At 43.5% G+C, this 105,490-nt stretch overlaps 5 protein-coding genes, 1 long non-coding RNA gene and 1 pseudogene across 15 annotated transcripts in view; 4 read left to right on the forward strand and 3 right to left on the reverse strand.

The window, feature by feature from the left end:
• The first annotated feature begins 19,515 nt into the window (after positions 1–19,515).
• LOC142877508 (uncharacterized) lies at positions 19,516–24,432 on the forward strand. Its single transcript, XM_076012203.1, has 3 exons — positions 19,516–19,673; positions 20,587–21,078; positions 21,771–24,432. The coding sequence occupies exons 2-3, from the start codon at positions 20,599–20,601 to the stop codon at positions 22,932–22,934; spliced, it is 1,644 nt and encodes a 547-aa protein (XP_075868318.1). The 5' UTR covers positions 19,516–19,673; positions 20,587–20,598; the 3' UTR covers positions 22,935–24,432.
• A 1,293-nt stretch (positions 24,433–25,725) lies between these two features.
• tmem79a (transmembrane protein 79a) lies at positions 25,726–31,264 on the forward strand. Of its 3 annotated transcripts, none has more exons than XM_076012206.1 (5): positions 25,726–25,876; positions 27,084–27,816; positions 28,616–28,810; positions 29,595–29,817; positions 30,441–31,264. In XM_076012206.1, the coding sequence occupies exons 2-5, from the start codon at positions 27,174–27,176 to the stop codon at positions 30,634–30,636; spliced, it is 1,257 nt and encodes a 418-aa protein (XP_075868321.1). In that variant the 5' UTR covers positions 25,726–25,876; positions 27,084–27,173; the 3' UTR covers positions 30,637–31,264. The 3 variants fall into 3 exon arrangements, with proteins under 3 accessions (XP_075868321.1, XP_075868324.1, XP_075868322.1); XM_076012207.1 differs by lacking the exon at positions 25,726–25,876 and adding an exon at positions 25,912–26,053; XM_076012209.1 differs by lacking the exon at positions 28,616–28,810.
• Positions 31,265–31,646: 382 nt separating this feature from the next.
• On the reverse strand, positions 31,647–52,462 carry LOC142877507 (myocyte-specific enhancer factor 2D homolog). 8 transcript variants are annotated; one of them, XM_076012196.1, is made up of 13 exons: positions 52,261–52,462; positions 48,174–48,552; positions 46,540–46,743; positions 46,219–46,356; positions 45,782–45,995; positions 45,374–45,430; positions 44,627–44,808; positions 43,679–43,708; positions 41,263–41,398; positions 40,261–40,447; positions 38,665–38,733; positions 37,663–37,713; positions 31,647–36,453 (listed from the first exon to the last, which is right to left on the reverse strand). In XM_076012196.1, exons 2-13 carry the CDS (start codon positions 48,225–48,227, stop codon positions 36,006–36,008), a joined length of 1,770 nt encoding a protein of 589 aa, XP_075868311.1. In that variant the 5' UTR covers positions 48,228–48,552; positions 52,261–52,462; the 3' UTR covers positions 31,647–36,005. The 8 variants fall into 8 exon arrangements, with proteins under 8 accessions (XP_075868311.1, XP_075868310.1, XP_075868312.1 ...); XM_076012195.1 differs by having other exon boundaries at positions 45,782–45,998; XM_076012197.1 differs by lacking the exon at positions 43,679–43,708 and having other exon boundaries at positions 45,782–45,998.
• Positions 52,463–61,198: 8,736 nt separating this feature from the next.
• On the forward strand, positions 61,199–72,455 carry LOC142877524 (uncharacterized). The gene is made up of 4 exons (XR_012923861.1): positions 61,199–61,484; positions 63,408–63,462; positions 65,667–65,908; positions 71,168–72,455. It is a non-coding gene; the product is annotated as an uncharacterized LOC142877524 (long non-coding RNA).
• Positions 72,456–83,779: 11,324 nt separating this feature from the next.
• Positions 83,780–97,203, reverse strand: LOC142905112 (brevican core protein-like). The gene is made up of 14 exons (XM_076051618.1): positions 96,983–97,203; positions 93,592–93,674; positions 93,046–93,414; positions 92,760–92,934; positions 92,507–92,634; positions 92,047–92,340; positions 91,687–91,955; positions 88,641–89,082; positions 86,363–86,470; positions 86,030–86,188; positions 85,862–85,944; positions 85,057–85,201; positions 84,772–84,954; positions 83,780–84,600 (listed from the first exon to the last, which is right to left on the reverse strand). Exons 1-14 carry the CDS (start codon positions 97,000–97,002, stop codon positions 84,488–84,490), a joined length of 2,571 nt encoding a protein of 856 aa, XP_075907733.1. The 5' UTR covers positions 97,003–97,203; the 3' UTR covers positions 83,780–84,487.
• Positions 97,204–102,662: 5,459 nt separating this feature from the next.
• LOC142905113 (uncharacterized) lies at positions 102,663–103,830 on the forward strand (annotated as a pseudogene).
• A 235-nt stretch (positions 103,831–104,065) lies between these two features.
• The window catches only part of mrpl24 (mitochondrial ribosomal protein L24), a 2,142-nt gene continuing 717 nt past the window's right edge, over positions 104,066–105,490 (reverse strand). The window contains exons 3-6 of the mRNA XM_076012217.1: positions 105,254–105,349; positions 104,943–105,046; positions 104,727–104,857; positions 104,066–104,584 (exon numbers count right to left, since the gene is read on the reverse strand). Of these exons, the coding sequence (XP_075868332.1) occupies positions 104,448–104,584; positions 104,727–104,857; positions 104,943–105,046; positions 105,254–105,349 (468 nt within the window). The 3' untranslated portion in view covers positions 104,066–104,447. The remainder of the gene's footprint in view (positions 104,585–104,726; positions 104,858–104,942; positions 105,047–105,253; positions 105,350–105,490) is intronic.

Genomic DNA, 105,490 nt, shown 5'->3' on the forward strand with positions numbered 1-105,490 from the left:
CCATTTCCAGTTTTTTATTGCAATATTTAGGTTTTTCCAATTCTAGGGGTCATGGAAACGCAGCTTCTGATAGCTACATCAAGGATTAACTCTGAGGAGGACTAGGGGAGACTCTGAAGATCAAAATTCACACTTTCTTCTTTTTGAATATGTCACAAGTGTGTTTGCTGTCAGTGCAGAGCCGCGGCTGCATGCGGTACCTGGCGGTGCCGGTACTGTGCATGACTTGCAGGCCAGATGTGCTCCCCACATAAGGCCTGAGACCTTTTACAGCTGCTATATGTGCTTCAGTTGAGGCAGTTTCACGAGTCACTCGCCTCCTTATTGGGTGACAACACAAGGTGACAGACAGCCCGAGGAGCTCGAGTCTCTCAGTCTGCGGTGATTTGGCATAGTCCGAACCCTTTGCACACGTGCTCCCGGGGCCTTTTATCCAGATGTGCACATACTTGCTACACCAGCAGAGGGGATAGATGGAGCCACATCTGGAGATCCTATTGTTCCTTGGTGCGCTACAGCGATAATACATGTGAAGCACTTGTGGAATACTTGGCAGAATCGCTCGAGGATTTATTGTTTCACGTCTCCTGTGTGACAGATGTTGTTGGTTCGACACATAAGAACATTATACTCGCTCCTGGAGCTTTGAAAATAGATTTTAAATGATGTTTTGGAACACTTTTTCTCCGGTTGCTGACATAGCTCAACATCTTTAGGCTTTTTTTTTTTCGGTCTTAACTGGTTTGCATTGCTTTTCCAACACCATTTATAAGTGATTTTCCATTAGCTGTGTTAACATGGGGGCTACAGAAAAAAAATATTCATCATGTCAGTAAAGTAAAAAAAACAACATTTAGCATTTCAGAACCAGTTGTTTGCAAAGTTGTGCTGGAACTGCCTGCATGGTTTATGGTGTTTTTCAATCATTTTGCTTCATTCGCTGCTCTTAGAAGACCTGGAAACGTCTAAAGGTTTCAACCTTTATCATCAAAGCAATGAAAATACAAACCCAATTTTAGGGATTATTGCAATTATTTTCTGAACAATGAGTGACTTGCGGCTTCTTCACTGCACTAATTACTCAGCTCCTCCTTTAAGATTCTTTTTACCAGTAAAGCGTCAGCTGCTTTCCAAGACCTTGACTATAGAAAAGCAAAGGACAGTCAAGAGTAAATGGTAATGGACTCCACTTATATAGCCAAAGCGCTTTACAAAGGCCTCTCATTCACCCATTCACACACACTTTCACACACCAATGGGTGGCTGCTGCCATGCAAGGTGCTGCCAGCCCCATTGGGAGCACTTTAGGGTTAAGTGTCTTGCCCAAGGACACAACAACAGACTAGGATGGAGCGGGATTTGAACCGCCAACCTTTTGGTCTTTGGACAACCAGCTCTACCTCCTGAGCCACGCAATGTCCGTGAAAGAAGACGGCAGCGTATGGCGCCGTCTACCACTTCCCAGAAAAGTGTTCTTGAACGCTTCCACACGGCATGGCATTGATGAAGAGCAGCAAAATTAATGTTATTTCAAGGCACGAATAATATAAAGACAAGACTTAATAATAAATTAAGATTTAAAGGTTCACCTAATAGGGAATAAATGGTCTTTTAACACAAGCGCTATTCACCCTGACCACAAGAGGTTATTGATAATTGTGTCTAATAGGCTGTATTTGTAGAACAGCTCAATTCAAGTCATTCAAGACAAACATTTTGATAAAAAATGTTTAAACTGCAACGGGAGCTAAAAGTTACTATTTGATTTTGCACACTTTCCCCCCCAAAAAAGCTATTATCTCCCCCTCTCTCTCTCTCTCTGTCTCTCTCTGTCTCTCTCACACACACACACACACACACACACACACACACACACACACACACACGCACACAGTGCTTTAGAAATGTCGTCCCAGCCTGACCAGCGAGCACCCAAACGCCCGGCGGTCCCAGACAGTGAGGGGAGGTGAGACGTGAGTAATGGCACTGACTGATGATGTCACGCGCAGCATTGCGCCGCTTCAGATGCCCCGCTGACCCGGCGCTGGGATGGCGGCGGCATCTCCCAGGCACCCGTGGGTAACGCACGCCAGAGCGCATTAGAGAGAGAGAGAGAGAGAGGGAGAGAGAGTGAGAGAGAGAGAGAGAGAGAGAGAGACGGGTGCTCAGAGGGACACTGAGTGAAGGGGGGGGGGGCAGTGCTGTCAGATGAAAGTGGAGAGACGGAGAAGGGCTCCGGGACGCAGCGATATTTGCTTCTTCATGGGTTTTTTTTTAAGTCGACTGTCTGGTTAGAAGTTGATGTTCCGCGTCGTTTGCCTCAGGTGCCAGTACGTCCACATCTCCCACTGTCACCGAAGTGGAGAGTAATGAAAAAAGAAGCCTGACGATGAGGACGAAGACAGAAAAACAAAATGAAAAAAAAATAGCTGAGAATAAGAGATTTACCCTTGACACACATGTTGATTGATAGTGGATGTGTAACGCTGGTATTACGTCTCTGTCTTGACTTTAATACGATAACATGAAATGACAAAATTGCAAAAACAATTTCTGAACGTTTGTTAAAAATGTGCATTATGGCTGTTTCTTTTTTGTTTTTTTTATTAAATGACGTCTGGATTTTAAATAAAATAAATGTATGATTGAAACCATAAAAAATATACAATTGATAAACAGTTAAAGGCTATCTTGATCCAAATCACCTCATAGTTATATTTTTTTCTTTCTTCTTCTTTCTTTCTTCTTGTTTCTCACAACAAGCATTTTTTTTTTTCTCATTTCGATTTTAATGACAGTAGAATCTTTTCGGTTAAAAACATAAATCAAACGTTGGTCTTTTTGTTTCAAATTTCTTTCTCCCTAGAAGCCTTATCTTATCACGCAACGCCTGAACTTTGCTTCTGTGCGTCCGTGCCGTGATCCTGAGCGCCCCCTCTCTTTTTCCCATGCTGCTCCGTCTCCCTCGCATCGCCATCTGTCGACCTAAGTTAGATTGTGAAATGGCCCCGAAGGTGATAATGGTGGTGTGGTGGTCGCAGAGGCTGAAGTGACTGACAGCGATGCGGCTGAGGGGACTCGCTGAGTTTGCCGCTTCGAAACGTTGGCGTCCACGCGCATGATTCTGACGGCAGCTGTCACGGCCGCGGCTCCGCCCAGTCCGTCGCCCGCGCCACCGTGACGGCAGCGATGACGTTGCTCAGAGAAGCTGGTGGATTTTGAGAATAAAAATTCAGAGTCGTTATCGTCACATGGAAACAAAAGGCAGAGGAAAGGAGCTTGTTATCAAGAATGTTAGCCCATTACTTGCTCATGTAATTACACTCACTAACAGCCCTGGGTAAATTGTTGCTGTTTTTTTTTTTTAAATGACGGTTGCCCACGAAAGAGGATCAGGGCCACAAGAAGAAAAAAACACAAATCACAGGAAGGAGATTTTTTTAAATTTCCATTTCGAGTTTTAAGTTGAAATTTCGTGAATCAAGTCAAGTAACCAGGAAACTGGCGCAAAAGGAAATACTAGGCTAGGCTTGTGCGCAGAGCCTTTCGACTTTATTCTCAACATTTTGACTTTAATCTTGGAATTTCAACTTTATTCACATTGACTTTAAACTAACCTCAAAATTTTGAATTTATTCTCAACATTTTGATTTTAATCATGAAATTTCAACTTTATTCTCGAAATTGCAATTTGAAAAAACAAATGTTCTTCATATTTTATTTGTTTTTCTTGTGGCCCCAATTCTTTCAATTAGTAGCAGCCGGACCTGCTTTAGTGTTCAACTAGTTTTTTTTAAGCCAATCTTCAATACATACATATACTTCTGAGAAAGTTGAATCATTCAGTATGACTGCAACCATCTTAAATATATTCTATTTTGCTTGCTTGATGAATAAATGCTTAATTTAATATCCAATGGCTCTATGAAATGCTAATAAGTAATAACTAAAGGCCACTTTATATCCTCACTAATGTCCTCCAAGGCCACGTACTGGATGGTGGAGTTTCCATACTTCAAGGCTCACGCTAAAACACACACATTTCTCCCTGAAGTGTTTTCTGTAAGTCAGTGGAGATAATGCACTCAAAAGCCAGTGGAGGCCTTTATCGCCCGAGAATCCATATCAACAGCCGGGGAACCTTGAGCTGCAAGTGGAGAGCACTCATTCACAGGCGCTGCTGTTTGTTTTAGCCACTATCGCTTTCCAAGTCTCATTCAGTCCCGACTCCCAAATGGCTCCCAGGTCTTTAATCTGGCTGGCGAGAGACGAGGAGATGAGGAGATAACTCGCATCGCCACGCAGTCCTTATCCTCCACAGGGTTTTTTTTTTTTTTTTTTTTCCGAGACATCGCGCCGGCGAAAGCCAAGGACGCTGGGATTATTCCTCCAGCGTAGGCGCAAGTCGCTGCTCCAGTATGATACATCTCATTATAAATAGACCTCGATAAATATCAGATAATGAACGCGGGCCGTATGCGGTAATTGCGCAAAACATGTGAGATCGCGGCACGTTGCTCATTTTTCCGTGTGCGTGATTGTGAGCGAGCGCAGGTGCTTGGCCGAGCTGAAGGTCGCTGGTGGGAGTCGCGGGTGCCACTTCTACTGATATTACGCCAAAAGAGCAAAACAAATACGACTTGATGGATTTGATCTCACCTAGGCCGACAAAATAAAGTGATGTGATGCGTTTTTTTTTAAGCGTCCTGCGATTCTGACCACGTGAAGCCGTGATAGCTTTGCCTCAGGTCGTCTTCATAAGAGCCTTTCGCTTAACCGACGGTCTGACTCCTCGGCGACATCACACCGCTGAGGTCGCGGCTGGAGAAGTGAGTGGTCGCGTTGCCACTGCTCCAACCCTCCAGGCCCACTCCTCCTCCTCCTCCTCCTGCTTCACTCTCTGCTTTGCGAGGATCTGATCTGGATTAATTTGTTTCCTATAGGTCTGCCGCTCCGCTCTCTGCCGCATTGAGCAAACACAAGCATATTGCTTCAGCAACATACACAGGTTTATTTTTATTTAATTCTTATTTTTTTGCAGAGACGTAGTCTGTGGGAAGTTTACGGAGGTGTTTGTTATGGTATCAGTGAGCTAATGACATCCAAACCAAACCACACTGCATCCCCGTATTGATTCAGCATCTCGTGTGTGGGAGTGAGGTGGAGAGTTTGGGGCGGACGCAATTACACCTGGAGGTCGTAGCTCAGATTTACTGAGTTGTAATGTGGAGGTGAAGAAAAAGGAAAAGCAAAGAAATTGGTTTATATATATTTGCATGTGTGTGTGTTCCAGAAAAAATATCAATACCTCCTAAGAAATACTAGTTGTGATGTTTGTTACTACCTTAAATGCTGAAAAACTGTGACAGAGCCTTAAAAATTGGGCAAAATTTGATTTGCAAATCACGTCAAAATCCAGCAAGTTCATCTTTATTTGTCTTTCTGAATGTCTCAAGCAACATTTTGAGGCGTGACATCTTGCAGCCTTTTCTTTCCGGTTCTATCTGCTTTGACAAGGCAGGCAGGCAGACACTTGCTCACAACAAAAATATTACATTTGTGCTTATTGTCAAGGTTTAATTCAGTTGTTTGAAGCCTCACGGAGCCGCCAGACTTTTCCAGCGGGTCCCTCCAGCAACTGGAGATTCTTTGCAGGGTGGCATCACGTTGCCATGACTACAGACCCCCTGCCCCCTACCCCCCACCCCCCACCCTTCCTGTCCTCTGACTTCCTCTCAGGACACAGGCCTCACTCAGACTGCATCTTCAGCAGCGGCTCAAGTTCAAAGGGCCAGGGGAGGTGAAGGGGGAGACTGTGTTTCCTCCCTGTAATACCAGATAAAATGCGCCACAGGCAACGCCGGCTCGCCCCCCCCCCCATGCAAATAGGAACTCACAGACCCGTATAGATGTTTTTTCAGACATGGGAATTAATAAACGCACGCCGACACAAAAGCTACACACGTTTCGTTCACCGATGTCTTTTGTGGTGTGGTGTTGTCATAATTATTGCATTTGTTTGCCCCTGCTGCTGTTTAATTCATGCTGTCGGGTTGTATTTTCCAACGTTATTAATGTATTATTCATCAACATTGACTTTAAATGTCTCGGCGGCACAAGTATTTTTGTCCCGCTTTCCCGCATTGATGCTTTTGTAAATGGCACGGAATTTATTCATAGTTCTTCATACACATTTTGAGTCTTTTTTCTTCCGTACCCGGCTTACTTTACTTAATTCCGCTGTTTTTTGTGTGGGTGAGTTCTTCTCTCAAACCACCCTGTTGGTCTTGAATCCCTGCGACGGTCCAAAGCCGTTTTTTGACGACACGTGTGCGCCGCTGCGCTGCACTCGCTAAAAGCTCCTTTAAGGTTGTCGCTGGACTGCATGTGACCGCTCCACTTTATTTATTTACTCGCCCCAACTTTGGAACTCGCTGTGTTTGTTGACATTCGCCTGCCTATCCTGCGGTATGCTAATAATCGACCCGATGCTCTGTTGATTCCAGGAATGCCGCGGTGGACGAGAGACGTTCTCCAGTGAGAAGACGACCACGGGAAAAAAAATCCCAGACCAGTTTTGGTGACGAGGTAAATGCTGTGGCAACGTTGTTGTTGTTGTTTTTTTTCACTTTTTTTCCCCCCAACCAACCTCTAGTCTTTGATGCAGGCTAACAACTGAGAACGTGATCTCAGAAGAGCTCAGGGCTCGTCCGCTTTTGAGAGGAACAATTAGCATTTCGGACCATTTTTTTTCTTCCCAACATAGAATTTGCTAAACTTAAGCTAGCTTCAAATTTCTATCACTACTTCCACGATGCAGTCATTTTCTGAGACCGCTCACTCTGCACTGGGTAGTGTTGTAGTCAAGACCGCACCAACCAAGAGACAAGACCAAGACATTTGGAGTTCGAGACCAAGACAAAACCAAGACTTTAATATCAAAGAGCAATCACAACCAAACGGAAAAAATGACCAGTATGTTTTTTTTAAATTCAAGTTTGCTTCTAAATCAAACAGCAACATCTCTTTTCAGCAAGATATCTTTTAATCATTGTCTTTAACATTTGGTTGCTTCGCCAATATTTTGAACCATTTAAAAAAAAAACACTTTACTTCATCAAATTGAAAAATAAATTACCTAGGAATAAGGTGGTGTGTCACTCTGGGTGTCAAAAATCAAAATGTCTTGATCACAAATCCTGAGCCCGCCCAGTCCGACACCGATACAAGACCGAGTAAAAATACCTCAGAGTCCGAGACGAGACCGAGACCTTTAAGTGGTCTGGAAACCAAGACCACTAGCACTGCAGCACTGCAGCCACTCTGGGCTCTGTCGTGACAGAGGCGGGGCTACAACCTGGCCGAGTCGTTTCTCACTGGGCCGATGCAGAGAGAGAAGCCACCTCTTGTATATAATTGCATATTAATGAAAAACAAAACTCCGAAAAGGGAGCGCTAAACCGTCCCGTCAAATTGATTTCAAGCAGCCAAGTGTTTGTGTACAGAACGCTCCTTTTGTAAACAAGCCCTTAAATTCACACATTTCTCTCCCCTCCTGTTCATTGAACACGCGCTCACGTACACACGAATATTGGCCGACTCTACCCAATAGCCATTGACAACAGTGCCCTAGCAACTATCGGGCATCATGCCAAGCCACTGAGGTTGCCTGGTAGTGTGTTCCCATGGTAACGTTTTCTGCCTTTGTAAATATGGTACGAGAAGAGCGAATATAAAAGAGGGGGCGGAGGGTCGGGCAAAAAGATTGCGGCGTGGAATCTCGTCCTATCTGGAGCCGGCTAATAAATCACGCTTTGCGAGTGGTCGATGGCCATCCTGGCCGCGCACCAAGTTGCCATCTGGCTGAAGAGATGCATTAGCGTCGACGGGGATCCGGGGTCAGAGCACTCGGCTGCGCGGGGCCAGAGTCACGTTGGACAGCAACACAGTGAAAGAATGTCTGACTATTTGGAATGTGTCTGAGTGGTGTCATTGTTAGCTGATTTCCCAGTGTGTACTCGCTTTGCCTGGTGTGATTTCTTTTCAATTTTGTTGTATTATTACTCCAAAATAAATGTAAAAAAAAAAAAAAAAATCGTCACGATCTTAAAATGTGAGTGGATCGTTTGCCGCCCGCCGCTGTGCCTTCTGAATGGCTGTTGAACCCAGCACTTTCCAGAAGATTCCTAGCAGCGACTAACTGTTTATTTGCTGTCACTGGGCAGATTTGGCTCCTGGCTGCCCGACATTGTTTGGCTGCTGCGGACTCCATGTGTCGTTTGTCAAAGACAAAGTGGGCGACTGAAGTTGTTTTCAAAGCTCAGAGATCATCACGCTGTGAAACGGAGAGGATGTAAAATAAAATGTACAGAAACAATTAACATTATCCTCAAGGTTGAATGAAATGGAGATAATATATCAGTTCTCTAAGGTGCGGGGGTGTGGTAAAACTGCTGTGGATTCCTTCACCAATCTGTGTACATTAGATTTCAAAGTTGGAACGACTTTTGAGTCATTGTGTTCAACTGGGTGCAGAGCAGGAATGATTTGCGCAGATTGAATAATCTGGCTGAGCTGCTTGTTTTCATTAGAAAGTCGAGGCTTTGTTCTTTTCTCACATAAACAAAGCTGCACAGGCCAAAAAGAAAAATATGTTATTACCACAGCGTTGCAGCTATTTGCTTTGAAGGATTAGCGCACAATGACGCTGTCGACAATGATCCGTACCGGCCCGGAACAATTATTAAAAGTCACAACTGCCGTTTATGAATTCATAAACTTAATTATAGTTTATTGGAACGCTTTCGCGATTTTTCGTCCGTTCTTGGTTTTCAGTTTTGTTTTCAGTCTCTCAGGTTACTGCTGAAATACCAGCAGAGATCCACCCCTGCTAGTGCCTCCTGCCCTCCCCCTCCTGAACCGAAACACCAGCCTGGGCGCCAGATCGAGGCGGGGCGGGGGGGGCGGGGCGGGGGATTTCCACCGCACCGATCGGCAAAAAGACCCGGCATTGGCACAACCGTGCCGCATTCACACGTGACGGGACTGCCAATGAGGGAGGGGGGGAGAAGTTCGGGAAAAAGGGGTGGAGCAGAATCTGGGATTTTTATTTATTTATTTTTTTTAATGGGAGCGAGGGGAGCCAAAGAAGAGAAGAGAAAACAAGTTGTGAAAGCCTGAAATGTTTGGTGAGGAATGGTGGAGAGAGAGAGAGAGAGAGAGAGAGAGAGAGAGGGGGCAGAGCGAGCAGACAAAGGGGGTCTGGAGGGTGGGCACAGGGTGGTGGCTGCTCCGCCTGCCAGGGGGCAGCAGAGAGAGGCCGCTGAGGGGGTCCCGCTTTGAGAGCCGGCCAACGAAAACAACTGTCTCTGTGGCATCTGTGGCTCTCGACACTCAGCCGCTTGGGTTTTCACTGCACGCTGTATTTTTACATCAAGCTGAGGACGGTCACACTCATTAAAACAGCGTCGTTGATTTGCGCTCTTGAACGCACGTCGATGCCCGGGGCTGTGCACCTGGTTGGCTACTTGGCTTCTCCGCGAGGAATCGGAGATGTGCCGCGTCTGCCTTTGAACCCCTCTTCCGTCGAAGAGCGCCCCCTGCTGCCCCCACCGCATCCCCATCATCTGCAACTTCAAGGTTGCCTTTTTACAGCTTTTGACCGAGCTGAATAGGAGGCCTCGAAACCGAGCCGCGCCGCAGCTATCCAGTAATCAATGAGTCCTTGAGGCACACAGGAGTAGTGTCAAAACAGCCATTGACTGGCAACAACAGCCAATTTGCCGCCTTTTTACGGGGAGCTCACCTTAGCTAGATGTCGGCTGTGTGGGCGCGTCCCATTATTTATGGAGTACGAGAGAGACTGACTGCGCAGCGCCGTTACTCCCAGTTTTCATCCAATTACTCCGCCATTAGTTTCCCTTTTGTTGGCGCCGAACGCCCCTCCGCAGTGCACCCGGGGTTGGCGCGTCTGCAAAAGCACCTTGTTAAGCAGCCGCCACGTCATGTGCCGTCCTCCAGGTTTGTCAGGAAGTCTCGCAGCATTTTTCCCTGAGACATTAGTTGGATATCATGTCAAAAATGAGCAAAGAATCTGGTATTTCTGAATGGATTTTAATGGATTTCTTTTCCATTTGCAATTTGTCCAACATATAAATGAACAGTTGCAAAATGTCTTTGCAGTGAACCTGTTAGCACATGTGCAATAGCAATTAAATACAAAAGGGGAACGCTCATGGAGGATCGTTTGAATGTGACGATAACACCACCAGCAACCACTGAGTGACGCTCTGTCAAGATTAATTCATGTGATTGGTTTTAGAATTTTGTTAATTTTCACATAATTCAAAAACAACACCAATGATAATGATGTATGATATATGTGATACACTTGCACAGGAAAAAAAACACATCTTTGCACCATCGCATCACATTTCTCCAGCCAACACTTTACCAGCAATTAACTGGCTTCTCATCTGCACTGCTGAACACAGCGGGGCGCTTTACATTTTCTCTTCATCAGTGTGAGATCTGAGGTTGGTGACCAGTTGCTCACTGTTGAGGTCATTCTGCTACACTAATCCACAGCGGAGGGACCTTCCTACCCGCCTTCGATAGCACGCCGAGCTCTTTGATGCATATTTCTATGCGTGTCTTTTAATCACAGCTGGAGAAAAGCGGGGGGGGCGGGGGGGTAGTAGTGGGGGGGTGGCATCATATACGTTTCACAACAGCTGCTTGTAAACATGTAAAGGCCACATTCATGAGTTTTCATATAGAAGCGCAAAGGAAATCAAAACACGCAGTAATACTACTACTGCTAATACTACTACTATATGTTATTCGTATTTGTAAAATATAGAATTTCTCTGACTGGATGACTGGATGAATACAGTATCTACCTACCTACAGACCTAAAAGAAAGACAAGTAAAAAAAAAACACATTTTTCATTGCGTTTGTAGTGTAAAAGTCAACAGGTTTTTTTGTAAGCACTCAGTCAGCACAAAACGTGTTTTTAATTGCATGATTTGGTTCATGCCACAAAAAAAAGCCTCTCTCCCTTTGGAACCTGTGCTGACAAGTTTCAGAAAATGTGATTCAGCAGTTTTGCTGCCAGATCGGTCTCCTACGCAGCTTTGCAGTATTGTGTTACCAACACGTGCGCTATTTAGCCTTGTATTTAGTCTTTAGTCTGGGTTTGTCAGCCTGCGGGACGAAGATGCTCGACTGATTCAGATTTGACTGTGAATCACCGCTGGCGAGATCCAGAACATTTGTGTGTCTGAGACGGCCACATTTACCAAGTATAAAACAACACGTTGCGCTGCAGAAGCAAAACCGACAGAAATCTAATCTGCAAATGTCCTATCAATTTTCATGTCTGGGCCCTTGTTCCGTAGCTCCACGTCTGCCTGTCATCTGTTAGATTTGCACTGTATTTTCTTTTTTTTCATTTTTTACATAAAGCAGAAATGGTCTTGCCGGCCTCGTCGGCCCACTGCACACAACCCCGTATGGCAAACAGGGACCTCTGTGCACGAATTCCGCGACAATCTGCTTTTTTGTTTTTAGCGCACTCGGAGCGGAGAGACGACGCGGCGCCCGGTAAATGCTGAATGGAGACGAGGAGGGAGAGGAGGAGGAGGAGGAGGAAGACGAGGAAGATTCCAGCAGCTCCATCACCGGCAGAAGTAGGTCAGGCAGACGCCCACAGTGAGTGACTGCAGGTTAAGTGCTCGTCTTTGTGTTCGGGAACGCTGAAGCTCTGCCTCCTCGGCCTCTCGTTGTGAGGAGCGGTGGGTGGGTGGGAGGGAGGGGGGAGGGGTTGGGGGTGAGGGGGGGAGTTGGCGTTGGTGTTGGTCTGTGTGCTGGGTCCACCCACAAGAGGGAGACAAGTCCACAAAAACGCAGCAGCGCCGTTCACCGTGTTTCTCTGTACTTTTCAACAGTCTGCAGTGAGAAATGTGAACCAGCCGGTCTGAGATGTTTTCATTTATTTAAATCTTTTTTTTGTTTGTTTGTTTGATCTATTTATTTTTTACAAAATGTAAAAACAGACGTCAACTGTATCAGACTGTTGTTTGAGAACGCCTCGGTAGTCGCTGTGCGAGTCAGTGAGCGCAGAGAGGAGAGGAGTGAAGTGAGCACAGGACCTGCAGCAGGAGGAGGAAGACGAGGACTCGGGCGCAGACGGCTGCTGGTGCTCTGCAGCGTGAGGTAGTTGGTTGTATGGTTTCGCATAATAAACAGCCTGGAGATAACTGTACAACCTTCTAGCTTTCCCTGCGGCGCAGCCCAGACTTCACGCCGACTCCGACGCCCCTCGCAGCGGGTGAGTATCGAGGTCGACCCCGAGAGAGGGAGGAGAAATCATCTCCCTTTTAGTCCCTCGCTCTGTCTCTCTTTTACAAGTGTACTTCATCATACACTCGGTGGAAGACAATGAATGAGAGCCTGTCAGTGAGGTTTAAAGGCCGGCGTAACCTGATTGTGCTTTAGCACGTCTTCTGGCCTTCGTCGAGCTCCAGTGAATGCCTTTTTATGGTGGCAGATAAAGAAGACGCTCCTCCAATCAGAGTCGAGACGCACAAAATCATCATCAGACGTTTTTTGTTTTTCACAGTGTAAAAACGTGGGGGGGGGGGGGAGCAATCATTTAAAGGCTTGTGTTTAAGATGTGTCAGTGCCAGTGTACGCCGTGGCCCGTTGTGTTGCAGTCCGTGCTTTTTATGCATGTCCACAATGTGGCTGCGGCTGTACCAGCTCCTTATTTATATGCAAGAGTTTATTATCAGTAACAGAAAACACAGCGGTTGTTTATATTTAGGGACCGACTTAAAACCTGACGCACATGCACAGAGGTCCGTGTGAATGTTCTCGTTGGGCCTTTGACTCCAACACGTGAAAATCCCAGTCAGGTTTCTGCTGTGAAGATCCCGCTAATCCACACAATGTCAATATACCCACCTTGCCTTGCGGCAACCTTTGATTTGTTATTTGGTGCAATCTAACACACAGACGGCTGTCGATAGTTTTTGTTTGTTTGTTTGTTTGTTTGTTTGATGGTCTTTTTTCTCGTGTGTGTTTTCCACGTTTTTTCCCACTGTTACGATGCACCAGAGTCCGGACCAGATCTGCAGAGGCGGACGAAAACACATTAGCATTAGCATCGTCACCTCCTCGTTCTTTCCCCTCCTGCCGTCGCTCTCCTGAATGGCCCCTAGAAAAGAAAAACAAAAATCTGGAATCCTTTCATCGTTGTTTAGCGGCGTAATAGTCGTACTTGTTGGGCGAGAGCAGTGCATCCGTTATTTTTCACCACAAAATCTTTTGGTGCGCTGTCGGAAAAATGGTCTCTGACGTTTGTTCCCTTTCTTCCGCCGACATGAAATTCACCCAAAAAAGCAAACCTGTGCGCTCTGTGTGCACTTGCTGCTCCCTGTAGTCATGGCAGATAATTGTGGCGCCCAGACGTCAGAGTCGTTGTGCCCTGAATCCTGAAGCGCCGGGCGGCTGGATGTGAACCTGCTCACTGCCTCCGTCTCTCCTTCCTTCCTCCTCCCTCGTCTCCTATCTGCCCCCCGCCACCCCCTCCCTGCTCCCACCCCTCCTTGCTTCACTGCCCCCCACCCCCCACCCCACGCTCACACACACACACACACCCTCCTCCACCCCCCAGTGTGTCTGGCTAGTGGCTCAGACACTCGGTATCCGCATTGCGTTGCAGTGCTCCAGCGAGGAGGGGGAGGGGGAGGGGAAGGGAGGTGGGGGGGGGGTTAAGAAAAAAAGAGCATATATCAGCAATCTGTGCCGAGCGCTGCTCTTTTCTGCGCGCACACAAAGAAACGGCTCCCCAGCATCTTCCCATTCGAGAGCAAACAGGAACGTTATGAAACGTCTGCCTGCCACTCAGCCTCAGTGCAACCTGCACTTCCCGCACCTCTTTTCTCTTTAAGAAAAACATTGTTTGTTTTTTTTAAATGCATCTGGATTTTTTTTTTTTCCCCCACCCTCGGTATCCGTCTGAAATGTATTGCATTGTACGTATCGTCTTACTGGAGCGACTCTGCTACGCCGAGCTGAGCCGCGTCACCCTGAGGTCTACAGCGTGCACGGCGCCGAGCTCCGTTTGATTGCTTTACTTGGATGGATGTTGTTGTTTTTTTTGGTTGACATTTCGTTTGCGCGTGTGACAAAAGGCGCGTCGCACGACTCCTGACGGACGTGCACGCACGCCGTTGTCTTAATGAAATCTGGTGGCTGCGGCGGCGGTGGCAGCGCCGAGGTTAATCACCTTTGGGCTGCTTGTGGCTTTGATCCTCACGCTGTGTGAAAAAAAAAAATCCACAACCTCCGTCTGTCTGCGAGCAAGCTCCCACCACCAGCCTGCCTCACCCCCCTCCCCCTTATTACATCCCCCCTCCCCCCCTAGACCCCCCTCTACACACTCTCCCTCTCTCCCCCCTCGCACAGATGCATGTGGGACACAAGACACACACACACACACATACAGACACACCTCCGTCTGAGCATGTTGACTCCCTTGTTTCCGGTCCAAACACACACACACACACACACACACACACACACACACACACACACACACAGAGGCATCGTGCAAACACAGACTGCAATCCGGGCAGGACGGGCTGTCACGTCTGGGGGGGAAAAAGGAAAAAAAGATGAGGAAAAAAAAATAGCATGCATGGGGTTACAGTGGGAGAGAGAGAGAGAGAGCGAGGAGGAAGAGTGGGGGGTGGGGAGGGGTGAGACGGAGCAGGGGGAGGCGGGGACAGAGTGATAGAGTGTGTGTTGCAGGCAGGAGAAGAAAGAGCCAAAGCTGGAGATACTGCATGCTTGCATAAGTGTGTGTGTGTGTGTGTTTGTGCAAGCTCGTGCTCGTGGTGTGTGTGTGTGTGTGTGTGTGTGTGTGTGTGTGTGTGTGTGTGTGTGTGTGTGTATGTAGGTGACACAGATTTTTGAAAGGAGAGGGTCATAGATGGAGGTGGTGGGGGGGGGGGGGGGGGGTTGAGGTGAAGCAGGGGCGTCGCTACACCACCCGATAACGGAGTGGATGCAATCTGCGCCTTTCACTCCCCCGTTACGTACGTACGCCTGTGCGCGCGCGCGTTCGTCCGTGTGTGTGTGTGTGTGTGTGTGTGTGTGTGTTCGTGCACGGGGTACCTGCCTCGTAGACAGACGTCGCCCGCTCGGACTATGACCGCCTGGAGACGCAGCGATGTGACTTGGCAGAGGGAAGCAGGCACACAACCGGAGCCGGTGACGGAGAGAGGAGGAGGAGGAAGAGGAAGAAGGGGAGAGACAAAAAGAGGAGAGCGAGGGAGAGATGGAGGGGTAACGAAGGAGAGGGGGAAAGCTTTTTCTTTTTTCGGTCCGCCGCCGTGCACAGCAGCGCCCAGACAGGCAGGCAGGCAGGCAGGCAGGCAGGCAGCAGCGGAGACTCGGTAGGACAGCCAGTGGTTTGTGTGTGTGTGTGTGTGTGTGTGTGTGTTGTCGCCGTCGGATTAATTGCCGCCTTTCTCTCTTTCTCTCCCTCTGAAGTGGATGACGCGGCATGGAGACGGGGTGTCGCTCTCTACCTGTTTTGCTGCTCATGGCACTTGTTGTATTATTGCACGTCGAGGAGCAGGAGGAAGAGAAATGCGTGCGCGCCTGCTAACGTCGGGGTCCGCGGCAGATCCGACCGGTGAGTTTGGAATAATTGAGACGGGGAGACCAGGCAGCGGGGGGGTGGGTGTGGGTGGGGTAGTGGGGTTCATTAACGCCGCTGTCTGCCTCAGTCTCCAGTCCAGCACCACGTCGCTTGTTCTTTCTATCCGATTAGGGTTCGTTTTCCGAGCTCATCCTTTGCTCTTTTGTCTGCGGAAGCTCGGCAGAGCGGCGGCGGCGCAGGAGCTCGTAAATCTGGGGCGCCGGAAAATATCTCAAAAGAGGGAAACGGGCACACGAGGCAGACGGGAGATTTTTTATTTATTTATTTTTTCGCGAAAAAGCGGCGGCCATTTGTGCCTTTGTGGCGTCTCCTCGCGTGCGTGTGTGTATGTGTGTGCGCACCTGGATGCGTGCACACATTTTGGCGTGTTGGCAGTTGTTGGAGCTGCAGTTGGCACAGGCTCACGGTGGGTGCGCCGCCAGCCGAAGCCTTCAAGCCAGCTGTTGGGAGCCCGTCCCGCCGAGTCACCCTCCTTAACTTGCTTTTATTTATTTATTTATTTATTTATTTTATTCTTTTTCGCCAGTACAGGGAGTCAGTGGTCGCTGGTCGCGTCGAGGTGATTGCATAATCCTGCCAGAGCACCGGGCCTGTTGGCGATGGAGAACGGCACCATTGTCTGTGGCTTCGGGAACGGCCGTCCGTCCGTCCGTCCGTCCATCCGTCCGTCCGTCTGTCTGTCGCCGTTTGATCGGTGCGCCCCAGCCGACGTTCACGTGTCTGGGTGGTCCGTGAACTGCGTGACCACGGCTCGCCGCTCTCACGCCGGGACAAGCTAAGTCGCTGTGCGCTCATCTCGTGTGCAAATTCCCCATTCGGAGCGATTTACGTTATTTTCGTTCTTCGAATTCTTTCTCTGTCTGCCAGCAGAGGGCACTTTTCCTTTTTCTTTTTTATCTCCCTTTTTTTTTTTCGGGGATCATGCCGCACCGACCGCAGACCTGCGCTGACAGACAGGCGCTGGCCATGTCAGAAGGACCCTGGCAGGAAGAAAGAAGACAAACTTGACTGTGAAATACTACTGCTGGGATGGTATTTACATGTTTAATAAGGCGCTTTAACGTTTTTTTCTCTTTTTTTCACGCAGGTGGACAATTTTTGCGCAGTCACGTCCGGACTTCAGTGGCGTCGATGATAAACGGTAACCATCCAGTGCGACGTGCAAGCCGTACCAGCTATCGAATACTTTTGTCCTTATCGGCGGGCAAATTTTTATTCTCTACTTGTCTAAAGTTGATGCCGCGTCTGCATCGTTGACAAATTCATATTCACAACCACCGCAACACAGATCTCAAGTAACGTGCACACGCATGATCAATTCTATTTTTTTTCAGAGATCTTGCCGGGGACTTGGTGGACGAGACGGCTGACAGTCGGTGTGCCACATTGTCCCTGAGACCCTTAACCTGTGATGATATGAAAGGTCACAGGTGAGGTCCTTGGGAACAAAGGTGCACGCAACTACATCCGACGCTCACAACATCTCCCCCGTCCGGTAGACAAAGAGGTAATGCGCTAAAGAGTGCGGAGCGTGTCTGGAGGGAAATATCTGCTATCTGTCACAAATTAGAGTCGACGTGCGGGCGGCGCTGGCTGGAGCCGCCGCCCAGAGATTTCCACAAACTCCCCGCATGTCCTGGGAAGCTGCAGGGAGACGACGTGCGACTCTGGAGGGATGGGGGCAGCTCCTTTTGGCCGACTTTGTGCGTGTGAACGTTTGCACAGCCCAATCAGAAAAGACAGCCAAGGTTCATGACCCCAATTTATGAAGCACCTGGGATTAGATGTGACATCGCAGAGTATTGCGACATTCAAGCCCGACAGCCGAGGGCCGTGAAATGGTCGGAAATGATAATGGTGACAAAGGAAATTGTTTGTTTTAAGAAATTGGTTAAGTGACCACAATGAAGGAGCTTAAATCTCTGTACGACATGTTTTCTTGAATTGCAGAAGGTTTTAACTAGAAAAGGTCTTTGTGTCATCAATGTTATTTTTGTCATTCGTAGATATATTGTTGTATCACAATTTGACACATTGCAATATTACAGTTGTTCTGTGTCTCAAAACATATGGTAAGTAAATTTGCCAACTGATGAATGAGGTGTTTTTCACTGGAGTTTTACAATGTGTACATTGTTGTGTATTTTATCTGACAATAAAATTCAAGTGCTTGGAAAAGAGTTGTTTTTTTTCAATCAGCTGCAATCATCAGCACATGCGACACTGGGTAGGCGTTTGCTCACCCAGTGAGGAAGCGAGCACGGGGTGAACACCTCAGATCGACACAGCGACAGTCGCCGCCAGGACGTGTGACTTATAACACGCAATAACACTTGAACGTCTCTCTCAGGTGTGTGTGTGTCCAGTTAAGTCCCTCCTTCAGATTCTCTGGCCGACAGTGAGCCCAGGCTGCTGAGCTGAGCCCCCCCGGCTCCCGCGGCCCCCTCTGTGTATTTGTGCATCCCAGGACAGTTGACATCGATTGTGCAGGAGACAGACCGAGACACATTAGTACCCCGCTCACTCCCGCCACTGAGAAACACATTAACTGGCTGCATTGGGAGCCCTGTCTGGTAACCATGGCAAATCACACGGGGGGAGGGAGTGGGGGGAGAGGAGGAGGAGGAAGGAGAAGAGGAGGAGGAGGAGGAGGAGGGCTGAGACGGGGCAGTGGGTTCACCGCGCAGTCTCTCAGGGCTCGTTTTTCACTCCTTCCACTCACTTGCAGCCACGTCTGTCATTTACTTTCTGTCTCTTTAGAACTGACAGCTTCTCTCCCTGCCCCCCCCCCCCTCACACACACACACACACATCGAGATGCAATTTGCTTTTTTTTTCTTTGCCTCCTCCCACAGTGTCCTTTTTATTTATGCCGACCTCATTAATGTGCCCTTACCTCACTCAGCTCCTTGTGAAGCATGCGCAACATAACCTGGCTGTCAGTAATTTGTCCTCTTCCCTTCCATTGTCGCCATGGTTTCTGTCTGTGGCGAGTCATCGGGAAGACACCAGGGGAGCCGAAAGGGGCAAATGTGTGTGTGTCGAGGGGACTTATCTGCTTCAACTCACATCCTTACAAATTCTTCAACTTGTTCAAGTACTTCATACATGTCAAAGTTCCACAAAGCGAATTCATAATATTACTGTTATCGTAATTATAACTACTGTTACTAATGCAAATTCATTGTACTTGAGCAACATGGGATAGTATCCTGCAATACACGTAATTATCACTTGGGAGTGGTCTTGAGTCACAATAAGCGTGGAGGCCATGTACCAAATATAAAGTTATAGGACTACTGGTCAATTCAGCCTTGAAAATCTCGTTTAAATAAGGAAGATTTATCAATGGTAAGACGCATTACAATAAGATACAGTTAAAACCTGTCAATGTTTTGTTATGTGGCTTAAACTGGAAAAAGATAATAATCCTTCCTCTTTTATATTAAATTAAGCATACACAATGTGAAAACAGTAATGGTAAATTATAACGATAAACTTAAATGTAAATAATAAATAATGATATTAATTTCTCGTTTTCCTTGGTGCAAAATTAACGGGGTTCATTTGAGAGGGGGAAGTATATCAATTTACCTTAAATGGGGGGGGGGGAGGAGTGACTTTTTTGTTTTGTTTTGTTTTGTTTATTAAATTGGTTATCCCAATCAATTCAATTCATTAAAAGTAGTTAGAAGTTATGCAGAAAGTCGAGTAGGTTTGCATGAGCAACTGGCAGACACGGGGTGTGTAGCAATGGTGCTGTGGTGGAACAAAAACTTTGCGCTGTTGTTTCCTTCAGGGCCGCATTAACCTCACGGACGCCCGGAAGTCATCCAAAATTTGAACAGCTATAACAACAAATAATGCGCACACTTACTCGGACAAATTAAACATTAATGGGAAGATAAGCTAGGAGCATTGTGTTGGATTTCGTTAAGGTGAGGGCTGCCTTCTTTTGTTTGTCATATTATGTCAGTTTTACGACCGAGCCTCGTTTTTCCACAGCTATCGATATTGAAAAGGACTATTTCCTGGAAAACAATATGATCTACTGCCTGCGATTGTTTACGGCCCTCTGTTGGACCAAAATACATACGTATTTATTTATTTATTCATTTTTTATCGATGTAGGATACCTGCTTTTTGTAAATAAATAAATAAATATACCTATATATATATATATACATTTTTTTTAAAAAAACCAAAATAACTTGCGTGTTTCTAGGTTCAGAAATGCGCGGCTTGACTGCATCCTGTACATTTTTTGTTATCGTCATGCTACCCTCATTAAACACCTGACTCGCTCAGCTTCCCGCAGTTGTCACATTTTTTGTCCAAAAAATAGACGTGGCCCTTTAGAATAGTGTGCTCCGAAGAAGTGGTCATGTAACATTAAACTAAATCTCTACCTACATACCTGTTGCAATCTTATTTTTGCAATATCAATTTTTTTTTTGCATTTTTAACCAAAGAACACATATAGTTCGTTGAAGGCTTGTTGTCCTAAGGTTTACAATGAAAACATTTGTTTCTGTTACAGGTCGTCCAATCAGGCTTTTTATTGTATGCTAAATATTAGTAATTTCAATGTGAAATATTTTCCCATTATTATTATTATTATTATTATTATTATTATTATTATTATTTCTTAAATAGATAACGGGAATAAGCATGAATTATTAAATAAAATTAAACCCAGGGACCAGTTTTCAGACGTAAGATGGTTGTTGTGCTTATACCCACAATGCTGTCACAAACTGTATTCTATTTTTTTCAGTAATAAGTTAATTGTTGCCAGTTTTGCAGTTCTCCTTGATCAATTTCCTCTTTACTTTTCATTGGTCAATACAGATAAATAACAGTATGGAAGAAGAAATCACGACTGTTGAAAATGACTCCACAAGCAATGCATCCAGCATCAATCCCACTAAGACTAGAAGGGGGCGGTCGCAAGGTTCAAAGAAGTTAAAGGTTTGCGTGACAGACCTGCACCTGATGGAACTGGTCTCCGGCATCTCCAATGTGGGCTCCACGCAGCCACAGAGGAAACGAGGGCGTCCAAGACCGTCCCATACAAAACACACAGAAGATCAGGGACCAGGTGATGATTCCAAGATACACGGCAGTGAGGACGACGATGCCGAAGACTTGGCAAACGGTGGCTCTGTAAAGCCAGAAGTTGGAGAGAGTGAAGGGAGTCCTGCAGTACCGATAAAGAGAGGTCGACCGAAAGGTTCCTTGAATAAGAACCGTAAGAGAGTGTGGGAGAGTTGTGGTGGTGGAGCAGAAGATGACGAGGGCAGGAATAAAGTGAAAAGGGAGAGAGGCCGACCCAGAAGAGTGGTGAGTCACGCTGAGGACACACCCAACAACAAACCAGTAGACACAGACCAGTCCAGGTCTGTGTTCCAATGGAATAAACTGACTGAGTGGTTCTTCTGCTTATGTCCAGAGTAGTCTCATTGACAAAGTGCCAAGTTAAAATGTGTTGAGTTAAATTAAGTTCCATCAGAGTTATTGGACAACGTTCCTTGGAGTTTTTTCCCCTTTCCTCTCATGGCTGTTTTGACAGTCACAATAATATATGACTAATGTTCTGTCACTGCAGTGAGGAGGGGGAAAACAATCACTAAATGGTAGTTAAACATGTTTGTATATTCCAGACTGTGTGGAGTCGCTAATGTTGTGATTTAACAGTAAAAAAAATACATTTAGGATCCAGTGTGTAAAATTTACAGGGATATGTTATCATTAAAATTCAATACAAAATTACACCTATGGAAATAGATATAGGGTGCCTCACTAAAATAAGTAAATTGGGTTTTCATGTTTACAGTATGTTTTCTTACCATTAGGTGCCTTTAAATCTTACACAGTGGGCCTTTAAAATAAGAAAGGAAACTTGGTTCATCATCGTTCTTTTGTTCCCCTCCCCCAAAAATTCCAGTGCTGCATTATGTGTTGCAAAAGTGTTTCAGCTTTGCCTTTCTCCCTGATTGATTTTGTCTTTGTCTAATTTTCATTGGCCAATGTAGGTCAACTACCAGTCTGAATGCAGCAGTGCAGAAGAAGAAATCATGACTGCAGGAAGGGACTCCGCAAGCAGTCCCACTAAGAGTAGAAGGGGGCGGTCGCAAGGCTCAAAGAAGTTAAAGGTTTGCGTCACAGACCTCCACTTGGTGGAACTGGTCTCTGGCATCTCCGACGTGGACTCCACGCAGCCTCGGAGCAAACGAGGGCGCCCAAGACCGTCCCACACAAAGCATACAGAAGATCAGGGATCTGCCAATGATTCCGAGTTGCAAGGGAGCGAGGACGACGACGACAACGCCGAAGACTTGGCAAACAGTGGCTCTGCGAAGCCAGAAGGTGGAGGGAACGAAGGGAGTCCTGCAACAATACCAAGAAAGAGAGGGCGACCGAAAGGTTCCTTGAATAAGTATCGTAGGGGAATGTGGGAGAGCTTCAGTAGTGGAGCAGAAGATGACGAAGGCAGGATAAATTTGAGAAGGGGGAGAGGTCGACCCAGGAAGTTGGTGAGTCACACAGAGGAGACACCCAACGGCGTCTCAGACAGACCTCGCCGAGGAAGGGGAAGGCCGAGGAAAAGTTCAGCACCAGCCAGTGGACTCGCACCTGGACTGGCCACAGGGGAAGGCCAGCAGGTGAAGAGGGGAAGGGGCCGGCCCAAAGGCTCCTTGAATAAGAAACCCAGGGCTCAACCTCCGGTTCAGATGTTCAACTTAGTCAGGAGAAGACGACCCGGTCGACCGAAGAAGCGCGAAGTCCGCAAAAGGGGGCGGCCGAGGAAAAACCCTCTGCCGTCGCCCGAGGAGCTGAAGAAACCAAAGGTGTGGAAGCCACTGGGTCGGCCCAGGAAGTACCCGCGTCCCGACCCGCTAGACGACGTGCCGCAGCCCCCCCGCAGGAAACGAGGTCGGCCACGCAAGTCGTCTCGGAAAGGCGCGCACTTGCGCAAGCCGCGCTCGCTGCGCAAGCCTGCGAAGGCGCTCCCTCCTCCCCCGACCCACAGGAAGGAAGGGGAGGCGCCTCGGAAAAGGGGTCGCCCCAAAGGTTCGCTCAACAAGAATCGATTCCGAGGCGAGATCGAGATCCCGAGCCTCAACCGTATAACCAGCAGCCCGTCTAACGTTGAGATGGAAGCAGCGGCGGCTGGTTCTGACAAGGGAGAGGAGTAGGTGACACGTTGACATGTTGAAATGTTAAACACAATCATGTCATCGAAAACACCGTTTTAACATTTCACCTGTTTGAGGGGGGGCAGGAGAAACCCTCAGCAGCTCCTGTAATTCCCTTAACTTCCATCGTCTTTCCCGTGCATTTGTTTGGTTTTGTTTCTTAATTACCTTTTGCTTTCTACTACTGCTTGGTAGTAACTAACAGTTACTAACAGTCTCTTGTTAGAATTGGAATGTAATGTTTTTTGTTTTGGTTTGTTTTCCCGCCAGGAGATATTTAAAGAAGTAACATTGGAACAATAATGAGTAAAACAGCACCTTTTACTGTCCACTTTCCCCACAATACTCCACCGTTGATGGTTTTTATTTTTCAAAGGTTTTTTAATATTGCCTAAACTAGGCTGGTGATCTAGTGAAAGTTATTGGCCGATTAACCGCTCTTTTCTTTCTTTCAATGACTTTCCTGAGGGTCCATGGAGTAGTTTTAATATTTGCTGGTAGCCTTCGAGAGGTAGCTGTGTCCTTTGTGACATCACAAAGGAACAAAAGTGCTGCAAGCAAAAGAAAGATTTTTCTTTGAACATTTAAAAAGTCTACAAATATCATTGCTGGAAAACATGTACAAGTACATTTTTCCTACTGACTGAAAATCGTGACTTTAAACACCCACTTTGAACTGCATCTAAATCAGCACTTTAAAACAAAAAAAGATTTATTTGCTCCTGGTGTTACAAATTAATTGGTGCATGTTTTATATTTTCTAAATTGTCCCCCCGAGAGTGACGAGGCCTCCTTCATGCTTTGGCTCTTCAACATCCAAGCAAAGGACGAGCTGTCAGTTCTATCGATACCACTTTGGTTTGTTGTCTTCGATATTGTTTTGCCTTAATCGTCATGCCGTTGAATGTATCATGTAACATTATCGATTAGTTTTCCTGAACTCTGGCGTTCCTTAAGCAGTCTAAAAAACAACAACAAAAAAAAATACCTTCTGTATCAAGAGCCTTCTTGCCGCTCAATCCTGCAGATTTCCTTCTGATGCCGTTCAACTTTGTGTGTCTCAGCTAATATGAAATTAACGTAGTTATGTCACTCTGTCCTTCTGAATGTTTACATGTAACTGTGAAGCCTTTTTAGCAAAAAAAACAAAAAACAAAAAACAAAAAAACCCTAATTGGTCTGTCTTGAGATGAAATCCACACAACTGGATTGATTTAACAAATGTTTGTTTCCTTAATTTTAGGCACCTTGTAAGAAGTTGTACAACATGACATTTTGTGGTTCGGTAAAACAATTGCAGTTTCTAAATGCCAAACTTTTTTTTTCCCCTACGTGTTGAAAGAATGCAAGACGAGCTTGTACATTGAAGTCCTCTTTTTCTTCTTATTTTTAAAAATCAGATTGAATATTAGTTTGGCTTTGTGAAGTCAAGTCTTTTTAAGTGGAATTAGTTGAATTTTGTGTGTTTAAAAAAAATAAAAGCATCTCGCCATTTTATTTTGAGGTTTGTGTGTTTGACTTTTTTTTTTTTTTTTTTACCTCTACTGACAACTACAGTGTAATTGACCAAGTATTGTTTGTCATTACTGTGACGTCCATTTAATAGAATAAATAAGTGTGGTATGACTTTTTTTTGCAAAAATTCAGACTTGTTGAAAGTTTGCGGTCTTTCGCTGTTAAAACAGTCATTACTGCGTGTTTAAGGCAAATTGGAGTTGGAAAAAGTCATGTAACATCTCAGATCAGCCCAAATATTGCAGGGATGACTTTTCAATGATCTCAACATGTCCAAAAATGGGGGGGGAAAAATGTTTGTTTTTTTCAGAGGCCAAAACAATTAAAAGTCTCAGATCAGCCCAAAATGCAACGGGATGACTGTTCAATAATAGTTTAGGATGAAAAAGACTGATAGAGTCCAAAATCACAACGTGTCCCAAAATGGAAAAAAGTAATACAAAATACTGTTGTTTTTTGTTGAAAAAAAAGAAAAAAAAAGTCCCAAATCTGCCGGAAACGCACTGGGATGATTGGTTGTATGATAGTTTAGCATGGAAAAACAGTCATAGGATGCAAAATCTAAACATGGCCAAAAATGGAAGAAAAAGGTCATACATAATTGTCAGGGGCCAAAAAGTGAAAAGTCCCAGATCAGTGCAAAAACTCCCTGGGAGGACTTTTCTATGATGAGCTTAGTATGAAAAAGAGTCCGCTAATACAAAACTTCAACATGTCTACTAAACAACTCGCTTTCTCCAGGGGCCCAAAAAAAAAGAAAAGAAAAGAAAAGTCTCAGATCAGCCTGAAACGCACTGGGATGACTGTTCTATGAAAGTTTGGGTCAGTTTGGGTCATGCTATGCAATAAAAACAGAGCATGTTTTTAATGTCACATAGTTGGAGCAGACTACTTTATTCGTGGCTCGACAATGACTCCACTAAAGAGGAGGCATTACTTCCCCCACTAGTCATCCTGAAAGTTTTCAAGACGGGACTATTTTCTTGTTTCTTGCGAAATGGTTCCCGTTAAACCAATCAAGTGGCCGCTCGATGTCACGAGAATCCTCATGATTCACCCCGGCCGAATCATGAGGAAAGAAAGACAGCAGTTTAAAAGAAGCACTTGAGTCTGTTAGATGTCATAATTATTACATTGAGAACAAATCTACAGCGTAAAATTCAAAACAGAACACCAAACAAGTAGAAACACAGAAAAAACCCACACCTGACAGTAACAGGTGTAACAGGCGCACACCTTCGCCCGCGGGAATTTAGGCAGAGTGAGACCTCCTACTCGCTCCCTTCGTCGCTCTCTGAGCGTCAAACGCACCCACAAACCGTACCTGTCTGGTGGCTTGTGACGTCACCCGTGTCGAACAATGTCGAGATGCGCGATCACACGTAAATTGCGCATTGTTTTCGGCGACGCGAGCGGAGTCGCAACAGGTAGGTCGACGGTCCGAGTTCAGCTGAGCTGTATTTTTCACTGATGTGAAGTTCCAGACGAAACTAGACAAGTTGTAACTTTCGGCGTTGGAGTCTCAGAAAATTAAAAATAAACATTTAGGTACATTTATATAGCTAAGAACCGACGCTGTTAGCTTGTTTTGACTTCATAAAAAGGTATGTGGAGCGGGAAGAGAATACATCGTGTTTGAATTAGTTTCTTTTATATAAATGTTTTAAAGCTTGTAAAGAACAATGTTATATTTAAGGAGGAGCCAATTCTAAGTCGTTCTTCAAAACATTTAGGTTACAGAGCAACTCTCCTGTCACTTGACAGGCGAGCCGTCTGTGTTTTTGAACTCGTGTCGTGGCCACCCGCGTTCACGGCCTTCACTTGGTTCCTGCTGCTGTTGTAGCTGCTCCCTGCTTGCTGTTTGGATAGGCAAAGTCCAAGCAGTTTCAGGTGTTCTCCCACAACAGGAATGTAGCCAGTGTTGATACAAGCGTAGTATCTCCCTTTATGGCTGAAATCAACCTGCCGTTCCCTTTAATGTATTTCTCAGCAGTGATTCGGAAGAAAAGTGTTTACGATCGTGTCTCTAGTTTTATCGCTTCACCATTGGAATGCGTATTCATTTTCATACGTTTGAAAAGTGTTCATTACTAAAAACAAAAACACAAATGTTCTTCAGAATCTCAAGAATCCTGCACGTTAAGATCATGTTGGATTTTTACAATTTGATTTATTTTAAGTTAAGTTGCATACAGTGATTGCCAAAGACTGTCCCACTAATATTCCACACAGTTTCATTGATGAGATTTAAATTGATGGGCTGAGTGAAATGAAACTAACTTGTGCATAGCCGTGTTAATGAAATTCTCCAAACAAACTGAAGATCTCGAGCTATTGATTCTTCGGGGATGATTATACAATTGGCGCTGTGAATTGCTTTCTTCCAATAAATAAGACTTTTCATGAACATAAATACAGGATCTATTAATGTCACCGTCATCGGCACCAAGAATTCAGACGCACGTTTCTGTCAATCTTTACACTTGTTTCCACCAGCACCCAAAGAGTCAAACCTGCTCCGTAGAATGTGCACACACTCTCACTCATGCCAGGCAAACACGCCCATGATAAACAGTGAACTTTGATTTCTTCATGTGCAGCTGAACGCACTGTATTCTTTTGTCCTTCCTGCAGACGTTGTGAAGCAAAAATGGTTTGATCACCAGAAGAAGAAGCAGCAGCAGCAGCAGCAGCAGCAGCAGCAGCAGGGGCGCGAGGGAAGAAATGTCTGACCAAGGCGGCCTGAGCTCTGAACAGGTTTCTCTTTTGCCTGCGTGTCCGCTGGAGGCGGCTGCAAAACAGGGGCAACACAAAAACAGCACTGAAGAGGAGAGTGAGATTAGAGATGAAGGACGAGGCGAGGAGGAGGAGGAGGAAGTGGCCTCTTCTGCTCACCTGGAGCCCAGCACCCTGCCGTGGCCTGGAGACAAAGACGGAAGACCTCAGACGGACGCGTGGTCTGTTGAAAAACACGTTGTGGAGGCCGGAGACGAAGATGTAGCCGGGTTCCCGGAGGAGGAGGGCGCCAGGAAGAGCAGGTCCAGGTGGAGGGAGAGCATGCCCGAGGGGGAGAGGTGGAGGGACGACGAGCTGGACGTGCAACACCAAGGCAGGGGTGACGGGTCGCTGGCCGACGATGAGGACGAAGGAGATGATGAGGAGGAGGAGGAGGAAGAGGAGGAGAAGTGGATGTCGGAGAAAGCGGCGCGAGGTTTCACCCCGGAGGTCACCATTGTGCGGCCGTCCTGCAAAGTGCAGCCGGAGGAGCGGCGGCCGTTCATCCGACCCGACGAGATGCAGCTGGACCTGGACACGCCGCCGCCGCCGCCGTTCTACCAGCAGTACCCAGAGGAAGACGACAAATACTGCAAGTATCGGACACTCCGCCGCATCTTGTACACGCAAATAATAGCAAATAAGAATAGCAATCGTCACGCAACAGACGGCCGCATGGAAAAGAATTTGTTCAATCCCCACGTCGGCCACTGAAAAAGCAGCTTTAATAACAAAACAGAAACTGAGATACGTGATAAAGAATGAAAGAGGACATTCAAATCAATGATATTGGAGACCAAAGTAACCAACCAGGTTTTTGTCCTGGCTGGCGTGACTCATCACAATGACTCTAGACAAATCACATTATTCCTTTGTGCGACTATTTCTTGGAGTTTCCTCGGCTACAAACTCCGGGGCCTCCCGACTTTTCACTTTGTTTTTGTCTTAATCTTCCAAATCCAGCCTATGATGGGGTCAAGTCGACAAAGGGAAGTACTGGAGTGGCTTCTTGGTAGTCGTGGCACAGGATTTAATCAGGAAGCAAAGGCATTGAAAAAAACAAAGCCCAACAAGACGCTTCATGTTTAGAAGAGCACGGCCCTGAATGACAGGAAGTTATCACACAACGCATCTATGTGCAAATCTCATAGCATCCTCATCAGTTAAGAACTGTTGGTTTTGTTCCATTGTACTGTAGATGGAGTCCTTTTTCTCTGTGAAACTACCCTCAGTGACCACTAGGGGACTGACATGAGACAACGTGACTTGATGGCCTTTTTATGACACGTTCTTAAACAAACCAGGCTTCATTTTTTTGGAAGCAAAACGACTCTTTTGACATTGGGCGCTTGGACCAATCAGCTGATGACTCTTTGCGCTCTGTTTTTCAGATGTGTGTGAGGATTTGTGCGCCAACAGGATCAAGCTCATCCTGGCGACGGCAGCGGCCGGGGTCATTTTCCCTCTCTTGGTGTGGGGCGGCTACGCTCTCCTTCCCTTTGACACGCCGCTGCTCCAGAGCGCCCCCCTCAGGGTGGTGTACACCCTGCGCTGCACCTTCTTCGCCGCCATCCCCATCCTGCTCGGTAACGACCGCCTGGCACCTCTGTCTGGAGTTTGGTTAGGTGTTGAGTGTGTAATATTCAGAGATTTTGAAGAAGAAACAGCGACATCAAGTGGTTGCATTTTAGATTGCAGCGTCTTTCACCGCCTCTCCCCCTCCTGAGCTTGCTGGTTAGCTACGGTGGCCTGCGCACCCAATCCTGAATACCTTGTCCACCTTCTTTTTTGTTTGTTTATTTGAAGACGCGAGCAGTCGTCCTAATAACGAAACCTGCTCTCAGGCTGACGGGATTGTCCACAGCAGGCGCAAGACCCTTGCTCTATGTATATTCTTATATGTATATACATATATATATATATATGTGTTTGTGTGTGTGTGTGTACACACAAATATATATGTGTGTAAATATATATGTGTGTGTGTGTGTGTGTGTGTGTGTGTGTGTGTGTGTGTGTGTGTGTGTGTGTGTGTGTGTGTGTGTGTGTGTGTGTAAAACAAAAACGGCTGCGTTCATAACAATGTATATGTGTATATAAATATATATACATATATACACTGTGAGTATATATGTATATATATACTCTGTATATATACTGTGTGTATAAGAACTAGAACATTCTATTATTACTTTTATTCTACTGTGATTATATACTTTTATTAATGTATTTATTCGCAGTAGTTTAAGTTTTTACCAATATTAAAAATCATAAATCAAGCCAAATGTTACACACTGGATGTTTAAGCAAAAAAACTGAAGTGGGTGACACCAAGTGACCTTTGACCCTCCCGCTCTCCTGTGCCTGCAGGTATGGTGGTGCTGGGCTTGGCCCGCCTGCGCCACGGCAACGTGCGGGCGCTCTACGAGGCCGAGCAGGTGGACAGGGACGTGGCGGTGCACTGGCACTTCGTCAACCAGTCGCTCTCGCTCTTCCTCTTCTTCTTCCTGCAGCTCGCCGTCATGGCGACCTACGTCGACCAGGACCTGGTGAAGTTGGTGCCGCTGCTCACCATCTGTTTTTCTTTCGGCAGGTGAGGGACGTCGCATTCACGCGCTGCCCTCGGCTTCACGTTTGAGTTAACAGTATTTTGACGTGGCGTCGCTCCTCCTACTTTTTCCACGGCGAAAGAAAAAAAAAACATCTCCTAGAGTTTAGTCCCACCCACGCCGACCTCGTGAGAGCAGCACAGTGCAGGTGTCTTAACTCGCTTGCTCCTCATGATAGATTTTTTTTTTCTCGTCACTATTAATGTGCAACCCTCAGCAGAGATAAGGAAGCGAAGGCAATCACATCTCAGGCTTTTTGCCAGTTCAGCTTCACAACAGTAATCACAGTTTTTATGAACCCGATACTGCGGTACCGCTCAGCAGTGCAACTCCTGAGATATTTCAATTTACTTTCAAAAAACAAATAACAAATCACAAGCCAGAAAGAGGCGAAGTAAAGATGAGTGTTGAACTTTCTCACCTGGCTTCCCCGGTAATGTACACTTCATTTTAGTCGCACATTGACTAACTACGTAACTACCTGTAACTACCTGAACCTATCTGCCGTACGGCCGTGTATGAGTAACACAGTCAGAGCTGAGAACAGAAATAAAAACTCCTCTGTACTCTCAGACAGGAACTAAAGACTCTCTGTCGCCCCCTGCAGGCTGATCTACTGGCTCTGCCTCTTCCTGGGCAGCACCAGCATCAGGGCCTTCGGTTTCGGCCTTTCCTTCCACCCCATACTGGTCATGCTGGGCGTAAACCTGTACTATGTCTGCTCGTCCATGGGGCAAAGCGCCGTTTTTGACGTGGCCCCTCCCACGACGGCGCCGCCTGCCGCGAGGAACTGGTGGGGTTGACGAGCAACGGCCCAGAAAAAGGCTGCGAGGAAGTGGGGGGAGCCACACGGGTGTCATGGCAACACACTTTGTCAGAGTTCCACTCGGAAACGTGACACGTCCCGATCCAGTAGGAACTGCTGGATTCATAAAAACATGCAGAGCTCCAGATTGAACAAACACTTTGATGATGTGTTTACTTCCTGTTTAGGAGAGTTGAACTATTGAGTCAGAACAGTGAGTTCAGGTGGAAACTCAAAGCAAATGTTCATTTTATATGAATATTTCCAAATTTCCTTTTGTCTTGTTTACACACAACTGATAAGAATGTAATCTTAAAGCTGTATATTTATAACTGACAGACTATCGTCACGACAATCAGGCTTTTGTATTTTTTTTTTTTTTTACGGCAGCATTATTTCTAGTTGTAGTTTGGGATAGCCTGTATATTTATATACGTAAGATTATTTTTGAATGAAGCCGATCCTTAATCCAGCATATGAAGTGGTTTGCTAAAGAATTCATCAGAATTATTGACTTTGTAATTGACTGGAAAATTCAGATGCAATCATTACAATGAAAATGTTCTGTAGTTGCAAAATTCAGAATGTGTTGTTTAAACGGGTAAATAAAGATGCCATTAAATGAGCTCTGCTGTGTTTACTGCGACTGAGCAATGCAATCTTAAGACCAAAGTAAATTGTAAATAGAGTCAAACTACATGCAAGCAACTATAGTAAGACGCAACATCAGCAGTTCTAAGGTCGTCAGACTCTGCAGTGTCTTCACCGAAGACTAAAAAAACAAAAGAGAAAAAAATGAATAAATGAATTAAATAAATATACAGCTGGCGTCCAAAAGCAGAATTTTGAGGTATAAAGGTTCAGAAGCTGGTGAGTGATTGAAATATTGTGCTGTTAAGATGAAACGTTAAAAGGTGAACACAGAAAGTGGCTCACATGTTTGGAAGTGTTGAAATAAACAGCAGTCAGCGAGCGCTCAAGGAAGTGAAAAAGGACAAACACTCAGAATCACATTTTCAGAGTTCAGAAAGAGTTCTGGACGTTTTACTCACACCAAATATTCCAGAATAAGCAGTTAACAGTCAGTTATTTTTCACCTCAAACATGACATTTCATAAAATAAACCAGACTCATATCCATTTCACTCAGTTTGTCTATTTAATATATAAAATACGGTAAAACATACGCAAAAAGGGTAAGGTCTCAAGGGACTTGGATACTTTGGTACAACAAACACTTTTTTGTAAAAGCAGTATAGAATTTCAATAACATATCAGTGCATACTTTGTATATGAAAATATACACAAATTGTTTATCATTCTCAAAAAAACGACAAAAAAAGAAATATTTTCTTTACAACAAAAACCCAAAGCAGACTAGCTCAACACAATATATTAGCTATAAATTTCATCTTTAGTATTTCATATGCTACATTATTCTGAGTTTGTCTTAAAACTCATTTGTGATGCATGTCCTTTATCATTACGGTGTGTAACATAAGTTTTTGTTGTTACCTGTATCCCATGCATTTACATTTTTTTTTTCAAATTTCATGAATTACTAATTTCAGTTGTTTCCCGTGTATTTTTTTTCCTATAAATATATTCTATATCTTAATTAAAATTGCAGCATTTAACTGGTATTTCCTTCGTTGCATTTGCTAATACCATAATAACTGATCGTGCAATTTTCAGCAAGTTGTTATTTAAAAAAAAAAAAAAGGAAACCAGTATATACTATATGTTCATGATACGGAAGATAAACTAAGAGAGAAAATAAAATAAAAACAATTGACTACACAAAAATCGCAATAAAATAAAAGCTCCATAATAATATCATCATAATAATTGACAATGGAACTGTCACCAGCACAAATTAATCCAAAAATAGTGAGATCCTAAAAAACATTGTACACAACAGGTAACAGGGGTGCAGGTTTTCATTTCTCTATCGATTGTCTCGTGACTACACTGCTGGATTGGACAGAGAACCTCGGATTGCGCCGGCGAGGATGCTGAATACAACCGGTGTGGTGTCACATTTCAGTCAACAGTCGGCGCCCACTCATGCTCAGGCTTGACAGGGAAACTGATGGGGTTTTGTTTTCTTCCTTTTCGATGGAAATCTGTAAAAGTCGGGGGTTGCACAGGCGGATCTTTTAGAGGAGCAGCTTGAGATTTTGGGAAACATGGACTTTGTCTATTTTCAATAATTAAGGCCCCGTGCGTAAGATTTAGCACCATCTGATGGTGACACATAGTATTGCGCACAATGGTAATCCTCCACCAAATTCCTTTTGAGTGTCCCACTTGGTGTCATTTCTTGGCAGTGAGGACGAAGCCCTGTGGCTGATCCACACTGAGCGACTGCAACAGGTGGATTCTACTCTGATGTCAATATGAACACTTGACAAACCATGATTTGCAGTGCGTTGTTTATCAAAGCATTTAAAAAAAAAATAAAAATTCTACTAAATGTCAAAATAGGCTTTCAAAAATTACACACTGGACCTTTACGACAATCAATGACAATTTATATTAATGCAAAATAATATGCATTTTTAGAGTCATAGATCCCCAGATGAGTGTTACACATTTGTTTTCTGATTCAAATTTGATCACTTTACAATTCAGCCTTTGTTGTGTGGCTTCCTGCCAACCTATCCAGCCGGTGATGTCACACGCAATCCCCAAAGTCGTTGAACAACTTTTGTAGACGAAGTGGCACAATTTCTGCACACCAATCCTGTGGCGACGCTCGGAGACGTCAGATGCCAGAAGGACGGAAAACAAACCCCCTCCCCCCAAAAAATCAACTGATCAGGAAAACCAGCAACAGGACTTTCTGGGGTTTTTTTTTTTGCAACATGTGACATTTTCCTCCGTTTCACTGTTCAAGAAGGTATCAATCAGCTAAAAGCTGAGCATCGTCTCGGGGGGGGGGGGGGGGGGGGGGGGGGGGGGGGCTGCTCTTAATGTTTTGGCTCTAAAAACCACCTGTGCACACACACAGACTTGAAATGGTTCTGACAAAACGAGTTTGTACTAGAAAACAATACAGTTTGACACCAAACAGCACTTGGCAGCCAAGTTCTTGACTTAGTTCAACATGAAAAAAAAGAAAAAAAAGAAATTAAATTAAATAAATGCATGATCTTTTAACATACATTAAAAAAAAAAAAGTTGACACTATTCTGTCAATTGAAAATATGTCAATGCGGTGAGTTTATCTCTTAACTACAATACGAGTGAATGGCAGTGTCCTAAATAATTGATTTTTTTGAAGTGGCAATAGATGATATTGGACTTTTGATAGCACGTTGTGGGTTTGTTTTTTGTTTGTTTGCTTGTTTGTGTTTTTGTAAAGAAACGTGTGGTGGGACAACATAATGACACCACGACGAGCAGGCTTCTGTACGTGAGGGACAGAAAAGTGCACACACCATCAACACTAGCATTTTAAATAGGTTTAGTGAAACAAAGTCCCATCCACAACCAGCACTGCCCCCTTGTGGCGAGACCCCTGCACCGGAGCTTGAAACATATCAAATTCACACTCATATGCAAACAGATCCACTGAGAATCAACACATTGCTTGTTTTTAGGGATACCTAGCAAAGTCTATGCAAATATATTCATATGTACATACACGTCGTAGAAGCCGAAAAGCTATTTTTTATTTTATTTTATTTTATTTTTTACTTTGTCGCCAACTGAAGCTGTAGAAATATAGAAAATGTCTTTATCCTTTCACTTTTTGAGACACGGCAAAGAGCTAAGGAGAGCTAGAGAGAGCTAAAGAGGACATCAAAGCTTTTTGTATAAGGAGTGATTTTTATACAAAGTCAGTTCTACTTCTGGACGACATAAGGACCTTCAAAAACAGACTTTTTTTTTTCAAATTTTTTTCCCTCTATTTTTAAATACTAACAGATAAAGAACACTTGGACTGAAAGAACCAAATACTTCCCTAACCTGAAAAAACAAAGCCACCAGAGGCTGAGAAAACTCATATACTATGCGTTTCATTGGATGGCATCTACTCCTGGATAATACGGTAAATCAAGTCCACCGGCTGGATTTGGGGGGCGGGGAGGGGGGAGCGAAACAGAAACTCCCACTCCGAGTTCAAGAGATTGAGATGGGACGGGATCGAGCGCACGGCCTGAACGGAGAGAGAGAGGGAGAGAGACCAGAGAACAAATGAAAAAGTGGGCGAGGGGAGGGAAAGCCTTGACAGTTTGTAGTTGGCGTTCTATCCGTGACAGTGCGATCATGTGATCATTTCACCAGCGTCCTTGCACCGGGCGTGAGAGAGGCATTTGGCATATTTCGTTTTTGTTTGTGTGGAGAGGCTGATATTGGCACTCTGGCGAGGTCCTGGACTCCCACAGACACAGAGCGCCACCTGAGGGCTGGTCGACGCGGCAGCAACAACGAGAGGGAACCATCGGCGGTGAGAGAAATCTTTGCAGAGCAAAGGAAGGAGAAGGAAAAGCAAAAAAAGAAGCGAGAAAAAGAGCTTGTGTGAGTCTCGCTCGCTGCCAGACGGATCGCCGAGTCCTCGAAAACTCGTCCAGGATTTGAAATTGCTCGTTATCCAAAAAAAAAAAAAAAAAAAAAAAAAGGAGGAAAAAAAAGTGCAGACTGGAGGCGAAGTGTGGAAGAATTGGACAGCGTCGCATCCAAGCGCCGTTTTGGATTCCGCGTCCCGTACAGTCAGTCAACCAACCGATCGCGTTGCAGAAGAACTTGCGTAGCGGAGCTCAATGTAAATACGTCAGGGTTTAGCAGGAACCGTGTGAAAGAGAGAAGTTTTTCCTTTACGCTTCTGGCAGATTGCAAAGAAAAAAAAATTTCAACAGCTCGTTTCTACAGAAAGAAAACGACGATATCAGACTTGCAGAGCCACCGTCCCTCTGTACAACAAGGGGGGCGTGGGGGGGAGAGAAAAGTCTCCGGCTGAGCAGGACGCCACTGGCTGCTCAGCTTCTCCAATGGATTCTCACTGATGGGTTGTTTTTAACGCTTGTTTTTGGCAACAAAAAAAAAGTCTCAGATGTCTGGGTGACACAGCTGAGCTGCACAATTCTTTTTTGTTATTTTTCTCAATTTCTTTTCGACAGAGGCAGATGTGTGATGACAGTGTCACATGGCAGTGTGATCGGGGCAAGAGTGTGAGTGTGTGTGTGTGTGTGGTGTGAGTGAGATGTGTGTGTGTGTGTGTGTGTGTGTGTGGTGGTGGTGGTGGTGGTGGTGGTGATGGTGGGTGGTTTAAAGATGGGTGAGTGTGTCAGTGTCACCGGGGGGGGCTGAGGATGCCGGAGCAGCAGCAGCGGCAGCGGCAGCAGCGGCAGCCGCCGCCGCTCTATGTCACCCAGGCGTCCAATCTCAAGCGCTTGATGTTTCCTCCCTCCTGCTCCGCCTCGCTCGACGCCCTCAGCAGCTCCGTCGAAGGGCTGAAGTCGGCCGCCACGGGCCGGCCGCTTCCTGTGGCTCCGCCCCCTGCCCCGCCGCCAGCCGCCGCCGCTCCCACGTCATCCCGGTCGCTGCCCTCGAAGGAGCTGGCGTTGCTGCTCACGCTGTCGGCCGTCGAGCGCCCGGTCGGGGGGTCCAGGGGGCACAACAGGGTGCCCGGGTACTGCGGCGGCGCCGTCAGGATGGCGCCCCCGGAGGTGGAGGAGGCCGCGGCCAAGGACGGGGCGGGGCAGGGGGTGCTGCGGTCCCGGCCGGGCGACACCGGCTCTGTCTTGATGCTCACGCAGGCGCTGGTGTTGACCGTCAGCATGGCGCCTTGAGGTATATGCGGCACAGGCCTGAGGACGAGGAGGAGGAGGAGAACGAGGAAGAGGAGGAGGAGGGCATGAAGGTCAAAGGGAGGACAAAGAGAACAGCAGGAGAGATCAGCAGTTTGATTACTGAGAAACTGTGTGGGGGGGGAGGGGGAGGGGGAGGGGGCGTGGTCAGTGGTGTCAAGACATTAGCTGCGTTTCCATTACAGTTTTTCGCAAAAAGAAAAGCCATATTTCTAAAAATTTTGACAAAGTACAGCAGAAGTTTCTGTTGAATGGTACGAAGCGCGTTAGCCATAATTCTCGTAAAAAAATCTCGTCCCGCGAGAATTACGAGAATTTTCGCGGCAGAATTGCTTTTGTTTGTTTACGTCAACAATGGTTGCTATATTGTTCATCTTTGATTACGTGTAAAAAATATTGCGCCTCCTCCTCCGTCCAAACATAACGCGCCAGTTTCACTTGAAGTGAACTGGTCACGTGACCCTGTACCGGGTACAGGTGGCACGTAAATGGGAAAAAAAAGTGTTTCCATGACACTTTGCCATACACCTCTGTACCGATACGTCTGAAAAACACCCTCAGGAGAGCGTCAAGACCTTTCAGCCATGTTTGAGAGGTTCTTCGAAATGTAGGCGTTTCCATGACGAGCTTTTTATTGCGATATTTAGGTTAGGCACAATTCTAGGGGTCATGGAAATGCAGCTATTGAAAACGACATAAAGCAAAGCAACAACAGGGAGAAGCCACACTCAAATTTTTTTTTTTTTTTTTTTTTTTTTTTTAAAACTGAAATCGGAGGCCTCAAGGCAGAAATAACACAACACCCCACCCCATATGTCCCCCCCCCCCCTCCAGGAATGAACGCAGCAGCCCAGGAGGCATGAAATGGGTTGGCGTGACAGCGTGGCTCGCAGTGAGGCAGTTCATGGCGGTGAAGAGACAAAAGCGAAAGAAAAAAAATCAATCATCATGTCGGGTTAGAAGATATGGTGGAAGCCGGAACTACGTCTCTTTCCTGTTTGACCGCAGGCAGCACCACACATGCTTGCTTGCGGGGAGTGTGGGGAGGGAAGGGGTGGGGGTAGTAGGGGGGAGGGGGAGGGTGCAGCCAAAAAAGCGCAAACTCTCCTCAACACACACACACACACACACACACACACACACACACACACACACACACACACACACACACACACACACACACAGGAAACAGGAAGTGTGATACAGTACCGGCCCAACCACTCATCTCTACCCAAGAGCAGGTTGGACGGAGAGCCAACACTGTGGGGGAGAAAAACAAAAAGGTCGGAGGGCAAAAAGTAAGAAGGGAAGAGGTGGATTAGAAGGCGGAGAGAAGTGTGACACACATTATTGCGAGCAAAGGTGTTCCGGCAACAACGGCAATAATGTTAATAATGTGTTTGGATGTGTCGGAGAGGAGGAGCCTGAAGCCCTGATCTGGCAACCCAAGGGCAACGCACCAGTGATTTCTGACCAATAAACACCGTCACCAGGGATAGGATGGTGGCCTTGCCATAGCTGCGCAGTCAAACTATTCCACCATCATCAAGAGAATCACCAGCCAGATGGATGCAAATATTTCAAAAACAGAAGTGTGCAGAGGAAGGCGGAAGCGGGCGGCTCTGCTGTTTTTGCATTCTGTCACCCTTCCTTAGGTCTCGGCGTGTTTGGATTTTTGCAGTGGAAACATTTACTGTGCTCCTTGTTTGTTCATTTCAACCTCTACAAAATAAGATGCAAGTAATGGGCATGCTTTAAAAATAACTAAAGTTTTATTTCGTAGATTTAAAAGTGATTGCAAACGTGAAAAATCCAGCATTGATTTATCTTTGTGAGGGATAATAATCTTACTTTCCATTTACTTATGAATATCAAATTCGGGAAGTGGCATGTAGCTATTATCAATTCAATGTAGTAGAACAACTGGAGGCAACAACTTTTGATTTTTCATTTTTTTTTTGAACATTTCTTTCAGTTGTGAAACGTCAAAACAACTCAGTTTTGATGTGGATTTCCTTTGTCACGTGGCATGAGAGCAATGAAAAACTCAACTAAACAAGGAGGTAATCGCACTACATTGCTTCACAGTCTGCTTCTTGCTGCATTGAAAGAGTTTCTCTGAGTGCTTCGTGGGCCTTTTCAAAGCCTCTCGGTACAAAAAAAAACAACGAGTCATGACATTTCACACACACATCAGTCGTGTCTGTTCACCTCAGATTGGCAGCCAGACTGGACACCTGGCTAGACAGCTCGCTGCTCTGTTTGTCCACGCCCCACATGCTGTAGACGAGAGGAGAGAACACACACTTCAAGGACCCGGCGTTCAGAGAGCCGTGAACCCTGGCGGCGTCGAGCACGGCGCCGCGCTGCGGCGGCGAACAGACCTACGGGTTTTTATTTTCCTACGCCTGAATATTAAAACTAATATTAAAGGTCTGGAGAGGAAAGTGGGAAAATATCGGTCGAAAAGAGAGAAAAGTTCTTCGTGAATCTTTCCTGAGGGACCTGCTGAACACATTTCCCCCATGGCTTTAATGTAATCCACATGCTTCTACAGCGGCAGCTCCCACAAAACTGGCACTTTACTCAAATCTATTCATTTTTGCGGAAGAGAATTAGGACCACAAGAAGAGAAAAAAATTATGACAGAATTATTTTTTTCTAAGTTTCCAATTTGAGAATAAAGTCTAAATTTAGAGAATAAAGGTGTAAAAAGACAAAATTTCGTGAATAAAATTGAAATTTTGCAATTAGTGTCAATGTAAAGTAAGTCTAAATGTCGAGAATAAAGTTGAAAGGCTCTGCACCCAAGTCGAGTGGAGTACTTCCGTTTTCGCCAGTTTCCTGATTACTGCGGGTGAACCTTGTGGGATACGGCAGTTTACTATTAACTGTGGGTAACTGTGTTAATCGTCAACTTTTTTTCCCACGAAATTTTGTCTTTTTTACGTCGACTTTTTTCACGAAATTTGGATTTTATTCACAAGATTTCAATTTAAAACTCGAAATGAAAACTTGAATAAAAATCTCCTTCCTGTAATATTTTTTCACTTCTTGTGGCCCTAATCCTTTTTCGTACATTTTAAAACCCAGCAGCATGTGAAAAAAAAATTCTGTTGAAATTTTCTAACATATCAAGAGAGGGAAAAAAAAAAAAATCCACCTCGGCTCAATAAATCAGAATGTTGGCTGGCTTATTAAAAACTCTCTGTGAGCAGGACAGACACATGTTACTCGTCTGAACACTTTTCATCTCCGAGTGTTCGGACACAATGTGTTACCATTGTACCGGCACCGGGTGGAATCATTTCCCTCTGCGAAACTGGAGCACAGCCGGGCGGAGAGCAGAAATGCCGAGTGGTGAGAGCTGAAAACAGGTGAACTTTCCTTTTGCTTTTTCTGCGTAATCTACCCCTTAGCCGTTCCCTCCCCCTCTCCCTGCAAAATCTCCACTGTGCCGCTGAAGTGCATCCAACTCACTGGAATAACGGCCCTGACTTCCAGATGTTATGAGGAGATGGTTGAGATGTTGGTGAGAGACCAGTTCACTGCGGGGGTGGGGAGGAGCGAACTGCCTGCGTATAGGGGTCATGGTATGGATCTCATGCAGGCTGACTGCGGTGGTCAGTAGTACTCCAGTGGCAAGAAGGCTTTCACAAGTGCTTTTACCAGAGGTGTGTGTGTGTGTGTGTGTGTGTGTGTGTGTGTGTGCGTGCGTGTGAGCTGCCTGACTCATCGGCCTCGTCAGTCTCGGTGCTTTTTCTTTTGCGACTGCCGTGTTGTTGCGAACAAGAAAAGTAGACTTACACCAAGTTGCTAAGTGACGCCAGATTTAGCTGTTGCTGCTGCTGTGGTTGCTGTTGCTGCTGCGGTTGCTGCTGCTGCTGCTGCTGCGGCTGCTGCTGATGCCACGTGGACATGCTGGCGGGCAACAGGCCCCCGGGTGACGCCAGAGCGTGCAGGGCGGTGATGTCGGCGCTGGTCAGCTGGTACTCTGGGGAGGCAAATCAATGGTTGTTGAAAACTCGGTGGCCACCTAAAATAACGTGCTATCTACCTGCAGAGAGAGGGCACAGGCCAGGTAGAGATACTGACGCTATCTATAGCTGCGTTTCCATTACCGCTAGAATTGCGAAAAACCTAAATATCGCAATAAAAAACAGCAACACTTTTTTCACATTTACACGTCACCGGACGTGACGTACGTGGTCACGTGACCAGTTGACTTCAAGTGAAAATGGCGCATTATGTTTGGACGGAGGAAGAGACAGAAGATTTTTTTTTATTTTTTTTTACAAGTAATCAAAAATAAAAATATAACAACCACTCTTGACAGCAAACAAACATAAACAAACAAAAGCAAACGTAATTCTCGTCGAATCTCGTAGCTTATGCGCTTCACACAATTCAATGGAAACACCTGCAACTCGCAATTGTACTTTGTAGAAATTTTTAGAAACATCACTTTTATTTTGTGAAAAATTGTCATGGAAACGCAGCTAAATAACGCAAGTGTTTTGATCAAACCTTTAAGCAGCGTTATTCTAAAAAAAAAAAACAACAACATTTCTGCCACTGAACAGAATCAACTTCATTTGGAGGGAACAAACAGAATATTTACATTTCCTTCACTCATGTAAAGGTAAACCAGAATATAAAATACTGACACAAGTAAAGAATTAACATTTTTACGTATTGTGGAAACAGTTTTCATGTGTGGTGCGACACCTGAATTTCCCCAATAGGGGAAAAAGTAGCATTTATCTGGGGACGAGGAAAAGGCGGAAGAGAGCGCTACATTGACTTCACCTGTGTTGTAGGCGGTGGGCATCGCCGAGAAGGGCAGCGCCTGCGCCTGCGCCAGGAGGCTGGGCGTCGCCACGGACACGACTGGCGTGGTGAGGGTCTGAGCCACCTGAGCCCCCGCCGCCAGGCGCTGAGCGTTCTGCCGGGAGAGCACGAGTGCACGTTAGCCACAGCATAGACACAGAGGGCTGGAAGTGGTGCCCGTGACCGTTTGTCAATGTATGCTCCGACATGCTGGGAATGATGGTGCGTATGTGGGTGGATCGTAAATGGGTGTCGATAGATAGGTACAACGAAATCAATAAATCAATAAATCAATAAATCAAGTGGATTTATCACCATGAGGTTCTTGATGACGAGCATCAAGAGAGTTACTGTGTGTGTGTGTGTGTGTGTGTGTGTGTGTTTTTTTAGCGAGGCAGAGAAAATCTATTACATTAAAGGCAGTTTAACTGTCTGGCGTCAGTACTGCAAGAGTGTGGATTTTTGAAATATATTTTATTATTGGGCATTTTTGCTTTTATCACCCGCCAACTGTGGAGCGATGACAGGAAATGAGGGGCGACGCAGACGGAGAATAATGTGCAATAAAGGCTGGCCCTGATACCAGGAGAAGATACGGCTGTTCGCCAGAGCAACAACCATGAAGAAAAGCGTCTGTAAGGAAGGATTTCAGTGGAACTCCCTCTGCAAGTGTTTTACCATACCTCAAACACTACAACACGACTTGGGACTCCACTGCTTTGCAGAAATGAATACTATATTTTCCGACCGGTCAAATAACTGCTACATGCGTGATGAAACCTTACAAAATAAAAGTACCAAGTGTTTTTTTGGTTGTTTTTTTTTTAAATTACTTTGGCTTTCAGTGGAACGCTTGTCCTACAGTTCTCCACTAGGTGTCACTAAAGATATTGTGTTCTTCACAACAGTTTGCAATACTTTAAAATCCTGATCATTATAAACCAGCTGGTGTTAAAAGCTGATTGTTCAGAAGACGTAGATTAAGTAGGCATTCAAAAAACTTTAAAGTCAATATTCAGGTTGGTGCTGGGTGGCCGGCAGCCTTAAGTGAATTTCCCGCGAGGGATCAATAAAGGTTGATAGATTGATTTAAAAATTATAATTTTAACATAAATAATGCAAAACCTCTAAATAATAAAAAGCACAATATGTCTGCGTCTACTGAATTGTAACAGCGATAAAAGCAAATTGAAGTCTTTTGCAATGGACTGCAAAATTTCTATTGTATAGAATGCACAGGATCCGCACGCAGAGAGTCAGAGATGCTCCAATTCTGGGTCGAAATGAATCTCCTGAATTGTGAGATCTTTTGAATGCAGATCATCCTGAGAGAAAATGCTCAGCCCTGACGGCTGTAGATTTAGAGAGCGGCAGAGCAGGAGGGAGAGACCTGAGACAGAGGCCAGATTCAATTAACTCCCTTTGCAAAGAAGTGGGGAGGGGCGGCTGGGTGAGAGTGATGAAAATGAATCACTACCCTTTGGAAAATTAGATTCTTGCCTATCACATCTGAGGAGAGCTGTGAAGGGGAGGGCCGACCACCAGGATCAGCCAGGGTAGCTCTCACTCAGGAAAGCCAGGGAAAGTTGCAGGGTGAAACGCTTTCTCTTTTGCTCGCTGCCAGTTTTTGATCAAACAAACTGTCGTTACGCTTATTTGATTGTATGTTTGTGGAAGCCACTGACAAGGCTGCTTTTAGTGATTGTGATTTAAACTCTCATCACTTCCTGGCTCATCATTTTAGCAGTGAAATGTTGTTATGAGAGCCATTTCACTTCACTTCACTGAATATTGTTCAGGATCAGTAGTCCAGAACACAAACAGATTTATATCAGTCTTTTTAAATGATTTTTAATTGTTTGACTAAAGATTAAAAACTAATTAAGGAAAACTTTGAAGCAAAACGCCTTTAATGTAATGTGAATTATTGTATTGAAAAAGAAAAGAAAAAAACAAACATTTTGGCAGAGGGTGAAAATGAGAATCTGTGGTCATGTCAGTAAACAGGAAACATGCTCCACAGCTCGTGAAAAAACACACCCATGCTTTCAGTTGCCCCGACCATGAATGAACAACGACCAGACTGGTTCAAGTGTTACATTTTCGCTAAAGCACAGTGCACCAACTAATAAGGCGGTTTATCAAGATAATAAAGATCACAACCCCCGACACTAACTACTAAAAATGCTACAAAGAAACACAACCATGAGCCCCCGAAACCACATGCAGTCAGGTTTTAATCACGAGCCAGAATAAAGGCCAGGAGGTATCAGTGGGGGGTAAAGACCACAACGATGAGATACTGGTGCTCCGTATCGTAACCATGCTAGAAAAATATGCAAACAGTCAATGGCAAAGTCATGCTCGTGACTGAAGAGTGGGGAAGACAAATCACCTCGTTTACCAACTCCAGCTCATCCTCTGTCTGCAAGGAGGGGTAACGGAGAGAGTCAAAACTCTGATGCATATTAGTAGCGATAGGTTAATATGTGGAGAAAGAGAGAAAGTGAACAGGGCCTGCGTGTGTGTGTGTGTGTGTGTGTGTGTGTGTGTGTGTGTGTGTGTGTGTGTGAGTCAGAGACTGTATCCAGATAGTCCCTTCACTCCCCCGACTGTACTATGTTAAGTCAGTCATCTGGACCACATTTAACGGAACACTGGTAAAGATTTGAAAGCTCATAAAACATTACAACATCTGCATTTCCATGACACAACAGCAAACTGAGTGTGTGGCGGTGCTTGTAGGTTGTTTGAAATGTTCTAAAGCGCAATGACAGCTATAAAAGAAAGAAAGCTAATAAATGCACCTCACACTGAATGTATTCCTCAGGGCCTTGTGTTCTCATCTTAAACACAAACTTTTATTCTGAAAAGGGAAAATTCAAATTTTCAGTTGAAATTTCCCATTAGTGGCTAGCCGACGCTGTCAACTATAGGCTTATGTGGGTGGATGTTTAATCAAAGCGGTGTGGGGAAATGCTGCGGCCAGTCTGGAGGAGTGGGCTGATTCACACAGTAAACAGCATCTCTGACCACAGAGTAGAAACTTGGAGTCGACATGTTGAATGCCTGCAGTTGTGTGTGAACTAAAAATTCATGAGGGTGAGATGCTTATGGCTTATTTTTATTTCTTAACTTATTCCCATTGCATGAATATACATGCCTGGAGGTTCTATGCATGTTTAGTTCTCGGTCACCAGAAGGGGAAATCTATTCCCTCCTCTCTTGGTAATTTGTTTTTGATGCCTAAAAGTGTCATAAGCACCACAAGTGTCGTTTCGAAATGGTCCAACGTGCTAAATAATGGGAGCCGGCGTCGCCAGTTCTGCTCGGTGTGCCTCACCATCTGCATGAGGCTCTTTCCGCCCTGTGAGGTGATGACTCGGAGGTCTGGCTTGCGGCTGTTGACCATCTGGGGGCTGGGAGGTGGGGGCGGAGACTTGGCCAGAACTACTTTCCCCAGACTGTTACCGTTAGAGACGGTGAGCAGGCCCGGAGAGGCGCGAGCGCTGGTGTATCCGTTAGCTGCAGGGGGTGACAGAGCGACACGCCACAAGAACACAGAGGCAATCAAACAGGTGGAAAGAGGCGCAGCGCGCTCGGGTGTATTTTAAGACAACTTGAAGTGATCTTAAAAATAATCTCACCAAAGCTGTTCTATTTTAAGGTATCTCAGACTTCAAACCGAGCCCGAAGAATAAAGCAGTCAATGATGCAAATGTGAGTCTCAGAGTTGTATTTTTAGGATAAGATAAATAAATAAACAAAAAAAAATATCATTCTTTCTCAAAACCTTAAAGGACTTCGAAAGGCCATAATATTGCGACGTGCTGTATAAAGCACAAGGCATGTCAGTAGGGAGGGTGCAGGGATTCCCATGCATGCCTGTGATTGTTACTAGTGGCATCCCCTCATCCCTCCAGGCACCATCACAGATGGTGCAGAGGAGGAAAGAAGTGTTGGGGGGGCGGGGGGGTGCTTTGGAAAGGATGCAGATCAGTTTCCAGAGGAGCGTTTGTCGCAAAAAGACGCGACCAAAAAGTTCATAAGCACGTGAACATGTGATCTGGACGAGCACTGGAGAACTTACGGACTGGACTTGGGCATCCTCCATTAGAATTATTCAGGTCACCTCCGAGAAGAGCACCTATTGGAAAGGGAGAGAATATTTTTTAGATAAATTCTGATTTTTTTCCAGATTAAAAATAATGATAATGATAATGACAAAAAAAAACAACCTATGGATGTGAAAATATAGTACAACTCAAAGGAGGTGAGCAGCTTTCTGAATACAACATAAGGGCCAGAATGGATAATTGGGTCAAATTCAGGACAGAATAATGAAAAAAGAGCAAATTATACAGCCCCTAAAAAACTATTTATTAATGAATCCTTCCCCCTCGACCTTCTGACAATTATCTCTGACACGAGGTGACAGGACAGCCGCTAGCAATCAGCTTGCTCACCCGCTCTCTCTCTCTCTCTCACTCTCTCTCACCTGCACTGGCCGGTCGCTGTGGCAACCCGGGAGACACTGTGTTCCGCTGAAGAGCTGGTTGCTGTGGCGACAGGAGGTGGGCATCCGCGAGCGGCGATGATGTCACGTCGGAGGTAGTTACCAGTGCGTTGCCAGGGTTACTGAATTGCAGTGTGCTTTGATTGGATGACTGGACGGTGACAGGCATGGTGAAGGTCTGGGGCTGAGCCGTTGACTGCTGCCAAGCGGGAAGAATGTTTTTTTTAAAAATGTAATTTAATTTTTTTTTTTTTTTTTTTTCCTAAATTGTACAACATCGAGCTTAACTACAAATCACAGCAACATTGGGTTCTGGGTAGTTTTTAAATACGAGATGTCCAAACTTCAGCTACGTCCAAGTGTCCTATTGCATCAATGGATGTCACACACATTTTTACTGCGCGCCTCCAGCCACTTACTCCGTAGCGTTTGAAGAGTACATCCAGGTCCTCTGTGGTCTTGCGGTACTTGTCGTCATTGAGGGGGCTCTGGTCGATGGAGTCCTCACCATCCGGCTCGGGACTGTCGCAGCCATTGAAGCCTTTCTTCCTCAGAGTCTGTAACGGCAAGAACACCAAGCAGATGAGTCTAAGCGACAGGGTGAAAAAAAGTCAGCTTGGAAGAAGAGAAAAAAACAACAACTGAACCGGATTATATAAAGTTTGAGTGTCCTCAACGGCAAAATGTGACCTTTTGTTACAGTTTGACGAGGCCACTTTGAGCCGACGAGGTGGATTTACCTCGATGATGTCGGCGTTGGTCCGACTCTCGTGAGGCTCGTTGTACTCTGTGTATTTGAGCAGGACCTTGTCCATGTCGGTGCTGGCATACTGGAACAGCTTGTTGGCGTGGTTGAAGATGATCAGAGCGATCTCGCAGTCGCACAGCACGCTCAGCTCGTAGGCTTTCTTCATCAAGCCAAACTTTCGCTTTGTGAACGTCACCTGAGGACAAAAGCAGCCGCGAGAAAGAGAGGGGGGTGGGGGGGGGTTTAAAGAAACTGACAATGTAAAAAAACTGACAATGTGAGAGGTTTGCATAAGTGGATTTAGGTGTGAAGGCTGACACATTTAGTTTTTAAATCTATCACGCAACCTGTATTTATGGGAGTCAAGTGAAGAACTTGATCTTTCACAATTTTCATTCCATTTGTTCAATGACAGTAAATGTAGAAGCACTTCATACAGTAGTGAAAGAAAGATTGTTTTCATAACGTTTCTATTAACAGCAGAAATAAAGAATCTTATTTGAATATTGGCCACTTTGCTTCCAGCACTGCAACAATCCAGTTCCGTACAGGATTATAAGGAAAACTCTCACATGTCTAGATGACTAAGGTGACTAAATGTGTAGCCAAGTGATCAAAGTTAAAAGCATTGATTTTTTTTTTTTTTTTTAATTATCATTATTATTATTATTGTTATTATTAGTTGTTGTTTTTTTAACTTCAAACTGGGACGTTTCAATCATCCAAACGTGTGTGACGGTATGGACTTGGAATTAAAACACACACAAAAAAATCAAAAACTAATGGCTGTGGGGGGGAAAAAGTAATTACAAAAAAAAAACCAACAACCTAAAATACCAGATTAGCATTTTTGGACAATGACTCATCTGAGTCATACTGAGAAAACATGAGGAAGGCCAGGGGTCACGGCGAAATGGCTGTAAAGCTCCGAGCCACAATCTGGGACCATCTTTATGAAACAATCATCAATTCAGGGCTGCGCCGCAGACGGGCTGAGAGCGAGGCACTCAAGGCAGACCAGAGTGGAGGTGTAGGAGCACCAGGCAAAATGTTCTGCCGTGTGATTTACCCGTCGGCGAACTCATCAGCGGCGCTACGCAGGACTTTGGCAAAAAGCAGCCCTGGTGCCAACTGTGGTGGCAGCTTCATCCAGTGAGGAAACGACTAACAGAGCTCCAAAGGGCAAAAAACTCGAGAACAGCCTGCTGCTGCTGCTGGTTGAAACTTTTTTCCTCCCCGCATAAAATGTGCATATTCAAATGGCGCAGTGACAAAAGCGCAGAGCCAAAAACAAAACAGAGCAGCTTTATAATTTAGAGCAGAGAAGAAGAACTTAGTCCTGGTTTGAACCTAATGGACAGAGCAAAACACGATCAGCGTTTCCAAAACCTAAAATCATTTCAATGTTTCAGGTCGGCAGTGAAAAAACTAACCTGCAGCCCAAAATCTAATTTCTTAAAGATTTCTGTCGAAAACACAATCTGACTGAACACGTCAATAACCCAGACACTTCAATGAATTTGATCTCTGACACTATATACTTACATAAATCAATAAATCAATAAATCACACGGCCATAGAAACGACAGCATTTGCCAAAGCGAGGAAACCTGAGCCAACACTCACCTGCTTGTTCCTTTCGTCTGTGATCTTCTGGATCTGAATCTTTTTCCTACCCATGACGCTTTTGCAGTTAGAGGGACAACTGTTGAAGTCAGTCAACTAGAGAAGTGCCTCTCAAAAAGGGTGAGAGAGGAAGTGCAGCCCTCCCGTCTCTTACTTCAGTCCAAGAACACTCAAGACGCAGTCATATGTCTGAGAACTCACGCACGTGTACATTTCTCTGCCCGGATATGGCAGCGACTCCTGTTATTGACAGGCCCAAAGACTAATGAAGTGTGTAGTACGGCGTTCCAAGTGCGGCGGCCCTCAGTTCATTCTTTTATTCACAGGGACAGCTGTGAAAAACGTCCATGCAGCTGCTGTGGTGCGGATGGCATCAAGTCTGAGTGAGAAAAAAAGAGAAAGAGGGAGATTATTCAAGAGATCCGCCGGGGTTGACACAAACACAAAAAGCTGGAATAAACAAGGAGGAGGAAATAAAAAATAAAAATGCGGGCTTGCAGTCATAGATCTAAGAATGATCATTTTTCACATCTACAAAATTAGATTAATGACGATTAGTCAAACACAAAGAAATAGACCTGACTATAAAAAGAACAAATTTGATTTGGCAGCTAGATGGCGGTCATTGGTTCTAAGGTCATTCATACTGCAGGCAAAGGAAATGAACTCAACAGAATTTTTAATCTGGATATTGTGAGCCAAAATGGCCATTGACGGTGTTGATTTCTGAAAACGCACAGACTCTTTAAATGTGCGGTGTTAATCAAAAAACTTTATTGTCCATCAAAAACATTTACCAACAAAATGAGTACAGAGATTTTCCCCAGATTTATGTTATTTTTCACTTCACATTTCCTGTTAACTGACCCTTCAATTGCACAGCAACAATTTTGTAGTAAAGCATCCACGCTTTGAACACACCTCACAAATGAAATAATGGCAACGGGACACAGGTCAAAGGTGGAAATTTTGTTTTAAAATGCACTTTTTGTGTCAACTTCACAAAGTTTGTCAGTGTCAAGTAACAATTCTCATCTTTGATTAGTCATGAAGTCATTAGAAGTGGGGCTACACTTCAAGGCTTATGTCTAGCCTCTCTCTCTCTCCCCGACTGCCCTCTGCATGGCTGCCCCCTCATTACTGTAATTGACACGTTCATCCCTCCTCTATCCCCCCTTAAGGCGCTGATGGCTCAATTAGGAGCTGGCCGGAGGACTATTTCAACGCCGGCGAAACGAGGGCGCCACTTGGCTAAAACTGAGCCCTTAGCATCTCGCCAAATCACATTCCCACAGCGACATGCACGCACCAAGACTCAGCAGAAGAAAGGCTGTGTGCAAGGTGACCTTCGGGCACAACCCAGAAGGCCTTGACAAAGGTGTATGACTAGGTTGCACCAGGTTTGCACATCTTGCCTGGAGGACAGTCAGTCACCATGGCAATAAATGAGTGGCGTGCATGCACAAATCATCCACGGGACGGTCTCGCAACCCCTCGAATATTGCTCTGATGAAGGAGAGCACAATCAAGCTTAGGGTAGGCATCTGTCTGTTTTGGAGGAGCATAATTAGTGGCTGTGACCTTTCAGCAGATTATGCACTAGCCAATGAATTGTGCCAAGCCTTCAGATAAACGGTCAGAGACTCAAACGTGACTTGATGAGGGGGTTTGCCGATCCCAAGCTCTCAGCGAGCTTTGCGATAATGGGCCTGCTCTCCTTTCTCCAAAGATGGACAGGGGTTATTGGTGCTCATAAAGACTTGTGTATGTGGCTCCGCCTTAGCACCTGGCAATAAAAAGTGACATGCCCTGGGAGATTATTCTGTTTATGTCACCAATTACACCTCACTGCATGTAATTATAGCGATAAAAAAAACCCTGATTATTATCATTCAATTTGTTGATTATTTGTACCTTGTTTAAACAACAAGTCTGGCATTTCAAGATTCAGATGATTGCACATTAAATTCCAGGTTTTATTTCATAGAAGTCAAAGTCAAGTGTTTCAACAGAAATGAGTTCAGCCAATATTTTACTTCTTGTGTTTTTCAGAAGATGTCCACTTAATTGACACATCATTGGAAATTTGACCTTTGTGATGTCACAAAGTCAACTGGATGTGGCACTGGGGTGAAGTGATCTGTAAAAGCTGTTCCAATGGAGACAGGGAGAAGATCAGAGATCAGAAATTGGGTAAAATAAGTGACTTTTTCTTGATACCTTTGTGGGAAACGACTATTTTAAAATGAAGCTTCAAAATTGTGGAGAATGCTATTAAATATAAAGAAAATAAATTCACACACGGTGCCCTCCACTCTGAATCTAAATATTTCATTTTCAAAAGACATTTCAATTTCGTCAACAAAGGGTAGCTAAAGCTTGCTGGTCTGTTACCATTTTAATTTATCCAACATACTAATAAATAATAATAATAAAAAAAAAACAGTGCTTGTATATGCGTGGACTATAAATTTTATTTTATTCGTCAGGCTGGTTATGCTTACAGGTTACACCGTCAAGCACACATTTTATAATCAATTTGTTTTGGTTCTGGTCATCTTCGGTATTAAACTGTAATGGAATAGAAATAAACTTCTTTGGTAATTCTTGGACAACAACCTTTGTTGTTCAGTGTCTCTTGGATATTTGGCTGGTTTAGACTGCACATTTCAACAAGAAATGTCCTGCTTTTCATTTAAAGTGCTGTACATATACATCTTCACATGAACACAGCTATTTTGAGCTTTTTAATAAAAACTAATTTCACTGAAAGCAAGCGAGGCAACCAATATGCTCAAGCTGCAGTAAGGCAAGCACAAACAGTACTTGGGATTCTTTTGCGAAGTGAAGAATAAGGCTTTCACTCCCACAAAACAAACAAAGCCAAAATTAAAAGAAGAAATATATTGCAGGAACGCATGCAATGCCAACACGGGCTGTTGGAAAATGTGTCATCCCTGCTCTCGTCACTGAAACTGTACTACTGTCAGATGTTGATGTGAGTCCATCTGCAGGGATGGCACACAAGTGTTGTATCACTGTCAAACTGGCCTACTTCCCTCCCAACAGCTTTGGTAGCTGCCCTGAGATGGCAAAGCAAAACCACCGTGGCCACTGAATTCCATTGCATCAGCCTGTGAGTGAGTGAGGGGTTTTGAGGGGTGGAGGGGATAAGATGATACATCTACACGCTAAACAATAACCAGTTTGACCCAGTGCGACTGGGGCTGCTTTGCTTTGCATGTCTGTGTGAGTAAGACACATTAAACAAGGCCACTGAATGCCCTTTGCCTGAGAGCATCAGCGCTTGGCATCTGGCTTTAGCACAAACATCTGTGGGTTTTATGCATAAAATATAGGCTTCCCAAACCACTGCACGCATTTATACAGTCCCTCCACGACATGCCACCCCATCACCCCTCCAGAGAGCTTTTGCAAAAATAAATATAAAAATAAAATAAATATGCAGGAATCAGCCTGCAAAAAATAAAAAATAAAATAAAAAATGATACACATTGTTTTTCCCCCCAAATAAAAGTCCCAGTACAAAAAGGACGTATGAGGAAGTATGAGGTGGAAAATACGACGGCAAAGTGGTGGCGGCACACATTATCTGCACCCCACAAACATGACAGATGGAGTCTGGAGTGAGTAGGCCCACTGTCGGCAGACAGACAGGTACCCTACAGGGGCCGATTTGACAGGTTGGAGGCAAAGGCGAATATTGTACCGAACCCAAAATAACCTCGTTTGACACGCAGCGAACTAGAGGCTGGCGAGATGGAGCACATCCTCCAACTACTCCAAAACAGGCCATTTCACAATTTTCAACTTACGGGCTCAACCGACAGCCATTATTACCTTCCTTACACTAGCCGTAGAAGTCGGCCGAGCGAGCTGCGAGGCTCTGACGCACTACTTTGCGACACGGACGTTTTTTATGGCCGACTCAATTGTGTTCGCCTACGGAACGTAAAAACGCGAAATGTGTCGCTTAACACCCAAATCTAAACAGTAAAAGCACGCAGGTCGGCTGCTGTGCGAGGTGGAAAAAAGACGCAGGAAGGAAATGTATCACTCCACTTACCCCCAGAAATATTGCTGATCAAGGACGCGGGGAGGCCTGTCGCCACCGGGTCTAGAGGTGACCCGTCTCGCTGTGCACCGATTTGTTTATTCGACCGACGCCGCGTCTCTATTTACGCGAATCCGCGGCATTTTATTCCATTAAATGTTGAAGTAACTATACTGTCCACCCAGGCGACACGGCGTATCTAGTATCAACGTCATTGACATTAGCCCGTGATCGACCCGGCGAGGGGCCAATGGGAGGCCGCCTCCCGCGCCGCTCATCCAATCACAGCGCTCTGTCGCCTCTGTGGGCGGCTTCGCGAGAGAGGACATGACGGAGCTGACGGCCATGTTCTGCAATAGTGTTTGTATCCCTCCGCTTCAGTATTTACCTTTTGCATGATTTTGCATGTGGGGAAAATGTCACTGTAGCCCCACTATGCCGCGCTTGCCTTCCACGCAAGGATCCGCTAGGCCATTTGTCCCCCCCCCCTCTTATCCGTAGTCACCACATGTTACCACAGCGTTTAGGATTGTGAAGGTGGAAAAAATAGAAGGATGTTGAGGAGTGCGGCGTCAATTGCCTAAATTATCTGAATAAGACCCTTTATCCTGCAGTCAGAGGTTATGGGGAAATGACGTGTAGCAGCCCGCTGAAGTATTCGCACCGTTCATGCAGTGTAAAAAAAAAAAAAATTAAGATGGGGTCCTTCGAGCATTGGGATCGCCTTTGCAATGGTTGAATATGTATAATAAATTGGAGACAGCAAGCCAATCACCTCGTGTCACCGTGCGAAGCAGCGTCCAACGCGATGCACTGTGCAGAGACTAGTCCCTGTGTATTTACATAAAAAAAAACCTCTATGCAGACTGATTTGCATGCATGATTTATACAGTGCTGAAGTAACACTACAGGGCACATACAAGCAAAATTACCTTGCTGTCCTCTTATTCAAACACACGCTCCCCACCCAAATCTGCCCAAGTTAATCATTTGTATATTTTACTCATGAATTGGCCATATGCATCAGTGTTCGCTTTTCGTAAAACATCAAATTTGGTTTTCCATACAGCCTCAACCTGACGGTGCTTTAAGGTTCAAGGTCAAACAGACATGCACAACACTGGACTGTCACTTTATCTGTCTTATACATTTCCTAAAGCACTCACATAAAGTGGCTTTGTTATCTCACATCTACGTAGATATTTTTGTATGTTTATATTTGTTAACCTCTTCAAAGTCTGACCAATAAATCTCATTCTGATTTTCTGCAAGCACTGCGCTTGTCAACTAAATTTGTCAACTAAAGCACGTGACACGTCAACAGCAAAAGAAAGCTGCCTTTGCACATGTTGTTTTGATCATTCTGAACAATTGGTACCTAACATAACACTCGAAATTTTTTCTTCTCTTGAGCAAAAAAATAAAAAAATGTGGATTGTTTTAACAAATGTGTTGTTGCAAGATGGAGATACTTTTTGACAGCATCCAGTTAATATCAGGAAATATGCCCAAATATTCACACATTGTGTATCGACAAAAACATATGAATTGGTAGGTATATTTCAGCCAAAAAGCACAGAAATAAAGACAGCATGGGTAAGTTTAGATCAGTATGAGGCCACTATCAAAAATGTTAATCCAGCTACAATTGACAATCAAATGGAAAGAAACGCTAAAAGTCACAAGTTCCAAGTGGACCTTTGCTCCAATTAAAAGCAGTGTGTTTTGATTAAAAAGCCCTCACATTATTTGACTTTCTACGGGTTTCCAGGCAGACTCGCATATGTCCTAGTTTAAAAAACAAATGCTGTATCAGACCCAATGCGGAGGTCTACTGGGAATAGAGATGCTGACAGAGATAAAACACATGACACAACTTGGAAAGAATGCCTCACAAGGGGCGTTTTGGATAAGAAACACGATATCAAAGGCCGGCTCCATTTGTTGGTTTGAAACCCACGAGCTACAAACAGGCAAAAGGATGAGTCAGAGCAAGAGAGATCTTAAAACACCAGACTCAGCGATGGCCATCACTACTGTTTGAGAGTAAGAGTAAAATCGAAGAAGAACTGCACAGCAAAGAAAGAGGTCTACACTTGTGGACAGTGCAGTGTAACCTACATGACCCCGAGAAAAGCAGCTAAGGTTGCAAAAAAATCATTCCATGACTTTAAAAGTCCATGATTTTTTTTTTTTCAACAATGCTCACCAGTAAAAAAGAAAGTACTAAAACGGTTGTTACATAATAGCGTCCCCGGGGGGACATAAGAGCGGAGGGAGCAGAGGGCCGAGAGACCAGGCAGGAAAAGTTACAAGAAGAAAGTAGAAAAACAACATGGCCTCCGGCTTTTTCAAGGAAGCGCATGAGCTGCAGCCCAACAGTCTGCACGGCAAAGAAAAGTTTTCCTGTTAAATTACTTGAACTCCACACTGTGGTGGCTGTGGATCAGTAGGTAGAACAGGTCAGATGTCCCTGAAACGGTCCTGCAGGAGCACCCTTGATCTGTTTTAACGGCTGTTGTTGTTTGAAGGATGTGTCTGCTGAATTTATTTAAAGTAGCAGACCTAAAACACTGATCAAGAACAGGCTGGAACAGCTGAGGTAAGATGAACAAAACATAAGAATAAAATGAATAGGTCCCATATTTTGGAAAATTCATTTTACGAACTGCTTTCTTAACAATAACAATAACTTGTATCGCTTGTCAAAATTATGCAAGAATAAGAACAAGAATCAATTTTTTATAGTCTCTTTGCCCCCAGCTATCTCCCTCCCCCCACAAAGAAAAGAAAACACATTCTGTAAATCAGCCTTTGTTGAAAGGGCAATGATGCCTCTACTGTACAGCCCCAACATTAGAACTGACATCCAATATAAGATTATTATACTGTAGCAATAACCTGGTGGTAATCACCTAGTTGTTGTGGAAGATGGTACAGGAAACCCGTTGGGTCCTCGATTCTCACCGGAACACTTGGAAGTTACTGTGTTGATGAGAAAATGAATCCAAATGATCCTGTCTGAGATTCACTGCAGGAGACCCCTCTTCTGGTTCTTACACCCACACCATGATGCCTCCCACACACTCTCCATACTGCACTGGTGTTATCACAGACACGAGAGCTCCTCATTGAACTTGAATGAATTAATGGCTTCTGCCACTAAAAATTCTCTGGTTGGAAAAAGTTCTGACAGCTGTGTTGCATATGGTCTGAGTGCCAGTTTTTAAAAGCAAAATGAGAAAATTGATTCTGAAACTACATGACTTGGGACAAAAAGTGAAGGTGGTATTTTTTTTATTTTTTTTTTGCCATCATCAGGTTATCAGTGCACGACAAGAAGAAGCTCAGGTTAAAATGTATAATTTGTCTTGTACACTGAGCAGCAATGGTTGTGTTTGATTTGTTAACGAGCCTTCGCTTCAAAGCTTACAGAGTTGCAAGCTTGGCTGCAGTCGCTCAGATTTCGGTCCAACATAATTGGTGCAAACCGACACTCTCATCTTGCCGTGGCTTCTTACATTTGGTTATAAAGACACAAAAGAGAAACAAATGATGATTTATGTAGTCTACGGCATCAAGCAATGCCACATCACAGCCAAGTAAATGGGGTCTCAGAGAGTGGGAGACAGCTGAAAGTGACACAGTCCATATTTTGAAATTACTCAGTCCCCGTGTGGCTTTTCCTACCTCAGTCTGTTGCCCGCTTGACTGTGTGAGCAATGATGGGCAAACAAATATCACGGCTCTGTAACTCTCACTGCTTTTCTCCTTATGTAGAATTTTGTTGCTGTTGTTTTTTTTTCCATGATTATATTTTCACTGACAAATGCATTTTTGCTCAAGGACTAATCACAGCTAAATTACAGAGTACTGTAAGAGACTAGAAGTTGGTAGAAGAGATGAATGACGGAAAATGCATTAAATGTTATACCTCCAAGTTCACCTGAAAAGATAAAATTACTTTTCTATTGCAGTAAACTTAAGCGTTTTATGCTTCATTCACAAGGCTTTGGTCAGAAGGCCTGCAGTGTCTATCACTGGCCACATGGAGGAGGTGATAGTTCAATAGGAGTAAAATAAAGTGGTTTTGTAAATGCAATGCACAATAAGCCCACATGATGGCAGCATAACAAAGCTAAAACATGGGTTCTTGGCACTGTTTCCAAGATCAGACTGATCGCCTCGTGTTTTATCGAGAGCCAGACACCTCGCCGAATTCTATTTGAACAGAAATGTTCGGCAAAAAATAATAATAATAAAAAAATGCAATGGACAGACTATTTTCTACTGGCAGTTGACCGGCAAATTAAACATGAACCGCAAGAGAGGCGATATTGGAGTTCAGGACTGTCGTCTGCTGACATGCCAATACAGTAAAACATCAAACTGCCTGCCAAAAGAGAGGTGTTATTTAATGATCAGAAAAGGGAACCTTGCTGTCAAAATAAATATGATGCTCTAAACGCCAATCTGCTAATAATAATAATGATGATGCCGATGACGAAAAAACCCCGAGGTAGAAGAAGCCTTTCAGTTTAATTCGACTTGGTTTAAAATGATTTGTAAAAATAAACTGTAGATGTTTTCTTTTAGAATCTTTACTGGACAATGAGGGCTGTTTTAGAGTATTTCAAAGGTGAGGGTTGTTGTCAATATTTCGTATAGTTAAAGTTCTAGATAAGACTAAAGACAATGGAAAATGTTCGTCAAGATATTGTTTGTTAATAACTAAACGATTTTGTTTAAAACAAACAAACAAAAAAAACACCCCACAATTTATTATGGTCACGTGCAGCCTCACAGATGTAGAGAGTAGTGGAAAAAGGGGTCGCAGCTTCTCCCAGGCTGTTTGACACAGAGTGATACGAAAGAACTTTACCCTCGGGAACACAAAACTTGTTTAATGGCTACATAATCTCCTTAAAATTCACCGAAGACGATGTTTCAAAAAGAAAAAAGAAAAAAACATCACATGTTCAAGCTCAAAGAATGAGCAGAATATTTTCGTGCATGGTTTTGATGTTTGATGTTTCGATAGGAATCGAATATTTTAATCTGCTCGTTGTTCAATGTGTGCATCTCCCTCACTGAAGAAGCACGGGTGTGGGAACGGGGAAAGTCTTGAAAACAAGACAAAACCGCTGAAATTTCGCACTGCAACAGCCACTTCAGGTCGGTGGTGTTTGGGATTTGGCTAGACAATAAATAAATAAATCGAACAATTCAAAAAAAGATAATAAAGTCGAATAATCCTGTCAGTCACATACAAATGCAGCATTTTTAGATGCTGCTGTCCACTTTACAGTATTAACTTTGCAACTCACTTAAACTTGCACTAGTTACTGAAAAAACGAAATATTCATCTTAACTATTTGGAGATCTTATAGATTGTATGTATTTTCAACGTTAACATTATTATTTATCATATCTGACATTAACAAATATAGGCATGTCATTTATCTCAGTATTCAACTTTCATTGCCATTACCTCTATATGTTCTATGACTGATCTCATTGAAATGCACCAGGATAAAGGTTTTTGTGCTCTAACAAATTAGACAGGCAGGACTGCATTCCCTCAAGTTCCATCATGTTCTTTTTCTCTTTTTTTATTTAATTGAAATAATCTATTTTATAGATTTTTAAGTACAGCACTTTGTTTTCTATTTAGATAATCAGTTTTAAATTATTTTATATTTGTCATGAGAATTTTGCAGTTTTGTTCATCTATGTAAGATCAAGTCTTATATTTTTTATGGTATCCTTGAAAAATACCACAATAAACACACTTCAATTTGTCATCATGAGACAGCAACAGAGAATTATTTGATGCAGGCAGGGCCTGTGGGATTTTTTTTAGGATATTAAAAGTCTTCATAAAACAACACAAGTTTCTCCACCTGTGTCGCTGTGTGCACGACAGACATGTTAGAAAAAAAAGGCCACCGCTTGTGAAATATCAAGCGTTTTTTGTTTTTGTTGTTTTTTCATCAGAACCACTGCACTTGCTGATAATCTGCTGCAAAGTACCATCCGCCCACTTAAAAAATAACAACAACAACAGCAAAAAAAACCAACCAGAAACTCAAATCCAGATGGAGACTGAGCTGGTGGTTCTTCTCATCTTCTCACTGGAATCCCAGTGGAGCCTTTGACAAGTGGAAGCATTTTTGTCTGTCTACACCCCGATATGCTGGTAAAATGTTTCTGTGTTTCATTGGACACTCCGATAATCTTAAATCTAGTTAAAATTTCCAAAATTTAAAAAACAAACGCCTAACTTTAAGCTAAAGTGACTCCAAAGTGTCACAGAGGATCTGTAATTTATTATGCACCAGCGCGTCTCATTAAGCTCCTATTCATTCCCTGCATTCTGAATTTGAACACTGGCGTGACGTCTACATAGAAAGGCTTGTCCCGTCGAGGTCTGTTACGGGCACATACACTTCCAGCAAAAGTTTGTGGCCAGTCAACAAGTATTAAAATGCACATTTACAGTAATCACAGAGGAGGCTTTTGCCCACATGAGCCTCGCCGGCCATATTGTGCCCATGCGTAAAGGCACATTGCTTTTGGCGCACTTGTGTGCCGCCTCTGTGTTCAGTGAAGCCTGCATGGTGTCTGCGCTGGAAGCAATAAAACAATGGAGGGATGGCAAGGGTGCTTTACTGCTGTTGGAGGGCCCGAGACAGACTGTGACCCAACAGCCATAAGACCGTCTGCTTCTCACGGCCCGCGGGATGCCCAACAATAACTAACAGGGCCAAAAGCCGCATTATTTTACCACAAACTTTTGACTTGATCCGAAAAAAACATGCCGAGGGGGAGAGGGGGGGCGAAGGCACTTCTTTCACAAAAAGAAACCGACAGCCACAAGAGTTGGATTCTGTTAAGGTTGGTATGGCAACATGGATGGTTTATGATACACCTTTATAAAAGAAATGCAGTTCAGTGTGGAAGTTCTCAAAGAATACCACAAGAGATATTTAGAAAAAAGTCACAACCTATAAGAGTTTAACTATAGTGGCGATTGCCATATAGTGACTTAACTATATGGCAGATCTTGCTTATATATTACTGTTTTGAGAATCATTAATAGGACTTTGTTAGTCATCATAAAACTACTGAACTTGAAGATTTTGTTTTTCCAACATAATATTATAAAATTAGTCTCAAACTTTTGCACTATGTCAACAGAGTTGACTGATAGGTCCCGACTTAACTGGACTTTGCACTTATACTGCCATTTGTATATATTATGTAGCAATTATCTAATCCTGAAACTTTCTCTGTTGTAAATTGTCTCTCGATTTTAAAAGCTGAAGTCTGGGGGGCCTTGAATGAAGTGTAGTCTAACTTATGTGAGTCAAGTTTCCTTCTGATTTTCTGATTCCTGAAACTAAGTTTGAAAGACCACAATGCTTCACATTTCAGCAAAATTTCAACTGTGGAAATCATAAAATCACACCCGATACTGACTAATTGCCATATGTACATCAATGTGTTTCTGTGAGTTTCTTGGACAAGGATTTCAAACATCACAGCTCAAAACACGTGATACTCAGGTGTGTTTTGCTTGATCAGAAAAGACAGTGCTGTAACACTGATCTGCATTAGCAACAATCTTTTAGAAGAAACTAAAACTCTGAACCTTTTCATCATTTTCAGATTACTTATCAAGTCTAAACCTGACTATTTATCATAACTCAGAATTATATGTGGCGTCATCAAATATCAACAATTGCAAATTGAAAGATTCAGATGCAAGTCCAAAAACTCCCAATAGAAGCTGGTAATACGTACAATCAAACATTTTATTAGCCATTAACAAAATCTTCAAATCAACAACTATTAATCACCATTTTTTAATCAATTTCTGTATGCCACGTCACAATAAAAGCCAATATGAGCCCTAACTGTTAGCCACTTCACACTCTGTCTTCATATACAAGTCTGTAAGCAAAACAGATGTGACACTGTGCGCAAAGGAATTTGCACCCGCGACGTGATCGAGACAGATCAACATCACTGAGTTAACTTAATTTAATGCAAATGATGAGCACGTCTCGGCATGCACGGCCCTATACAGACAGTCTGAGACCATATACAATAACGTTTGAGAGGATTTGTCTTTCATCAATTCAAAGGATTCCTGGTGTGATTATCATGATAATTAGCCGAGCCGGAGTGCCTCTCAAGTCTGTCTCGACAAGTTTCAGCTGCAGACATCAACATCTTTGAGATATGTCAATTACGGGTGAGAAGCCAAACACAAAGACATGACTTTTCACATTTAATCAACTGAAAGTTGGGTCTAACTAGCTCCTCTTTACTATAAGAGTGATTTTTTTTAACTATCCTGATAAATTCTCATATTAGCCCTCAATGCATTTTGAATTGGGGGATAAAGGTAGTGGTGCTAGAAGAAAAAGGAAAAATAATTCTGAGCTACAGCCTGATATTACATGCAGAGGTAAAACATTATAATCTCTTTCAAATTAGCACATTGGCCCCAATAAAAACAATACTTTAACGTTCAATCTCATAATGAATTCATAAATCTCTGATGGAATGCTTAACTCTGCAAATGCGCGATTGGATAAGGACATAAAGAGGCAATACACACAAGGCCAAAAGGTTCGTGGCCGTTTGGCGTATGAATGATTGCTAGGCGTCGCCATGCACTTCTACGTGCGTCTGTTGGGGGGCGTGAGAGGCGCGGCCATAGGTCCCTATTACAATTACGTCGGTCGCCTTGCATAATATAACAAAAAAAAGAAAGAAAGAAAGAAAGAAAAAACTCTCGGAGGGTGGGAACGCTGCTACCTCACTGGCTCACATGGGGAGGGGTGGGCCTTGGACGGCATATAATTTAAGACAAATGAGTTGTTAAAGCGTTTTGGAGACAACGGCGGTGGAGATGTAGCAGGCGGGCTGACAGGGCGGGCAGCCCCAACTCTTCCGCTCGGCGGAGGGGAGGACCGGGCAGCCCGGGGATGATGCTGGGGAGGAGAGCCCTGCAGGAGGACCCGTTAGAATCTGAATAATGGACGGGGCCGGCGGGACGTCACGATGCGCCGTCGCCACAAAGCTCCGCACGCGCCGCTCGTGAACGCGCTCATCACTTGGCCGCCAGCGTGCCGCGCACGTCCGGAGGGACCGCAAAGCCTGAGACGGGAGCTCCAGCCGAGCCTCATGTGCAAAATCTGTCCGTTGCATCCGAGGAGAGCACGGTAGGAACCGCCTTTTGTATTACCCGCTGATTCTATCGCATTTGGCATAAAACTGTGCAGGAGCGACGCAGCGAAATTATTATTATCATCAGCATTATTATTTTTAAATAACTACTGTGCTGGTGTTTTACCCGAAAGGAGAAATAAGTGGTGATCTGCCCTGCCCCTAAAGCATCATACATACATACATACATACATACATATATATATATATAAATATATTCATTTTTTTCTTATCGTCTGCCAATGTGGTTCTGTGGGCTCGTAGCTGGTGTCTTGTGTAGCAGGTGCGCAGCGGCATCTTAAAGGCATGGGCATCATCAGATAGCACCAGAGACGTGCATAGTTTCACTTGTGGCTGCAGCCCACTTTTGTTTAGCACCAAAAAATCTTGACGTCCAGCTGAGTTTGACTTCAGCCAAAACGTGTCTGACAGATTGGAAATCAAGTTTAGGTCCGCCACGGGGAATTCCGGCACTCCTTCGGGGTTCTTGAAACTACTGAATCCTCTCACCAACATATAACGGGCATTACGCAAAATGTTATGGGGGCATTTCCCTGGAAATGTGGAATGAAATCTCTGAGCCCATGTTAATGATTTAAGCTGAGAGAGAGAACGCTCTGGACTGGATTTTTCTTGAACTTTTCGAAACAAAGGTGCGGTGTCTGACGCCCGTGTGTGTTGGATTCAAATGAGACATTTTCCAGTGATGCTGACCCTCGGGATGGGCCATATGCTCTTTTGTTTTACTCCCTCTGCTCCCGCCTCGTGCAACTGATGACCATTCACACCAGTTTAGCCCACCAAACCGGAGAGCTAGTGTATACATACATACATACATACATACATACATACATACATACATACATACATATATATGTAAATAATTTCTGAAATTACAAAGTGATTTTGTGGTCTTAAAATAAAGAAAAAAGAAAACCACAGCTGCACAACCTTGCTTGCTCCGCAGTGTTGTGTGGCGTTTGGCCTGTTTTCTGTCACCAGATTAAGCTTGAAAGAGCCAACCGAGTGGGTGGGGGCATGTTAAAGAAAAAAAAGAGGGGGTGGGGGGGAAAGCAAAGGTGATTATTGTAGCAGCGTGCGGCTCCAACAAGGCTTCCTGCAGCCGTGGATTACACAGCAGTGCCAGCATGGACCTCTTACATAAGGCCTGCTGCTTAATCTGCGCGAGTTGGAGGGGGGTGGTAGGTGGGGGGTTGGACCTCCCTCTCATGCGCGTCTCATTCCTGTCATAACTGCTTCCCAACACTGCGTGGCCGCTCGATTGAGCATGTGTTCGAGAGAGGGCGCGTTCATGACTGGTGCGCCAGTGCAGCGCGCACTCCACTCGGGAAGTTTCCCTGCCCCGGCTCTTAAACTTTGCCTCTTTCCTGAGCTGCAAGGAAGATGCAACGACCTAACCCCCCTAAGCCATTTTCCAGGTGCGGCGCACAGGCACCGGGGGGATGACAGGGCAAAGGGGGAAAAACAAACTTCCCCTAGCGATGGCACGGATTCCTGTCATGCGCCTCAAACGTGACTCTGCACCTTAGGGGTGAGCTGAGCATGAAGAAGCGAGTTAAGGAGGGAAAATACAGTTGAGGTTTATAATTAAATCATTTACTATACATACAGGCCTGGTATACAAAAAGATGCTTTTGTGAGTCTGCAGTATATGGTGTCTGTGCGGTGTGGCTGCAGGTGCAAAACTCACTAACACACGACCCTGCAGACAAACGCAAGCCGGACGCGTTTATGGCCTGCAAAAAAAAATAATAATAAAAAATGCGAACGCACAATCTCCACCTAAGGGGCAAGTTTCCAAAATGTGTTGGGATATTTGGACAGTTTCACTGTCTCTCTTGTCTTTGGATTGTTTTCTCATTTTTTATTTTTTTTATTTATTTTTGTGTTAATTCCAGACTCTCTCACGTGAAAACGCCAGTCGTGAAGAAGAGTGCCTTCCTTCGATTGCAGGTGAATATTGTTCTCTTTGGTTGATGTGTGATATTATCAGGTTTCAAAGGGCCGGAAAATAAAAATAGTGATGAAAAAAAAATCAAAAAAGTCTGAAAGATTGGACTATCCCCAGTCTCTCTCTCTCCCTCTCTCGAACACACGCGCACACGCGCACACACACACACACACACACACACACACACACACACACACACACACACACACACACACACACGGTCCATGGTGGCAGCAGCAACAGCAGCAACAGCAGCACGCTGTGTGGAACTAATTGATTCCTCCTGGAAATCATTTTAAAATCCTTTCTGGATTTTTTTTTTTTTTTTTTTTTTTTTTTTTTTGGCCGTCGCAAATGTTCCGCTCATATTTTGCACCATTTACAGGAGCCTTTTGTGGTCCTGACAATCAATTACAGCAGATTTTTCTCCCCCGTCCACTGCATCGCTGCCGAAACCAAAACTTTATTAAGGGACTAAAGGGTCAGTGTTTTTCATGCAGTGGAATCGAACGATACATGCAAGAATCATTTTTTTTCTTCGCAGCTTTTGTCTTGTAAGAATCTGCTGCCCCTCAGTTTTCCCTCATGTACCCCCCACACATTAAAGTCCCCGCTCTTTGATTAAAAGTCAAAACAGAAGGACATGTGGCTGTAAAGCAATGTTGCTAGCGATGATCATTTTTAAAATAAAAAAGATAAATACGCATTTTATCCCATTTACAAGCGCAAACGTTTTACACATTTTATTAGGCTCTTTGCTGAAAATGACTCAAATTTTAACGCGAGAAAATAATCATCACGGGATTCAAACACGCCCCTTTTCGCTTTTGGATGAAAAAACAAAAAACAAAACAACGGTCTGGGTACAGAACATGGTATTGTAAAAAAAAATAAATCCAAAATGAAATATGATGCTTTTATCTAAAGTCCCAATCTTGCTTAACGTGCTCATTCAACGGTGTGTGCATGTGATGTGAACACGGAGGCAGTGGCCTATTTTCACTGCTCTGTGGCGTACGTGTGTGCATGCGTGTGTGTGTGTTAATTAGGCATCACACCTCGCTGCTTATGCACTAATTGAAAGCAGGCGATGCTTCTGACGTCACTCCTGTGCCATCAACAGAAGCTCTTTATTATTATATATTTGCCGCTATTTACTGATAGTAAATTGTGTACAGTAATATATTTTGCAACAGCTGTGGTCGCTGAAGAGATATGTATATTAAAAATTGTGCTGGAAGCAAAATAATGCACTAAAACACTAAAATGCCAAGCTAACTGTATTATGTAACCTTAAATATAACAGTAAGACACAATTTAATGTGATATATTTTAGAAAGAAAATAATTAAACTGCACAAGAGTCAAAGTAGCACTTTTACTTTTTTACTTGTGAATAATCTCACTGGTTTTGTTCAAAAGCAAGGGATCAAATTAGTATTTCATAGATGTGTGCTCTTCCCTGTCAGATGTTTTTTGGTGGTGTATATTCTGTTTACCGTGTGTTTAAAGCATCAGCAAAAACATGTGAATGTTGAAGAGCTAAATGACTTGAAAAAATGCTGACACTGAAAACAGGTCAGTATTTAGGCTTAGAGGCAAAAGGCCTAAAAAATGTACTTACTGAACAATGGTTCATAAATACATTCCAAAATACACTCTCGTCTTTAAAATACATAGAACACCTTTATGGAGTAATAGAATATTTACCTCCGCTTTAAAACAAACGCTTTGTTCAATTTTATGGGAGATGTTCTATTTGCATTCTGCTGCAGTATTTTCTTTACAGCGCCGTTTATGTTCTTTATTCCCCTCAGTGCTATTTTATTCCCAGCTTGAAGCCCATCATAAAGATCTTTATTGTTTTTGTCTTTAGTTCACTGGATAGTCGCCGACAATTCCTGAATTCCTATAAGAAGCCATTCGTATTTCAGTCGTAAAAAACACTTAATAGCTTAGAAAATGTGTTTTCCCAGCAGTATCCCTTGCGAATCTTCAGTCATGCTTGTTTTTCATCTCATTTCACCAAGGCATTTTTAACGCCATGTGATAAATCATCCGCACTAACACTCCAGATTTACGACTATATTATTGTCATTATTTCCACCACCAGAATAGGTGGCAACACACAGAGGATTAGCTCTGTTTTTGGCGAATTAGCCCTTTAACTGGTTTTCTCACTGCTTGTCCCTGTCGGTGTGTTGCAGAGCGTGTGTGAGACACCACTACAGAGCTGTGTTGTCGCAGGCCTGAGGGGTTGTCTGTTATCTTTGGTTATCTAGCTGTATGAGTGACGTACATTCTTCATAAAGCTAGATAACCGAAAGTAACAAGAATCCCATTACAAGCCTGCACAGAGCAAGAAAAAAAGACTTCAAGAAAAGGGAAAAAACAACCACAGAGAGAAGAAAGTGCCTGGCCAAGAGAAGAGTACAACCAAAAAGTCAAGGTATGGAAATGACGTTACTGAAACGGGGGGACTGTTGAGGGGTCTGTCTTGTCTGATGTGCACAAAGAAAAACAAACATTTGAAAGACATCACATGGACAAAGCATTATTGTTTATGTTGAACTAAAGTGAGGACATTGTTCAGAGAATGGCTTCACGTTTTGGTACAATCTTTCTCTAAATGTAGTATTTTTAACATTTAAACAATTATATTAAAAATCGACTTGTAATGGGACTGTTTTAATATTTATTTAGGTTTTTTCTTTACTTGTTTAAGGTATAACATTTGAACAAAGTCTTAAACCAAAATTAACTTTATGCAGTATGAACACAGTACAAGCACAGAATGCAATTTGTTTTAGTTTTTTATTTATAAAATGACCAAATATTCTGTGGCAAAAAGGTCTCATGTGTAGCTAGAAGAGCAGCTAATGTGCTGCTTGTTTGACGCTTTGATGGGCCTTTCAGGATTAGATTAGATTAACATGCTTTGATTTTGAAACGTCTGTCTAGAATTGGTTTTGACTCACATGAACAAATACAAATGCACAACTTCACATGCATACACCCAACACATACGTTGTTCCTCTATGTATTCCACATTTATTTGTCTTGTTCTAATTAGATTAATTTCCAGAATACTCCTTTAACACGGTAGCATTTGTAAACTGAGGTGTGAACAGCATTATAGAGCGCGCAGAGCGTTATATTCACACACTCGCTATGTTTTGCAGAAAGGACGCCGCTACAGTTTTATCCTCACAGTTTTAGTTACATCCACATCAAAATTAACAAGCGAAGCCAGTTTGCCACCAGCCAAATCACTTTGTTTTTACACAGCCGTGGTTTGTATGATTCATAAAATGTAATAATAATGTACAAGCGGCACTCGTGGGCTTTTAGAATGTCCTACAGAAGACACAGTGGTGGGAGAGAGGTGAAACAAAACAAAGAACACCTCGAGAGTTAATTAGCAGCACTTCACCATCATTTGGAGCATCGCCCCTCCAGCTGATGCTCTTCTGCAGTTGATTAAGCTGCGTTTCCTGCTAAAGACCTCGTTGGCCTTTATCACAAAAAGACTGTGCCGAGATACGGGGCTTGTGTGTGCCATCCAATCTCGCACATTTGGCAAAAGGGTAAAACAGGACTAAAACTCTTCAGAAATAGCAAAAGGAATCACAATTTTTTTTCTGAACAAAAAAAAAAATCTCAAGTGCTCATCTGTATTTTTGCATTTTAAAGCTCAATTTTAAGTTGGGGAAAAAAGTGTTAAGAGTTTTTTTTTGTTTCTTCTCCACCTTGAAGTGCGACTGTACTTATCCCAACACTGCGTCCCCCCCGACCCCTCATCCCCTCCTCCTCCCGAGTTCATTTGATTCTATTCTTTCCGTTTTTTCCCAGCCTGGATTCTCAGATGGTCGGTTCTGATTTGTATGCATTTGCATAATGAATGTCATTTGCATGCTCGGGGGCAGACCATACCATGAGAACGGCTGTGTTGCTTGTTTGTGTGTGCGTGTGTGTGTGCGTGCGTGTGTGTGTGTGTGTGTGTGTGTGTGTGTGTGTGTGTGTGTGTGTGTGTGTTCATGCATGGGCACATGTGTGTTCTCGTACGTGTGCAGCATATATTAATCACATGTAAATTACAATATTTAAAAAAAAAAAAAAAACACACACACAAACCATCAGGGGGTGTTAAGTGTTTTTTTGCGCTGGCACAGTACAAACACTTTGTCTGACAATGCTGACGCCGCGCATCCTCGCGTGGGATGAATCTGCCCCTCGACGTGTGAGGGGCAGCAACCTTGACGCTCCTTTGCAACACCTCCACCTCTCCGCCGTCCCGCCCCGGTGGCCGCCCAACACGGTCGCCACCAGCAGAAAGGAAAATAAGAGGCTCCCTCCTCGATCCCATAATCCTCCTCTCCTCCGACCCCTCCCGTGCCAGTTTGTCCTCCTCTCCCACGCAGCAAGTCACACAGTCCTGCCACCATTTTAGGTGTTATGACTGGCACAAAATGGCAGCTGAATGAGGAAGGAGAGAGGATAGCCAGCGACGCAACCCCCCCTCTGCCCCGCTCCCCTCCGCCCGATCGTTTCCGTGCCATTGGTTGCCTCGAGACAGTGTTAATTACCGCCAGTGCGTTAATTGTGGAGATTGCCCCATGAGACTCACAGGAAGGGATGAGATAGGAGGAAACCGCAGCGCCGGTGGCGCCCTTTTTTTTTTGTACATGATCGTCGACAAGCTGGCATTTTTAAGGGCAGCTGCGGCGGCGCTTCCCATCTCGCGTTTCTGCCGTGCCCGTCGTGTCGCTGACGATGCCAACGAACCGGCCATTTTGTGGAAGCCCACGCACGTTCCGGAAACCATCTGCTAAACGCCGGGCTTTTAAGGCATTAATTAGATCACAGCGAGATCTATTTTTATTTATTTTGTTTCGTTTTTTCCCCCGCCGCCGCTGACGAGTTGCTCCGCTGCTAATGTTTCACGTGCAGGCGAAGATATTTACGCTGGAGGCGTTGTGTGCACAAGCTTCGTTTGATGATGTGAAAAAAACAAAACAGAAGAACAACAGAAAAAACACCTACATGCTCCCCGACACCCACAAGAGCTGTAATTAGCAGCGTAGTGGTCTCCATAAATCTCGACATGTTCGCACACTATGTCCTCTCGCATGTGCGATACACTTCATATTTTGGCTGGCGGGAGAAATCCTGTTGCCATGTGCTTCATTTCACACACCATCTCCATACTTTCACTGATTTCTGATGCTGTCGCCTTGGGATCAGACCTTGTTTTATCACTTGGATTGTGCATTGTCTGTTTTTTTGTTTGTTTTTTCAGCCAAACAAAATGAATCCAGACTTTGACAAGGGTGTACAGTTCAAATTGAATTAGACCACTATAAATATGTTGTTGCATTGTTGGGTGACACCAATAATCTAATAATAATAATTTGTATACTTCATCGGGAAGAAACGTTTGGCTTTAAAGATTTTACTAATATGAAAACATCTTCAAAACCATGAAATCTGTCTGTGAATTGGAACCACAGAAGTTTTTATACCCCGTTTGAACAGTAACTTGTCCTTTCCCCCCCTAAACTGAGCTCTGAAACTCTCACGATGACTTTTTCCAAAAACAAGAAACCCACCTGTGAGTTTAGGGAGGAAGAAAAAACCTTAAGTGGTTGACTGAGAAGGACAAGAGGGAGGGAAGTGGGATGGGGGGCCGGGGCGGGGGTGGGAGTGTGGGGGGGTGGGGGGGCAGACAGACAAGGAGAGGGGAGTCTGCGACAGTGAGATCTCAATAGTGAGAGGTCCTCTTTGTGTTTCCTTCTGAGGTTTATTTTGGGGGGTGGGGGGGGGGGGGCTCTAAGAAAGAAGGGGAGGACGACAGGGTGGGGGTCCTATCCTGGGCCCTCAGACAAGCGGGACATTGTCCTTCCCAATGTGTGGCGGCACTTGTGGCGTTACGCCATTATTTAGGCCAGTGGAGGGACCGGGGGTCTGGAGACCAGCTTAACCAAAAGTCCAATTAGACCCGGATCGTCCTGATTAATGGACGAGGGCGATTGGTAAACAATGGCAGTCATTGTTGATGCCCCCCCCCCCCCTACGAACCCCCCCCCCCCCTCCCCTCAACCCCCCCACCCCACCCACCACCACCACCACCACTAACACATATATACAGACCCCTATCCCACTGGCTCTTTCACACAGCAGATCCTCTATCCCTTTTCCTCCAGACACAGACACACGCACAGGCACCCACACACACACACACACACACACACACACACACACACGCGCGCGCGCGCACACACACACACACACACACACACACACACACTGCTAGTTAATCGGCAGCTTGCTATTAGCATGCTTCCATTGCTCTGTAATTTTCAGAGCCTCACTGTAAAGTTTCGCATTGACCTCAAAAACAAACTGAATTATTTATCCGGCAGTACATAAATACATTTTCTGGGGGCAATAGCCCTAAAACAAAAACACGTTACTTGTAAATAAATGTGTACAAGCGAGGAATTTGTATTTCAGATTTTTTTTTTTTTTAATTCCTAGAAACATCGGGCTTAGAATTAAAAAAGTGCATGTGAAAGTGTTTATTGTGCACAAAAACAGGCCTTCTAATTTAAACGGGACACACTGGGTCACATTTAAGTTCGACGTGGCGCGTAATGAGGCGTCCTTCCTCGGCAGCGTCAGGCTCGTATGTTAATCCCGCTCCGTGCCATGCTCGGCTCTGCATTTCAATACGTCCTACTTTATTGTTTTTTTTAAGCATATGCGCTGAATAATTAGCCACCACGTAGTCCAATCAGGGGCATACCAATGTGGGGTTGCCATGGAGACCTCATCAGTTCTTAGTCCCGCCACTCTTCCCCCAACACCCGACACCCCAAACAGCAACTCCTTCTCCTCCTCCTCCTCCTCCTCCTCCGCCTGCTGCTGCCGCCGCCCGGCTGCAAACAGGACGGGGAAAAATAAAGCGTGGGAAAAAACACTTTGGTGGCTCAGACAATAATCGTGGGGGTGGGGGCGTGTAGGGGTGTGTGTGTGTGTGTGTGTGTGTGTGTGTGTGTTGGGGGGTGCAGGGGAGGAGGAGCAGGACATTAGGGAGCAATGTTTGACATTGAGAGAGCAGCTTTTGTCTAGACTGGCAAAATGTCGGCGTGTTTGTTTTGGAGTTGGGCGCTTTTCATACGTCACTGTGTGTTGTTTTGTGTTGTTTGTTTGCGGCCGAGTTTGATTTCTCCTATCAGCGCTATTAGCGTTCCATCTATGGCCAGTAAATGTGAGCACATAGCCGAGGAAGTGGCAGTTAAGAGCGTTTTACAATGCAATATAGTGAACAGTAACACTGAGCTCTGTGGAAAAAGCTTAAGCTGCAGTCTGGCAGTGTGATACTTGAAATCAAGTTGCCTAATATTCTGCTCATTCACAGAATGGAATACATATGACACAGAGAATTTTGCATATATGTATTTAAGTATCAGTTGTATAAATACATTAGCATGATAACTGTTTTCCTAAAGTTCATAGGAGCAATATCTCTGTTTGTTTGTTTTGTTTAAATATTAAATCCACACACGTATGCACACACAAAATGTCCCTCAAGATTTTAAAAATGTGCTTGTACACTACCAACTTAAGAGGAATGAATGTCCAGTATGTACTGTATGTATGTATGATATTTGACTTACATTGTTTTTTGTTTTCTCTTCTTTTTAAGGGCCTGGGCCTCTCAAGTTGGGAATCTTTCAGTTTTTGCCTCATCGTCATTGGAAGGAGATCTCGGCTGCAGCGCATCAATAGCTGTGAAGATTCCAGAGGAATGCACCGTTTCTGTGACTGCAGATGTTGGCAATGATTTCAGCTACATGGTGTTTGGTCTCGTCATGGACCCGAATGTTAACAAAGAGGAAAGACTGACACTCTCATAGTAAAGCATGACTGCAATTCCTCTCAATATTGTGTTGTGGACAGCCAGTGGACAGGAGCCATTTTAATGGGATTTTTCTGTACACACACACACACACACACACACACACACACACACACACACACACACACAAAGTTAGATGACGTGAAATTTCTCAATATTAAAACAGATGATAGTTTAGTAATTTTAAAGTTTTTGTTAGTTCAGATTTTTTTACATTCTAACATTTTTAATGTTTTTAGAAAATGTATTGTTGAAAGTTTCTCTTGCAAGCAATTTAATATTTTCCTTTTGAATATGTTTAAATATTTTGTGCACATTAATGGCAATCTGTATGACTGGGTTACTTGAAGATTTGGAAAAAATCTACTATGCAATATTAACAAAGGTTCTATATCTATACAAATCTTTACAAATTATTTTAGCTGTTCATTGGCCTATTGAATTTATTGTATTTTTGTTATTTTGTTAATATTAAACAACACCACATTAGAAAGCAGGTCTCTATAAACCTATAATTGCAGAAGAATTTTTAGGTCCACTCACTTTTCGTCTATGCAATGAAATGTATAAATGTTTATTTTGTTATATTTGCACTACTTGTGTTTGCGAATCAACTGTATTTTTTGCACATCGGGAGTTACGGGTTCAGTATATGGATAGATTTTTGTGATAGACAAAAGTTGAACTTTTATGCAATATGAGTGCAGGTGCAATGCCAGTTGTGTGTACGGTTGTGTGTGTTTGCTAGCTGAAATCAGTCACACTGAGGCTGTAGCTCGTGTCAGACATACATTTTTTATGTACTTTCAGTCATTTTGTCACACTAGTTTTCAATGTCAGTGCGTTATTAGTCATGCATTAGTCAATGCACGTCGCATTCATTTTGGAGAACCTGAGAAAATGTGCAATAGAATTGAATTTGAGTTCTGTTACGTGGAAATCATGTATGGATATCTCAAATGAACGGGTTCTGGTGTTATGAGCAGGATTTGCACTGGAGTTGCTTTTGATGCACTCGATATTTGTACTATGCATTTCGATTGAATCAATAAAAGTATTACGTTTACAATGAGAACATGACTGAGAATTTTTTTTGTCTCTTTTTTTAAATGCACATAATCATAACAATGTCCAAAATTAAATGTGATGCAAAAATATTTCACAAACTGTCCATATTTTAAATCACATTATTATATTTTTTATGATGTCCAAATTGTTATTTGTTATTAAGAAGAGCAGTTACGCACTCTCTGAATGAAGTCTGATGAAAGGCTGGTTTACCGACCGCCGCTTTACTTCTTTGCAAAGCTACATTACAGTTTATGGATTTTGTGACAGAGAAGTGTTCCAATGTGATTTAGTCAATCGTCGGCATGGATTGAAAAATTGCATTACAGGACCTTGTTGTATTTAGAATTCTCCATGTTTGAATTGGTGAGGTTTTGAGAACGAGATTTAAGAACACAGAGACTGACCCTTCTGCGACTTACCGTTCATGCCAGGTTGGTGTCCGTTTCGCAGGCTACACACGACTCTCTGGAGGTGGGGACATCATGCTTAGAGGCGCAAGGCAGTAATCAGTATTTACATGTATGCAACACTTACAAAGAAGGAAGATCAGTCAGATGTGGATGATGTTCTGCACCTGGGACAACGGTGAACAGCTGCTCTGAAGGAGGTTGAGGTCAATGGATGCAGCTGCTGCTGCACTGTACGCACACTGGGAAACATTTGGAGGGACAAGATCCTTTTTTTAGCAATCACAAAGAATTTTACACCAATAGAAATACATAAATACTCTTTGGACCCTTTGGCTTTCTTTAATTAAAACAGGGAAAATGTTGTTTTGTATAATTTGATTTATATAGCACTACTGCTATTATGAATTATATACAAAATAATTTGCCAGACGGTCTTCACTGTATGTTCATGTGAGATCGAAATGACAGTATAACGTAACAAGACTGAATTGCTGCTCTGAGCAACTCCCACATGAACGGAAGGGAACAAAAACAAGGCGGACACACGGCAGCCTCAGAGGGCAGGATGAGCACCTGGCTGCCACTGCTGCCACTGCTGCCAGTGCGCTGGGACAGGGTTCAGTGCCCTTTTGAGGCCACAAAGGGCTGATTTCTTTTAGGCACACAGTTAAAAAAACAAAAACTGTTCATGCAAAAAAATTAAAGGGCGGATGGACTTTTACTAGATGTTACTAGTTAGATCACCATGTTATTATTGGGAAAAAACAAAAAACAAAACTAAAACAAAAAACACTAGATTATAAGACCTTAGCATTTGGGGCCAGGATATAGCAATAAATAGCAGAAAGATACTGAAATGTTTCGATTTTAGAGTGAAACCCTTTATGACTGAATCTCACAACACGAAAGGACGGTACAATTTCAGCATGGCTGCAGACACATTACAGCGAGTGTATTTTTATCAAAAGGACAAAATAAAGTGAATGATTACAGACAATATGACAGACAGGCGCTCTGCCACATCCAGCGTTGCAGACCAGCTTCCAGACAGCAGAAAAGTTACAACGAGCGTCCGATTACAATAGAATCAATAAATAAACAAAGGCTCATGTCTGGGAGGAAAATCGTGGGAAGTGCCGCAGAGCGCCTGATTAGCATTCTGTATTGCGAGTCTCTGTGGGCCGTCTCCCGGAGCCCCCCGACCACGGCGTAAAGAATGGCAGCGCGGGAGGCGGGGGGCACGGGGCGTGGGGTGGGGATGGATGGGAGGTTGCGGCGGGCCAGACGGGGGATGTGGAAAGTCAAGCAAGACAGCTCCACAAAGAGGGGCATGGTGCTGAGGCTAAAGGGGGAAGAGCACGGGGGAGGTACGGGAGGGCCGCGAGCGTGAAATCAGGCAGCGTGAGGGGACTGGGTTCAAGTTCAGCGGTGATGAAGACTTTAACTGCGCCGTGCGACAGACTCCACCTCTGTCTCAATCTACCTGTGGCTTGAAGAGGGAAAAACTCAACATGGACTTGTGGAAAATTTAAGAAAAGCAACATAGCGGTTACATAAAACAGGTTGACACGTGGGAACTTTTTCAGCTCAGTAGCTTGAAGAACATTTTTATACTCTTCTTTGTGGTCACATATTTTTGCCAAAGTGCAATTTAAGTCCTGTATCATGCACTGATAAAGCTTGACTTTTTAACCTGAGGGCCATTTTATTTCAAATGGCCCTCAGGTGGCCATGGAGAGGAGACGCAGGCTAACGTCGCCGTTTCTGTAAGCAGAAAAACATCGAGTGCTGGTTGACAGGACAAAAGTAATCTTTGGCATACCTTTTGTTGACCTGGACACTGCATTCATTAAAAAATGTTAAATCAACCAATGTGAAAGCACAGAATGTACAATCCACCATCTCAATGCAAAACATATTTCTCAGTAAAGTAGCAAGTAAGGTTTCCCAGCGTTACTAAGGCTAAAATTCAGACAGCTGTCTGAAGCCGTATTAAAAATTGGAAGAAAAAAACTTCATCTCAACATCAAGAGGCAGAAGATTCAAGAGGCAGAAGACATTTGACTGTTCCAGGTATTATCTCAATAATGTGCATTACACGCCCCACATTCACTGCTGGGACATTCAGAAAAATAAACATCGTAAAAAGCAGAATAAATTACGGGCCAGGTCGAAAAATAGAGTGTGACATGAAGAGCGCTGACCTTAGGGCAGTTGGACAATGGTCACTTCCTCCCTAATTCACCACCTCGCCACACACAATTGACTGCGCTAACATGTGTGTATGTGAATGTGTGGCCCTCTTCCATGGCCTTTTAATGCACAAGTGGCTTGACCTCTGATCCCTTCGATTGCCGTTATGTGTCCTCCCAGGCGTCAGGGGATTTCTCAGACACCTGTGGGCTCCCGCCAGGCAGCTTTTAAAAGTTAATCACTCGCCCCTCCAGTGACTTCATTAAATCTAGCTCACTTGGATATGTGAGGTGGATTAGAAAAAAAAATCTGATTTAAAGGCTTTTTATGTTCATTTTTTTGCTTTAAAAATGTGGATAAAGCCCTCACAATCATTAAGTGCTGATGCATGTTTCTTCCCTTCAGTTTTTTTTTCATATTCATAAGGCTGCAATTAAGTGATTATTGAGGCAGATAAATAAAAGGCATTCATGTTCTTATACCTATTGTTTGACTTATCAAAAATGCAAAATGTGATTTTATCTTTAGCTATGTAAAATTTGTGTTTAAAAAATGGTGAAATGGTGAAAATAAATTATTAAATATTCACTAACAAAGAAAAAATTAATGAGTGAATGTAAAAAATTGTGATTTAAAAAAAAAAAAAGATCTAATAAACTAAACAGCAGCCTTTATTAATATAGCATGAAGTCTGAGTCATTGCTTTGTTATTGGGCTTGAAGAGCATACAAGATATAACAACATTGTACCTGCCCCCAGTGTGGAAACAGTTGAGTGTGGCATTTGTATTTTTTTTTAAATGTAAAACAAGATAAACCCCACTTAGGGAGATACAATTTCATAACTACAGCAAAGTGGTTGTTCAGCAACATAATAAATGCTATTAAACCGGCTCCTTGGTGTTATATCCCGACTGCCAAACTGCAGGAGTGGAGGGATGAGGAGGTTACTGACCTACTGGTTGGCTGAGTTTAACCTCTTGGCCTCCTGTTTGATGGGAGGCTCAGGGGTCGTCACTCAGTCAAGATCGGGGTCGAGGGGAAGTCTCTCCCCAGACGGCCAGGCCGGAGGACGAAGCGTGTCATCCATTCTCAGCCAACCAGGGGAAAATTTATTTCCACACACACAGATACAACATGGGCCTGAACGCACTGAGACCAGAGTACATGCTGACTGACCACACAGCTGTGAAAAGCAGTCCATGAAATCACCGGTTTTCACAAATTGTTAATGAATGGCTATGGATAATAAACGCACAAAAAGACTTATAAATATTACCATTGTCTGAAATTTCTCCTTCATCCATTCTACTCAGCGCTTTCCCACCAAAGGAAAATGGCCTCGCCTCAGACGCGGCTTTCTGAAACCATCTCCCAAGTATCGCGCCGACCATTGACGACGGGGCGGCGGCGCGCTCGATGGGAAAACAATTCCACATAGATTACGATACAAAAGGGCGGCCCCCGTCCAGACGAAGGCACAGACATAAAACAGGGCCAGAAATCAGCCGTGAGTGTGTCATGGCACGCTGGAGGGTCTGACTTCTTAATTAGATGTAGAAAGAGGCTGGGTCACATGGAGCAGACAGCCAAAGAAAGGCAGATGAGATGAGGCCCTTCAAACTGTCTGTGTTACACTGTGGGTGTGTACGCGTCTGGATCGGAGCTGTGAGAAAGTGGGTTTCATGTCATTTACATGTCTGAGTCTCGAGCGCGCAGGTCTGCATCGCGCGCAACAATCGCCCCTCTGTTTGTGGCGTACACCACGTTTATATGTTTCACCATCGACTTCATATGGGACCGTTTATCTTTAAGTCTGTTATTAAGTTTCTAAAAGACACATATGATGCTCATCTCCTCCCGACTTTAGTGCAAGTAACACGTAGGCTTAATTTATTGTTTCACGAGAAAAGCAAACACACACAGACTTCACTTTATAGCCAATCGCTGCTAAAACTGTCCCAACTTCCACACGTTCGCAAAGTGTTGAAAAACAAGGGCGGCCACCCAGTCCTGTGATAGGGTGGGATGAGTAACTGGCAAGAGGTGTTTTCACCATCCGTGCCTTCTGTGACATCACAAGGGGCCGATTTCTGGAAGGGTGTGTTGGGGCACACGCTACCAGAGAAGTGGAGCAACCGGTAGCTGTCAAGCTATATTTGCGTAATATATAATATTGTATCCCACATTTCGCTGGCTGATTCTTTTGATTTTTTACATCTTTCAGCACAGTATTACCCACAATTTAAAACACAGTTTACTGGATTGTTTTGTTGGATTGTTTGTTTTTTTGTTTTTTGTTAAATGTGTGTCCGGGCTTCCTGTTTTACTTTGCAGCATGAGGAGGACACGTCTCAACAAAACATCCGTGGACAAAACAAGTCAGAAGCACTTATAATAATCACTTCTCCTACTCACTCTTTGTTGGCCGTGAGCAGACGTGGCCCCAGTCAATCTCCACTGGAGTCAGTGGGTGAGAACCGACTGGGAGCCCCTCCATCGCAGCTGCATTTATTTGTTGTCTGCGAAACACAGAGGGGAGGTCAGAGGTCAAACAAGTTCACAGGAACTCCGGGGCTTTCACATGTTAATGCTCCAGGGCCGCACAAGGAAACGCACAGGGGTTGTTAGAACGTCAGCGCCGTTTGTTAAAGCGAGTCACAGTCGGATATTTGATGGACACGTCGGCACTGCTGGGGGATGCGCAGGACTCGAAGATGTCAACCGGTGAAAGCCGGAGGCGTTTACACAAAACGACAGGAAAACAGAGGCAAATTGATGAGAGATTAATTAATGGGAGAAACAAGAGAACCCCAAAACGTCCCAGCCCACTCCAAAGTACTGGAGTCATGTGTCTGCGGCTGGATTTACTCAATCTGGCCTTGATGGCTAATTCCATTTTACTGCCTGTGTCCGATTTGTTTGAACCGCCTGGTTACAACCACGTCCAAAAGTGAACCATATCTAATATCTGCTTCAATACCTGTTAAGGCTTTGCTTACATATTTTACAATGAAGGTGAGCAACATGGAACTGCAGGCCAGGAGCTGCCCCACACTGGCTATCAGTACACATGGAAACACGTGAAAACAGAATCATGTCCAGCGTAAGCTTTTTTGTACGGAACACATCCATACTTGTGGAGGTGTTGCATTTCTTCAGGAAGCAGGCTAGCCGCCCATTTTAGAATTAAATTTAAAATTCTTTTATTTGCTTTTAAAGTCCTGAGTGGTCTTGCCCCAGTGCACCTCTCTGAGCTTCTGCACCCCTACGATCGCTCAGGTTAGCTGATTAGCTGCTCCTGAGGGTTCCCAAAACCAGGCTGAAGCTCTGAGGGGACCGAGCATTCTCTGTTACCGCCCCCAGACAGTGGAACCAACCGGCGCTGCACATTAGGTCGGCCTCTTCACCGTCCAATTTTAATTCTCTTCTTCAAACGCACCTCTTTTCTTTGGCTTTCTTTTGCTTTGTAAATAAAGTGGATTGAATTGGATTGGAATGACCAACTTTAACCCTTCCAATGGCTGTCCAAGGAGGCAGGGTGCATGAACTACCACCAGGTTTCTTCATCGTGCATTCTGTAGGCTTTTCCGAAGGGTAGAGAAGAATCAAACAATTTACATTGTTAGGCCGTGGTGTAAGAGGCCAGCCCTTATTAAAGCATGGGCGTCGGCAGCAGCGATCTGCATTTTCAATGATGCAGGACTTGCAATGCCAGGGAATGTCTGACCCGTCTGCTTGGAATACAGATATCTGAATCATATCGCATTGATTTTCCACAAATGAAGGCGAGGCCTAATTTCGGTCAGATAATATCCAAGTCAGTGTGCTCTTGAAAGTAATTAGCGTGAACAATGTTACACGTGCACGTGGTGCGAAGAGCGACGTTAGAGAGACGAAAACATATTCGCATGGACACTTGCTGATCACTGGTTTGTGATGAGAGCTAGACACACACACGCACACACACACACACACACACACACACACACACACACACACACACACAGTAACAGATGTCGATGGCTGAAAACGTATTGCTCATGTGTTCATTTGTTAATTCTACTTCAAGGCAGAGCACCCCCCGCTGGGGTTTCACAGCAGTACAGAGACTGAAGATCTGATGAAGTTTCCCATCAGAGGTTCTCCCACCCCACAAACCATTTATAATCAATTTGGATGTTGATCAGTGCCACTTCTATTTACTGGATCATGATTCATATTTCTGTTCCGCTGAAAACATCATTTTGTAGGAAACTGTACAATTAGCAATTTAACCGTTTTTTTCGTGCAGAAATCGGGAAACTAAATCAGGAAGCTAAATTATCACATCACAGGTAAGCAAGACGGTACAAAGCTGTTTGCTCTTATACTTTTTGTGATTATAGATTAACTGATTTTTGAATAATCACATACAACTAATACATTTCCGAATTGTCTTAATATTGGGGAAAAAATTCAAACAAATGGAGCTAAATGAGAATCTTTTTAAGAACATTAAACTTAGACACAAGAATTTATTGCATGACACCAGATTTTGTTTGAGCAAACTAAAACTAAGACAAATCATTTGTGTGTTTTCTCCCAAACCCATATGCAGAGTTTCTCAGTTTTTCCAAAAAACAGGCTGTTGTTGTGGTTTTTGAAAAATTCAGGTCAGATGATTTTAAATGAAGAAAAAAGCATTTTGGGGACACAACCTCATGTTTACCATGCAAGCTGCATCCTCCACATTCACACTCTATGGGTCCCCGAATTATAACCTATTTTGTGTCTCCGTGTTCACACGGCGGCCTGTCAATCAGTCCTCCCACCCCCAGCGCTAATTGGTGCGGTGTGAAAACAGCTACTCCCTGTGCCCTGTGGGTCTAATTGGCTTGGATTAAAGCAGCCATTATATCAGTGGAGCTCATCTGAAAGCGGAGCGGCAGCCCCCACTTTTGATCACGCTGAGATACTGATGCAGCCATGGCAGCTCGCTCACACGCTCGCTCCTCCTTGCACACACACGCACACACACACAGCTCCTGATGGCATAAACAGCGTGTGTTTGAAACTGATACGATGATCTGTAACTACACTGCCATAACTGGATGTATTTGTTGGCCTGAAGTGGGTTTTCTGTAGCCGTGTAACCAAAGAAAAATAGACGTGTTGTAAGAAAGATCAGAAGGTTCATATGAGCTTAACACAGACTTATCACGATGACTTATATGACAGTAATAAATAAATAGCTGCACCAGACAGACAGGTACAGGATATATTTTCGTTATTGCTGCTGTAGTTTTACAACGTTTGCAACATTGTGTGAATTTTCACCTCAGAGTAGCATCAGGATTTATGTGCTTATTGAATAGAAATACATCAGCAGACTTTCAGTTGGAGATAAGTTATCAGTCTAGCAACTAAAGAATGCAACACACTTTCTCTCAATTTGATTTAAGAAAGGGGAAAGAAAAGGCAAAACGAAAATTCAGCAAAATATATATTTTGTGCTTTTAGCTACTTTTAACCTTTGACTGTGGAGTTTCTTTTTTAAACAATCCCCTCCCACCCCCTCAGTAGCCGTCCATGTTTTGGAACTACGAAGCAGTGTAACATGGTTTTGAAACGTTCCTGAAAGGATCCTACAGTAGCCTCGGTCCTCTCTCCTATATCCCTATTGATTTTAGAGCCTTTTCCCCCTAATTTTTCTTGACAAGAAAAAAAAAAACATTTCGCCATTTCAATTTATTTCAGTCACGTATAGACGTACGTCCACTTGTAAAGCAATTAAGACTTCCAATTTCTAATAATAAAGCTGATACTTGCATGTGCAGATTTTCCATCTAAATGTCACCATAATAAGGAATTGGCTCTTTAAAGATATAATAAAAGTTGGAAAAAGTGCCTTTGTTCAAATTAGAAGATGATGGAAGCCAAAGAAACCACAAAGGTTGTTTGTATCCTGCTGAGGCATGATAGGTGGGTGAAGGGTTGTGGGTACAGCTCACTCCTCAGGTTCCCAGCCTGCCCAGAATGCCTTTTCAACCTCTACCTCCTTACCACTCTTTCTTTGTGTGCACTAACAGATACACAGCAGTGGCCAGGTGGATTCACTGAAAAAAAGTTATCTTTAAAAGATTTAATTTCAACTTTTTAAACAAAAAAAGAAAGAAGAAAGAAAATAAATTGTATCATGTAATTTCATGACTTTAAAACATTTTTTTTTGAGCTCAGTTTTGTTTAAAATAATGATTTGCGGTTAATTAACAGGGCAAGCCACAGCAGATGATTGTATAACAAAAAAAATCAATAATTTTGTTTAAATTCATAATTTGGATGAGTTTAGTGATGCATTGTATCTCTTTGAAATAATTTGGCTATTGGCTTTGACGACAAATTATTTTATTTTTCCAACAACTTTTTAAAAATGTTTACTCACCGTGGATATAATGTTTCAAACATAAAACCTCAGATACATGGGATTTTCTCCCTTTTTCCTGTAGCTGTTGCAACACAGCCAAAATTATTCCACATAAACACGCTTTAATTCCCTACAAGCAGTTCACCCAAGCGGTCAGTTTTCAGTGTCAAGGACCTCGCACTTGGGATTTGGGGAGGTGGGCCCTCAATTAGCGAGCCACGCGTCCCTGAGAAGAAAGAGGAACTCTATGTGGAGTCCTTAACGACTGGCCTCTGTTCACTCTGCTCTGACCCCGCGACCTTGGTGTCACAGGCCACAATAAACAACCATCTGGAGGTGTGTTATCGGCTCTATGACGAAGGGGATGGACGGCAACCCTCAGCATTCAGGCAGGGCAGTGTGATGCTATTGAAGGCCTGAGAAACACCTTTCTGAATATCCGCCCAGCTTTATGAATTCAGCCTCTGCCTCTGATCAGCTATGATCATTTGGGCCTGTCCTTCCTAATTGAGGTGGGATGGAAAAAAAGAAAAGCTGCATGCATCCACTGCACACCAGGGGAGCTCCCGGGAGTAACTATGACCCTGTCTTTTTGGCCACTGAGCAGCACTAACGTGGATCCACTTGAGAATACATATCTAATTAAATCTCACATCACTGGACAACAAAATCTTGTACAACATTGTCTATATGAAGGTAGTTGTATGCTCATTATAAGAATACGATTGGAAAGCTTCACCATTATGGTCAATAAAAATATGATCCAATAGACACTCTCAATCAACCTTAGTAAAACAGAACAGCAGTCTTAATCATAATTTTTAGGTCATTGTTTAATTTTCTGCAGTTTAATCCTGGGAGGCAGGAGCCAGTATTTCTTCAATTATCAATACGATTTGTATTCCGTTCCCGACAGTCACCCGGGAGAAATAAACACTCCACAGTACCAAAAAAATGAACATTTAAATGATTGCATCACAAAGGAACAATAATGCAACAAAAAAATACTGCATTAGTCTGAAACTGAATACATTTCTAAATTCATATTTTTCATTTCTATATATTTTATATGATAATTGTTTTGTGTTATTGTTTTTTCACGTTTGGTTACTAAATGAATTCACAAAACAAAAAGTGATTTGTTTTGGGGAGGGTTCACAAAAAATTACCCCCCCCCCCACACACACACACAACCCCCCCCCCCCCCCCAAAAAAAAAAAAAAACAACAACAAAAAAACACAAAAACAAACTGTAAGGTGCATAGCTGTTACTTGTATTACAACAATGGGCCTGTAGGTCTAAGGTACGGTCCTTTTACAAATTATTTTTCATCTTTCAGAATAAAACACAATATCATAAAAGAGCTTTCCATTTAAGAAAGATGGGTAAAATCGTAAAAATTTACCATTAGCACAGCTCTAATACTGCACCATAATCAGGGCTGGCATTTCGCCTTCTTCTCCCGCGTTACCAAACAAAAATGGCTGACTGATGCCACCTGCTGGCCGGAAGAAACCATAGCTTCAGCAATTGGTATACACGTTTTGACATTTTGATAGCTTCGGGTAATCAAACGTGGCGACCAACAGACATTGACACCAACATACAGACTCGCATATCTTTCAAGTTAAATTGTTTAAACTGGGGGTTCAACTTATTTATACACTTTAAAATTAAGAGGTCTCCAAAAAGAAGTTAGCTTACACTAGAACTAGGTTAATATTAGCTTATCTGAGCTATATATATATATATATATATATATATATATATATATATATATATATATATATATATATATATATATATATATATATATATATATATATATATATATATATATATATATATATATATTTATGTTTACGGATACTTTTGGAAACTTTATGTGCTGCATATACACATCAAAATTCGAAGTCTTACTTACAGCAAGAGGTCTTCTTTTCTTGCTGTCTCACAACTTTATCTTTAAAATTTCAAATTTTATTCGAATGTATCTTGAGTTCTTCTTTTGGCCAAGGGTGGAGGATTTTTGACTCGTTTCCGCTCGTCACGTGACTCCAATTGTTGCGTTTTGCTGCAGCTAACAGCTGATTTAGACCGTAGCACATGTTGAATAAGTAATGCTCAATTTGGACACCAGCACTTTTATCAACCTCTCACACTTAAAAAAAAAAACAAAACAAACGTTTTCTTCATTTCCACCGATTTTTTTTTCTTGTTATTAGCATAATTAGACTAAAACGGGGCGTTATTCTAAATATTGTTAGCAGAATTATCAAGTTGCAACACTTTACAAAAAATCCATACACGATGTGATGGGGAAGCTATTTATTGTTATTCTTTGTTCTGTTCTACAAAACTTTATTACAACATAAAGTTGAACAAAACTGTGTCTGCTGATGGGGTGGGGTGGGGGCAAGCGGTCAAAGGTCTGTAATAAAAATGCAGATTGAAAGGCAACCAAAAACAATAAATCTCATACTGGATTTATTGCCTTTAAGATTAACTTTGTGCTTCAGTTGAAAGATGACAGAGTGCACTTGTAAAGGCTGAACAGGCTTACAACGAGGGTCCTCAAGAAATTAGCACCATTGTTAAGAAAAAAAAACAAAAACAAATGACCAGAGCTTTGCTTTTGTGTTTTGTAAGAATATTGCTGATTTTGAGCTGATGTGGTAGATTCAAACTTTTACATTTATCTCTAACTACTGGAAAAGGTAGAGTTACCAATCATCATCAACAGTTCTCTTATTTGCTTGACATACAACATAACCATTTAAGCCTTGAGCAAAAATACAGTGGAAAATATATAAAAAAAAAAAAATTAAAAAAAAATATCAGAGGATACCAACATGAAGTAGCCTGGACTTGTGTTCTCAGGCTCAGAAAAATACATTTTCTTATACAACTCTTCTCTCATTTTGTCCAGTTTACATTGTTCATTGGTCAAAGCATTTGAACTTGCAACTTGTCAACAACAGCATAACTTCATTAACTTGATCAACAATAGGAAATCATAGATGGCTTTTAAAATCTGATGTCCCAGTACTGTGGTGGTTCTTTAGAGGTTTCAGAATCCTCTCCTGGCTTATTTTTGGTTTGTGGCATCACATCGGGCTCTTGGGTTGGACCTCCAGACTCTAGACATTAGTAATAAATGACTTTCAATAACATACAAACATCTAATATTGACATTCAGAGGACAAAACCGTAAGTGTCTACAGCATAGGTTCTGTTGGGAAAAAAGTCTAATGCATTCTTAAATGATATAAAGATATTTGCTGTCACTGTTTTGTTTTGAAGTTTCTTACCATTAATGCAAAGGATCTTTGGCTTCTCCCAAGCGCCTCCTGACAGACACCTGACCAGAGGACTCAGTCTCTGCCGGAAACCCGAAGAACAGTGATAACGAACAACTGCATTTGTTTCGTATCTCTGTCGAACCTTTCCAAATATGGAGGCATTTCGGACTTTTGGTGGTGGTCCACAGGAGGCTATTGGAAGATATAAAAATGGTTGACATTATTGACATCTCAATCAATCAAATAAAAAATCAACTCCATGAGGACATACAATTATGAATTCATTTTACTCACTGGTGCCTTTCTTGCATGTGTATGCAAGGTGATAGTTGCAGGGAACGTCGCTCCAGCGGCCACCGTCATGCCACACCATCACCACGCAGTCCTCACCTGACAGGAAATAGCTGTCTGGTTGGCCTCTGTACCAGTTCTCATACAGCTATGTGCATGGATATTAAAGACATATATTTTATGAGGATGTTGAGATAACATTAATTAAACCAAGGAATTAAATTATCTTTCCCTTTTTGATAAAATGTCACTAAAGTTTAAAAAAAATAGCATTAAATTATGATGACGCCTGATAAAAAGAACTTTCCCCTGAGCCTTTTGAAATAGAGTGCATATGTTAAGTGCGTAAAAGCATTTAGTGTATGGCCATAAGGGATTCTAGGGAATATACATATACTCAGCTTGCAGATAGATAGTGCTGCATAGGATGAAGATGAATAATATGAGAGGTTAATATATTATTGCCTATAAATCTCAACAACTATAATATTAAATATTTTATTACCAGGCCTGTATCCCTTTTTTAAATATGTGATTATTTTAGACCATCCAGATTGGCCGCTTCCAAGATATAGAGCGCTAGCCAGCAGCAGTAGAGAGAGATAATAAAATTGTTTTCACAAAGCCTCACTATAACTTGAACAACAGGCCACTTTATCCCCAGTGTTCTGATGTGGAGGTGCAAAAACAACAGATCATTCTTAAAGTTCAAATTTTTTCCCCAATGATTTAAAGATGAGGCATGATGAAGCTATTTGTGTTTGCTCATAAGGGGCTGACAGACTCTCTGATTGCTTCTATTCCTCACCAGTGGGTTGCCATCAGACCAGCGGAAGTCATCCTCAATGGTCTTATCGTTCAAACCAGTCCACTGGTATTCTTTGTAGTTGGCTGTTAATGACGGTAAAGACATAGCATGAAGTCATCATGTGACATTAACTACATAATAAAAGGTAAAATGAATCTTTAAGCCTACTGTTGATGTAATTTTGCTCTTCAGGGGTCATGATGGAAACCAGATGAGCTCCCAGCATACGACAGTGCTGCTCTGCAACCTCCCAGCTGAGACGCTGGCCAAAGTGTCGGTAGCAGAATCCCTGGAACTTGTCCCAACCTGGCTCGCACTCCTCGACATCTTGGTACGTCGGAGAAGAAGCAGAACAACCAGGCTTTTGAAAGTCTTTACGGGTTTTGAAAGTTTTAGCAGAGTGTGCAAGTATTTATTACACACTTAAAAAGCAGATACATCTCCTTCACTCGCTTGGAACATAAGTGACTGAGGCAACTTGCACCACACTAAAAAGCTCACCGGTCTGGCAGAAGTCCCCTGCGTATGTTGGCAAACAGAGACAATGAACTTGCCCATTCCGCTCAGTGCATGTTCCTCCGTTGAGACAGGGATCATTGGTACAGGCATCTGAAACAAAACAGTCAGCCCATTCAGATTGACATGCTGTCAGAATATCACAAAGAAAAGACAGACTATGAAATTCAGTACTGACGTATTGGATTGGCTTGAAGTTTAAATGGCAAAAAAAAAAAAAAAAAAAAAAATCAGAGCAGTAAATTACATTTACATTTACATCTACATTTTCGATAGTGACATTGTCGATAGCATTTACAGAGCATCTTCGGATGAGGATGCTGAAGCACCAGATCAGACAACAGATGGCAGCAGAGGACAAACTTCAAGTCTTCCACCTTTTCTTCTGGATTTTTTTTGTTTCTCTACAAATATCACTTTCTTCAGTAGCACTCATCCTATATGCAGTTGTAGTCTGCGACAGATCAATACAACTTCAATAACAAGCTCATGGGAACATTTCAAGATAACCACGTTATTAGTATGTTTCATTCCCTGTGAATAGATTCAAGCTAGTTCTCCACATTCAGGATGCTTATGATACAGCATTTTGGCTATTTGGACACATTTAAAACAACATAACAACACAAATTTCAATCATTCAACCACTTATTATTTAAATGTCTAAAAATATTAGCAAGGGCCGAATGTGAGTCCATACTACATCAGGCATTTTTATTATTTGGTTTGTTTGGTATCGTTACTTTATGGACTCATATGCCTCTCTGTTCATCCCTCACTGCCTGTGACTGCAATCACAGCTTTGTGCTCAAGTCAAATGAAAAAGATATACACTGAAAATAAAGACATAATTCAACTTGACATAGCATCGTTACAATGATCAAAGAGCTCAATTTTAATGTTTGCCCAGAAACAAGGCCCTTGGTTTAATTTCTCCAAAAGACCACAATTTCTTCTTTTGTCTGTGTAGTTTTCTCCGAAGAGCACACATTAAATTGCCAACAGGTGGTAAAATGAGCTTCCCACTTTGTAGTTAGCTTACCACGGTCATTCTGTGCCCCGTCTGCAGCAAATCACTGCTCTGTGGTAGCACTTAAACTTAGACTAAATGAGAGGAAAACTGCAAAAGCCCCATCGTGGACTGAACTGTAATTTATTAAGGCAAAGTTTTACAAATTAAAACACATCTCTGTCTGAAAAACTTCTTACTAAAGGATTGTGCTGACCTACAGAGGCTGTGAGTGCATTTTTAACTCACAGTGGAGATTTCTTGAAACTAAAAAGAAGACAGATTATTATAAGATTATTTTCAAAATGATAATTTGGCTAGTTTTAGAATTCAAATTCTGGCTTACATTTTCCATGCATACAGAATCTTCCCAAAAATTTGTCTTAGTAGAAACCTTCCTCCATTCAACATACTACGCCAGGATATGACGTTATGACAAATTACAAATTTTACTTATAGGGACTTAAGGAAACCAGAATTAAATGTTGTTTTTTAAAGATGATGAGGTAAATCATCAAAGAGTAAAAAAAAAAAAAGGGTAATTTTTACACAGTGCTGCACACTAAAATACAACTTTCATCTCTGTGGCACATAAGTATCAAACACTTTAGAGTGATAAATTCTTCATTTTGCAAATCAACACTCAATATCATTTGTGCTCATACACATAACATTATGTGCTTCTGCTATTCCACTGTCCAAGTTAGCAAAAAAAGTCTACAAGAGTGCAAGATGTCGTTTTACATATTCATCTTTTCAGATTGTAGCATTTAATCATGCAAGTTATTTTCTACACCTTAAAAAGACACTTTTGAGGGCAAAGTAGAATGACTTGTTCATGAGAAAGATGCATTCATTATAACCAAGAAACATAATTTCTTGTTCTTCTTCAGTTCTTACTAATACCATCAGTTATTGTGAGGGGAAAGAAAGACCATGAACATACAGCTATATAACTTCACAGAAGTCAGTCTCAGGGTGAGGGAGTAATAATCATGCATAACAAAAACTGGATAGTTGACAAATGGGAGCTGTCCCAAGGTGAGTATCTTGAAGGGAAGGTAGAGTCTCAAGGAGAGAAGTAGGGAGTTTTGAGGTGAAGCAGAGGGGGTCAGAAGGGTGAGGAGGGGAAGTGTTTTACAGGAAATGTAGCAGGCGGGGGCAGAGGACAAACCACGAAGGATTTTTAGTACATCACTGCGTCGAGTAGCAAGAGGAGGATAGTTAAGCTGATGAAAGTGGCTTTCACATTACCTGAGGTTTTCCCTGTCCCGCCTACAGCTGCCCCCTCATTGGGTAAGATAAGCAAGTTGGGTGAATGGGTAAAACTAAACTCAACGTCTGCCGCGCCGTGCTCCACTGGCGGCATGAAGGTTGTCACCTTGTGGGCCTCCGCTGGCCTGTGGGAGACCTTTGTTGCTGGAGTGGTTGGGCTCCAGGCACGTTTGGACCAGTGTGTGGTGGTTGTTATGGTTGTGGTGCTCGCCTTCATTGTAGGTTTTGTTTTCCACAAGGAATCTGGAGTTGCATGGGTGGTGACTGAGGAGAATTTCCTACTGCTATCTGGATTGTTCACAGGCTTTGGGTGTCCAGTGGTGATAGTCGCCCAGTGAGATGTTTGTGAACTACGGGCAGAGAAACTGAACCCCCCCTCACGGTTCAGTTCTTCTGAACTCGTTGGAGTAATGTTGGCTTCCTCCTCTGGGGCAAATGTTGGCACGACATCATCTTCAAGGGTTCGGGCATGATTACCCTCATCGCTGGTGGGGGAAATGTTGCCGCGTTCATGCTCTGTAGCTTTTGGTGTGGCCATGGCTTCCTGTTTAAGGATTGGGGCAACATTAACCTCCTCTTCAAAGCTTGTGGCAAAGTTCCTATCATCATCTGCACTGACTATGTTATAATTTTCTTCCCAGGCAACTGTTGGCATTACCATAGTTTCATCTTTAAGTGTTGGGGCAATATTGGCATTAAAATCAGGGAAAAGGGTAACAATCTCAAGAGTTGGGTCAATGGGGAGTTCTCTTTCATCAGTGACTACTGGTACAAATCTAGATTCACCCTTGGCATTTGGGGTAATGCTAACTTCCTCTTTCAGTGAAGAAACAACCTTGGCATTGTTATGGGTTGGGGATGCTTCGTAATCTTCCTTGTGCTTAACTGTTGGTATAACCTCGACTTGTACTGCAAGATTTGGGGAAACCCCTTCAACAATGGAGGATATGTTGGCTTCTATTTCTTCAAAATATACAGTTGGTGTAATAGCTTCTTCTTTTTCTTCAAGGTTTTGGTCGACATTAACTTCTCCACTTCCACTTCCTGTGATGTGTGCATCCTCCTTCAATAAGGAGAAAGCCTCATCCTCTACTTTGGGTGTCGAAAAGACATTTTTTTGTTCTCGATCAATGACTGTTGTTGCGACACTAGCTTCCTCCTTAAGGCTGAGGCCAACACTGTCATCTTCCAGGGAAGACAAAGCCTCTGCCAACTGTAGCGTTGGAGGCATTTTGAGTTCTTCTTCAGTGATTGCGTAAACTGTAACCGCCTGTTGAAATGATATGTCAAGTTTATCTGCCCCCTCCTTTATATTGCTGAGATTCACAATTTTTTGCACAAATTCTGAAATTTTAACATCGTCTCCAAGGACTTTGACAGCTGTGCCAAGTTCATGTCCACTCGCTTCTTCATATTCGGTCGCTGCAATATCTAAATAGACGCTATATCCTGATGTTTGAGCACTCTCAGTAGTTGCATTATAAGGCAGGATTTGAGAGGCATTTGACTCTTCCAAAGACTCTGCAGTTACAAAGCTAATTCCAGAATAGAGATTTGTTAGATTAAGATGATTTTCCTCACTGTCCAGCATGATGGTGTCCTCATTTTCTGAGCTTGTACTTCCCTCCTGCGACACTGTGGGGAAGGCATCCAATTGCACCTTGCCAGAAGAATTTGATGCAGATGAATGTGTCAAACTAGGGGGAGCAGTGTAAGACTCTGTCAGAGCAATGCTCGCTGAAGCTGAAGGTGATGGCTGAGTTGTGAAGCTGTGAGGAGGACTTGTTGAAAAAAGTCTGGTTGAGTCCACTTCAAAGCCTTTTTCTGGAAGAGAAAATATGTAATATTTACTTTAATTTAGATAAAAAGGTATTTAATGCAATGGGTTAGATGAGATCCTGAATGCTACTGTCATGTCTGTGCTTCAGCTATTAAAACAATGAAGGAAACTTAAGTGTTGATTAATTTGAGATACTATAAATTTCTGATGCGTAAGATTTGTTCACACCCAGCGGGAGAGAGGCATATTTTTTGTGTTCTAGTAAACCTCATAATAATAAACCTGATAATAAATTGGATAAGTACTGTACAATAACCCCTCTGCTGCTGCAGAAAGCAGGTGACTTCAGCAGCACCCTTGAAACATTTTTCAGGAATGCCGCTCTGGTGTCAACCCCCCATTTGCAGTGTCAATCTCATGGCTTTCTTAATATCAGCTGTGATGTCAGCGTAGGATTACAAAAACCTGAGTGCATCCACATTTTTGCCAGCCATATGTTGACTTACAAACCAGTATAAAAGTGTCTTACAATTTAATTTAACTATGTAAGGTTTACAACAGTATGATTGAATAATTATAATAACTAATTCAATTGTCTGCCATTAGAGATTGATCCACGTAAGACTACATGCAACTTGTGTTTGACATACCTTGAGAAACATCTCCAGACCCATCCAGGGGTGCCCACGCTGAGGTTCGATCCATTATGGGCGAAGCCGTAGTTTGTGGTACTTGTGTGACAAACTCATCCACTTCTTTGAAGGCCTGAGTTGAAAGATAAATCTCAACAGGTTTTTCAGCTTTTTCCTCTTCCTCCTTCTCCTGAACCATGGGCTGTAGGGTTGTTGGCCTTCCTCCTTGAGTGTGACCACTGTCCCTCTCACTGAGATTGGCTTGAGCTTTGCCAAAATCCAACTTGCTTTTTTGTAATATTTCTTCAGATACCTCTGGTCTTTCAGACGGCCGAAGATCAATCATGGGATTTCCATTCGGCACCGGCTGGCTCTGTGTGTGAGGTCCATTTGGGGATTTGGGGAATTCTGTGGTGCTTTCATGCTCGGACTCATAGAAGGTGAGTTTCAAACTTTGGTGGGGATCTGTCTCGTTATAAACAGTGGGTAGAGATGACGTGCTTTGTGGGGGAGCATATGTTTCTGTCATCCTAGTGGTAATGCTCATCAGAGCTGTGGGCCGCGGAGGGTCTTCCACAGTCATTTCTGTGGGAGACAAAACCTCATCCGTTGCCTGAAGAGATTCTGTTGTATGTGTGGTATTGATGGAAAACTCTGGTGATGCTGGCTGCGCAGCAACTTGGTCTGCCTCGTTGGAAGGTCCGGGATAGATGGGAAAAGATGCAACAACCCGTTGAGCCTTGAGCTCCACTTCTTCTGCGCCGCGTGGGTTCAGCTGCAGCTCCTGATCAGCCTCCATGAGAATAACAACATTTTGCCCAAATTCTTCCGGCTCTGTCGCCGTGTAATCCATGGGAGAGTCTGTATTAGACTCACCATAACCTACAGAGGGCAGATGAGTGTCAAAATGTTTACATTTGCAACATAATTTCATATCTGCTTTGCGCTATTTCCTCAGAGACAAATTACTCACTTCTGAAACAATATACATCATGAAGGCTTGAAGGATGCGGGAAGCCGGTTTGGTTTCTGAAGTGGTAGACGATTTTGACCCCCGCCTGAGGCCCACCGCAACGCTCTCGAGGTGTTGTGATGGGATAGCGGACGCTCCCATCCGACAGCCAGCCGGGGCTGCACCGATCCAGACCTTCACTCCACGCCAAGTACAGCTGTGCCGTCGTGGCCAGCTCCGCTCCTGTGTCTCTGCAGTGCGACTGTGCTTTGTCAAATGAGAAGCGCTGCGGGACGATGTCGTGAAAAACCTCCCCTACAAACACAGAATGTTAGCTGTCAACCGTTTTTGTCGTATTTTATGGCGAAATTGCAACTTAACTTGATAAATTAGGTTAACGTATATTCCACCTGACAAAGCACTGTGGTTATAAAAATGTATGTTGTGTATTTCGTAGAAGAGCATTAAATAATTTTCTTACCCTGCATCTCCTCAATGTAACAGTATACATCATAAAGATCATCTCGGTCCATCGTTCCATAGTTTCTCACTCCCGGACTGCCATTCATGTCTCCATAACAACCTTTACGAGGCACTTGAATTGGGTATCTGCAATAAGCAGTGGCATCTCTGAGTTAGTGCATCAAAAATAGACTTGTGTATCTTCTGGAATCCTGCCATGGCAGATTTGAAGTGTGAGTTGTACATGTGAGCATCGCTGGCTAATCAGATACCTGACAGACTGGTCAGCCAGCCACCCTGCATCACACTGTTCATAGCCATCATGGTAGGCAGCCAGCAGCTGGTCAGGGGTGGCAATCTGTGCCCCGATGGCATCACAAGCCTGTTGTGCTTCCTGGAAGGAAAATGCATAGCGACCTGCAGCATCTCTATAATGGAATACAACACCTGAAAACACACACACACACACACACACACACATACAAATGCTGAAGTAAGCTCAGCTCAGTAATAAGAGGCAGATAAGAAAAAGGATTATATGCAAAGTATCTTTATTACCTTTGACCGTAAGTTTTATGAGGGCACTGGCGTCCTCCAGGCCCTGCTGCACTTTGCAGCGATAGTGGCCCGAGTCGCTGGAGCGCAAATCTCCCAGCCACAGCGACAGATCATCAGGGAAGGAGGTGTAGTTGAGCCAGGCGCGATCTTTGTACGCTTCGTTTACCTTCACCCTGTCACCCCGCCACACAAGGATCTCAGTCTCCACGTCGCCGGACACCACCGACCACTTGACCCGAGGCGCAGCAGTGGAGGAGGTGGCAGGCGAGGAGGACAGAGACACCGAGCAGGGGATTGAGGCTGAGCTGCCCAGAGGAGTGGAAATGGGACCGAAAATGGGGACCTTCACCTCCAGGTGCTGGACATCCTCTGCAGGGGTACAGGGGAAAGAGATAAGGGGGACAGGTGGAGCGTGAAGAGCAGAGAGGCTTGGTAAGGTTGCTAACCATGATGGATCTTGACTTTAAGTGCACCTTTAAGCCCTATGTGCGCTTTGCTTCATGCTGAATGGGAAATAAGTGCTAATAGCGATCTATGTAAGATTACCGATTGCAGGAGGAGGAGTCCGGGTGGGGAAGCACAGAGTGAGGCCGCAGACGGCCAAGAGAAGTGGGATTGTTTGCACATGTCTGAGGAGAAATACAGATTAAAAGAAAATCTGTGTAAGACATAACAGGGACCATGTAAAACAAAGAATCTAGCTGTCCCACTCTAAACATAGGAGAGACATAGATGATAATGAAAGAACCCATTTTCAGGTAATATACACACAGCAATTGCTCATTTTGGATGTCATGAATATTACATTTGTAATGTACAACACAGAAGGGCTACGAATAGCGAGTATAACATTGCATGCCTTGAATAAAAATGACCAATAGTCAAGTGGAATTTATGAAGTCATCAGAGCAATTGTCATTTTAAAGTGTAGACTGTAATTTTAGCAAAGTTTATCTCCTTGAATGCCGTAATCCGAGGATACATTTGAGTCCCAATTTGGCATGCTTTGAAGTCTGTAAGTCACAGTAACCTGCTATTTTTGGCTACTTTGTTGCGACAGACATCCGAACTTGAAAGCAAAAATCTCCGCATCTCAGTCTCAACAACACACGACTGTGTATCGAAAAAAAAAAACCTCAACCACGGAGCAAAGAGCGAGCTCTCTTGGTTTTTTTTTTTCAGGGGAGGAAGCTGGCAGCACAAGCTCCTGACCACAAGCTATTCATCACCTCCAGGAGCTAATGACACAGCGTCTCAGGCCGACGGCGTCGCGCCAGTTCTCCATCACCAGTCCAGCCCTGTTATTAAGTCAGGAGGCTGAGACGGCCACAATGAAGCTGCAAATGTTCCTTTCATGTAAAATGTCCACGCTCAAGCTCCAAACTTCTGGTGATCAGAATGATGGAATGTGTTTGAATCCTATTGCTGTTGTTTTTGTTGATCAGTTCACTTTATAAAGGTGAAGCCTTTCTTTCTACTGGTGGAAAACTAATTTGGGGAATTGGCATATTAGGAATGGGTGTATTGGGAAGTGGTATTGTCTTTAATTTATATGGAATGACCAAATAAATATTTCATTGATTTCATTTCATTCAATGAGAGCAGTTGCCTATGTAGGTGGTATGTGTCACATCCCATTTACGTCCTGCACATGAAATTGTGACACAGTAAAAGTGCAATGAGTATAAAGGATGGAGATTAATTAACAATGCATTTATTTAAAAAAGAATTTCTGCATGTTGGTTTTCACACGTGTAGCTTTTTTTTAACGTTTTTTTTCTTTCTCTGTGTAATCTAAGCATATTGAGTTAAAAGTCTGAACTTGATTTGACACGCTTGTGGCACCAGGTGCTAATAGTTTTATAAGTGTACCGAGAGAGCGGGTACCTAAAAATGGCAGCAGAAATGGTCAAACAAGAGGTGGAGTCGACTTATTCTGCGCCTCTACACCGAACATCTTTCCCGCGTGTCCGCGCATACACAGCTCATTAACTTGTGTCCACTTAAAATGGCCTTCTTTGATGAGGGGATAATAGCTGTCTGTTTGGTTGCCGGCTGGGCGGGCTACACGGGGCTGCTCTCACTATTAGTATTCTTGACAAGAAAACGCCTCACAAACAGCGGAGCCGCGGGCCAGCAGGACAGCTGCACACTGTGCTTTCACTCCATACCGACTCCCGTACAAAAGGCCCTCGGGGAGGGAAATTAAAGGACGGGACGCTGGCACACTCGGCTGATTTTTCCTCCATTGCTTCGCTCTCCCCTTTTCAAGGCCTGAAAAAAGACGTTTTAAATGGCTCTGGATCGGCTCCGATGAAAGGAAGGGCCACGTAAGGACACTGCATGCTGTTTCGAATTGACAGCGTGCTCGTATACGACCCTTGTGCATTCAGAGTGAGGGCATAGGAGAAAATCGAGGCTGCGCCACATTATCTTGTGGATCTTTTGGCTCCCATTGTGCTCTGGGCCCACCGTTGCCATGCAGTCCCTAGCTCTGCACACTTCGGCGACAGAAACAAGAAGTCAAGCCAGAAATCAATGCCACCGAGTGTACTTCTTTTGTGGGGAGTACAACAAAGTACCTGCAGACAAACGTGTTAAAAACACATGAATGTATTATTTGTCAATGCTCTCAAACGTCACATCAATTAACATACAATAAAGCCGCTGCTCAGACCTCCATCATACCTCTGCTGTACTGACAAACTAACTACACTGCTGCCTGTTGTGGAAGCCTAGAGGCCTTTCATTAGGGTCTTTTCTGTCAAAAAGCCAAAAACTGATTTCAGCTAAAAGGTTTCAGCAAGGCATGAGGAGGCACTGGTCAGTCTGCAGTCTACTCTGCAGATGCTGCACTGGTTTAAAGTTTCTCATATTGACCTTTGAGTGACGAACTTGGCGAATCTATCCAAGGGTACAAGATGGAAACTTTACAAAGTCTTAAAATTCTCACTTAATAGGGTTACCAAATGCAAACCAACGTATTCATCCTGCTTGGTAGCACAGAGTTGAAGGTCATCCTACTGCCTTGTACCATCCATGTCATTGCACAATACTATTCAAGACGAGGTCAAGAAACCTTACTGGTCAAGCACCTTACAGTGAAGGGGCTATATTGTGTTTCCTACCATTTACCACATGGCACTTTCTTTTCTTTTTTTTACTTTTACACTTGGAAGGAATTTGCTTTGGTGTAGTTGGCACTTGATAAACAACGGCAATATTAAAAAAAGAACAGCAAACTTTACTAAATATATAGAAACACAAGCTGACAGATTCAGCATCTCATCAAAACGACTGAATCAGTGAACCACCAAAGTGGTGAAAGTGAAACTGACCCCATCCCCATCCTCCACCTGTCCCGGACTGACAACCACCTCCGCCCAGAGCTGGAAGAGGGGGGAACTAACAGAAATAAGTGCACTTAAGTCAAAAGCTGCTTTTCTTGCAGGGCATCACGAGGGGGTGGGGTGGTGTGGGGTGGGACATGGGGCGATTTGCAGCATAGGTCAGGTAGCATCTCTGCTTCCCTCTGCTTCCGTCCAGGAGGAAAACGCGTTAAGATCATTTAAAAATAACTAAATAAAATAAAATAGAAAAGCAATATTCAAGACACAGGGTGTGCCTTGGCGCTTTTGGCTGTATCTTTAAAGTTAAAACGGTCCGCGATTCTTCAAGGACTGATCCGTAATAACGTAGGAGGTGGCAAAACCATTAAACACGAAATTGCAGAAACACAATAATTTTAAAAAGAACCAAGTGCTCTAAATGCAGGGAAACAAATAGAGGAAAATACATAGATACTCCAATAAAATGGTGGTGGACGTTTGTAAGCGTCTGACATTCCAAGAGCTCTGATAAAAACAAATCTAAGTTTTAAAAAAAGAATTAAAATTAAAAAAAAATTTAAAAAAAATTAAATTAAATAAAAACCTACCGGCTTCCGCGGGGCAGCATTTCTGCTGATGCAGGGCGGGATGAACTTCTTGGCTGTGATAACTATTATCCCGTCAGCTGCTCTCAGATTGCTGCACTGCGACTGTCCCTGTCGGTCGGTGGGGTTCGGGGGGCTGCAGAGCGCAGCTCGGGATGCTCTGCAGCTAGAGAAGGAGGTCTGAGCCAAGACTTCAGTGCGAGGCTCAGACAGAAATCGAGAGGAGCTTGTGAGACTTGGGAAGCCCGATATAAAATCCAGAGCTGCCCACTGAGGGAGGAGGTGGAGGGGGGAAGAGAGAGAGAGAGAGAGAGAGAGAGAGACGTCATGAGAAGCCGCCAATTTTTTTTTTTATATTTCCAAGGTAACAAAACAATATTTTATAATCATTAAATGTTTCTGCTCTGCATGCCACTCAGACAGATGCGTTCAGGGTCAGCTGCGTAAAGCGGGCTGAGCTGACTGAGACGTCGTCGTCTGGTGCAGGTGAGTCTGCTAATGCTGCAGCACATCACCGTGACGGGAGGCGAGAGCTGACGGCACAAACTCCAAATACGCATCGCTTCACACGAAAACACAACACAAGCAACTTTGCTGGGGAGCCGTTTGCTGCACCGTCCGTGTGACGTGTAAAGGAAAGATTCTGCTCCAGACATTCACAAATGCGTTTTGAGGAGTTTTTTTTTTTTTTTACACTTGATCTGGGACCAATGAAATTAAGACAATGTCTGATTAGTAGCAATAAACGATCCACTGCCGCAACTTATCTGATCCAATGTGTATGCACCCCAATGCTTCTCAAGGAAAAAATGTGTATTACTCAAACAGTGGAACCAGCAGTCCTTAAATGTTGGCAGAGAAAATTAGAGCCTTTCATAACGAAGTGCCTTGGACGCGTCCGCATGCAGACCACTCCAGTGGAGTTGCCCAGTGTCGAGTCGAGGAGACTGTGGTAGAGCACAAATTATTGTCGAATACGCCTTTAATCATAGTTTTCCTGCAAGGAAAGGACTCTTATGGTTATATCTCTCCTCCTGAATTAATAGTAATACATAAAATGTTGCAGACTGACAAGGTCTGACCTGTCTCACCTCTGCTCATGTCGCCAGTGTCACTGTCGAGATTTGTGCGTATCTTGCAGGATAAAGTGGGCGTTCACTCCCACAAGGTGCGTACAGATCTCAGTTGGCAGCATGCAGATCTCGACCTGGCACCTGTTCCATCATGTGGTGCCTTGGACACACATCCCCACCCTGAGCACTCCAGTGGAGTTGGCCAAAATGCGGTAGAACTGGGCAAGGAATAAAATCATAGCTTTCCTTCAAATAGGACACTCATGGCTGAATCTGTCCCGAATTAACTGCAATATATTATGACGTTTTGCTGACAGACTAGTTCTACAACTGATGATCTGGCGGGTCTGACTAATCCTGACAGTAACCTCTGCACACGTCGCCGTCTGCAAGGGAAGTTGAGCTGCTCAGATGTTCCGAGACGTTCTGCCAAACACTCGGTGTGGGTTTTAACTACGCTGACTGGTTTTCCTTTTTTGAGTTGTTACTGTGCTGCCGGCTTTACCCACTCAGTCAGAGTGACTTATGCCTTCTGGGCGTCATCATTCCCACAGGCTGGAGCAGTCAGTGCTTCACAGCCAAAAGGAATTTGACACCTGGACAGAAGTGAGACTGTCAGGGAGCGAAAACTCAACACTTGTGGACCAGAGGGGTTGTTCTATCCAGCCAGATGGCAGTCGGTCAGCGCCACAGGTCATTTAATTACTGATCAGCAAGAATGACTTGTAAGACAAAATCCTTTCTGCTGCATGCAAAACCAATGTGTGTGGTGGGTGGGGGCTGGACATAATAATATAGCTGTATTTCATAATTTATTCAGTATTTGAAGAGTAATTTCTCAATAAAGAGCTAAATTAAGTCGCACTTCAAAGACAGATATTTTTGAAACTCTTTTGTTCATTTTGAAGTGACATGGAAGTACATGTTTTCTACATATCCCATGATACATTCTTTTCTCCAATGAGGTGGGTCACCAAACCACTCTATCCATCTGCTTCTGGTCCAGCCCCTCTGTCAAATTGTAGCCCACGAGTCAAAATGTTTGTCCACCCCTGGTCTAACGTCAGCAACTAAAGTTAGGTAAAATACTGACTGATTGGAGTTTGTCAAGATGGATGCTCTGTGTTCTAACCGATCTAAGAATGAGTACAACAGATGTTTGTTACATTGAAAATACATTTAAAATGGTATAGATTAAATAATTTAGTACATATACATTACATGAACAAAAAGAGGACTTGGGAACATGTTAAACCAAAACACTGTGATATTAAAAAGGGGGGGGGGGAGCATTACGCTCAATCTTCAGCTAAGTTGTTGCTTCAGTATTAAATACAAAATGGGTAAAACTTACTTCAATGTTTAAATGAAATATGAATGCTATTAACATCCATTTCCAATACCCGCTTCTTCCTGAGCTCAGGGTCTGCTGGAGCCTCTCCCAGCTGTCATAGGGCGAAGGCAGGGTGACGCCCTTCACAGGTCGCCAGTTCATCACAGGGCCACATAGAGACAAACAACCATTTGCACGCTCACACACACACTTACTCACTTTAGAGTTCACAATTCACCTCACATGCATTCTTTTTGGACTGTGGGAGGAAGCTGGAGAACCCGGAGAGAACCCAGGCAGACGCAGGGAGAACATGCAAACTCTACACAGAAAGGTCCCAGACCCGGAATCAAACCCACCCTCTTCTTGCTGTGATGTGACAGCGCTAACCACAACGTTTATTTATTTCAGAAAAAAAAGAAAAAAAAATCTAGAATATAACCTTGCATAAAATATAAATATAGATAAGGTAGAAGGCTACTGTGTATAAACTTTATAACCACAGTACTCAGTTTTAGATCTTTAGATGGATAGAAAACCTTATGCATTTGTTTTACCCTTTTGTTCCAGAAACAAACCATGACATATTGGGATCCGACTGAAGAGTGCTCAGTGACTAAATAAAATCCAAAATAGACAGACTTGCACCAAGGTCTGGAATCCATGCCTCAGGCCTGCATGCTAGCTAACATCACATTTTCCAGCAGTACTCAAAGAGCTGACCTGTAATTAGACACTGTCATTATATTGTAGCTTGGTTGAGATCATCAAGCGATTCGAGAGCAACGCTGAAATGTTGCGTTTGTTACATCTTTCAGAACAACTGAAAGATGTTGAGCAGCTTATTGACTTCTCTGCCTTCGCACAAGAGATTTTGTGTTTCTGATCAAACACACAGCAAACATGCACTGAGACCGTCCCATGAAGGACGTAAGATTGGGAAATAAGTAATTGAAAGTACAAAGCTGCTTTAATTACCTCCTGTAATAAACAATTTGGGAACAAGAGCACATTTGTGAGCACTTGCAACCTGCATCCACATGTGGAATCAATTGGCTCAGATAGCTTAAAGGCACAATGTGACTCAGCTAAAATACAGAGTCCTGCATCTTTTTTTTTCTTTTTTTTTTGCTTAATACTGCCTGAGTCATGTTCAGCAGTTTCATTTAACTGTATTACCAGAACTGCAGTCACCTCACCACAAAGTGGAGAATTATGAGAGGGGCATTCTTCAGGCTTTTTGCAGATGGTCTTTGTGTGTGTCAAGTATGAAAGTAGGGCGAGAGGAAAAAAGCAAAAGTAATTTGAAGCAATACAAAGGTCCTTCTTTACTAACTTCGCATTGGTGTAATAGGACACTGAGACCCATGCAACGCTCATTGCAGAAGAAGTAGAGACAACCAGTTGTTTCACCCCCCCCCCCCACCACCACCACCACCACCACCACCACCCCTCTTTCCGTAGAGGCAAAACAACCTCAGAAACCAGTTTCCGCTGACTGACTGCTTTTCTTCCCTCTCGGAGGCCAAGCGCATGGATGGCAAGGCACACTGGTTCAGGAGGGACCAGTCTGGTAGGGGAAGGTGCTGCACTCGACCACTCGCCAGAAGTCCACGCCATCTGCCCCGATGTGACTGCACTGACCAGAAATTAGCACTGAAGGAGGGCTACATTTTTGTAGCTACTTCATGACCTCATGATCGAAGCTCAATGAATCCAATATGTTATCATAAATACTACTTTATCTGACTTATTGAAAAAAAACATGTTTTTATTTGTTTACTTTCTTGAGGCTCAGTTGTTCAAACATCCTCCCAACATCACTTGTACAGAGTGAGCTCAGGGTTGTGGAATGGACACAGATAGGAATCAGAGACCAAGTGGACGACAGAACCCGGCCAAGATGAAAGATCAGCGCTGAACAGCTCCTCCTCTGAGAGGCTGAGGTAGCCCCACATCTCTGGAGATGCTCTTACGTGGGGGATACTGGAGCCATTAGTTTCTCCTGGGTGAGACTACAGAAAACTACATGGGCTTCAGCAACTGTGCTCGGTTTAGTATTTTGATCACGTCATGGACTTGATGATCTTCTACCTTCTGAATAAATAAAAAGACCATAAACAATATTGTGAATTTGTAGTATTGTGTAATGCTTCTGCTGCAGCACTTTGTGACTGAAGATTAAAAAAATATTCAGTTAATTAGTTGTGTAGACATGGCAAAAACAGACTGTTAATATAGTCAATGAGCAAAAGCCCTAAGGAAATTTTGAGTGTATTTTTGTTTAAAAGATTAATCATACTTTAGGAATTGACTCATTTTTATGTTGATTTGGCACCTTACCAAAGTCTGCCGCTGCCCAGAAATGTAATGCAAAGCAAGGCATTCAGGCATTCTGGCAAACTTCGGAGACGTTGCCTTCACTAATGAGTTTTTGCATGGAACTCTGCAACATTCTTTGTAGCGACGAGATTGTGGTAAGAGATGAGGCAGATGTGTATACAGCTGCCAATCGATGGATCAACTATGACACAGAAGAGAGGAAACAATACTTTGGTGAGCTTTTCTCAAAGGTAATGTTCTTTATCTACATTTGCACAGTGTTAACTACTGGTTGATGGTTCTTCAATAATTACTGCAACAGTTATCTTATCTATTCGAATCCAAAATTGTCACACCGCGTGTGGGATAGGCAGTTTTAATTTTTTAGAAAAATGGATTGAAGGATAGAAAGATTTGCGCCACCCTGCATGACAGGGTGACAGGAAACTGCCAAATGGACTAAAATCACAAGGATTTTTTTTAACTGTTAGCAGAAATCAGTCCAGGCTATTAAAACGGTTTGTTTTTTTTAGTTCTTGGGCTTATTCCTTTTAGAGTATTTTTTGTCAAACACACACACAATAATAAAGTGATTTAATATATTAGTAATATATTAATTACCCTTATTACAGCAGCAAAATGGTGACTGGCCATTATCCCGTAACCTGTGCAGGTCCGGCTGGCCTTGACAAGTTCAGAGTTCATCAGTACAATTATCCGAAAGAAGGAGTTGTTGAGAAACGACAATCAGTGCCTGAAAATGGGGATTGACGCCTTGTGTCTTCAAGGCCGGATGATGGATTACTATCCTCCTGTGTATGCTCGTAACACTGGCGCTCGCCCTCGTCTCCCTTCAGCTGTTCTGTTAGCCGTTGGAGGCCACACAATCTCACTAGATAGTGGCATTGTTACATATGATTTCCATGTACACAAGTGGATCAAAGTGAATAACGACATGGAAGCTCGTTACCACCACGGCACTGTTTTCTACAATGTGTGTATTTACTTGGTGTCTTTGGTGGGCAAGATCAGAGGAACAAGAGTCTCAAGAGTGTGTGCAAGTTTGACGTGGGCACGTGCACGTGGTAGAATGTTGCACCCATGAACTCCTGCCGTGGCTATGTGAGCGTGGCCTTGCTAAATGGACAAACTTATGCAATGGATGGTTTCAATAGCAGCATTTCAGAGAGAAGCACTGAGCGCTGCAGCCTAGAGACCAGCAAGTGGGCTGCCACTGCCCCAATGAACATAGCGAGGAGCAATGCCAGCTGCACAGCACTGCACAATAAGGTGAGATCATATGAGACAACATATATACTATATGCAAATCCTACAATCCAGAAGCAGACCAATGGACATCAATCTCACCAATGAGCAAAAAACACATTGGTTTGGGAGTAATCGCCAATGCAAGCCAAATTTTTGCCGTAAGTGCATGAGCCAATACAACTTTTTACATAACAAAAATGTTAATGGCATTGAGAACAAAACTTTTGATTAAAAAAAATCTAATGAACTTCAAAAAAAAATCTTATGGAAAATTAAACAAATCAAATTGTGTTTTTGTTCTGATAGGTTGGTGGCTTTGAGGGCCGTTTCTTCCTACGCAACGTTGAGGCCTACAACCCTGAGACAAACGTTTGGCTTATTAGTGTTGTCACCTCGCAGCAACTTTGGGATGGCAATAGTTGAGGATCGCCTGTTAGTTGTTGGTGGAATTAGTGGGCATAGCTGTCTCTCATACAATTCGTCTTTTCAGTTTGTTGTTGGCCAATATTATGGTAAAGGTGGGTCACTTAAAGCAGAGTACTATCAGGCGGACACTCATTCGTGGGTTAAAATATGTGATTTGAGGTATCCAAAAAATGCCCTGGCCTTCTGTACGGTGTCCAACGAGTACACAGTGCCTCATGACACCCTTACATATGTATAACTTAAAGGAATGAATTAAGAACCGTTTTTTTTTTTTCAAAGAGTAGAAAAACAGGACTTTATGAAAAGCAAATTACAACATACTGCACCACATGTTCTATCTATTTACTTCTTCACAAAATGATTGCTGTGTTTTATGTACATTAAGTCTAAGCTATCCTTTAGATCTGTTTCCAACAGTCTCTGTTGAGTAAGCCATCACAGCTACTGTAGGTTCCTTTTGGCTTTCAGTTTAGGGATTATAATGCATCGCCAATTTCTTTTCTCTTCATTTTACCGGACTTCGAGAACAAGGCGAACAAGTGTTGAGTATGTTGTTTAATTGCATATTTCCATCTTTATTGAATTTTAAAATTTCCATTTTATTATTTTTAATTGCATCTAAAAATGTGGGTTGCTTCACAAATCAAAGAAAAACACAAAAGATTAACTATTGTTTTACCGGTTTATTGACTCGAATGTGAAGCACATGATAAACACTGACCAACTTAAAAATGATTCATATAACCACATGTAAGCCTGTGAGTCAATTTCACTTTTGTTCAATATTATACATATTTAGGATGCATTGTCAAAATACACAGCACAAGCCCTAGAAGTCGTACTTCCAGACATGTTCCTGGGGTTTTAATGTCCTGCTAATCCTGCTTGGAAACACCAACTGGAAGATCCTCATGCCCAGCCCAGATCAATTCCATGTCACCCTCACTGAATGTTTTTCTTCAAGTCTTTCTGTTAAGGTAACAGATCAGCACGCTGCCTCCAGATGCAATTTGAACGAAGCGATACCTTGTGCACATGTCTCTGTTTAGTACCAGTAGGATGTTCGGTGCCTCCTGGTTTCCTGGATACAAAGTTTCTCCATCACTTCCTCTTCTAAGGTTTTAAGCGATGGAACATAGGTATTTTCAAGGGCGTCTTCTGGAGTTGTGTCTTTGGGACCATCTGAGAAGGCAGAAATGAAAACACCAAGCAAAATCTTAAAAAAAATGTATCACTGTCATTACCTCCACCTGTGTGATGCTGATGCTGTGTGTTTTGGACAAGGAATAAAGTTCAATCAAAGCACACACACTGACTGTCTCACCTTTCCATTGCTGTGGCACGATGCCGTCTCGTCGTTCCACTACCGGCTTGGGAATGATTCGGCCCGTCCTGACTGACACTCGGACCTTCTCACCTTCCTCTGTGTATTTCCACTCTACCTCGGTGGGCTTCCTGAGAGAGCAATATGATGATGAAAAAAAAATCACTCATTTTACGAATATCAAGCAAAAGGTCAGTTTCACCAGTTTGCTATTACCTGTCAGCAGGATCAATGAGGCTGACATGACGCATCAGGATGGGAGCTTCAGCAGCAATGTAGGTCCCGCGGTAATCTGGAGTTTTCCCAACATACCTGTGATGCTACAAAGAAAACAAAAATCGAATCCAAGTGGCTTTTGATTAGACGCTGATACTAGAACAGTGCTGGGAGGGAAAAAATACACTCGCTCCCTCTAGTGGATGTAAAACCTAATGAAATAATTATTTGCCTGAAATTAATATATAAATGAAGTGGGAATGAAAGTCTTGTCAAATTAAGTTTAGGGAAGACGAATGGGACTTCCTTACTGTATTTAGTCCCTCAAGGATCAACCAGTTTCTGTGTCTGAAGACTTGGATCACTTTTCCTTGTTTTCCCTTGTCCTTCCCTGCGAGAATCTCAACCTGTCAAGGGACAACAGACACACAAAAACATAAATAAAAGGCATCAGATGGGTGATTTAATGTTTTCTGCCACGTATGCACATAAACCAACCTGATTTGCAAAACGATAACATAAAACAACGCACAGACAGTATGAACAGT

Source organism: Nelusetta ayraudi, unplaced genomic scaffold (genome assembly GCF_046127955.1).
Source record: "Nelusetta ayraudi isolate G7.1 ecotype Tasmania unplaced genomic scaffold, CSIRO-AGI_Nayr_v1 ptg000135l, whole genome shotgun sequence".
NCBI lineage: Eukaryota > Metazoa > Chordata > Actinopteri > Tetraodontiformes > Monacanthidae > Nelusetta > Nelusetta ayraudi.

Coding starts and splice junctions, on each gene's coding strand:
- LOC142877507 (XM_076012195.1), bottom strand. CDS start 48,227: ATGGGTAGGAAAAAGATTCAGATCCAGAAGATCACAGACGAAAGGAAC. Junction 45,999..46,218: donor TACTCTTCAAACGCTACGGA/GTAAGTGGCTGG, acceptor CCCGCTTGGCAG/CAGTCAACGGCTCAGCCCCA. Junction 44,809..45,373: donor AGGATGCCCAAGTCCAGTCC/GTAAGTTCTCCA, acceptor CACCCCCTGCAG/CTAACGGATACACCAGCGCT.
- LOC142905112 (XM_076051618.1), bottom strand. CDS start 97,002: ATGCTGCCCCGCGGAAGCCG. Junction 92,935..93,045: donor CATAAAACTTACGGTCAAAG/GTAATAAAGATA, acceptor GTGTGTTTTCAG/GTGTTGTATTCCATTATAGA. Junction 85,945..86,029: donor AGAGCAAAATTACATCAACA/GTAGGCTTAAAG, acceptor CGTCATTAACAG/CCAACTACAAAGAATACCAG.
- tmem79a (XM_076012206.1), top strand. CDS start 27,174: ATGTCTGACCAAGGCGGCCTGAGCTCTGAACAGGTTTCTCTTTTGCCT. Junction 28,811..29,594: donor CGCCATCCCCATCCTGCTCG/GTAACGACCGCC, acceptor CTGTGCCTGCAG/GTATGGTGGTGCTGGGCTTG. Junction 29,818..30,440: donor ATCTGTTTTTCTTTCGGCAG/GTGAGGGACGTC, acceptor CGCCCCCTGCAG/GCTGATCTACTGGCTCTGCC.
- LOC142877508 (XM_076012203.1), top strand. CDS start 20,599: ATGGAAGAAGAAATCACGACTGTTGAAAATGACTCCACAAGCAATGCA. Junction 21,079..21,770: donor GAGGCCGACCCAGAAGAGTG/GTGAGTCACGCT, acceptor TGGCCAATGTAG/GTCAACTACCAGTCTGAATG.